The sequence below is a fragment of the Xenopus tropicalis genome, chromosome 8 (assembly GCF_000004195.4).
Source record: "Xenopus tropicalis strain Nigerian chromosome 8, UCB_Xtro_10.0, whole genome shotgun sequence".
Lineage (NCBI taxonomy): Eukaryota > Metazoa > Chordata > Amphibia > Anura > Pipidae > Xenopus > Xenopus tropicalis.
Genome location: NC_030684.2, coordinates 87,879,669 through 88,007,325, shown reverse-complemented (window position 1 = coordinate 88,007,325; position 127,657 = coordinate 87,879,669). Strand labels below are relative to the sequence as shown.

At 37.5% G+C, this 127,657-nt stretch overlaps 1 protein-coding gene across 6 annotated transcripts; it reads right to left on the bottom strand.

Annotated features, from left to right (window-relative positions):
- Window positions 1-28,539: 28,539 nt before the first annotated feature.
- On the bottom strand, window positions 28,540-120,722 carry unc79 (unc-79 homolog, NALCN channel complex subunit). 6 transcript variants are annotated; one of them, XM_012969401.3, is made up of 52 exons: window positions 120,412-120,722; window positions 117,138-117,258; window positions 111,584-111,888; window positions 106,146-106,343; window positions 103,421-103,516; window positions 101,517-101,572; window positions 100,479-100,608; window positions 99,854-99,918; window positions 97,713-97,801; window positions 97,322-97,362; window positions 95,453-95,481; window positions 94,202-94,437; window positions 92,337-92,508; window positions 92,009-92,239; window positions 90,389-90,579; window positions 89,324-89,447; window positions 88,723-88,863; window positions 86,041-86,262; window positions 85,422-85,649; window positions 83,858-84,005; window positions 83,374-83,456; window positions 82,831-82,979; window positions 81,228-81,385; window positions 80,585-80,766; window positions 80,139-80,340; window positions 78,948-79,127; window positions 78,358-78,423; window positions 77,789-78,075; window positions 74,976-75,158; window positions 72,838-73,000; window positions 71,719-71,865; window positions 69,704-70,855; window positions 62,362-62,469; window positions 61,643-61,759; window positions 55,220-55,303; window positions 54,955-55,057; window positions 54,725-54,865; window positions 54,491-54,529; window positions 51,715-51,827; window positions 51,543-51,628; window positions 50,981-51,154; window positions 50,834-50,902; window positions 48,964-49,074; window positions 46,101-46,205; window positions 45,171-45,248; window positions 40,055-40,144; window positions 39,739-39,914; window positions 39,214-39,400; window positions 36,834-37,031; window positions 35,224-35,301; window positions 33,468-33,509; window positions 28,540-33,002 (listed from the first exon to the last, which is right to left on the bottom strand). In XM_012969401.3, exons 1-52 carry the CDS (start codon window positions 120,431-120,433, stop codon window positions 32,802-32,804), a joined length of 8,097 nt encoding a protein of 2,698 aa, XP_012824855.1. In that variant the 5' UTR covers window positions 120,434-120,722; the 3' UTR covers window positions 28,540-32,801. The 6 variants fall into 6 exon arrangements, with proteins under 6 accessions (XP_012824855.1, XP_012824856.1, XP_031747244.1 ...); XM_012969402.3 differs by having other exon boundaries at window positions 106,173-106,343; XM_031891384.1 differs by having other exon boundaries at window positions 111,584-111,729.
- Between the last annotated feature and the right edge of the window lie 6,935 nt (window positions 120,723-127,657).

The window sequence follows — 127,657 nt, the reverse complement described above, 5'->3', positions numbered from 1 at the left end:
AGTGACACTTGCATATTGTGCATTACCCAAAAAGACACTATAAATATTTTTTATTTTCAATAAATATGTACTTTAAAAAACTGGGCTGTTAGTTGTTATTTTTATGAAAATTTGAAACAATTATATGTTCATATTTTTGAACAGTCTGTCCTGTATGTGATTAAAATTGCTTTTACCAATTTGCCTCAAGTATAGTTACAATTCTATCTTGATATGCCTCCCACCATTGTACCTGTACTCTCTATGTACCTTTAAATGTAAATTCCAAAGCCAGTCACATTATTTATAATGATCTGTAGTATGGCTGCATTTTGCAATAAATACCATATGTTGGAGTAAGATTATACAAGTCATGCATTTTTCTTTACTTTCATGAAAGAAAGGCAAATAGAGCTTGTAAATCCTTTCTAATAAGGGTACTCTCTCTCTCTCTCTTTGGGCAGCCTCATTTGTAAAGATCTTTGGCAACTCTGGTGAGGCTCAAGTTGACTGTATACATGGCAGAATCTGCAGCTGCTTCATCTCTAACCCTGTTTAAAGGACTCATTTCTGCACTGAAATAGAAATCCAACTTTGGTTTTATAAGAAAAAAATGCATTGCATTTACATTGTTCCAACTGATTAACAACACACTCTTAATACACACAAACCAACTTAACCTATGTATTTCCCAAGCCCTCCCCTCAGCAATAGAATTCTAGTTCATCCTTTTGTTTAAATCCCCATTCTAGACTTTATGGATAAAGCAATAGACAAGATACTGACAGGAAATACTCCCGCAGAGGATGGAGCTCCCATATTGAAAGGTGGTAGATTAATCAAACAGAATGGTACCAGTGACTCTTCCAAATACAAAATAACTGAACATTTTATTTCCTGTAACACGGCCTTGAATCACCCCTTTATGAGCAGTCATGGCTGTCACATGCAGGATTTGTTCTTCTCTAACAAATACCCCAATAAATCACCAGCTCACTTTGAGACTGATAGTTGAATTAGATGATAAAAAGACTGGGAGGAAAAAAAAAACTGCTAGAAACAATAACATTTTTTGTTATTATAATAGATTGTTGTTACTACTGATGTTTGCCAGGGGTGTAAATGTAAACTGAATTGCTGTAATAAAATATTTGCATTACAGAAGCTTCAGGAGAAAGCGGGTTTTAATAATTCTGTTTTAGGAAATTAATTTTTTTCCACAGAATCTGTGAATACATATCTCTCAAAGGGTAGGCTAGAGTTACAAAATTGAGTCTCTATAAATGATTACTGCAAGAATTGAAGAATGCTCTAGAGCTTTCATGTTATTAAATTCTGGATTTAGCACTTAGGTCTAAGGGGCAGATTTATCAAAATGTGAGTTTAGAGCTTTATACAAAAACACTCACCAACATTCTATTCATTCCTAAGGGATTTTTAGAAGCGTATTTATCGGTGGGTGAAAGTTAGAATTCACTATTTGATAAATATGCTTCTTAAAATCCCATAGGAATGAAAAGAATGTGGGTGAGTTTAGGTAAGTTTTGCCCATTACCTTGGTAATTAAGTCCTAAAATAACTTCTTGAAAATCTCAGTAAGTTCCAGTATGGCTAGATAGCAATAGTAGAATATTGACCATAATGATTGCAGTCTCTGTGCGCTTATTTTAACAGTAATTACATTATAAATGAATTCGACATTTCAAGTTATTAAAACATTTAAAAACTGTCCTGCAGTAAGTTTTGAACTGCTCCTGAGCAAACTCTTCCTGACAGCAGGCCCTGCCAAAGCTGAAATGGAGAGGGAGGGGGAATCCTAATGCCATCAGTGCCTCATAGACAAGCAACTAGATAGTCTTTGCATTCCATTTTCTAGTAATGACATAATATATCTATTTTTGAGATAACTGTATGTTTTAGTCAGTTGCACTGAGCAGATTTTTAGACTCTTTTCTGATTGTTCATAAAAAAAACCCTCATTAGAGAATACAGCAACACAATGTATCAATCTGCTAATAACTTTTAAGCATCCAAATGTGTTTTATGACTGTATTGCATTTTCTTCTGGAGTCCCTTTTGTCTTTGTGCCCATAGGTTCTGTTCCACAACAAGTGTATTTTATGGCTGAGCAATGAGAGGATTGCTGACCTTTTGAGACACAGGCTTTTACTGGGAGCCAAGAAAATGTCACATCTGTCATATGTGATAAAACAAAGGCAGACCAACATTTTATTTACAAGGTCTCTTTCCCACTGAGCAAATGTTCTTGGCATTGAGAATGACACTTATAAGGTTTGTTAATTCCCTGCACAGGTTCAGTACAATAGGATTTATCCTCTTTAAACTGCCTTAGGTCATTATTGCTGCTATAATCTCCCTTCCCCAAATTAGCTTTCTCTTTTACCTCCTGACCTATCTCTTATATGGGATTTTTGGGTGGCATTTAAAGAAATTGCATTGTACAACCTTTTGTATTCTCTATATTTGTGTTTTTTAATGGAAGTAAATAAGATACCAATTGGCTAAAGGTTGAACATCAACAGATGGCTCAAAATATTATTATTCTGTAATATATTACTGGCATGTTTATAGAGCTCTACAGTGATTGTTTATCATTAACATCAGTCTCTGTCTCTGTGGAACTTGCAATCTAAGGTTCCTATTGTATGATGTATGTATAATGTATTGACACTATGTCCAATTTTATAGTGGGGGGAGAAAACAAACTCCTTCCAAACAGTGCCTAGGACAGTCCAGCACTACAAGGTAGTAGTACCAGGGGCGCTTAGTGGGTCTATGTGTTCAACGCAATTCTCTGCATTACCAGAGCTGACATTTCAATTTAAAAATAAGATTTCTGCTCTTAAAGTTACCAGGAGTGGCATTTGGCAACCCCTGGCTGCAGCTGTTTAAGGTGAGTTTTCCAACTTCTAAGCCAGTCAGATTTTGTCCCAGTTCTGTTTAAATCCTATGACATATGTCTATTGGTTCTCTTGATATCTACTAGTTAATAATGTCATAATTCCATTGATATTATAAGAATTGCAAAAATAGATAAATTAATAAATAGGTAAATAAATATATATATCAATGAGGCCTGCCAGCTAAAATTCGGGCTAATTTATCCAAGCCCTACCCAGATGTAAGAAGTGGCCCAGTGTACAAACTCCAGGTCATTCAAGTTATATAGGTAAGCAAAATTTAGCAGTCAGTCAGTCTTAAAGGACATGTAAAGCCTACATTTGCCTACAATGTATAACAGTTGGGCACGTCTCCCCCACTCAAATGGCATTATTTGTACTGCATATATCTCCTCCACTTGCCAGCACCATCACATTTTACTAAAGCAAATAGCAGCTTTCACCCGGTGGCCATTTTTCCTCTTAATACATAATCAGTTACATTTAAATCTGCAAACAGCATACACACACAGACCCTTATTCAGCATACATTTCATCAAGGATACAGGCTCACACGGGCACAACTGTCTCAGATAAAAGTTCTGCTTTGTTTGAGCTCAGGAGAGGAGGTTAGGAGAAAAAAATTGAAGCAGATAGCTACAGCTGAGTTTCTATGGGAACCAGCAATGCCATCTCTTTACTGGCTGCTAGACTGGGGGCGTGTTTAGTAATCTGAGCTTAGAACAACTGAGCATGCCCACAAACTGGACAAGGACCTGAGCATGTCAGGTTTGGGAATTAGCAAGTTTGATGCCTATAGCTAGTGCATGAAGAGACATAATAGGCCATTTACAAAGTGCTATTGCAGTTGTAGCTGCACACATTTTTGCCACAGTTGTTGAGCAAAAAAATGGCATCCATTATAATTTCTTGCATCTGAAGTTGCTTAAATGTATGTTTTAAGGCCAAATTGTACCAACTGACAAATGGGACCATAGACTGCACAGTAAGGGTTATGGTTGCACTACTGTCCCCTCTAATTGAACTCTTTATTTTAGAGTTAATTCTGGGCTTGCTTCTTTCCATCATCCTATTGCTTTCTTCCTAACAGTTCTCAAGGGATGACTTTAGTTCTCACAGGTTTTTCTCCAAGCAAAGCACTCAAGTACTGGGTGTTTGTCAGAAGAACCAACTTTTGAAAATGAGCCAGTGTTGCTTTGCTGGATATCATTGGATCATTGGAAAATGCATGGGATGAGCTCTTTAGCAGCTATACCTGTAGAGAGCAATATACAGTGGTGTGAAAAACTATTTGCCCCCTTCCTGATTTCTTATTCTTTTGCATGTTTGTCACACTTAAATGTTTCTGCTCATCAAAAACCGTTAACTATTAGTCAAAGATAACATAATTGAACACAAAATGCAGTTTTTAAATGAAGGTTTACGTTATTAAGGGAGAAAAAAAACTCCAAATCTACATGGCCCTGTGTGAAAAAGTGATTGCCCCCCTTGTTAAAAAATAACTTAACTGTGGTTTCTCAATTTCAATTTTCAATTTCAATATCAATTTCTGTAGTCACCCCCAGGCCTGATTACTGCCACACCTGTTTCAATCAAGAAATCACTTAAATAGGAGCTACCTGACACAGAGAAGTAGACCAAAAGCACCTTAAAAGCTAGACATCATGCCAAGATCCAAAGAAATTCATTAACAAATGAGAACAAAAGTAATTGAGATCTATCAGTCTGGTAAAGGTTATAAAGCCATTTCTAAAGCTTTGGGACTCCAGCGAACCACAATGAGAGCCATTATCCACAAATGGCAAAAACATGGAACAGTGGTGAACCTTCCCAGTAGTGGCCGGCCGACCAAAATTACCCCAAGAGCGCAGAGACAACTCATCCGAGAGGCCACAAAAGACCCCAGGACAACATCTAAAGAACTGCAGGCCTCACTTGCCTCAATTAAGGTCAGTGTTCACGACTCCACCATAAGAAAGAGACTGGGCAAAAACGGCCTGCATGGCAGATTTCCAAGGCGCAAACCACTTTTAAGCAAAAAGAACATTATGGCTCGTCTTAATTTTGCTAAAAAACATCTCAATGATTGCCAAGACTTTTGGGAAAATATCTTGTGGACCGACGAGACAAAAGTTGAACTTTTTGGAAGGTGCGTGTCCCGTTACATCTGGCGTAAAAGTAACACAGCATTTCAGAAAAAGAACATCATACCAAAAGTAAAATATGGTGGTGGTAGTGTGATGGTCTGGGGTTGTTTTGCTGCTTCAGGACCTGGAAGGCTTGCTGTGATAGATGGAACCATGAATTCTACTGTCTACCAAAAAATCCTGAAGGAGAATGTCCGGCCATCTGTTCGTCAACTCAAGCTGAAGCGATCTTGGGTGCTGCAACAGGACAATGACCCAAAACACACCAGCAAATCCACCTCTGAATGGCTGAAGAAAAACAAAATGAAGACTTTGGAGTGGCCTAGTCAAAGTCCTGACCTGAATCCTATTGAGATGTTGTGGCATGACCTTAAAAAGGCGGTTCATGCTAGAAAACCCTCAAATAAAGCTGAATTACAACAATTCTGCAAAGATGAGTGGGCCAAAATTCCTCCAGAGCGCTGTAAAAGACTCATTGCAAGTTATCGCAAACGCTTGATTGCAGTTATTGCTGCTAAGGGTGGCCCAACCAGTTATTAGGTTCAGGGGGCAATTACTTTTTCACACAGGGCCATGTAGGTTTGGATTTTTTTTCTCCCTAAATAATAAAAACCCTCATTTAAAAACTGCATTTTGTGTTTACTTGTGTTATCTTTGACTAATAGTTAAATGTGTTTGATGATCAGAAACATTTTGTGTGACAAACATGCAAAAGAATAAGAAATCAGGAAGGGGGCAAATAGTTTTTCACACCACTGTATGTCTTTATCTTTCACTCATGTCATTATGTGAAACAGGGAAATTATCCTGTTTTATCCTGATTACATTATCCTGTGATATTGTAATTATAGCATGAACTCTTTTTTTTATTAAACTGACTGGTTTCATTGAATACAAACACACAAAAGGCACAGGATAAGCAAAGAGGAACTGGAATTTTCTTATTATTTATTAATATAAAATCAGTGTATTTTCTATTTTTTAATGAGATCACTGTGAAACCTTAGTCAATAGTTTTAAACATATACTCTGCCAAGATAAGTGTTGCATTTTGTAAATGATCCCCTTTTAGTTAAAGGTCAGGATGTAAGCAGGCTATGAATTTAACTACTTCTTTTCCAACATGCCCCAGGATTCAGACCATGCTTTGGCATCCCCATCCAACAGCACAGATGGTCCATGGTACTGGATGAACCACCCCATCTAAGAGCATAAACAGCTTATAGTACTGGATGAAACAAGTTAATTGATTTGTGTTAATCTATTTTGTAGCTCATAGTCCACAAATAAAACATATTGGGGATAGTTTATAAAGTTTGCACAGCACATATCTTTTTTCACATATAGCTGTTCTGCCCATTTTTTCCCCTAAATGGTTACATTTTGCACTGCTGTGCCATCTGTCCTTTTTTGTGAATTGCTGTGAAATGTGCATTGTGCATAAAAGTTCAGAAATGGCTCACAAATAAGATTGGCGTTTGCGTGAGCATAGCCACTGTGCGTCTTTTTTGTGTGCAAAAATAGCACCGATTAATTGTGAAATCTGTTTAGTGAATATTTTTTACGCCACCAGAGTTGTGGTGTGATTCAGATGCAGAGTGTGCACATAAAAATTTGCAAATTGCTATTATGCCATATTTAAAAAACATTTGCACTGTGAATAAAAATTTGCAATAATGTTTGCACATTTAATGCACGGGTCTCGTCCAGCTTTATGAATATAAACACGGGCAGGGCAAATACGTTCACTGTGCAAATAATTCTGTGCTGCCCGAACTTTACAAATGATCCCCTCTGACTGTATCATCCCATGTTCAAAGTATCCCTAGCACATGGGAGGCTTCCAGATTTATGTGTAAGTGTCTAAGCGCCTAGGCTCATCTAAGTCCATTAACATTCAAAGAAAAGGCTAATGAGTGACACAACAAAAATGAATACTGGACTATGTGCTTTAGAAAAATCTTTTTTGCAATCCAGTATAAGAAGATTCTCCTGTTTCTATTCTTCCATTTGTTGCCAGGCTACTAAATCTGACAGCTGAAGATACTGGCAATTTAGCTGGTTATCATATTTATTTTTGATGATTACACCATGACTGTCCAGTCTAAATGTTGAACGATTCAGAATATAGTCACATAAGCATTAGGCAGATTCCTAGCACATCAAAGAGACATATTTTACAGGCTTGTCTGTAAGGACATCCTTGGCAGTGTGACATTACACATACAATTAGACATACTGCATTTTAGTAAGTGTCCACATTCAGAAGGAAGACAAGATAAGTCATTGCTCCATATTTAAAACAATTTAACTACAATACATTCAATTGCAAACTGTATCTTTAATGACTATGGAGTGATTACTTCCACACTTTTAGACATATTTTCCAGGTGATTAATTCTGGAAAATTTGCTGAATTTTCCTGCTGCTCTCTCCTTTATATTTTCTTCTGAACCTTCACAAAAGATCAAGGAAAACTGATCCCAAGATGCTGCTTCATCGACACTTGTGTAATAAAGCTTATTGAGTGGTTATTCCTGCTACCAAAATTCAATCACAGTCTAATTCTGTTTCTCTAAATAATGTCATTACAGGCTTGAGGTGTGTTTCCTTGTACGTTACAAATGTATAAAGATGTTATAGGCAATTATAGACAACTCTTATTTTGGTGACAAATACTTTACTTTCAACTTGTCTGTTTCTCATCAACTGATATACAGTATACAGGAAAGTAACTGACAGAAGGAAGAGAAAATATTGAGCTTTGTTCCAAGCACTCTAAAATCTGATTTCACTGTTATTCTGCAAAGTATAATTTAACTATAGAGACATTGTCAGCCAATTAAAGGAAGGGTGTCCCTGGTAAAATAATCCTAGTAATACTAGGGAAGTTACTGTATGTATAGTGGTGAAGCTGGCCTAATCCAGGTATCTTCCCCCTTCTTGTTGTGTCTTTTTTCCTCGTAAATTTTAAAATTTACTATAAACTGTTCATAAACAGCCCCTAGCTGTTGTTGGGGGCTTAGTGGTGTAACTTTTGCCCCATGACATGAAATGTCTGCATGTCTTATAACAAATAATGACCTTTATGAAAATATTTTCTGGCCTTGTACCTTGTATTGTTATAGAGCTCCTCGGTGACTGTTAATAAGTTTATAATGTAACTGCCAAATAAAAGTTAATATTATGTAACTTTTGTGAAAAACAAAATCTCACAAAATCACTAAAAACAGTACTTCTCCTACTGCATCCTCCCCTCTGCTAAATATTGTCAGCTCTTCGCCAATCACTATAATCCCTTTCTAAAGGACTGTCAGCTCTTCTCACACTAAATCATGCTTTCTGTGAAATAATGACAACCTTTTTTCCATCTTCCATCTTGGTGTCCTGTTTTAAAGCATAGATTCATGGGAGGAGGGGGTCATTCGTCCACTTTACAGAGCGCTGGTAAGGCCCCATCTAGAATATGTCAGTTATGAAGAAAGACTGGCCAAGTTGGATTTGTTTATGCTGGAGATGAGGCGCTCAATGGCCAATATAATAACAATTTATAAATATATATAAGGGACCAGATAATAAACTTTATTTACCAGTAAATTCTTTAAGCAGACACAAGGGAACCTATTTTGATTAAAAGAAATAAGGTTCCATCTAGTGATGAGCAAATTTTTTCGCAAGACATGGATTCACACCGAATTTCCACATTTCGGCATTGGCGAATTGTTTTGCAAAACTACAGTGAAAATTAGAAGTGAAAAAATTAACTGGGCGGAATTTTTTTTGTTGCGTGTCAAATCTGGTGCGGGCGTGTCAAAATTGGAGCAAAAACTACTAGTTACCACCTATATATTTTCCCTTTCCTCACTTCTTGGCCTGTGCATTGGGTATTAACTTCTAGATGTGGTGTGCTAAAAGTTGTCATTCCCTACTGGTTCCCTTAAATAATACTAAATATTACAAACCAAATTAATTGGCTGCAGAATATTATTATTTTAAAGATTGTATTTTTGTTAAAATCATTTCTCTTCCAGTTTACAGAGATCCACTGAAAGAATGTAAAGTAGCCTATTTTTTCCAATCACTATTCCACCCCATTTTATTGTATGCCTATTTTTTGTATGCCTTCTTATGACATACCCTTAAGAGATTTAATACCATCTTAGAGCCCCAAAAGACAACTCTCTGATAGTACTGATAATATTACACTTGCTTTGACAGTAAGATGAATGCCCAGCCCTTCAGATAGATAAGAATAAATGTTTTAGATAGGCATCACAAGACAAAAATAGTAAAATCCAATTATTAGTATACTGATCTGGATTTCCAGTAAGATATGTGAGGCACCTGCCTATGGCTGTTGTAGCAAGGCATCATTGTAGATACTGCAGGGACACTTGGCTGTTATTTAAAGGACCAACACATCTTCCTGATAACTCTACGCATGCTTGATGCTGTATATTTAAAGTTAAAAGACAACTTTGGCAGATCTTTGATCATTTGTATAAAATATATATTATCATAAAAGCATGCATCTCCTTGAGCTTCAACTAAAACTGCAAATTTGCAAACAAGGAGCCAGATTTAATTTGATGAGGTTGAAAAGTGTTTTTTCACCTCAAAACTTAATTGAAATCTATAGGAAAAGCCTTGCATTAGATTGACTGTAAACATTGTCCTTGGCTTTGTGGTGGGGGTGGAAGATTGAAAAAACTTTTTGTTTTTAAATTAGTTGTTACCATTTGATCTAAAACAAAGCCTCCAGAAAAAAAAGCCACAAAAGAGTGACCATTTTATGGTTAGTCATCATGTCATTTAACATTTTCCCTAATGGTCTTCACATGGTGGTGAAGGGAATCTTCCATAATGTACTTAACAGAGATATAAAGTAATATATATATATATATATATATATATATCAATCCAAATGGTGTCCGCACTCCAAGGCTCAATATTCTGTGGGGTGCATAGCCAAAATTATGTCTGTATAAAAAAGTTTTTTATCCTTGAGAAAGGTCCTAATAAGGACCGAAACGTTGGTTTTAACAATATATCTACAATAAAAAAAATTTCGATGAAACATTGAAGGGTGTGCTGGCCACAGATAATTATTTTCTATTTATATATATATTAAAATTCAGGAATGGTGCACGCAGAAAACTCCAGGTACTGCCTGGGTGCATGGTTAACATAACATAATTAATAAGCCCAAACAAACCGCACTCACAGGACTTGTATGAAGCAAAAAAATGGTGTTTAATTCAACGTTTCGGCTTAGACTCAAGCCATCTTCAGGACGAAACGAAAAGTCCTATGAGTGCGGTTTGTTTGGGCTTACTATCTATATATATATATTTTTTTTGTTTTGTTTTGTTATGTCAGTGTCAAATTGGGCAACACCCCCCCACAGATGGTATTTCTCAGCATTTGCTCTGATGGCCAAATTGCAGGGATTTTCCAGGTAACAGACTTTGATAACATGGCAATTCAAAAATGAATGTGCCTATTTTTTTGTTTACAACTGATACAATTTTTTTCAAATTTGAGGATATGGGTTATTGTTTGGATTCAGCAAAATCATTTGATGAGGATTTGGTACTTAGAAAAAGTTTGTGGTTTGGATTCAGGAAATAGTGATTCATAAAACAGTACTCTGTTTTCTTAAGTTTCTTTCTATTGGGGGATCCTTGAATGAAACTCCATCAACGATGCTCTTCTACAGGTAAGTAAATCAGCTGTTAATATTGTTATTGTTACTCTAACAGTTTTAGGAAAACAATTCTATAGAACTCAGCCTAATTACCAAGTACACCCCCTGACATAATCTTCAGTCTGCACATGACGTCCTTCTCTCCTTCCCACTTATTACTTTCTCTCACTACTGCATCCAGGACTGAAGCTCATTTAGGGGTTACCACATATCCAGTAGCTTCTCCAAAAGTTCCATATCAACTTCTTCTTAATGACATTGATACTGAGAAAATTACAAGAACTGGCTTATGAGAAACAGCCACATATGCTCTTCTCAAGGCACATTCTGCTCTGTGATCTATTTAATTCATAATTGTCAACGCTTCTACTGGAATGGTCGCTTTTTTGAATAAGCTTAGCACATGAGGATCTTTCCATTGATCCACATCTCATGAGTGAAAATAAACCATTAACTTAAATCTCTTGAAGCACTTTTCCCTAGGGGGCAGGTTTACCAAAGCACGAATTTGAATCCCGAATAGCAAAAATTTGGATTGGAAACGAAACGAAAATTTTGCGACTTTTTCGTCGCCGTCACGACTTTATCATATTGAATGATCGTAGGCAGCGGAAAAACCTTTCCGATGATTTTGGAAGCCTCACAGAGGAATAAATGGCACTCTGCAGCTCCAACCTGGCCCAAGGAAAGTCACGATACTGAAGCTTGAATGAATTCGAAACTTTCGTACTCGGCACAACAATATGATTTTTTCGCAACGGCGACGAAAAAGTCACGAAAAATATACAAAAAAGTCGCAACGGCAACGAAATAGTCACAAAAATACCGATCATTACGAAAAAAAACTTATTTGGACACATTCGAATCGTTCGTGCCTTAGTAAATCTCCCCCTAGGTATTTCATTCTAGTGCATTTCTTTGCAAAAGACCAATGACCAATAATATCGGTGCAAAAGCCTTCTAGCCCGTAACCGCCCTAATTTCTTTCAAAAGCTTAGGATTTTTTTCAGCTGGAAAAGGAAAGAAAGAGCTTCCACATGCATAGCAAACTCTGGAGATGCAAAGTAAATGGATTTATCTAATCAGTATCAGAATCCACAGTCATTAGATGAGCAGAGGCTTCTGAAGCTAAAGCTTTCATCCCATCAAAGGTTTATGAAAGCATATGTTTAAATCAGTTTTTAAAAGCTTCTAGTCCCTACCCCCACCCTGGGTGGTCTTTGAACTCAACAAATTGATATGGAAATTCATATCCATCTGGTTAAGCTTGAGAGCAAAGATTGTGTCTTTCCACTGCCCAGATCATTTAGGTTCTTATGACATATATAAAGAAAAATACACCAAATAAGACACAAAACAGCACTAAAACACACAACACCTGGGCATGTGTTCATTGGTGCTGGCAAGCCTACAAGCTATGTACCTATGCAGCCAACTCATTTTACACTGCAGCCTGGCAATGTTTACCACAGAAACAGCAACAGTCTGTTAGTTAGGGGCTTAATTATTACCATGGAGGAAATCTCCACCCAAAATAGCCACAAAACTGCACCCGAATCTTACCCCCATCAGTGCAGCACGTTGGAGTATATAGGTTTTGGAGGTTCCATCTTGTTTGACATCAGCCAATAATGATAATGATATACCTTACTCCCAGTGCTGACCACATTAAAATATAGAACTATAGTTAACTTATGGCGCGTTAAAAAAAAACTAACTGAAATATTTACAAAATCAATTGAAAGTCTTATTATTTATCAATCTTTGTATGCAGAAATTTCTCTGTGTCTGCAGCTAAATCTTGGACTGAGTGAAATGCGTCAGAAATGATATTTTCCATTTTGCTTCAGACAGAATTTACAGTATCACAGAGAAGGTGTCACCCAAATTTCAGTAAGCATGACAGCGTAATTGACAGATCTTGGAAATGACTAAAATGCCATTGTCACAATAAATGTCTTCTCAGTCTATTAAAAAAAAAGGAAAAATAAAAAACAAAGAACTCCATGTACATTCCCTGCTTAGACGCTTTTTCATTTGTTTACTTGCCATGCCATATTTTTACCTGCAGGGTAAGTGCACTCTCTCACCCACTGTTGGCATCCCCGTCATAATCTCTTCCATCTAGCTGAGTGCTTCTCAAAACAGTCATTCTTTCCTGCCACAGGATATTCTCCAGCTGTCTTATCCAATGAATCTAATCAACCTGCTGGAGTGAGCTAAATTATTAAAAATGTAAGGCTGATTGAAATTAGTCAGTCCGCACACTTGACCCCACAATGAGATGATGTTTTGAATATTTTACCACAAACGGAATCTGATCAACACTTCAAAGAATACTAGCTGCAGGTAAGATTAGTGCATTTACTATTAATTGCTTGTAACAAGGTAGACACGAAGCAATTTAAGGTGTTTTTGTTTCCTACTGTTCATGCAATTTGTATTTTTAACAATAACTGTTTATCTCAGTCCCAGCCTATATATATACTGTTTATATATGAACTTTAAAGAATTTTTATAAATGGTTGGGTAGGGGTGCTGCTAAGTTCACCCAAGACACTGGATACAGTGTTACACCTAGAACTACACATTAAATCAGTATTCAGCTTATTTGAGTAATTGCTACTATACAGCCAGTAAATATGCAGTTTCTACCACCAGAAGGCAAGAAGAAGAAATATTTAAAGGTCATTTAAGCCCAAGGCATGGGTCCTGAGTTAAGCAGCTTTCCTGCAGTGAACCCTTACTACTTAGCTGAGAAATGCCATGTCATTCTGCCTGCTGATCCTGTCAGTGTGCAGTATGTATTGCTGCTTAAATTGATGCTAAACACTGATGATTTAACTGCTGAATGTTCAATAAAAAGGAAACCATTTACATGAAACACTGGCTACCTTATTATTACAAAAGTTAAAAAAAAGCCTATGAATATCTAAAGCATTAGTAATAAAATCATTTCATATTCTTCTCATTAATATGGGCTGATACCTATGCCATTGATAAGGTTTTTCAAGGGTCAGTGTAAAGAAGTTTGGGGAATTTGATAGCAGATCAATGGCTGCTAACTGGGGAACAGAGCAACCTGACCAGAGTGAAATGTAATTAAAGTGTCAAAATTTCTATTAAAGGAGAAGGAAAGGTAAAAACTAAGTAGGCATTATCAGCCATAAGCACTCACAGAAACGCTGCACTGACTTATCTGTCAAAAGATTTCTTGTGTCTGTAATTCATGTGCCAGAGACATGCAGCTCTCTGTTCTCTCCCCTCTCCTGCTCCCCCCTCCCACAAGAATGCTAAGAACCCACTCCCCGCCCCTTAGGAATGTGGATTTGAGACAATCAGCAGGAAGCTGAATCATAGTCTTACTTCCTTCTTCTATGTCAATAAGTATAACTATGTAAGTCAGACCTCTAAGTCAGTAACTTTGCAAGTCAGACCTCTAAGCACAGTAACAAATGTTAGTGAGTGCGAGCACATGCTACATAAGCAGGAATATAAATGAGAGAGGTAGATGGAATTGGTGTGATTGCAAATTGTCAGAAGCTTGCATAGCATGCAGCAAGAAGGAAGTTTCTTGAGACCAGGTCTGGACTGGGAGTCAAAATAGGTTCTAGCATTTCAAGTACACAAACAGCCATCCACCAGCCCAGGTAGCAGGGGCTTATGCTAAAGGCAGGCTACAGTAATTTGCACACAAATCAGATAATATGAGAAACAGGAAGTAGGTGCATCAGAGGGGAAGTAAAAAGCATTTGCACAAGACACAGACATAATGTGGTAGCTGTACCTTGCTCCAGACAGGTAACAGGGATTTTCATGAGAAGTAGAAAAAAAGGAATTCATCTGTCAGAGAGGGAGTTAAATGGAGAGTCAGTGAAGCAGAGAAAGTGTAGCAGCAGGCACCCTGCAGAAATCTGCATGAGAAGCAGAGTAGAAGGAGCAGAGTGAGATTCAGTGCAGCATAGTGGAATACAGGCAGGCTTTAGGGGCTTCCCTGTAAACAAAATAACAGTAATTATAATATATCAGTAGAGAGTAAACAAATATCTTTGTGACACCGCAGCAACATAGGACATGTTTTTTTACCTGCTGCATATTTTGGATTTTTATGGGTGCACATGATTATTTTGTGGATTAGGTTTCATTTTGGTGAATTTACTGTCCTGGTAAGTGGTCTTCCCATCTAAACCTGTAAGTCACTGGCTACTCATTGTTCTAGGTTACAATGCATTAAGTGTTTGTTACAAGTTTCCTTGTTTGTTATAAGTAATAAATGTCCTAAAGTTAGAAAAGGGCTATGAGCAGTATTACAAAGCACAGTAGCCTGTGTCCACATTTTATATAGGATGAACAGATTAGTGGATCCATCTGATGTACTCCTATTGTCAGCCATAAGTAACTCATAATTGTGTACATAAGCTGAACAGTGCATCGGAACATTGGTTTGAAACAAAACTCTTAAGCAGTGAAATCTGTTTCGATTAAGAAGGCCTAAAACCTGTGCCTCAAAATTTAGATTAGACCTCAAGTTCCCCATACAGTAATTACCTACCAAATGTCTAAAACAGCACTTTATGGGGTATTGCATGAACGTATACATCAAAAAACAATGGATTGGTTCACAACCACTGGGGAAATCAGCAGTAGTTTACAGGCCTATAGATAGTGGGAATCAATAACAATTACTCCAACTCTAATGAGTCTCCTGATGAGTATAAAACATAGACCTTAAAATGTAGGATTTTGTTGTGTTGTTGTCTCTTTTATGTGCCTCCCAAACATAGTGAAGGTAAAATGAACCAGATGAAGATGGCAGTGTAATTCTGAAAGCTCTTGCTTTGTGTGTGTGTTGGTGCAATCTCTGGTTCCTATGTAGAAAAAATACTATTTAGGTTTATCCTTTGATCTATATTTATTATTCTTACGGTTTTTGTAGTGCTTAAAAAGCAAAATAAGTTATGCAAACTCTAAAGCCATTTCTATTTTGTCCCAAATGGCAAATAACTACTTTCTGACTCCAAAATGCAAAAGGCATATCAAACCAGTAACATAATTCTTTTAACCCAAGTGCACTTATATTTTCACTTTTGTTAAAAAGACTTGTAAACCCTTTTTGAAAATACAATATTTATAGTTTCTGCTTCTGTAGGAAGATACACTTTAAGTTCCATGTTAAAAAAAATATAGAACCCTGAGGTTGATGACTTAAAGGACAATGAAAGGTTAATATAAATTAAAAGTAAGTCTAAAGGCATTCTTTTTAAGTACTTACTGCATATCTAAATTCCCAGATCCCTGCTTGCTTCTCTGAGATATGGTGCTGGCAGCCTACTACAGTGACATCACTGAAATCTCTCTCCCCTTCCTGTAGGTGCCAGCGGCAGCCTTCCTATTCTCTGAGTATGTGTGTAACTTGATCCTGTCTCCTGTTCTGAGCTACACATGCCCACCAGCCAATCAGAAGCAGATCTGCCAGAGGGGAGGGGGGGAGGGGATGAAACACATGTGCAGTATGAAGCAAGGAGGGAAAGGAAGGGAGAATACCTTTTTAGAGATGGCTGCCTGTTCTAGAAAATGTGAAGTAAGTGTGACTGAGTAAATATTTGATTAGGTGAGCCAAAAGTGTGGTGTTTTTACTAAACAATAGGAGGACTATTGGGCAGTATGCTTTTTAAATTTTGACTTGCATTCTCCTTTAATATTGTTAAAATACCTACAGAATGTACCACTGATACATGTTCTTTATACATGATCCTTTTGTCAATTACCCATGTATATAAATAGACGTTCACTTATACAGTAAGTATACTTATACAGTGAGGCTCCATTAAAAGACTCAGTAGACGACATCTGTTGCAGTACCACTGCCCAACAGCGCATTTAATTATAAAGCGAATTCTTATAGGCAGTACTTGACTCTCTTAAAAAAGTTTAATATGTCAACTTCAGTAGGAACTTGGCTTTGGGGGCTCTTCAGGAGTGACCGAATTTTACAGCAGAGGTTTGGAAGTGGGATTTTATCAGCTAAGATTAATCAAAAAATGCTGAAAGCAAAGAAACAAAGATTACAAAGCTTTATTTCTGCTTGCCCAGAGTACATTACTGTCTATTTGCTACTGTACTTGCACTCACAGTTGTTATGATAGCAGCAGACTGCTTTAGTTTAATACCAGAGTTTTTCTCACAGATGTTGCTACCCTGTTTATTTTCAAATTAAACAGCTTGTATAATCATTTCCTATCCTTAGGATTTTAGTTTAATTTCACAGCACGTGGTGACCTTGTCATTGGGACCTAGAGGCCATTTGTGCTACAAACTCCCCAGTGTCAGCGACACCTCAAGTATCGGATTATTCCTGATTAACAGGCTGGCTTCGCTGGTACCTTTCATCCTGTCACTGGCATCGGCTTCACTGCAAACCAATGTTCTCTTTTCAGTTGGAAATCATGACCTTGGTGCCCTGCCTGCTTCAATATTCTTAAAAACCCATCAGCACAAAACCTTATTTGAGGAGGAAAACCTAATTAGCAGCAGAGACAATGGATTAACAAGGCAGAAACAAGCTAACACAAGGATTCTGATCACCCAAGTATAAACCTGTTCTGTGCAGTAGTCATGCTTCAAAAATTAAATTCTCGTTAATATCATTTCAACTAGAAATATCAGCAAAGTGCTACAGGATTTGATTTCTGCTTCTGACAGGAACATTCATCTAACAAAAATGCCAGTAATGGTTTATGCTCCTGTACTGTACAGTATCCCTGAGGCATTTAATGCAGTGACACACAGATGCCTGTCCTTGTACCAAGGTTTCACGCTTAAAGAGAGCACAATTTATTATTGTCCTTGATAAGAGAATCAAGGGGTACAAATTACATCCAGTGATCAGTGAGAGAGGTGATGTATTCTTTGGTGAGAGCTTCAGCTGACCTTGTTGGAGATCAGCAGATGAATATTGTGTTGGACTGTTTTACATGCATTGTGACAAGGGGCTGAAAAGAAATAATTCTAAAAGGCTTGGGTGGGAATTGTCATTGTTGTGCTCATAGCATTCCAGATGTGCAACTGAAATAATTTCACTTTATGTAATTGAAAGGTCTCCAAGCAACCATATGTTATGTCCTCTCTGCCTGTTTCAAGGCCCTGATTTAAATGGAAAAATATAATTTCTGGCTTGTTAGAGTGTTTCGACTTTTAGTAGCAGGGTTTCCTTGGGTTTCACATTTACCAGTTACAAAATTCTCATGCCTCATTGAATTCTACATTATACTTTGATTCATACATGGGCAAAGTTCAAATAATATTGCTGCTTTCAATTAAAGCATCTGATTGATCTATCATTTATTACTGCTAGGGGATTTGTTCATTTTTGGTCATTATGACTCCCTAGGGATAGCCCTCCTCTCCTGAAATTACTATGCCCAGAGTATTCCAAACAAAAGGTAGCTTATACTATAGTGTCAAAGTGGTGATATGTGCTGCTGTAAAGGGACATATCCTTATTTCAGTGTCTTGTTGTGGGTAGAAGATTTCTTATATGGCTTCATCTTTTATCAAATTCAGTGCTTCTGACGATTTGGATACCATAACACCCATTTATACATGAATGCTGATGACAACTGAAGAGTTACCAGAGGGTACATTGCAAAATTGCTAGGGGTTATAACCCATAACCAGTGATGAACTCATCACTGTCAGGAGCTCAGATGATGGCTGAGGAGTAAAGAGCTACTGTAAATCTAAGCCTACTTGATTTTTCTTCCTTGGTTTTCTGGTTGTATATATTTGGATTATGAACTACTGTATACTGATAACTCTCCAGCTTGTACTATTGCTCACACATACTTCATGTTTCATGGTCTTAGAATATATTTTTTCCAGTTAATATACTGAGAAGACTAAAACTGCTTTGTGATCAGTCGGTAAGGATTTGACCCTCTGATCTGAGAGTATAACTAATATCGAAACCATTTTGTTCTCTCTCTCTCTCTATTTCTTTCTTTGTCAATGTAAAACATGTGCCTGGCAGTCACTGAAACTGTGCTCTGGACCTAGCAGATATCCAATATAGTACTAGGTGCTAAGTGCAGCCTGACCCCACCTGGGGGAGACAAGTTGGCATCCTCCATCCAGACCCCTACTCTGGACATTATTCAGATGTGCAAGTTATAGAGCTCCAATCGGTGTACTAGGGAACCCTAACCTTATTGCTTATACTATCCCTGAACATGTTAAGCTCAGAGCTGCCTTGCTCCTACTGGCAGTGTGACCAGCTCTTTGTGCTGGATTTGTAATCTGGATTGAAGAGCAGAGTTTGCATCCCTAAGTGCTCTAGAACCTGGGTCAAGAGCCTTTGTAAATGAGACCCAGTTGGATCCGATGCACTCACAGCAGAAGTTTATATAAATGCTACATATTGAATGCAGTGTGTTGCAGAAGACATGTCTCTCAAAAAGATACCCAATATAAATGATTCTAAGATTTGTTTTTTTAGTATTTTAAGTTTTTACTTGTGCTGCGGAAGTTACACTTACAGCTGAATTGCATTGGGGAGCAGGGGCAGCTAATTTCCTGACACCTCCTAGATGTACTTTCTTATATAAACCCAGTTCTTGCTTGTTATATGACTTATTTTGTGTGTGAACTTTCAGAGCCCCCAGCAGGAGGTGACAAGAGGGGGTATTCGAGGGAGTATTCTCATGAGGGCAGACAAAATGGTCTGATTTGCAGATCACAAAATGGGTGAGTGATGTGATAGCAGCACTGCTTGTCTCCATTCTGATCTTTGTTGCAGCCTTTTTCCATGCTTTAGTTCCTTGTTCTTCTTCTGGATCCTGTAACTTGTTTGGTTTGCCCTGGGTTCTGGTCTGGTGGTGTTCCATTTTTATTTGATCTCAATCCACACATGACCTTGGCCCATATTGACACTATTGTCCAAATCATCTCATGTTTGTATTATCTACTTTGTACCCATCCTAGTAGCCTCAGTCAGCTATTAATGTTTGGAACACTGGCAATCCCATGTGAGCATTCTGAAAGCTGATTTAGCAAGGGTCAGATCCAAGTTGATGTGGTCGGTTACAGGCCAAACAACGCTATTTAGGACCCTTAGCCAAAAATCAGTTTGTAGTTCTGGCCTCTCCCTAACTGTCTCTTTTCTTGAAATTAATAAGCAGTACTAAGGTTAATCTTGATGTAGGACAGTAGGAGAGCTTAGAATATTTATCAGGGAACTGCTAAATATGGAGGGGGATTATCAAATATAGTAGGCATTACTTTCCCCCACCACAAAGAACTGAGATTTTTTTGGCAAGAGATGAAAGGAGAATGTGACCCTGCTGATGCTTATAAATAGTTAGTCAGGCAAGACTTTGCAATTTCAATATCTTAAAGAAGAAAGTACTAATATCCCACAGGTATAAGTAATTAAAGATCAGATACTGGACCAAAATCAGTTTAATGAGGAACAATTACCTTGTCTATGGGGACATCTGCAATCCTGATGGACCTTATCCAAAACCATTAATATTGCAGGTAATGCACTGCACAGATAGAAGATTTTTATTTCACCCAAATCTGAATTTGTAAATATTAGGGTTTGTGATTGGATGGAGTCATTAGCCAAATCTTTTGCAGAGGAATTGGTTTTCTGCCAAATCCAAAAATGATGGATCGAGTACATCCCTTTGAAATACAATCCAAAGAGTATAAATCACTAAACGGTGAGATAAGGTACAGGCTTCTGTGTAACGTATTTGTTTAGCTGGTACATAAAGCAAGATTTTTATTCTTCAATAATGCTACAGGGTTAAGTCATTCTTCTGCCTTCACTGCAGTTTTTTGGAAACAGTATCAATCTGCTTTTGATTAAACTACACTATACTACAGTTATTTATGTATATTTAGTACACATTTTCTTATTGTTGTTTTTTAATTTATATAGGAAAATATTAACATGTAATTCTGCATATCCAATTGAACCCCCACATTCATAAAATAATATTTTAGAAACAGGGAAAATGAAGCGGTATTTATAAAATCCCACGTAGTCAGGCGTAATGCAAAAGATGAATATTTATTAACACATAACTACAGCCTTACGCATTTCATACTTTCATTGCACTTAATCATAAGTTGCTATTATTAAGTGCAGTGGAAGCATGAAATATGTAAGGCTGTTCACCTTCCTTCCATGTGTTAATAAACATTCATCTTTTATGTTATGCCTGACTACGTAGGATTTTATAAGAGCCTGATCTTTTCCTTGTTCCTGGTTATCAGCCATTGCTGTTGTTCTGGCATATGTGCACCAAGACACTACATCACTTTTGGTCAACTACACAGCACAACATTCCTCTTGCTTTATAAAGTAATATATTGACATAGAAAAAATCTTTAATGCTTAGTTCACTTGGAACCATAAATGGATCCTTAAAGGATCAAGCCACTTTGATGGAGGCTGAAAGTTCTAAAGATTTGGTTGCAGTAGCATTGGAAATTATGAGCTAGATCAGTGATCCCCAACCAGTGGCTCTCAAGCAACATGTTGCTCACCAGCCCCTTGGATGTTGCTCCCAGTTGCCTCAAAGAAGGTGCTCATTTTTGAATTTCTGGTAAGCAGGCAAGTCTTGGTTGCATAAAAACCAGGTGTACAGAGCTTCCACAGAGAGGCAAAGAAAAAGCCAATCGCCGCCCTTACAGCTGAATGTGGCTTACGGGTGAAAAAGGTGGGGGACCCCTAACCTAGATAAACTTTTAAGAAACAATGTAGGATACGTCAGCTGATTAACAGTTCTGGAGGAGAACTGACTGTGAGGGCAGGGCCAGAACTAGGGGTCGGCAGAAGAGGCATGTGTCTAGGGCATAACGCTGAGGGGGCACTAGGCACGTACCTCTTCTTTTGCCTACCCCTATTTCCGGGGCCCTTTTTTCCCCCCAACGTCTGCATGTGGGGTACCTCCCTCCCCTGTCTTTAAGTGCCTCCTCCAAACCCCCTGTGTGCATGCCCCTGTACGCTCGTTCACGCATGTGTGCCCACACAATGGAGCTGGGCAATGAGGCTGGCCAGGTTGCCTAGGGCGGCTTGACCAGGCACTGCTGCTTTTAGTTGTAATTACATTTACAAATAACTTTAAAACCACTGCAGATTGTTTACTGTATATTGGAAATTTGTTGATAATTACATTTTGGTTTGGGTGGAGATGCCCTTTATCATAGAAAGAGCCCAGAGCTGTCCTAGCTTGAGTCTGATCTGCACACACTGTATCATGATCAATGTAGCACTTTTGCATTTCTGAAAAGATCTAAAATATTCAGAAGCTAAAACTGGAATTTTTTTCTAATACATAATTCATGAGGCATACAGACCCAGCACAGTTTTCAGGCTGTTTATAGTAGTCTTTTGTCCATGTGATATGACCTATGAAAATTAGGACTATATTGAGATTGTTTGTGTAGGAAACCTGGGGGAGGGGTGTATTGCTACTTTAGGCACATTCTCAGGCACCTAAATGGTAAAGGTGCCCAAAAAATCCCTACTGGGAATCCTTAATAATAAATGAAGGATTTTAACACTTGGTAAAGCATTGCTCTCAAGCATAATCAATCTCTGTCTGACGCTAATTGATTAAACTATGTTTGTCACAATATGATGTTTTACTTCCTCTGGAGAGAAGATTTTTGGTGTTGCTTTTCACTGGACAAATGTCTGTAGTTATCTGCAGCAATGTTTGTTCTACCAGATTGAATTAAACCTGTAAAATAGTTTATATAACACTTTCAGAACCTACAGCAACCTGTAAACAATATACAGGTATGGGACCTGTTATCCAGAATGCCCGGGACCTGGGCTTTCCAAATAAGGGGGCTTTCCATAATATGGATCTTCATAACTTTAGTCTACTAAAAATCCCAAAATGAATTAAACCCAATAGGATTGTTTTGCCTCCAATAAGGATTAATTGTATCTTGGTTAGGATCAAGTACAAGGTACTGTTTTATTGTAACAGAGAAAAAAAGTCAATTTTTAAAAATTTGAATTAGTTGCTTATAATGAAGTCTATGAGAGATGGCCTTTCTGTAATTCTGAACTTTCTGGATAATGGATTTCTGCATAATGGATAACTATGGGGTACATTATCTGGAAACCCGTTATCCAGAAAGCTCTGAATTACAGGAAGGCCATCTCCTGGGGTAGGCAGAAGAGGCACATGCCTAGGGTGCAACGGTGGGGGCACTGGGCACGTATTTCTTCTAGCCACTTACCCTCTTGATCAGGGAGCTAGAAAATATCAGATGCTGGCGATTCTCTGCGACACTCAGTTCATGCATGTGCATGGGGGGTGTGGGAGGTAGGTGCAATCGAGGGCACTCTTTAAAGGAAAATTTACCCCCAAACAGTGTAGGTCTCTATAAAATATATTGCATAAACCAGCTCATATGTAAAACCCTGCTTCATCTAAATAAAGCATTTTCATAAAAATATAGTTTTTTAGTAATATGTGCTATTGGGTACTCCTAAATAGAAAATTGCCATTTTAAGAAACATTTTGAATAATAAAGATGAAGTACAATTTGCCGCAGAAAAATGTGTCACACGTCAAAAAAAAATCGCTGTCACGCCAAAAAGACACAGGTGACAAAAAAAGACGTGGGCGACAAAAAAGTCCTGTGACAGATGGGTTTACCGGATTCTATGGCGAAGCTAAACAGGGCAGATTCGCTCATCACTATTTATTGGGTCTATGGTTTACTGCTCCTGGGCAAACTTAGTGCCTTTTATTACATATGGGGGTTTAACTTATGCAAATAGGCACTGTATAGAGAGATAACAAGAGGGGCATCCCTGTGAGGGCCTTGTACTCTGGACTGGACACTTGCTAGTGAGTACTAAAGTTACTTATTACTAGTGCCCTGCCTGTTCCTAATATCAAGGGAACTATTAAAATATCTGCAAGTAACATCTGAAAGACTGTTGTAAGTTTTAGCAAATAAACAGTTTACTGTTGTTTAAAGAACCACTGGCACCCAAGTTATTGAAAGCTTTGTTTGGAGTGTGGTTCAGTCAGTGCGGAAGACCCTTCCTCCATACCTACAATAAAAACCCACCTGAATGAGTGCAGTTAATGCATGCTCTGCTGAGAGCTGTAACTTGCCAGGCCAGTTTGAGGAGGAAGCTATGTCCCTGTATCGTGCCACAGCTCCAAAATAGCATTACATTAGCTACAGACATTGCAGATAAATAAACATTACTTATAAGCAACTGTAGCCTAAAATACAATAAATACATTATGTATAGAACTTCACAGGGAAGAACATAGGTTTAGTTTAGTTTGGGTAATATGTTCAAGGGCAGTAATATCCTAGGTCTATGTACCAATGCATATTTTTACTGTCTTCAGTTATAACAACTGTGTGCTATAAATAGTGCACTAATGGTAGATTATTCACCATAGATTCCAAGCTGGCCTTGCAAAATTCACATGCTCACTGGCATCTATACTGTATTTGTACTACAAAGTACATTTGAGATACAATATATATCTTTTTTATGTATATAGTTTTGTATTTGTGATATTTTTTTTTATTTATATTGTCTTTTACAACCCTTTTATATTACATGATGATAAGTTACCCATTAATACATTGTGAAGATTTTCCAGTTACCTACCTTTGCACAGGGCACTTTATCAGTCTTTCCACGCTGACCACAAACTCTTCATGCATTTTACTTTCTGTATGTTCTTGCTTAGAATTATATTCTCTTTCATTATGCCCAAAAAGTATTTTTGGGTGTATATCCCCTTTACTTAAGGTGATGGAATCCTAGATACAGGCACAGCACTGGGGATTTGGAGATGTGATATTGAATATTAGACACCTACAAAAAATAATTGCAGTAGTATGACACTTGCAGTTTATGATTGCCTGGACTACACAGCATACTGAACTAATAAACCTTAGAACTCATTTATAAGACATTTGCCATACTATAAAATGAATACATTTTATAGCAGTTGTGTTGTTAAAATCAGATCAATTTTTGAACACGGACTGTATGCATTAAATTCATTTTATGTTTTAATTCTTAAATATAAACTATAATCATTTTAGATTGCATTTTGCACAATTGTCTCATAAAAACATTTTCAGACTCACAGATGTTCATTTTGTTGATTTATTGCCAAAGTAACTCCAAAATCCTTGCCTTAAAATGTAATGGGCAGTTGCTTGCACTTTTTACAGAACAGTAAATTTTAAGGCCTTTTCTGCATAGGGCGGTACAAGTCCTAAATGATCTTAATGCACGCATACAGTATACACATATACACAATAGAAAGGTTGATTATGTTTCTATTTCTACTGTAAATTCAACAATGATAAAACCTATGAGACTGTCTAAGTCTGACAACCAGCACTCACTTAAGGGCTGTGACAGACGGGGAGATTAGTCGCCCACAATAAATCTCCCTTGTTGCGGGCAACTAATCTCCCCGATATGCCATCCCACTGGCTAGAATGTAAATCGCCGGTGGGATGGCATACACGGTGCTGTGATTTTTCCTCTCAAGGCAACTTTTCCTCTCAAGCCCACATATGCCATCCCACCCGCAATTTACATTCAAGCCGGTGGGATGGCATATCGGGGAGATTATCTGCCATGGCCCTAAAGGAATACTGTCATGATTTTGATGTTGTACTTTTTATTTCTTAATTACACAGTTTACATAGCAAATAATTAAATCTACCATTTCAAATTGTATTCTTGAACCAACAAATGTATTTTTTTAGCTGTGCTAAAAAACTGCTTTCAGATAACCTAGTGTTTGTCCTGCTCAGTCTACTGTCAGTACAACCCAAGTTGTACAATGAGGTTTCTCTTGCTTGGGTGCTATTCTCATGACTACCACGTGCTAGTGAGCATGTTCAGCAAAGAAAAAAATTTCTGCAGAAATCATTGCCTCTCATTGTATTTAATGTATTTGTGGTTAAAGTTCCCACTGCTTCTCACTGTATTTAATGCATTATGCCACTACCTTTGTCTCTCACTGCATTTAATGTATTTTGGGTGTCTTTACTTCTGCCCAACACTATATAATGTATTCAGAATCTGGAGTTTTTGGTTATAGAAGTCAATTTATTATTATTTACAAGGGCATACTGTATGTATCTATATACAGTATCCTTTACTGTACAAACTAATTTAGGCTATTGGCACATGGGGCAGTTTTTCCACGGTGTAGTTTAGCTAACAGGGAAAAGCCTGAAGCCACCCTAAATTATTGGGAGGCAGTATAGGCATTTTTGCTTGCTTACCGATTTGCTAAAAAATAAGGACAGTACCAGCTGTGCTATTAGCCCATGGAAGCACTATCAGTTCAGGCAGTTGAATCCTTCAGGAGAGGTGTCAGAGCTGTCTTGTTACAGAGACTTAAGTTTATAAGAGCCCAGGTCACACCTGGGAAAGTAAGGAAATGGCTAATGCATGCACAATCTAAAAACAAGCCTGACAGGGCTGCTTTCACAAACGAGCATTTACCCATGCCCAATATTAGATATTTTATCAGCAATAAGTTGAATTAAATGTTGCCAGAACTAGCAGACCCTCGTTGGAATCATCTGGGAGAGCTGTGCAATATTACTTTTCTCATTTATTTCTTCCTTACTTTTTATTGGTAAAAAACTACCTATAGGGATGTCTATAATAAAAATGTAATAACAGTGTTTTGGAATCTAATAAATGTTTTGGAATCTGGTTATTTCTTATTACATATGTATATCTTCTAGCAGTCAGCCCTAATACTGTATAATGTGCATCTAATAAGTAGTGTGAAGGTAATTCTGCCATAAGTTCAATGAGTTCATCAGTTGGATTTTGCCCAAGACACACTGTTTACTGAATGGTTACTGGTGGTTTGAATTAAACAGAACAGGCAAAGACTAAAGAACAATTGAACCTTAAGATCTGGTCTCCTTGATCTATCAGTCTGTTGTTGTTTGGTAAATTCTGATTCCACAATAAACAAATCTATAGTGTATAGCTAAATCTATAGTGTATAGCTGTGTCAGACACCTCTGTGAAAGACAGATCAACAAAACCTCTGGAATTGTCTCCAGTATATGCCTTTGGAAAAATCATGGTACCAAAATTCTGTAGGGAAGATGATATCTGGCCTGCCCATATGGAATAATATGTACATATTAGCATAACTACAAGCTTATGTACAAATGGAGCACATCTGATTCAGCCTTCTGACACTGCCACTCCATTTTGCAACTGAAATAAATAGCTTCTGTTTATTCTATTGAAGACAAAACACTGTAACAGGAGCAGGTGCACTTGACTTTAAAAGGTGCTGGTAGAGTAATGAAAATGAACATTTTCTATGAGTAATTGTGCTGATGGACTGTGTTTATTTCTAATCCCATATACTGTATTTAGTTTTGTTCATTTAATGAAACAGTGCAAAAGGAGCAGGAAACTCTTCTACTCCGCTCTACTGCAAAGAGACACCGTTAATACTGGCCTTCGGGTTGGGGGGCAGACAGTGACATCAGCATTTACTAAGCTGAGACTTAATTTTCAGGTCTGGATTTTTGTCACTGAAAACCTGAAAACGTTGCAGGAAAAAAAGTCACAACTTTTCCGAGATTTATTATGCTACGAAACTGTGAGAATTCCGAATCCGAAAATACTTCATCTAAAACCTGTCAAGATAATGTAGAATTTTTACAAATATAAATAAGTGCAATTTTCAGTGTATGCTCCTCACTTCAGAAACATTGTGTCCCAGGCCAAATAAAGTTCAATAAAATACTCCAAAGTGCCCTCTTCTGCTTTAGACTTAGTGATAATGTCTTATGAGGAAAAAAAAATATAGTGTAATACTGTTATTGCTTCACAATGTGCACTCTCATGTGCTTTTTAACACCAGTGATGACTTTTACTTATATCACCCTTTTGTGCCCAATTGTGATATCCCTTTCCGATTGCCAATCAACTTACAGACCCCCTTGGGTTTATATGGCATCCAATTGTTTCGCTTGTAGCTCACGACTCCCTGCTTTCCCACCTCTTAATTTCAGGCGATATTAGGAACCACTTCACGTAGGTAAATTTCCAACTTTAGCAACTTTAGATTAATTCCACGACTTTTCCGTTTCCCTTCCCCTTCTGAGCACTTACTGCGGGATAAATGCATGCGCCATCAGGAGTCACTGGTATGGATCAGGTGGCTGCTCCTTTTTCTTTCCCTGTTCCCGACCTGCAGTGTCGTTCTTGGGTTCAGCAGTCCTGCCCTGTATAGTGCTCCTCTCTGCGTCCTCTCTCACCTCTGACGCGTTTCGCCACTTCCGGCTTCCTCCTGATCAATGACCTCACTACATCCTGGCTATGCTTAAATATCCCACAGTTCAAAATGTCCAACCTTTATTGTACCATTTATTTGCACAATGTCTCTAAGTCTATGTATTCACTTTGTGCTTAGAAAATTCGATCCATTCCAACTTTATAAGTATTAAAACAGCATAAAATACCAATAGATTTTCTTATCAGCATAAAATAATCAGCATTTTTTACATGAATGGGTTAAAAAAAAAATTTTTGGCTATTCTATGCTATTTTATCTACCATGAAGTTGTGACGACTAATCGTCTAAGCAACAACAACATTATTAGTATATTGTGTTAAATGTTTCATGGCGATAGAAACTGTATTATTAAACTTTATGTTATAAAGCAAAGTGTGTAAATTACATTTTATTAAACAAAAACTGGCAGTCACTCAGAAATATAAATAGGCATTTATTTGTTCTGCAATAAATCCATTTATGAATACGATATACAATACCAAATCCTTTAGGAAAGCTAGGTACAAGAGGTGATTTCAGTTGATTCTGACCCAGTTGCAGCACTGTGTCATTAACAAAGCTCTAAAAACAAATTCTATTCAGAACATGGTACAAACGTAGTGGCAACATTTTAGACTTTCCAAACGCTAGCAGCATAGTCTGATTACAGTATAAGACAAAATGGCATAGTTTCTTAGGGAGCAGCACTGCAATCTGACAGGAACTTTTAGCCACACCGATTGTTGCATTGTCATAACGCACACATCAGAAACATCATTTAAATGACAGACTGACCCTCATGGGGCACATTATACATTATACAGCTTCACATCTCACTTCATCTCTAACCTGGGGTAGGTTGGTAGCTTTATGTAAGGAAACTAAAAATCCTAATTGCGCTGTCCTGCCTAATCTAAAAATCAAATATTGCAAGATATAAACATTTTTATATGCTTAAATCTAGGACCCATCAAACAAAATTGTTCTTACACAGAGAATAGCGTATTTATGAGGCACATGAAAAATATTGTAAAAAGACTGAGAAGAATGTTAATGGCTCCTATGCAGCACTGTAGTTAGCACATGAATATTACAGACTGCTTGCATGAAATGAATGGTTTGGTAAACTCACACGTTTACACTAAATAGTGTCTGAATTTTGTCTTTTTGTGTATTGAGTCATTTTTATATAGTATGTTTTTTAGGACCTCAGTGGATGAAGGGAGGTACCTATTATAGAATATATATATATGCACTGAGTGACTTAAAGCAGAAAAATAGGCCATGTTTTGTAGGAGATCAAATAATGATACCCTCAAGGGCTAAGAGAAAGTCTAAGTAAAGGAAGATTTAGTAATGTACAAGTGGTTTCTACATGATAGAGGATCTGGCAATAAGGACATAGGTGTACATAGAGACCATATTTTGTGAAACTGTGTGTTTTATTTTTCCACATGAAAAAATCACTTTGAAATATCTTTTCTTTTAGTTTCTTGTGGGCTGTGTGTGTGTGCAAAATGCTGTTTTAAAATGTTCGGGCTCATATGCTAATGCAAGTGCAAAGTGCAAAAATAGATACTACATTGCATTCATCTAAATGCTATTCAAGCTACTTGCATCATACATATGGCACTATACTTATGCCATGTACCAAAATGCTGCGCCTGTTTTGCTGAATAAGGTGCAAGGCACAATAAACAAGGTATGCATATGCAAAGGTACATTGCAATTAACACCTTCTTGAGGGCTCCCTTTCTGTGTGGCACATACAAACTCAACTGGCTTGCACCTACCTACACATGCAACGGACTGTGAGCATCAGAGTGCCACGAATGATGCTTACATATTTGCAAATTGCATGCAAGTTGTGGCGCATGCTATGTGATGTGCCACAGCCATTACACTGGAATTCTGATAAACAACACTGTATTGTTGGTAAAAAAAAATGTAATGAAAATATAATAAACACTTATATCAGTAAATGAGCCCCTTTGTGTGCAGATTGGTTGATGGATCCAAACCAGTAATCAATTAAAAGTGGTAGTTTGAAATCATATTAATTAAAAGTGGGCATAAAAAATGTCTATCATAACTTGGTATGCCCACAAGGCAGTAGATGATAATAGAATTTCTACTCCCCAGCTCAGGAATATGCAGTAACAGAAATCTGATTTCTATCAAATTATAAAAATGTTCAGATTTCATTATCAGAATTTGAACAAGAGCTTGTGAGTTTTATTTATAGAATTTGTATTTATGAATGTATATGTTCATGTGTGTTTGTTTCGCAAAGGATGGAGCAATTTGTATTTAGCAGTAATTTGACTTTTCACAGGAAACAGATATTCCAGCAGTGCAATAGATTCAGCCCTTGATTAACACTGCCATCATCGGAAAAACAGGTTTACAAAAGGAAAATGAGGCAATATTGTACAGCGCTGAGTTTTAAAGTCAGGACCATTTATTTTCCTGATGCTACCGGAGGCAGCTTCAATGTCATTAAAACAGAATTTTGTCTCTGCTTGAAGTTACCAGAGGCAGCTTTTTGCCACCATTATTAACTGGCTGCTCACTGCCGCCTGAGCCAAGGTTCTTACCTTGTTTCATGGCAGGAGCAGCCCTGGTGCAACTGCACTAGAAAAGATAAATATTCTTTTAAAAAACACCGAATTTGGGGTCCACAAGGAACAGCCTTTGCCCTACCTAGTTAAGTACAGCCTAAGGCAAGGTTCTTACTTTGCCCCGTGGCTGGAGTGCCACTGTTTAATGCTGATGTGGTTTCCAGTTCTAACAAAAGGTGTTTTTGCCTCATTGCTGAAACATATAATTCTCTAGTAGTTAGCAGAATCAAAGTAGCTTGGGTACACATAGAAATCTGCAATAAGCAGCAATAAAATCACACAGAAACAAAACACAGCTTTAAAACAATTGTATATTCCTATAAAAAGACAAAATAAACACAAGTTTCCTACATAAATTCTAAGTGCACTTTTCATATTCTGGTGAAATTGAAAACTCTTGAAAAAATATAATAAAATACCATATAATGTGTTAATGTGGCAATTCTTTTTCTAAATTTCCTTGCATACATTGCAGTGTCAGTATGTGCAGGCTGCAGGTTAGCAATGCACACAAGTTGCCATAAGAGCAGTGTTTGCTACTCCAATCAAATGAATGTAAGTGCAAGGATGTACCACACAGTGACGTTCTGCTTATAAAGACCCCATCAAGGTTTCATGAGGCCCAAAATGGCTTTAAATTTCAAAAAATGTATTTCTTTTTAATAGTCAATTTTAAAGTGATATAATATCTTAAATATAGCAATATATTATATTTACATTTTTATACACTGAATGTTTAAAGTATCTTTTTTCAATATATATATATATTTATCTCCCATCAACACCATCACATTAAATACACTACAGGGCTTATTTACAATTGCAAAGGCAAAGTTAATAACAATGGATGCAAAACTGCAGCTGTTAAAATTCTTGCATCATTACATACTATTTGGTACCTGTGATCATTTCCTATGTCACTGCACTGGAAATGATGCCATGACAGATGCATGCTTTGCACCCATTTTTGTAAATCATGTGCAAGTTGCAGCATGCACCGCTTTGCTGGCAACCAGAATGAAACTGAAATTCTGAGATAAATGCTGCATTGTGGTGATTCTTTTTGCACATTGCATTGTTAGTAAATAAGACCTTATCATATCTATATATATATATATATATATATATATATATACACATATATAAAACTATTCTGTATTCTGTCTGCTATTTATGCAGCCTTGACTTATATGTAAGCATATCTTGATCTATTGATCTTGGAAGTTCAACACAGTACAGCAAAGTGCACTGACAGCTGGACAGTCATTTAGGGGACAACATTAGTAACCGATCTTTTAGTGTACTATAAGGTACATTGATGGGTAGGGGTAGCTTGAGAGGAAAAGATACTTAAAGAGTAGTGTTGGTGACAATAACAGATTCGTATAATCAGAAATTAGAAGGAGGAGATACAGCCAGAAATAGCTGATTTTGTCTTTTTGCCTTTAAAGGCTTTGTCCACCTTAAATTAACTTTAGTATGATGTAAAGGGTGATATTCTGAGACAATTTGCAATTGGTCTTCATTTGTTATTATTTGTAGCTTTTGGATTTTTAGGTAGCAGCTCTCAAGTTTCGTATATCAGTAGCTATCTGTTTGCTAGGGTCCAAATTGCCCTAGCAACTAGGCATTGATTTGAATGAGAAACTGGAATACAAATAGAAAAAGGGTGTGACTACAAAGGTAACTAATAAAAAGTAACAGTTACAATAAAATTGTAGCCTCACAGAGAAACAGGTTTTTGGCTGCTTGGTCAGTGATCCCCCATCTGAAAGCTGAAAAGAGGCAGAAAAAGAAGGCAAATAATTGAAAAAAAACTATAAATCAGAAAAAATGAAGACCAATTGAAAAGTTGCTTAGAATTGTCCATTCTAAAACATACTAAAAGGTGGACAAACCCCTTCATGTATTCCTCTAAAAGCTAAAAAAAAACACATCTCCCATGCATACAAGATCAATAACAAGTGGTATAATTCATTAAATATCAGGACGATACTGAAAAATGTATCCAGGAGATGTTCAGGAACCATGTATCAGGAGGTATATCAGAGATGTTTTCCTTACTTATAACATCTAAGTTATAAGGGGTAAAATTGTGAGGCAGCCTCAGAGGACTGGATTTCTACCTGAGCCATTTTGAACTGAGTGCACTGCAGCCACTTTCGCAGGACCGCAGAATTATGGGTTATCTGTGCTGACCCCTGTAACATCCTTAGGTTCTGTTGGTTCACGTTGTTCTGAATTGCTTGAAGACGCAACTGTAGCCCTGCAGATAGATGCTGCACAAGAAGGTAAATTCAATATTAGATTCTTTAAATATGACTTTTGCAAGGACCAAAACAGCAACTGTGTTGTGAAAACCACTGCACAAGTCATAAATACTCACAGAGAGCATTTGTATTGCTTAAAGAGTTGGGCATAAAGAAAACACTGTTCCCCCCCAGGGACTTGGCCTGATGACACAGTCCATCAATAAACACTGCCCATGTATGCCCTATATGTGGTGATTTGTGGATAAAGTAATCTAATATTCAGCATTTAAAAAGGTCATCTACACATGTGTCTCACAAGGAACGGTATAGTTGTTAAAATAATTAGTGGGCTACTACTAATCCTGATTATGAGATGCTACTGAAATTATCTCTTCTATAACTAAACACTTTATTTCGAATTACCACATACCACAACATTATACAATTTATATATTTATTATATATATCTGTGCATAATTTATGTGAACTTACCTTTAGATTTGATTGGATCATGGGAAGCCACATTGGTATAAGCTGTATAAAAACACACTGCGTTATTATTTTACTAGGAATGAGGGAATACAATCGTTTCTAGGCAAATGTAGGTTTTTTTTGTTTTTTTCTTCTGTATACTCCTATAATATGTCTATTCTTTTTTCTGTTTAAATCTACTGAAATCCCTGGAGAACCATAAATTCTGTGCAGCTCAATCCAGCTACCTTTATTAGGATGTTGGCACAAAATGCTTAGAATCTTCTTTAATGCTGGGTCAGCTGCAATAAATGAAGATCCAGAACATGTTGTGTTGGCATCTCAATAAAGGTAGATGCATTGATGTTATGGTGTTTTACAGAATTTATATACAGAAATATAATACACAGAGTGAGAAATATCTCCTTATTCCATGCAGAGGCTCCACACAAAATTGGAAAGACATATGTATTGTTAGATTGCTGGATGGCCTTTAGATTACAGATGCAGAATGTGAATGAAATTAGAGCCTCTTAACATTATCAAGATCTGCAATTACACTTCTAAACCTTTAAAGTTGGACTAATCATTATTGGCAGCATCTGGTGACTCACTTGGCTTTCTGTTCTTGAGAGCCTCACTGACTTCCCATGTCATTTCAACACAGAAAGCTTTCTGAATAATTAGATTGACTACATTGTTACACTGAACCCAGAGACCTAGGATCACTGAGCCTCCATTCTTCCAATAAAAATGAGCTGCCTCGGTTCCAATAACCTTTTGTGTTGAGATTAGCCCTAGATGCATATAGTCTTAGATGTAAAAAGAGCTTGCACTCTGACATAGACATAAACTTTGAAGCTCTCTAGCTCCAGGCTCTTATTTCTTATTCTTAGCTCTGACCCCCTGGTGACTGATTGAAGAGGTGGCGCAAACCAGAAGATCTCTGTATAGTTGTATGTGTACACTAACAAATAATGGGTTTCAGGAGACCTTAATCTCAACATATACCTTGAATATAAAAAGGTTAAAATTATTGCCTTGAGTTGTTTCCTGCACAGCAATGCTTTTATTTATGTCTAAATTGAATTGAAAGAAGATTCTATAGAGCTTGCTCTGCTGGGGAAAAAATGATTATTATAAACAGGTCCATTATTTGTTGGGGACACTCACTGAAGACAGGTAAGTTCTTAAGGGTCAGACTGGGAGTCCAGGTTCAGACTGGGATTGTGGCCTACACCAGTCCAATAAATAGTGACTATCTATGGCATCTTACAGCAGCCCCTTTTGCTATCAGTCTGGACTGGCCTAGGCTATAGGTGTAACCTCAGAGACAACCCAAAAAAGGTGAGCTGGGATGTTAAATATACAGGTACATTAAATAAGACATAAATGTAATATAACAATACAGATACTCCAACTATTCCATGTTATAGTAAAATGTGTACAGTACAAAAGATAACTAAGCTTGGGTTTACTAGCTTTGACCAATGTTATAATAAATAACATTGTTATGCAATAACAATGTTACAATAGATGTAGAAAAAAAGTTTTAATTTCCAGCATCAGTATCCAGTTTCCAATATACCTTAGTTTCAGTTGTAAATGAAACTGCTATTGAAAGCAGTATCTCAAGTCACAAGTGACAAAATGTCAATGTATAATGCATTTTGGTTATAGGTGCCATTACTGTATTAGCAATTGTTCATTCATCATTATTGTCACCTTACTCATTTGATATTCAAGGTATCCTTATGACTTCTGCAGAGGTAATTACCTTAACAAATACAGTTGAATTGCATTCCTGCAGAGCCTCCATTAAACTTATAAGGTGAAGGCAAACCATTTCGACCATCTGTAAAAGATAATATTTCCAGTGACTAATGTATTGTATGAATAAATGTATACATTTCAGTTTCTCGCCCACAGAATATTATATCATTACATTACATTACCTAGACTCAATCCATGAAAGAGAAGTAGAGAACTGTTGCAGAATAAGAAATGCAGGAAGAGTAACGCAAACAAGTGGTGAATAGAAGGAAAGCAGAGACAGCGGTAGGCAGAAAGGCCTGTGTTCATTGGGGTATCAGAGCTCAGCATACGACACACAAATTTATGGTGACCATCAAGAACATACCATGTGACACCGGGACGAGGAAACAAGGGGTTACACTCAGCCACCTTTCACCCAGGTTAGACTAACATCAGACACCCCCAAACACACCACCGCCCCAAATAGCTATTCGCTGCCACCATCTATCGTTAACCCTTTACAATGGCAGGGTAATATTGGCCAGGCATGACAGTGTCCATTTTAGGATATGTTCCTAATTAGATTGTCTCACTTTTGTCTTTCATTGTATTAGGTCTGAAGGATCAGAATATCTTTAATCGAATCATATCTGCACATTTTCATCAGTTCTGCTACCTCAGATGTTAGGGTTCAGGAGTCCTACCTCCTTGGTCAGGTTTCCTCCATGCTCCTTACTTATATTCATTTCACCCTATTACTTTCCCAAACTGTGAAGTTAACATACGTATGAAATTTATTATCCAGAAAGCTCTGAAATATGGGAAGTCATAATTCACAGACACAGTTTTAACCAAGTAATTAACATTTTTAAAATTCCCTCTGTAATAATAAACAAGTACCTTGTACTATTGTGATCCAAATTATGGAAAGACTCCTTATCTGGAAAACCCCAGGTCCAGAGCATTCTGGATAAAAGGTCGCAGGTCCCCATAACAGGACAGATAACACTGAGCATGAAGGAGGGATGACCATTCACCAAGCAGCTCCACAGTGCCATAATAGTAATAAACATGGTAAAACTATGTGCTGTACGCAGAGCTGTGTTAATAAATGGGTAAAGTGGACATTTGCCCAAGGCCCAGGATCCAGGTTACAGGGAGAGAGCAGAATGCAGGCAACACAAAACAGGGAAGAGGCAGTAATAAGCAGAAGATTGGCCTAGAAAGCTGTATAGAAACAATGTTTGAGAGGTTATTTTTTGGATGAAGCATGAGGCTGTATAAGCACAACAAAGATCTGACAGGGTTGAAGGTGTGGGGGGGGGGGGTTACTTTGCTTCAGGATGTCTGAAAACGGCAGCCAAACAAAATAACATGTCTCAAATAAAGAAGTGTCTGAGGCTGAGGTAAAGAGGAAAGAAGCAGAGGGGCAGTACAAGCAATGGAGACTGAAATCCAATACTGTAAATGGTTAGAAGGCAACAGAATGTAAAACACTGGGAAAAATTGTGAAAAACGGCTTCTAACTGAAAAATGATTAGTAATAAAGATATAGAACACTAGATACAGTCATTACTATAAGCAAATCTAGAATACACATTGAGACTGACTCAGAGTTAGCAAAGAGCATACCACAGTGTTATGCGCCATAAGCTGTAGGATGCTGGGTGTCACTCGGCTCCAGAATTCCAAAGCCGTAAGGACTGCCGTAAAGCTGAACTCATTTTGATTCTGAACGGATGGGGCAATCGCTGCCTGCTCACAATATACTGTCCAGAGCTGAGCAAAGATGAAGGCATGGAAAAGCGAGCACATGTGGAGAACCGATGTCTGCAAACATAAATTTTTGTCATGTAGCAAAAAAAATTCTTTTTCAATCGGGAATAATATATAGGCCATAAACAAAGTAGGAATGAATTATTCTATGAAGTTTATTCTATATATATTATAGAATAAACTTATTCTATAAGTTTAATTTCTATTTTTTAAAATCAGGTTAGGAATAATTACTTAAGAAACAACATACAATTCCAGCTATGATTTATTCAATCTGCAACATATCAGTATATATCAACCTACTCGCTGTTTTTATTTGAATTTAGTTTTTTTTAGCGTACTCTATTTGTATCACTCTAAATTTTAAAAAAATGCCACACAGCTGCTCCTGAACTAAAAGCTCCCCATCATTCACATGGGTGGCTAAAGATGATGAGATACAACAAAAGCAGAAAGGAAGTGCTCGTAAAATAAATCCTAAAAATAGATTTGCTGAGACAGCTAAAAATACCCATAAATGCCTGCATGAATTGTATCTCGCAGCAATATGTTAATAATCCAGGTTACTCTGGATAACAGGCAATGCATCTCATTGCAAATCTGGCAAATAACATCAGCGTTTGATCAATCACAGAAAAGTAAGCAGCAATATATACAGAATGTGTATTCTTGCTACTGTCCTCTTAATGGTTTATTTGATCATTTTATTTTCATATCTTGTATCTTCATATACTTACTGTATCTTCAGATAAGCACAGTTTTGTTAAAATGATTGATACAGCCTATTGTATTTGGCTGCATTCAAAACGAAGTTGATCAGCAAAACGAAAAAGCATATAAAAAAGTTTGAGTGTGTTTTATGTAGCTTCCTTGCCTGATGAAGGGGTACGCCCCTGAAACGTTGCTTTCTGAATAAACACGCAGGGGCTTTGTCCCGCTTGCACTTTACTTGTTGTGCCAGCTGAAATAATTTTTTATGTAGCTTCCTTGCCATTAACCAGAGTGAGACAGAGTTAGGCAGGGTGCAAATATACATTTATTAACAATTTGAAAAGGTTAACTAATGTAGCAGTCTGTAAATATATTCCGGAAATGCTTCTGAAGGGCAAGAGCCCCATCCATTCTGTTGTCAGTGTGAGAATATTAGGAGGAAAAAATGAGCAAAATCGGTAGAAGATCTTCTTTACAGATGTTGGCTCAGCCGTCACTCTTTGCACCCTACCACACTGACACTGCATCTGGCTGCAGGTCCTTGTGCTGTGTTCGGCAGCACTGTATTCATGAAGAGTTTAAAGGGGGATGTATGACGGCTTCCCCCCCCCAGTAAATACGAAACTATCTTTAACCCACCACTGCTGTGTACTGAACCTTGGCCATGATATTCTACTTGCTGCAAGAGAATGCAGCAAGACCCTGGATGCAATCAGGGGCATTTCTGGACCCAGAACCACCCTTGGGAAGCTCCTGCAATGCTGCCCCCTCGCCCCCAGTGCTTACCATTTCTTGCGTGGGAGGAGGTCCAGGGAAGGCCACGGTGCTAGTGCAGAGAGCACAGTTGCACTAACTGCACTTGCAGAGCCAAATTTCCAGTTTAAAAACCGGAAACTCAGCTCTTAAAGTTACCAGGAGCGGCTTCTTGCTGCCCCTGGTAACTTTGGAGGTGCTACTGCCAAGGCAAGTTTCTCAACTCACCTTATGGCAGCAGCACCCCTGGCTGCAAGAAACTCTTAAATGAGTACTAAGGTGTGCATTTTGTGACACTTAATGCTCTAATCTAGTCTAGTCACCATAAATGACATACAAGATGTCTGTTTACCTGAGCTATAGCCAATTGAACTAGTTATACCCATACATACCTCATTGTACACTTTGCTTTAAAACATTCACATTTTTGATATTGAATAAGGTATTTTGTTATCTACCAACACAAAATGTTGCTGATTCTCCAAAGAAACCAAGGTAAAAAAATTGTAGAAAATTACATTTTAGTGTATATAGAAATCTAACATTTAAGTAAACAGTGGTTATTGCCAAAACTGGAATTACTATATTAGAAGACACAGTCTGGAAACTGCTTAATCTGCTTTATAAATACTAGACTTGAGTCTGACATGAAAATAAAGTATTAAACAAAATATTCTTACTTAACATGCAGGTCATGGAAGTGCATCTTTAGAAAGCATGCAAGTCAAGAAAGTGATGTTCTATGGATGAATGGATGAATAAGTATCCTTACCTTTGACTGTTCAGGGAAGCCAATTAGAATTACAATGAGATGATCAGCAACATGGGAACCAGCATCCAGAGGAATAGGCATACAGGGTGTAGGAGAGTTCACACACACCACTCCATGAGTGAGGGATCCCAGCAGAAGCCATGACAGGAGGCGGATGTGTGAAACGCATTCGATGAATTCTTTAGGCCTGTTAAAAAGGCATAATAATAATAGAATTTGTCCACATGTTGGTGTGTCTCTATGTACATAACAGTATGCAATAAGGATGACAAGATAATCCAGTAATATACAAATATGAAATATGTCTTTGTTTCAAAGCACACACCAATAATCTACATCTGCAGAAAGGCAAGAGAAGTCCATTAACAGAGATGTTTCTCTGATACTACATATTGGTGGCTGAAAAAGACATTCATTCATTCATATTAATTTTTTTATTAATTACAGAGGATGGATTGAATATAAAACATGGCTACAAATGTGAACCACATTTAGCAGTTGCCAACCTGCATTTGGCTTCCTTACCCCTGCTGCATTGCTGAAGGAGGGTGGTACAACCAAGGTAAATACCGAATGACTGCCTTGTTGTCCCGATGGTTCCCTCTTGTTATCTCCATTGCAGCAATCTGAGCAAGACCAACTTTAAGATGACCTCCAAATGTGTCTTCATGTAAAGGCTGGGAGCAAGTCTTCATGTGACTCTGCACGAGTAGCCAAAACACAACAAAGAGGAACAATTATAAGAGAGAGGAACAGCCTACTTAAAGTAATGACAACAGGTCAGATTCAAATATATGTATTTGTGTTAAGAGAGCAGGGAGAACGGCATCAATGCTCCTACCTTCAGCTTGGTTAGAGTGTGCATATCTGCTATAAAGTCCAGCAGCTCACTGATGTACTGCCTCGTGCACTCCATGGCTGCTGTACCACACTGAAAAAGAGAATCCTCTATTTAAAAAATAATGTTCTTCATTATTACTACCAGTGACTGGAAACATATCACTATATACATAAGATGTTGTGCTAATATCCTTTCACATACACATATAAATATATATATATTGCAAGGATATATAATTGAATTCTGTTCAAATTCATAACCGGCTTGTCTTAGGAATAATAAAGAAATATGTAATGTTTTATGAACTACTGGGTGTGATGTTGCTGTGTTTTACATATACAATTACATTATATCAAAATATATATGTATTATTGATGTGTGGGCCAGCATAAAACCCATGGGACCTGCGGGTTTACTCATGGGATCCAAAGGTTGGGCAGGTTTGGGTCCCATCTACACAATCTTTGCAACCCTTCTGTGCCCCACTTCCACCTCCAAATCTGGGTAGTTATAGATTAACATCTACGTGCCCTGCCCCTTTTGTGATATCATAGGGGGGCTGGGCGGACGCAGGTATATAAATACAGAGGCTCGGGTGCAGGTAGAAAACATGTGGGTTATGGTCAAGAGTGGGTCAACTTTATTTATATACTATATATTAAAAATATCCAGAAATTCACTCATATGTATATTGCCATATATACTCAACAGGGGAAAAAACATAAACCTATGAACAGTTATAATAGGTGTGAAGCTCTCTAAAAGCCACACTATGTACTGTATGATTATTAACAAAGGGACTTACACCTTATCTCAGAAAAAGAAAGAAAGAAAGAATCTAATTGCTTTTAATTCCTTTTTAATAAAGCAACAATTATATAGCATTATACTGTATATATAGGTGGGTTTCATTTCCATTGAATGACTATTCTTTTGAATGTTAGTGATCCTATAACAAGATTTGGGTTGTTATCTTTCATTAGTAAAATGTCACTCTCCCAGTGCTCTGTCTGATATTATATATATGTATTATTTAATGTATCTTTTCTTAAATGGCAGCGCCAGGCTCATAGGGACATTAAGAACATAAGGCACCACAATGTCTCATTGTCATTCAGACATTAAGATTGCCTCTGTAAAATTAAATAAAGATGCCTGAGTGTAATATCTATGGAAACAAACATGACAAAATTATGTCAATGTTTTTTTTCCCAACAAGCACATTACAAGAATAACAGTAGCTCCTATTGTATAAATACATGTTTATTCCTTGTACTTTATGGTGAACAAGGGATACCATGAAGTCCAGGTTCATAAAAGGGGTCTTAAAGTAAATTTTTTATAAATGAGTCCTAAGTTTCCCTCTGTAGTTTATTTTAGTCTCCCAGCAAACCTGGAGAGGATACTTACAGTAAAGAAGCAAAAATCCACTACACGAAAAAGGGGTGTACAAGGACCATACTGGCAAAAGCTTACAATGACAAGCTTAGCACAGTGATGCTTAATGCTTTTTTATCTTTATTTCAGTTTTCTTACTCCTTCCCTTCCTCCTTCCTTCCTTCACTGTCTTTTTTAAAGGGGTGGTTTGCCTTTAAGTTAATTTTTAGTATGTTATACATTGGCCAATTCTAAGCAACTTTTCATTTGGTCTTCATTACTTCTTTTTTTTATAGTTTTTACATTATTTGACTTCTGACTCTTCCCAGCTATCAAATGAGGGTCACTGACCAGCAGCTAAAAACTATTGCTCTGTGAGGCTACAATTTTATTGTTATTGTTACTCTTTATAGTTTATTTCTATATTCAGACCTCTCCTATTCATAGACCAGTCTCTCATTCAAATCACATCCTGGTCACTAAGTGAATTTGTACCCTAGCAACCAGATAGCGGCCGAAGCTGGTAGTGTAGCAATTTAATTAGTGAGAAGATAAAGAGCTAGTTAAGGAATTAGCATAAAGGAGCAGTAGATGTGGAACAGTGGGAACTCTAACAACAGCATTAAAGTGAATCATGTTCTCTATTATTTAAATCTAAGTTCCACAAGAATGTGTATTTAAAAATGTTGCCATCTAGGTCATGTAAAAAAAAAGGAATTCTTTAGATTGTAAAATCTTTTGAGAAGGGGTCCTGTTTGCAACTTGTTTTGCTGATTGGTTGCTTTGTATGTACATCTGTATGTTCAATGCATACACCCATTTGTACAGCGATGCAGAATATGTTTGAGCTTTATAAATACATGTTAATGATAATTCTGGGGAATGTAGTTTGTCCTGAATCTAGATTTAGTTTGGGTTCGGAAAGGGCTGTGTAACATGTTGGTAACAGGAATAGTTGCTGTTTTCCTGCTGTCGCTTTTAAAAACTGTTATTGTTTCCACAAAAGGAACAGTTTTGTGTCAGGTGTGCATTGCTGAAATTCTCCCTATGTCCTGGTCCATAGTTTGACTCACACTCAAATATTGGATTGGCTATTAAACTGACTGATTCTAGCTTTTCATGTACTGTCCCTATTATTTTTACTTAACAGATTTATTTTCAGCTAGCAAGGTAATTTACTAGGCATTATTCTTCTGGTTAGGTGGAATGATCTGTTAACTGCCACTGGTACTTAAAGGGTTGCACATTGGCAAGTCTGAAATCATAGCAATGCATGCAGATTTCTCTTTCCTGTTTTATGTTAATATAATACTTCATTGTGGTGAACTGTACCCCCACTGTCTGATAAAATGCTATGCCTGTCAGTTTGCATGACAGGATAACAACAGTAAAATAAGGTCACTGGCAGCCCTGTCAGAAGTGCCCAGACATCCTGTGCAGTTGCCAGCAAAAGAATCATGAAAGGTAGGCTTCCGATCCTCAGCATAACAATATTCTCTTTTATAGCTAGGCTTTTCACTATAAAAGCTGGCAGATTTGTTCTGTAAACGCTGCCTGTGGACTTGCAGAATATTTATACAGGTTGATACAGCAAAGCAAACTTGAACTTAAAGTGGCAATTCATATGAAAGGTTTACTTTCCATTAATTCAATTGTATTTTGTGCAGAGACAATTCCTGTAAAACATGGTTGCATTTAGAAATATTAGTGAATGCTGCCATATGTGTTGCCCTTTAAGAGGTATAGTATTCACCATAAGTTACAAAAGAAGTGATCCCAATAGGCAGAACTTATAATGCCACGCTGTAATATTTTGTAAATCAATAAGGATAGTTTTAAGACCATATGAATGAATCCACTATTAACTGTGTAGCATGGGTAGGCTTTTGTTAGCAATATATGTGCATTTCGGTCATGTCCTGCACAGTATTCAGGCATTGAAGTACTGGTAGAGTTGAAACCACACCAATTCCAAAATTAATGTAAGAGACAACCCTGAGGCACCCTACTGAAAAGCCCTTCACATATCAATACTTGTTGCTAATGTCCCTGATATGCCATCCCCTCGGCTTGAATGTAAATCGCCGGTGAGAGGGAATATGCGGCTCAGCGATTTCCCGAAATCGCGGAAGTTTCCTCTCAAGGCAACTTCCGCGATTTCGGAAAAATCGCAACGCCGCATATGCACTGAATGATTTACATTCAAGCCAGTGGGATGTCATATCGAGGAAATTAGTCGCCCACTACAAGGGAGATTTGTCGCGGGCGACTAATCTCCCTGTCTGCCACTGCCCTAAAACCACCAAATTACTCAAACATTACCTGTCCAGTCTGTAACATTGCTTTCTCATCTCAAGATATAGATTCCTTTTATTCATCACATACACAATTATACAACAACAACATTTATTGAAATGTACCCTGACAATTCCAAGACTGTGCACATTTTAGATAAGATTTAGATTCATATGACGCAGAGGTGAAGAGAAGAACTGTTTTGCAACTGGATATCAGCATGCAAAAATAATATTTGTTCATACTTTTTGAAGGAACAGATTACAGTGACAGGTATATTGGGGGTTTCTGTGTTGTGTGGGGCTCTTTAACAAATTTTTGGTTCATAAGCTGGAGTCCCCATATAATATGCAGGAACCCTTCTGACGGAACCTTAACCTTTTTTTTCCATTGGAGGTGGTTGATTTCCAGAGTCCATATGAAAGGGAAATAATGTTTAGCAATGATTTAAAACAGATGGCCACAGCTTCTTTTTAGTTCAGTAAAGCTCTAAATAATTGGCTGAAATTGCATATCTAATTTGCACCTGGTTTCTGTTAAAAAGGCTAGTGCAGAGGTTCGCATTGCTGTCTTATCATTTAGTTGGATATTGTATGTTACCCCATGTTTGCTTTAGATTATTCTAGTATTTTTATTCCCATGCCATTGTCCAGTGGTGAAAAAATAGAAATATAAGTGCTTTCCACTGCTGAATAAATGTTTGCAAAAACAAGTCTAACATCATGGTTATTGAGCCTGACAAGTGGAAAGATATATTTGCACATTTTTATTTCCTACATTAGAGTAAAAGAGTATGTAACAGTTACAGGGCACTGCAGGTAGTCCAAAAGCATATCTGCATTTTAATGACATTACAGGAAATAACAAATGGGAATGTGAAGTATGACTTAACCCCAGACAAAGACAAGAGATCCTCTGCACTCATTCATTATCAAAATATATAGGACCTTAAACCATTTTGTGCATTGGGGCTCATACTGACAATCATTTTATGAGCTCTCCCCTGTGGAGGGGTTCTCCCATGTTCCACTGCAGGGGTGTGCAGATAAAAACACATTTCATTCTTTTTAATGTGGCTCTACTCACACGGGTGCATGTAAGCACCAAACGCAGGTGGAATGGAAGAATATACGGAAGAATGGGAAGTATTTCTTTCTCCAATGCAGTGGAGCGCAGGAAGAAATGCTGGTGAGTACAAGCCCTTAAGCTACTAAAGTATTGCTTACCCATCTGGGACGTATAGACTTCTTACTAGGAATCCACCCTGATCAGGATCCAATCACGCATAACTTTAACTTTAACCCAATACAGACTCCTGAACTGGTAGCTTCTATTTCTTATTCTACCCACCCATTTCTCCCCTCTACCCCACCCTTGGTTTTTCTTTGTTTTGTTATTGAATTTAAAATGTATAATTAAAGCCTTTAAAAAAAGGACTACTTACCCCAGGTAAAGAAGCAATCATCTGTTTATGAATTATTGTTGACTCAGCTAACTTTGTTCCAACATCTGTGCAAATAAACTGATAAATACAAACAAATCCAATTTAAGCAACTGCAACATTATTGCTTAGATATATTGCACTTAATTACTGCACAAGACCGAGCAACCACCGTGCATTTAATGACTTGGTTACCCAAGCATTAGGTATGGGGCCTGGCTAAAATCACCTTTCTTTTACATTTTTAGACCTATAGGTTAATGCTGGGTAATGCAATGTATTTTAAAAGCACTGGCAGTTGTCTGTTGAAATTAAAAAATGGCTTCTGGGCATACTTTGCATACACAAAGTGGGTGACTCTTTGGTCACAGTTCATGCTTTCCCTACTAAAGCTGGACATGCACATGAAAATCTACTCTCTTGGCGCAGTTGCCAAATGAAAGGATCTTTTGCTGATATGTCCATCTTAAGAAGGACAATATCTGGCTAATGCAATCATTTGCCCATCTTAAGATAAGTGAAACTATCTCACACACAAAACTAATGAGCTCCACCAAGAGTGAGCCATCTGGAGCTTGGATATGATCAACACTTACCCTAGCTGTGCTTGTATAAATCAAAGGAAAAGCATATGCTATAACGTTTGCAAAAAGAAGAAATCAAAATAATTTCTAAACTCCTTCCCATGAATTCTGCTTTCATATTTATATATTTGTAGTATTCATTCCTGACTTTGGTCTCAGTTACAATGTTAAACCATTATTGTATACAGAATCTCACACTGATTTGTTTTTGCTTCAGCTTTAATTTCATTAAAAGGCTTTACATGACTGGCTGAACTCTGAATAGATTAGCTGATTATACAAGCCAATTTTCTTCTAAATATAATTAATTTCTTCCTATTTAACAGGGCAAATATAGCAAATTGTTTACCTGTACAAGGAGCAGAAGGTTTGTGTCGGGCAAAGGAGACTTTAATTTCAAAGCCTGCAAAAGGTCTAAGATGACACTCCGAGTCAAGTAGAATTTATCTCTTTCCTGCAAAATAAATAATGAAAGTCTGGACTAAATGCATTGAAAGAGAATTGTTTAATCATTTCCTTAATTAAAGTGCAACAAAAACTCACTGCTCATTTGCAGCAGACATGCCAGTTTTCCTACCTATTACCACAGTATAATTAGGGCCATTTAAATAAATGGCAAAAGGGCCCAGGGCCCACCAGGACCCATCAGGACCCATCAAACCTTTCAACTGCTATAACTTTTGATTAAAGCACCTCCTCGTCTCCTTGAAGCAGACCCCTCATTTTAATAAGCTGGAAGAGCTTCACTTAACTATTTAATTTTATCATTGGTTAAAACAAATATTCCATAAGGATTTTTTTTAAACGAAATGCTAATATTTGTGATTATGGAATATCTGCTTGCAGTGCTTTTGGTCCAGAGTGGCACGCCTGGATCTCATGTCTACTTCACTAACTATAGGCTATTTTTTTATTTCCTCCCTTAATAGATTCAAGCTCTCCTTCTTGAGGGTAGTATCTTATGGTAGGTGTGGGGGGCTTCCAATGAGACCTTTGCCCTGGGGCCCCACAGGTACCTAAAATGGCTCTGGGTGTAATAGTGTTATATTTGGTGTCCCCTACCCTATCAGTTTCATATTTTCAAAATAATCTGCAGATAAAACACTAATCTATTGCCACCACCATCATACCCAATTATACATTCATGCTCAAGAATACATTATCTTGAAATCTATAAGGGGTGGAGCTTTCTATTTTTATACTTCTGGCCCAAGTTACACAATGGATCAGCATAGTTTTCTGCTAGACACGTGCTTATCCACATATGCATTTTGAGTGCAAGTGCAATAGAACTCTGGATGGCACCAAGTCACTCTAGCAGATCAGATAATGTTGTTACATATACAAGGTGAGAGTTACTTGGACATAGGGCAGTGGCACATGATCCAGTTTAATATATATGAAGGAAATTATGGATAAAAATTTGACCAAATTGATGTAATCAGACTGGGTTGGATAACACTTGCATTCCTAATACTGATGAGATTTAAATTTTAAATTTGATGAGATTTAAAATTACTGCTGTCAACAGAATAAATGGTCCACTGTTAAAAGAAAACCATACAAAGCTGATTTTTAATCTTCATATAAAGGAGACCATCCAAAAGCCCACCTTTTTAATAACACTCCCTAGACCCTCTGGGGATTTCTGGTATGTTCCTCTAAACTTATCTCAGACATGGTCTATCTAGCAACACAGTTTATTATTGATATTTTTCAGAAAATCCATCTTGAGCACTTTCTGCTGCCAATGAAATGATGTATTTAAAAACTGGGGAAGCTCTTGAGAACTGGTACTGTCAGAACACGAAGGAGACAAATTTATCAGTCTCACAAATATTTATTACTGTGTGAAATATGGACAAAGCAGAAAACAGGACATGGATGATAAACATCATCAGTCTTCTCCACTTATCACAGACAAACTCACAACATTTCTAACAATGAATACTCTGGATTACTGCACCATTTATACAAATAAACAGATAACTGGGATTGATATTACTTTGATAATCTGCTTTAGAGAATTTCCTAACCCTACAATATAAGCCAGCAAGCTTTGTCCTTCATCTCAGGTTTTGAATATATTGAATTCATTATTGCTGTCTTTTATTGTGAAAAAATCTCCTTTTATTACATATACAGTATAGCAGCATTTTAATTTACAGGCGGTGTATTGAAATCAGCTTGTTGTCACAACAATAAAAAACATTTTATCTCCTCCTTCATCTTACAGCAAGCAAAATCAATATTATTGACCATCTGCTGCATTAGCATAATTTCTAATTAGTGAGAATCCTTTCTGTTTGCTGACACGCTTCAGGTTACTCATTGATTTCCACATTTTATTTACCCAGCTTACTTATCTTTGCAAAGAAACAGCACTTTAGAATCATCGGCAGAAACAGTTGAGCAATGCAATGTGTGTAAATACTTAAGGTTCTGCTCTTAGACGTAAAGCACAGTAGAAAATGTTATGGATATAGCATCAACTAATACTGTGGGTTAGGCAGTGTGGTTATTTGGAAAACTGGTATACTGCATGTCTTCCATTTAAGCAGTTGATTTGTCTATTTGGACACAAAACCGTGAGAATTCCTAAATGGCAGCTGTGGCATTTCAGACATCCAAAGCTGCCTAAACAAGGTTGGAATGAGCAACTAATACTGTCTTGGGGTTCTAAATCCAATGGTAGGGAGTTGCTTATACTGATCAGCTGATGCCCTTGGTATAACAGTTAAGTGTGTATATAATAACTGGATGACAAGTAAAGAAACACAGTCTTCAGCTGTGGTCCTTGCATAATGTTTTCCCACACCATTTTATTACAACTTGCCATTATTTAGTCCCCATTAAATACCCTAAATGCAAAATATATTTGTCGGGTTCAGTTTTGTTTCCCTCCAAATGTTTCTTACTGGATACTTGTAATTTTATATCTGTAGATCACCTTTAATGTTTTAACAGAATGTTTCAGAACAGAATCCTTTACAGAACATTAATTAAGAGTTTAGCTTCACAGTGGGCTTTGCAGGAGTTGCTAATCTGTGGCGGACAAGTAAGCTCCCATGATACCCATTACTCAGTCCAGGTTTACTGCCACCCAGGAGTCTGGGGCTCAGCAAATAAGAGAAATCAATTTTTAAAGAGCTAAATTAATTTGACTGAATAAGTCAGTACTGAGAGATGTATGTTATAAACCTTCACTGTACCTTTGTAAATGCTCGGTAACACAAGCCACATAGTTCGACTAGGTAAGCCAGGGTAAATACTCCATTCTGAATCACGAAACTCAGGAGCTTAGAAAAGGGTTCCAGCAGGCTCTGCAAACAAAGAATCAATAAGTGTATCCTCCAAGACAATAAATAGGATTAAACTACAGCCTTTTAGAAAGGACCATTAATTTTAACTTGAGAGTGTATCTAGGGAAGCCTGACTCTTCATTTTCACAGAAAGGCGTCGATCTTGTAAATTATCAGGAAACACAGCTAAAGTACAATCCCCATAGTTAAAAGGGTGCATAGCAATCAGTGATAGGTTCCATAGTTCCAGAGTCCTTATATTAGATCTATAACATTCATAGGCAAGAAAGACCTTATACTGTATAAGTCAGGGGTCCCCCACCTTTCCTTACTTGTGAGCCACAGTCAAATGTAAAAAGACTTGGAGAGCAACACAAGCACCATAAAAGTTCATGGAGGTGCCAAATAAGGGCTAAGATTGGCTATTAGGCAGCCTCTATGCACACTATCAGCTTACAGGGGGCTTTATTTGGTAGGAAATCTTGTTTTTTATTTAACCAAAACTTGCCCCCAAGTTTTTTTTCAAGTCTGATATAGGGCAGTGCCTGCTTTTGTTTTTTTTATTGGTACAGAACAGTCCTCTGCTTTTTTTTTTACATCAGGATGGCTTCAAGCCCTGTGGGTTTCCAGAAGCTGTGATCAGAGCTCATTTCAGGGGAATAGCATAAGATGCAAAATACAAAAGCTTCTAATTGAAAAACAGTAGAGAATGTTTAATGGGTTTATATTGCAAATGTATTTAATTTGGTCTAAATAACACACAATGATTATGATTTTTGACTTTACTTGGCCTTTAATACAAAAAAAACAAAGGTCTATGCAGAAAGGCAACAGGACAGGGAACTACTGTGTATAAAGCATTTGCACCTAGCACCTAATGCTTTAATTGAACTGCATCCATTGATGTAACAAAAGTGCAAGGCACCTATGCAGAGGTGCAAGAGATATATTTTAGACTTACAAGATTTACAAGGCAAGACTTACAAGGCAGTACAGGTCTGCCTTCACACTTTACACATTGGTGTACTTTTTATTTTGGGCTAACAAAATTGCCCATAATTAAGGAGTATATGCCAGGACCCATCCTCATGCACTTGAAATACATTGAATAGAAATTATTTACCATTTACAAACAAGGTTAAGTTTTTCTGCATAGCTTGCACCTCACATACCATTTTATAACAATTGTAATAGGAGGAATTGTGTTGGAATTGTAGGAAAAAAAATTCATTATGGTTAGCAAAGAATATTGCATTGTGGGTAAAATCATGATGTATCGATTTTGCACTTTGCACTGGATTTGATATGGGTCTAAATTTAATAAAGCGTAAAATATTTTTTAGCATATTCTAAGGAAAACTTAAATTCAGTCTCAGTTTCACATCCAATACATTTAGGGCAGCAAGAAGATTTATATTTATTATACAGTATATGTATACAGAAAATCTGTTGCTAAAATTAACTATGGACAGACCACCCTTTTTAATCTTTACATATATAACAATTGTTACAGGTCAGGCACAGTCTAATTAATGTTATGGTCTATCAGGGAAAATATGGCAATATTATTAATGAAAAATTAGAAAATTAATTTTAAGCAATAAATAGAAAATGAATAATAACTATAAGAAGTGGACAAATATACAGGTTGAAAAGATGATTTCCTTACTTTTCTATTACCTTCTTAGATCTGCAATCTGCTGTAGGTTTATGAAAGTAATGTACTAGCTATATTTTAAAATGGCAAACTGACTGACTAGGAAACAATTCTTCCACATACCCTGGTGGCATTGGACGTTGGAATCTTTAGCAGACAAATCATTATCCTCAGGCTGGAATCCAGGGAACACTGATGAAAGATAAACGTATTTTCAGTTTCAGTCCCATTTGCCATTTTATGACATAGCTCTTGGCTAGACTGAGTTACCTTAAGTGGGAGAACAGAAGGGAGTTTGGTGAAAAAAGTCTGAAACTGGTTACAGATGGTGGTCCAGAGATTGCTAGGGGAATCCATGGGAAGTGCTTCCATGAATGTAGCAATATTGTCTAAACATCGTAACATTGCTCCACCTGCTGGTAGGTTCTTTTTGTTATTTAGACCCTAAAGAAAATAAAAAATGGCAAGTTGGTTGCAGTTTAAGTATCTTACAAATGTTAAAGTTCTAGTCTGTGTTAAGTTGTTTATCATGTTGAAGTTTCTACCATGTTCAGGGTAGAGCAGGTCCAAGGTATCAACATAATAGCATACATTATAATATGTAATTCCTTATATCATTAAATCACACTAAAAAAACCTATGAAAAATAAGCTGTACCACTAATATATGGGTAATAATGTCATTAACCAATGTATCTATTCTCTGAGAAATTCATCGGCCCAGTTTATTTCTAGTCTTAAAATAGCCTAAAATAGGTTTAAAATGCATCTATAATTATGCTCTTGTCTTCCAAATTGTTGAAAAACAAACTTTTCTTTTATCTCCAACTTACCTCCAACAGTTGGCTCAGAGCAGCAAAAGAACTGAGCTCACTGAAATCCATGAGAGAGTTAGCGAGAGTCCGTAGGAAGCTCCCATCTGTGAAACACAAAGGTGTGCAATGAATTGTCTCCCAACCCAAGAGATATCAATCTCTGCAGTATAATTTCTGTTCTGCACATTACCTTTGATATTGCTCTGGAACAGCTGGGTAAATATACCATTGGGAGCAAGCTGATGGAAAACGCAGCGGAGAAACTGCTTAGCCACCCCTGCAGCATTACCAGGAATCATCATGCTATGGGAAACATAAAGTCAGATTTTAATTTCTAGAATATGTAGTGTGCTGCAGAGTCCAACATGAGGAACTCTGTGTAGCGCGTCTTCTTCCCTTTCTCTCTCAGCTAAATTCTGTATTGTGTTCTGTACTGGTCAACCTGCTAAATTGTGTGCTATCATCCTATACATCTTTTTAGTTATCTTATTATTTACATCTTATTCATTTTATCTAAATTTCCCTTTTTTTCAACTAAGCAGATAACAATGCAAAATGTTGAAGCAAAGACTTGAGGAACACAGAAAAGGGCATCTATGAAGAAGCAGTCACTACATGGTAAAAAAACAGCACGGTATCTTTTATATTCTACTTATCCTGACAGTCTGAAAAAGTGTTATTGAAATCAATGTGTTGTTTAGGTATAATTTACATACTTCTGCATTCATACTATTACAATTCTGCCCCAAAATAAACATTTATCCTTTCCCTGATTGGCCCTTGGGCTGCACCCCACTTGGGCACTTAGATCCAAGTTAGATAATTAACCATTACAGTTCCAGTAAACACACAGTATAGCACATGGCATAGATCAAAGAAAATGCTGGAAAAAAAATAAAAGCTATGGAATCTTTATGTCTAAATCATATGTTTCAGGATCATGAGACAGTTAAAGAGTTAATGTCTGATTAGTTGCTATGGGTCACTGTTTAAATAAAATATGGATCAGTTCAGCTGCAGTGCTACTTCCAGTTGTTCGCATATTATTCTTTAGCACATTTAATGCAAATTCTTGCTCTATTTTGCTAAAAAGCAATAAGTGTATCAAATCATGGCCCATATTAAGCTAAAAGGACACGCTCTAGTTTTTCTGATTTCTGGGCCACTGTCATCTAATTCCACCTATAGTTATGTGTTCAGAAACATTACATGCATAGCCTATGAAACTGGAAAACTCAGTCACGATTTTTCATTTTAATGGAAATGAATTAATCCCATTACTGACAGTGAGCCAGTTACATGACTAAGTGAAATCCTTAGCTGAAAGGATAGATATTAGTATTATGTTTATAATAACAATTTGGATACAGGGTAAAAGCTGACATTATATCAACGATGCAAAAGATGGTTTTAGAAGCACGATTAACCCATTTACTAAATAGGAGTGTGTCAGGAGAGATAGCATGGTCAAAAATAACTTCCCACTCAACCTTCCCTTTTTAACAGTGACATTAACCCTTTTGTTACTATTTGCCTTGTCAATCTTCACTATACTTTAATGCTCATACACTAACACAACAGCAAGGGCAAACAAAACTGAACACCATTCATAAAAGGTACTTGTGTCCATACCTACTCCTTGCAATTGAGTGCCAATATACCCACCAAGCCTGCTCTGATGAATTATATGCAAGTAAATGTACTGATGCAATGGAACTCTACATTTACTGCCAACATGGACAAAAACACATATTGGCATATCACAAAACAATTGCCCCTTTTATGTTGAAATTCTGGATGGTTGGGTTAAATGGTGCTACTGACTTGTAGCAGGGGAATCACGTTTTAATGCAAAGTTATTAATGCCATGGCCATTAAGGTGCCAGAAGTGATGCCACCCCAACTATTAAAGATATGGAACTTGCACAAGATTCATGAAATTTGTGAGAACATATATTCACGAATCAAACTGAAAAAAACATGGCGGTTTGTGTCCAAAAATGTCATTTTGCACCAGCGATTTACATTTTACCCTGTGGGATGGCATTTCGGGGAGATTAGTCGAGGCGACTAATCTCCCCGTGTGCCACAGCCTTTAGTCGTCTCAGTTTTTCATCTTTGTTTTGCCATGTGAATAACTCATAAAGACCCTTTTCTATCATTGCATTAAGACCCCAGTGCAGTGTTTGTTTTTGTCGTTACAATATCAGATTTCATTCATTCATGTATTATAAAATTCCAGTATTTTGATGGCTGAGTGGTGAAATGACCATCCTGTATTGTTTCTTGTAAGACACTTGCTCTGATCCTGCATGAATATTTAAAATATAAAGCAAGATGGGACTGCTGCGTTGGCCAGAAAGGAAATAGAAATAGCCACAAGTAAGGGTATAGGACCCATTATCCAGAATGCTCAGGACCAAGGGTATTCCGGATAAGGGGTCTTTCTGTAATTTGGATCTCCATACCTTAAGTCTACTAAAAAATCAATAAACCATTAATCAAACCCAATACTGTTTTGCCTCCAATAAGGATTAGTTATATCTAAGTTGGGATCAAGTACGAGGTACTGTTTTATTATTACAGAGAAAAAGGAAATCAATCATAAAAATCTGAATTATTTGATTAAAATGGAGTCTATACAGACTTTCCGTAATTCGGAGCTTTCTGGATAATGGGTTTCCGGATAAGGGATCCCATACATGTACCAATAAACCCACCTCCCTATGCACAATGTTGACTGTAACTCACACAATTCCCGGCTTGATTCCTAGTGAATCCCAGTTACAGTGTATGTGATTTCTGGTGAATGGAACGTAGGTCTGCTTATTTATTTAGTATGCATTAGGTTGTGTTATGTCTTTTTTCCCAAAATGTGCTTTATACATATGAACAGATGGAAATGGAGGTGGATTTATAATGCAGGTCTGTATAAAAAGGATTGTATTTTGTTTTTAATGTTTTACCTTTCAGCCTGGTTAGAGAAGTTTGTACTCGATGCCAACCTTTAAGACAAAGTGAGATACATCCATAAATATTCAAAATAAAGGTTTTCTTAACTGCCTGTATTAGTAAATGAGCAAAAAATTGTTGATGCGAAAACTTCTTGTACTTTGGTATAAAATTGCATTTATTGGTTTTACTGGATAAAGAAATAAATGCTGAGTGGATCTTTGAGTTTGTGAAATGTAATATCTTACCTCCCAACAGACTGCATAATATCCAAAAGGAGAGGAGCTGCTAAATCTGGACTGAGGTGTATAAATGTCAGCAGAACAACTATAGCAAGGCCTAGTGTTTCTTCATCATATTCCTCCAAAACAGCTCCACAATCATGGCACCTGCAATTGGCAGAGACAGATATAAAATTGACTGTTTTCCCCATGCCCAGGAAACTTAACTATTAAAAGTCTTATCCTTCAATACTGACTTGTCAGACATTATCGTTGGTTGATCATCTGTAAAGTCTTCTGGGGCTGGGACAAACATGCTGACAATGCTTGGTGCTGACAGAAGGCTGGACTTGGTTGCTCCTGGAAAGAGAAAAATCAAACCAAATAGTTTCAGTGACTTAGAATGCTACAAGAGTTTTGTGTAATGTATGTTTTCTATTTAATTGCCTCTGCAAAACATTCTATAAATTTATTCTATAATTTCAGACAGAAAAACTTTTTTTTAAACTAGATAAAACTTACCAATCTGTATGTATGGAATGCTTGTCCTCCCCATAGAGACCTCAGAAATACTGCCAAGAACTTCATGTCCTGCTTTTGGGTCATCTTAAGCAAAATAGTATAAATAGTGTTAGTTGGGAAGGTTCATTACTCTAGAGCAAGGTCAAGAAGATAGCTTGTATGTGAACAAGTTATTGTTGTGGCAATTTACATTGTTTTGCCTATTAACTGTCACAACTATAACTGCATAAATATAGAACACAAACAAGCCGTTCTAATGTAGGTCCCTCAGTAACTAGCAAAAATCTGACATACAAAGGAAACCATTTCATGCCAACTTATAACTTTCATGAATAAAAACTCTTAATTTTGTGTCTGAGGTATTTCTTATGCATTGGCTAAATTCAGTGTTGTAATGAACATTTTTAGACCTCATACTTCACACTACTGCAGTAGGTTTTCTGGGTAATACAACATGCTGGGTAAAAAATGGAGATTATAAGAGATAGTGCCAATTTTAAACAAATGTTGTTTAGATAAGTCTTTATTGTTTCTTCAGCTACTACATAGTGACTAAAGTTAACATGGTTTATAAGATATCACTTTATGATGTGTATGTCTGTAACAGAAAGTTTTTAAGATTGCCCCTTTTGTTGAGATAATAAAATATCTGTTTTAGTATGCCTGATATTTGATGGCAGGGAAAGTGGCAATTAAGTGGTCTATAGAAATCTCTTCTCAAATGGTGTCTTTTTTTTTTTTTTTTTTTTTTATATTTTTTTATTTTGAAAATAACGGTGTACAAAAGGGCGCCTTTTGGGTTATCCCAAGGTGCCAAGCAGGTATATAATAAGATTATAAACATTGGGAAAAAGGAGGGGAGGGGGTGGGGGGGAATGGAGAGGGAGGGAAAAATAGAGGGTAAAGGAGTAGGTACAGTCAGTAATATGAGGTGGGGAGATAGTCAATCAACTTGGGGAGAAAGATCTCGTGGGTATATATTTGCCGGGCATCAGTCTTGTAGGTAGATAATCAGGTCTTGTCTTTTAGTGTTTTGGTGCTCTTATGAGAGGTATCTTTTCCAGGTTGGTGTGGTTGATCTTATAGGTGTATTGAGATATTTCTGTAAGTCATCCAGGGGGCCCAGATTTTGTTGTGGGTTTTTAATTGGCCTGATGAAATGCTTGTCAGCCTTTCCATAATTAGCGTATTATCAAGTCTTGTTCTAACAAGGTTTATATCCAGTGTTGCAGATTTCCAGGCTTTAGCTATTGTTTGTTTCGCTGCTGAGAAAATGTGAGTGATTAATTTCCTCAGATATTTATTGCCGCCGGGGATATTTTTGTTAAGTAAGGCTTCTGCTGGGCTCTTTCTTAGCGAGAGGCCTGTTACAGCCGTTATTAAGGTATAAATTCTGATCCAGTAGCGTACTGCGACTGGGCAATCCCACCAAATATGCATAAATGTGCCTTGTTGGTTGCATGCTCAGAAGCATAGTGGGGATGCCGAGGGATACCACTTAGCGATTCTGGTTGGTACCAAGTACCATTGATGTAGAATCTTTTGGGAGGTTTCCTGGGTCAGCACATTTATAGAGCATGTTACTGTATTTTTAAAGATGTCCCGCCAGGTGGCTTCATCAAAGCATAGATGTAGTGTGCTTTCCCAGGTTTGTACAAAATTTAATTCCTTGATTGGGGTTAGGTGGGTTACTGTATCATATAGATAGGATAGTGCCCCTTTGAGTGTAGTGAGTTGCAAACATAATCTTTCAAAGGCTGTGGGTTGAGGGAATTGTTTGCCTTTATATTGAGCTCTAATGTAACTTACTATTTGATGGTAATGGAGCCATTCCTATTGTGGGATTTTGTAATTTTCCCGGAGTCTTGGCCATGGCAGAAGTGTATTAGAGCTGGTTAATGAATATATAGTGTCCAGGTTGAATTGTTTCCACCAGTGGAGAGCTTCTGGTGATTGGCCTGGATCAAAGTCAACATTATTGATGAAGCTTGTGACTGGTTTATGTAGAGAGCAAAGTTTGTAGGGTTCCTTTGATCTGTCCCAGAGCCTGACGAGGTGAGTTACTATGGGATTTGTTTGTATTTGAGATGTGGAGTGGGTTGTCCATAATATATTCCTTAGGGGTATATTTGGCAGAGAGTCTTGTTCGATTGTTACCCATAGTGGTTTATCCTCAGGTAGGTGCCATGGTATCATTTGGGATAATTGTGCTGAGGTATAATACCCTTTCAGATTAGGGATGCCTAAGCCGCCCTTGTGTCGGTTACGGCAAGCTGTAGTGCGATTAATTCGTGGCCTTTTCCCATTCCAGACAAATTTTGTAAAAGTCTTTTGCATTTTCTCTGTGTAATCCTTAGGGGGGGAGGTTGGGAGCGTACGGAACAGGTACAACAGCAGGGGAAGGGCGGTTATTTTCAGTGCGGTTACTCTCCCGAGCCAAGATAGTTTAAGTCTTTCCCATGACTTCACCATATTTAAAATCTTATGTTCTATTTTGGGATAATTATCCTTGGCTAAGGATCTGTAATCGGCTGATATCAGTACTCCTAGGTATCTTATGGTTTTAGTTTGCCATTTAAGTTCAAAATTAATTTCTAGTAGTTTTTTAAGATGGGGCTGGAGGTTTATGCTTAAGGCTTCTGACTTAGAGGGATTGATTTTGAGTCCCGAAATTTTAGCAAAGTTGGAGAGAGTCTCGTATAAATATGGGAGGGAAGTCATGGGATTAGACATTGTCATTATTATATCATCAGCATACATTGTACATTTATATTCAGAGTCCCCTACAGTTATACCCGAAATCTTTTTGTTTAGCCTTAGATGTTGGGCTAGGGGTTCGAGTGCTAAAGCAAATAGTAGAGGGGACAGGGGGCATCCCTGCCTGGTCCCTCTACTTATGTTGAATGCGTCTGATTGAAACCCCGCGTGGCTAACTTTAGCTATAGGGGAGTTGTAGAGGGCCTTAACCACGGAGAGGAAGGGGATAGGAAAATTATAGGTAGATAACACTTGATACAGATAGTGCCAGGAAACAGAATCAAATGCTTTTTCTAGATCTAGTGATAGGAGCATGGAGGGAACATCTTTTGTTTTTGCTATGTGTATGAGATTTATGATCTTGCGGATATTGTCAGTGACTTGTCGTTTTGGGATAAATCCTGACTGGTCTTTGTGGATGAGTTGTCCTAGAAACTGATTAAGTCTGATTAAGCCAGCAATTTGATATCTAGATTTAATATTGATATGGGGCAAAAATTTTTACAGTTAGTGTGATCCTTCTCTGGTTTGGGTATCACAGCTATTTGTGCTTGTAGATCATCTCTGCTGAAGTTGCCTTTGTTATTCATTATATCGTTAAATAATAGGTGTAACCATGGGATCAGTTTAGGAGCAAACAGTTTATAGTATTTCCCTGTGAACCCATCAGGGCCTGGGGATTTGTTTACCTTTAGTTGCTTTATAGCTACCTTAATTTCTTCTATTGAGATTGGTTCTGACATTAATGTTTTCTGTTGGGGCGTTAGCGGAGGTAAGTTTGCTTGGTTTAAAAACTGCTGTAATAGGGTTGGGTTTGGGTCTTTGTGTTTTTGATATAATGTGTGGTAATACGTGGCAAATTCCTGGGTGATACGTTCCGGATTCGCTGTCAGGGATCCATCTTTTAACCTGATTTGGGTGAAGGGGGACTTATTAAATTTATTTGATAACTGGCGTGCCATCATTGTGTCGGCCTTATTAGCCTTTCTATAGAATTTTTGTTTTGTCCACTGTAATTTTGTGATTTCTTTCTCTGTCAGGAGTAGATTAAGTTCTGTTTTAGTTTTTTCGAGTTCCTGTTTGGATTTAGTGTCGTTAGGGTTGGTTTTGAGCTGATCTTCTAATTGTTGCATTTTGATGCCTAACCGATTAGTAGCTTTGGTCCTTTCGTTTCTAGCTTTAATTTTAAGTTGGATTAGGATCCCTCTAATATAGGCTTTATGTGCTGCCCACAAGGTTGGGCTAGCAATATCTGGGGTATTGTTGTGGGTGAAGTATGATTCCAATTCAGATTCTATTGTTTGTTGATGTTGTGGGTTAGATAGGAGGGAGTCATCTAGTCGCCAAATATTATTTAAGGGCTTGTGTGCTAGGTTAGTGAGTGTTAGAGTGATTATAGAATGGTCTGACCAAGGGCAGGAGAGTATTTTTGTCTGGGATATGTTGGGAGATATTTGCTTATGAATTAGGAACATATCGATTCTAGAGTGGGAATTATGCGGAGCGGAATAAAACGTAAAATCTTTCTTAAACGGGTGTTGTTCCCTCCATGCATCCACCAAAAGATATTTGTCTATTAGCTTCGCGAAATAGTGTTTGTTTTTTTGATTACGTATGGGTACAGGGCTAGGTTGTCGATCTATATTTGGTTGGGATACCTCATTAAAATCACCGGCCAGTATTAAGGGGCCTCTGCACTTTTCCTCCAGGATAGAGAAAAATTCCCTATCTGATTTTATGGTGGTGGGTTGGAAATTTAGTTTTTTGTGAATTCCTATAGCTACTCCTCTATGTTTTTTTTCTGCACAGGCAGTATAAACAAGTTGATATGAGTGATGGAAATATTTAGGTACGGAGGTGTTAGAAAAATGGGTCTCCTGGAGGAAAAGAACGTCAGCCCCTAGTTTGCTGTAGTGCCGAAATGCCAGTGACCGTTTCGTGGGGGAGTTCAGGCCTTTGGCGTTATGGGATATACATTTTAAAGACATAACATTTAAGGTAGTGAAGCTTAATAGCTAGGCTCGTAAGATACCAAATAAAGAGACCGTTGATTATACCCACAAGAGTAGTTGCATAGAATAAACAAGGGGAAAAACTTCTATAACTAGATAACATTGCTCAAACAGATAATATAAACTTATCAGAATCCTGCGAGGATTTCGGAAGGTCGGTTGTTGACCTTGGTTGGGGGGGATTCCTCCCAGAGGACTCCTTCTTAGAGGGTAGAGTGAGGCATGATTAATGTTTCGGGGCCCGCTGTTGCATTGGGCTTTTATGCCAAAGTGGTGAAATGGATCTCTCGCTTGAGCCTTTCCTAGGAGTAGTAATGGGAGTAGTTGGAGTTGGTTGTTGTAGCTTCAGTCGGGTCAGGAGTTCCAGGCCTTCTGATAATGTCGTCGCTGAGTACGGGCGGTTCTGGTACATGAACGTTAGCTTGAATGGGTATCCCCACCTGTAGCGGATCCGATGCGAAGTCAGGATGGTGAGTGCTGGTTTCATGAGCTTGCGTTTTTGGATTGTCAGTGCGGCTAGATCGGCATAGATGGAGTATGGGTGGCCTTTATATTCCAGATGGGGAGCTGCCTGGGAGGCTGACATTATACCTTCCTTCGTTGAGTAGTAATGGAGCCGAGTAATTATGTCTTTCGGTGGGGCTCCCTCCCGTCTGGGGCCGAGAGCCCTGTGGACTCTGTCCATAAGTAGTAGAGAGTCCGTTATGTCCGGGACTATAGACTTTAGAAGCAGCGGCACTTCCTCCTGTAGATTTTGTATTGCTTCGGGGATACCCCGAATCCTAATATTATTTCTGCGCGACTGATTTTCCTGGTCTTCCAGATTATCTTGCATGTCGGTAAGTTGTCGTTTTAGTTGGGCAAGTTGGATTTCGTGCTCAGCGGTCTTGTTGACCAGATTGTCAACTTTATCCTCGATTGCTGCCGTGCGTTGGCCTAGGTCCCGTAGTTCTTGAGTGACGTGATCAATGATTTTTGCAGCTACCGCGTTAAGTTCCGTCTGGAGTAGGCGTTTGAATTTGCCAATTAAGATTGAATCTCCCGAATATTGTAGCTGGGTTTCTGGATCAGAGTCTGCTGGTGGGGAGTCTTGATCGGATTGTGGCGATGTCGCGGGAGATGAATTGGCACCATCCGCCATGCTGTCGTCGTCAAACGAGGTAGGCCGCCTATGCGGAGTTCCAGGTGGCTTACCCTGAGGTTGGGCTTTCTTAGCTTTGTTGCCTCGGGTCATGATTACTAGCTCAAATGGTTGTTATTTGCTGTTATAAGCTTGTTGTTTCAGTGAGCTTAGTGGCTTAATGAGTCCTCTGGTAACGGAGCGATGGAAACGTGCGTCTGTTCAGAACAGCAGCATAGCCACGCCCCCAAATGGTGTCTTTTAAAGACATATGGCACATTTACAAAAAGGGACAGGGTGCAAAGTGCAATTAACTAGCCCAAAGCATAATATATATATTATATAGAACAGTATAAGAACACACAGCAGCATCAGACACCTGACACATTTCGGGCACATCCGCCCAAATTATTAATATCAATTAATAATAGCTATTGAATTAATTCCCCTAAATATGCACAATCTGCTGCCAATTAAGCTCCAGATGGGCAGGTCAGAGATTAGATAAAGCTGAGAAACATTCACTGTACTTACCAGGATCCCAGTTACTGATGTTGTGTGGAGCGCTTGATTGGTGTTCAAGCTGCCTTTTCATTATTTGGGTCATTGTCATAGCGCCAAGTGAGCCTCTTTTCATTTGTCTGTACTGAGCTGTGATGCACAAGCTTGCATTAGGAGAATGTCAAGAACAGTAAAATACTTGTAATCCATTTGAGATGGAACTGCAACCATTTCTCTTCATTGTCCCTTCACATTTTAAAATAGATCTATTTATTTCTTCAAATAGTAAGAAATAAAATCATGCACAGCATTTGATTACCAGATATGGTGCTGCATTGCTTAAAATGTCATTAAGCACCAAGCTCTAAAATAGATTGACCCAGTTCACTTTTTTCATCAGAGAGAGGTCATGGGTTTCTGTATGAGCTTACATTTTAATTACTACATCATAGAGAGAGGTTATAGGTTTCTATATGAGCTTACATTTTAATTACTACATCATTAGGTTTTCTCATTAGAATGTCTAATCTAAGGTATCCTCCACTGTGAATAATGTTAATTTTTGAACACTTGGTGGTACTTTTCTTTAGTTACTTCTGGGAAATGCAGCAGTTGTAGTTCCCATTCATCTATTAATGCAAATGTGCACACAACATTTATTGTCTGTTTTAAGAAAACTAAATGGAAGTTAAATCCTGGTGGATGTCTGTTCTTTAAGAGAACAGTTTTGGAACAAAGTTAGGAATACTTACTCGTCAGGGAGGAGCGGCTGCTGGTCTCAGGGACAACTGCGTCCAAGGTTGGTGCAGATGAGGACTCTCTAGGGATCTCCAGAATGGAAAGCCCTTTAGAGTCAGACTCTGCAAAACAGTATGAATTTTCTTTTAAAACGATTAAGACAATAAAAATAAATATTTAATAACATGAATTTTATACTTATTTCTTTAGTTCTTCTTTCCTTTGTCACTTTATGGATGCAGGGAGACATAGGTAAAGCACGCAACACCTATATGCAGGGTTCTTATAAAATAAATAAAGTCATGACTATGACCTACCCCTTACTTAACCTTAACCCCTTTCAAAATTTCTAGTTTTACTGGCATAATTTAAACCCTTAGAATAAGAAACATCAACCAATAGCTCAGCTCACTGACAAGTAGTGTGCTGTTGTATTTTGTAACCAAAATTAGCTGTTATTATTAAAGGAAAACGCTCTACCCCACCAAAGACTGAAGAGAAAAGCTATTTAAAACTCAACTTTTCACTGTAGGACATATACACTCCATAGCTATATACATCAGAAGAAATGAAAAGAGCAAGTAGCATCTGAAAATGCATGATCAGAAGAACTTCATGCTGAAACAAGTGTCTGGTAAAACAGCTGAAGCTGAAATCCACTGGAGATCACATTCTATAAACTGAATACTATTACTGACAGCTCTACAGCACAAGAAGCTGAGTGATGCAATAAATCTAGCCACATAATGCAGATCATGACAGGAGATATCTGTAGTGCTTATTCATATTAAAAGATGCAAGCGCAGACATTTAAGTCAAGGTTAAACTGAAGTTAAATACCCACCCATGGAGTATATAAAACATCAAATCAAAGCAATGTTCCTATTTAACATGGCATAGGCATCCTCATAAAGCTAAATAAACTTGGAAGTCAGAACAGAACTGTAAGGGCTCTGGCACACGGGGAGATTAGTCGCCCACGACAAATCTCCCTTGTCACGGGCGACTAATCTCCCCAAACTACCATCCCACCGGCGAAAAAGTCGCCGGTGGGATGGCACACGCTGCGCAGGCGATTTTGGAAAATTGCTGAAAATGCCTCGCGAGGCAACTTTGGCGATTTGCCGAAAGCACCTGAGCAGCGTGTGCCATCCCACCGGTGACTTACATTTTCGCCGGTGGGATGGTAGTTCGGGGAGATTAGTCACCCGTGACAAGGGAGATTTGTCGCGGGCGACTAATCTCCTGTGTGCCAGAGCCCTAAGATAGGGTAAGTCTAGGAAAAGGCGATGTACCGTGCCAGCCAGTCAAAATGTTACAGGGTAACCCCTTTGAAATAAAAAATAACAAAAGTGGTATAAAGGTGATACCTTTATAGACTAACTAAGATAATCATAGCAAGCTTTCAGAACATTTTAGTTCCTTTTTCAAGCTGATTACAATGAAGTTGTGGTGCTCTCTGATTTATATACAACATTCAGCTCATAGATCAAATACCCAGAAAAAAGGAACATCTATCTGTGTGGAAGGTGTTTTCAAAGTCATATAAAAAAGGACCTGCAAGGGACACATATGGGCCAGTTAATCACATGGAATTCCTCTTACTTCACACTTCAGTAACTTACCCTAATTTATATCAAGCCACATTATCCTGTACCTTATATGTTTGTCCCTTGCAGGCCCCCTTTTATATGACTTTGTTAACACCTTCTACACAGATAGATATTCCTTTTTTCTTGTTATTTGATCTATGAGCTGAATGTTGTATATACAGTGGATATAAAAAGTCTACACACCCCTGATAAAATGTCAGGTTCCTATGCTGTACAAAAATGAGACAAAGATAAATCATTTCAGAACTTTTTCCACCTTTAATGTGACCTATAAACTGTATCAACCACATTACTTTAGTTTTTTGGTTTTCTTCCCTCCACCTAAAAGATTTCAGTTTGTTTTTCAATTGAGTGGTACGGTTTATAGGTCACATTAAAGGTGGAAAAAGTTTTGAAATGATTTATCTTTGTCTCATTTTTGTACAGCACAGGAACCTGACATTTTATCAGGGGTGTGTCGACTTTTTATATCCACTGTATGTTAAAGACAACTAAACCTGCGCCTATGTGCAAAACAAATATTAACAATATGCAGATACAAATACCTAAAAAGGGAAAAGTAAAAAAAAAAAAAGGGGGGGGGGAACTTATAAATGATCCCAAAAGCCAAAGTAAATATTTTTCAATTATTTTACCTTTGTTATTATAGACTAAGGGGCACATTTACTAACCCACGAACGGGCCGAATGCGTCCGATTGCGTTTTTTTCGTAATGATCGGTATTTTGCGATTTTTTCGGAAAATTGACGCGACTTTTTCGTTACTAATACGATTTTTGCGAAAAAACGCGAGTTTTTCGTAGCCATTCGTAGCGTTAAAACTTGCGCAAAAAGTTGCGATTTTTCATAGCGTTAAAACTTGCGAAAAAAGTTGCGATTTTTTTGTAGCGTTAAAACTTGCGCAAAAAGTTGCGATTTTTCGTAGCGTTAAAACTTGCGCAAGAAAGTTGCGATATTTTGCCCTGGGAGAGCACAGAGTGCTAGAGAGGTGCTGTATAAAAGTTTATTTGCAAAAAACCCCCCAAAAATTATAAAAATCTAAGTAAGAAAAAAAAAGAAGTGCTAGAGATAATAAAATGGGGGGGGGGCATTTAAGAATATTTAGCCAAATACTTAGGGGTCTGTTTGCTAAAGTGGCTTAAATAAAGTGGGAGATTTTATGGCAAATATGTTATGGGCACTTTATTAAATTGCAATTATTCTGGCAACAAAAAATTGGATTGGCAGTTATCACACTCGCCAGAAAATACGCTACGTACTAATTAACGCAAGTTTTACTATTCAGCAAAATGGGCTAAAGGCAAAATTGATGCCAGAATATTTGCAAACATTTAACCCATATAGCATATTGATGCTGTTACTGATAAATGTAAGAGTGTAGGGGAAACTACATGAAAGTATAGAATACCATATCAAGGAAGGATAAATAATGACACATTACTCAGTTCAAATGTATAAAACTAAAAACTTTTATTTAAAATAAAAAAAAGGGGGGGGGGGGAACTTAGGGCTTGCTGCCCTTGAGTTCCCTCATGTCCTGCTGCAGCTCGGCCACCTGGGCCTTCAGAGTTTCCAGGTCCTCCTGCATTGACCGAAGTGTGGGGTCAGTCCTCCCAGGTGTTGTTTGGGTCCCCACATCTTCGGTCTGGCGTGATGGACCCTCATCAGCAGGAGGACCTGGTGCCCAGCGCTTGGCCTGGGGCGAGTGTTGGGCTTGGGGGGAGAACTCAAGGGCAGGGGGGGAAAGTGGGGGGAAACTGGGGGAGAAATCAAGGGGGGGAGTGTCTGGGGCCTCGGGGGACCCTGGGGCCTCGGGGGCCTGCCAGTCTGCTGGGTCCTCGGGGGACCCTGGGGCCTCGGGGGCCATTTGTCGGGCCTCGGGGGCCGCAGGTCGGGCCTCGGGGGCCATTTGTCGGGGCTCGGGGGCCGCAGGTCGGGCCTCGGGGGCCTGCCAGTCTGCTGGGTCCTCGGGGGACCCTCGGGCCTCGGGGGCCGCAGGTCGGGCCTCGGGGGCCATTTGTCGGGCCTCGGGGGCCGCAGGTCGGGCCTCGGGGGCCGGTAGAGGCTGGAGGGCCTGGGGTTGGGCCTGGGGAGGAGGCGCCAGCTGAAGTTCTGTAAAATAATATTGCAAGATGTTATTTTGTGTAATATATTATATATATACATTCATACACCATCATAAATAACGGGGCCCCTCACAACAACATTTTTTGGGCCCCCCTCCTCCCACGCCCCCAATGGCCCCTCCCCCTGTGAACCCTCACATCAATACAAAGGACACACAGACATTGTTAGCCAGGGCCCCCTAAAACATTCGTGGCCCTTCCCCAAATGACTCACACTATGGGCCGCTCCCTGCTGCTTCCCCCCTGCTTTAAACTTATTTATGCATATGTATTTGAAAATAGATGTGTATATATATATATATACAATAGGAAGTGCTGGGAAGCTGCACACCATAAGGAACAATAATACCTGGGTGCCTGTGGCAAAACAAAATCTAGACAGGCATGGGGTGATGGCACACACAGGATTTTGACAAGGAGTCACAAAGATGTGAAATAATATTCAGAGGTTTATTGTGAGCAACGTTTCAGTTCCTCACTGGCATTATGGTTGGACGTGATGGACGTATGTCTTTTTTCAACCCAACTTACTATGTTACTATGTTACTTTCATCATCCCTGACATTTCTTACATTTGTACCTTTAGTTCAAATTACTTGCTAAATCTTTTACTGAATGTATACTGTAAAAGCATAATAAAGTACAATAATTACCTTCCGCAATTTCAGCGACCAGTTCTGGGCTCCTGCGCTTAAGGTCGGACCACAGCCGCCGGAGCTGGTGGGGGCCCACATCAAGGGCAAACCTGCCGAGCAAACCCTCTCTTAGCTCGGCCAGGATTGCCCTCTTCCTCTCGTGGACCCCTAAGTCCCCCGGCGGTGGGTGGTCATATCCTGCACGCAGGAGCACGCTGATTATATAGCGCCTCTCCCCTGGTAGCAAGTCAGAAACCCCAGGCATCTCCTCTCAGTTTGGCTGAATGACACAAAATGGCCCCAAGTCGCACATGTCACGAGATTACAAAATCGCCACAAAATGTCCGCTATTCGCGAGATTACAAAATCGCGGAAAAAAAATATTGCCAAAATATACATAGTAATGTATTTTGCGCGAAAAAAATATTCGCTGCTACAGTACAGTATATTTTGGCGACAACATATTCACCGCTAAAGTACTGTATATTAGTAGCGAAATTCCATACATGCCAAGACTTTAGTAAAATTGAGTAAAAAGACACATACTTGAATAAATAACACTGTAAGTCCATATTTTATTGCAAAAAAATCATTTACTGTACTTTTGTATAATTTTTCGCCTGCCTGTAGTAGGTGTTAATTTTCGCATAGCCGAATGCGATATTTAGCGCGCAAAAGATATAGTGAATCATGCGATAGTATTCTTTTCAGTGCGGAAATTAACACATGCGCTAAAACTTGTGCGAGAAATAACCATGCGAAAATGGTGATTTTTCGCACGCGATAATTCTATGGTGAATCGCGCGCAAATTATTTTGCGTTTTTTACTAAAGTAAAGTGCGATAATTTTTATCGCACTTTACTTTAGTGAATCAGGCCCTTTAAGTTTTAACGCTACGAAAAAGGCGCAACTTTTCGCGCAAGTTTTAACGCTACGAAAAAATCGCCAGATTTTGCGCTACTTTCAGAATGGCTACGAAAAATTCGCGTTTTTTCGCGCAAATCGTATTGGTAACGAAAAAGTCGCGATAATTTCCGAAAAGTCGTAAAGGCGCCGAAAAAATCGCAAAAAATACGAAAAAGTCGCAAAATGTTCGTTTTCCAATCGGAATTTTTCCAATTCGGATTCGAAATCGTGTCTTAGTAAATCAGCCCCTAAGACTTCAACAGTGATCAATATACTGACTTAGTGTGAGCTGCCTTCCTCCACCTAATCCTATGTGCTATAAATTAATTAACCTATTAGGAGTTGGCGCTCATCATAAGAATTCACACACTTCAAAACAAACTCATAAAATCACTCCAAAACTTTATTGTGATCCGCTTGTGATAAAAAAAATTAAATAATTCACAGAATTAAAAAAGACAAAGTTAATGTATATATACAATATTAGCTCATATAAATAGTACCTTTTATACACAGATTATATTTCCCATGCCGGGCTAAAAAAGGGATTAGATTTAGTGTACATAATATTGCATATATGCCAGAGACTTCTTTATAACATTTGGGAAATTCTCTTAATACGTGAGAGGGCTCTTAAATTACCTTTAAATAAACATAAATTGAGAAGTTTTGGGACCTTAAAAGGGTTCTTTAAACACTTCGGGTACTGAGAAACAGGAATTCACATCCCCATATACATTACTTATGTAGTACACACTAAGGAACGGGAATTTGCATCCACATATGCCTTACTTATATAGTGCTTCACTCCCAAGTTTTGGAGCGATTTTATGAGTTTGTTTTGAAGTGTGTGAATTCTTATGATGAGCGCCAACTCCTAATACGTTAATAAATGTTGTATATATATCAGAGAGCACCACAGCTTCATTGCAATCAGCTTGAAAAAGGAACTAAAATGTTCTGAAAGCTTGCTATGATTATCTTAGTTAGCCAATAAAGGTATCACCTTTATACCACTTTTGTTATTTTTTATTTCAAAGGGGTTACCCTGTCTTTAACTCATTACTATGCCACTGAACACAACAATGACTATTTAACAGGAAACCTGAAAGAGAATTACTGATTTTCTGTGTTGTTTGAAGACAAATAGTGATAGCTCTGATACAGTTAACAGACAGCGAGTAGGTAAAGCTATATAACTTTGGCAGCCATAGCAAATAATTCACTCAATCATTTAACATTTTATTCTTGAACCAACAAATGTATTTTTTAGTTGTACTATTGGTGTGTAGGAGCCATCTCAGTGCATTGTGTCTGAGCTTTCAGGAGGAACATGCGCTACACATTAGAACTGCTTTTGAACTTGGATTGCTTACTACTGAGTGCTATTCAGAGCTGTATTGAGCTGCTATCTTGCTCCCTTCCCATTGTTCTGCTGATCAGCTGCTTGGGGGGAAAGGGAAGGGGTGATATCATTCCAACTTGCAGCTCAGCAGTAAAGTGTGACTGAAGTTTATCAAGAGTACAAGCCACTTGATGTGGCTCCCTGGGAAATGAACAATATGGCTAGCCCCATGTGACATTTTCCATGACAGTATTCCTTAAGGTACACTGTTCAGTGATTTCACATCATGGAAACAATCTGAAATTGATTTCTTAAAGGGGAACTTTCAATAAAAAAAATCTGTACCATTTCTAAATTAATCCAGTGTTTTTAAAACAGCATTTTTTTGTTTTGCTTGATTCTATCCCTATCCTTCAGGCTGACTCACTGATGCACCTGCATTGGGGCAGCAGTTACAATCTAACCAAACTGCTTTCCCTTACTGTAGATTTATTGACCATTCCAAGGCTGCCATGCACATGTATCAACAGTAATGTATGAACTTAAGAAATTGCTAATAGTGTCTATTACTGGGTTTCCTAATTTGCTTTCACTAGTATGAAAACCATTTATAGTTCTAATAAGAATGCAATTTCCACATGTAACAAATGTATTAAGCTTTTGTTAACATGAAAATAGGGCTAAATGCAAAAGTAAGCATGAAATGGCTTATCCCCTTATTATAAACTTACCTGTGTCCTTCTGCTCTCCTAGTTTATCTAAAATGTTGAAGGTGATGTCCAAGTACTCTCTCTGTATGGCACTAACAGCAATCTTTCTTTGTTTCCTTTGCCTGGGAACTATTTGGATTTTAAATTCTTCAGCTTCTTCTTTTGGCTCTGCATTTTGCTCTGTGTCTGATTCATTTCCCACGTCTGGCTTTTCACTATCTGTTTGATTTTCGGTGTCCTCTGTGACATTCAAAGGCTCACTCTTTTCTCCAGTATTGTTTTCCTCCATTGCATCCTCAGAGTTGTCATCAAGGGACAGCTCAGCAAGTGCACAGGACTTGCGTAGTTGATCTCTCTTTTGCTTTAGCGTAAGTGGGCTCCCACTGGAGCCCTCCTGATCGTCCCCTGGCTTACACAGCTCTTCAAAGTCTTTTTGATTTTCATGAGAATGGGGAGGGGTATCCTCAATTTGTAACACTGGATTAAAGTTGAAATCGCTAGTACCAAAATCTTTTGAGCAATCCTCTATGCTTACTTGTACTAAGGGCATCATGCTCAAGCTAAGTACTGAAGCACTGATGGGAGTTGAAGACGCAGACACAACAATACTGCCATTGTTCATGAGCTGAAATTCTTCATCATCACTTTCCACTATTCTCAAGGGTGGCAACGGCTCAAATATCAAGGAGTCACTATCAGAGTTTGATAACATAGATTGTTTTTCTGGCCCTGATGTTGAATCAGAAGATAGGTCTATCAGATCCAAATCTTCTCTTGGTGAAGGTGGCTTAGTTGGAGAATCAATTTTCACTTCAAATGTCTCCATGCAACTCAGTCTCACCTCAGGTATGACAGGTCTCCTTGTTTCATTGAAACTTTCTCTTGTTGATACATTTTCATTGGCAACCACATTTTCAGGCCCACTGGATGAATTTTGCCTACCATAATCATTCACTTTATGAGTGATGGGATGGGTTATATCACAACGATCAATACAGGACTTCCTTCGATGTTCATCTAAGGTAAATAATAATGAGTCTGTATTACCAATATCAAGGGATTTCTGCTTAAGAGATCGCAGTCTTTTCTTCTGGATGCCTTCTTCTCTGGCACAGCGCAGAATGCTATCTTGCAAATTGCCAGGTTCTTTATATTCTGATAGTTCAATTTCACCTTTAACAAAAAAAATTAAATATGATACCTGCAGCTCTCATCATTTTTTAGAAGACATATTTACAAATAAAATGCCGGAAAATGCTGGAAGATTTACTATAAGTAACTGATGATCTATTACACATGCCTTAAATAAAACAAGCTGCATTTAATAACACAAGGAGAAATTTTTACTTATATATAAAGCAGCTGGAAAAATGCAAGTATGCAGCTTTGCTTACTTCAACACAGCTTTAATGTGTTAACAGACTGCTCTGATCCATGCAGTAGAAGAATGTGGTACAGGGGTCCCTCTGAATGCAAATATTTTTTGCCCCCTGCCTTCCCATTTGGCAAATGGGTAATACAAGTAAATAAAATAATATTAACCATGAAAACTAATAAACTCAATTGGCAAAGGGGTGGAAAAACTGTGATTTCAATGGTAAACCTTTGTGACAAGCTGGGCGAGATGTAAAGAATTTAACTTCAAAGTTAGATCAAGAGTGGCCTTGTATGATGTAGCTAGCTTCAGTGAGTGCTGTAACACATATACCCAAGATGTCATAAGTGACATCCTAAGTAGTAAATGCAGTCAACCACTGTAATGCAGTTTAGTTTTTCAGTCTGGCCAATGTCTACAGCCTGTATATAATCAGAAGATTAGTTTCCCTGCAGTAATTCTGCCTACGTCACTCACAAGTGAATATCTCAAGCGACATCTGTCCCATAAGCCTGTAGATTGTCCATTTTTTTTTTATATTAAACCAACATTCAGGAGGGCTGAGATCTTTGGCAAGTTACTGCCTAAGTCTGTGTTTAGTTGACAATATTCTAAAACAACTGCATAGCTGTGTAAATAAAATAAGCATAGAAATGCATACTTCGCTGGGCATTCATGTCCACAGGTTGATATTTCACTTTACTGCCACCAATTCTTTTCAGACGAGCAAAGAAGGTTTGGGATTCCTTGTTACAAGCTCCGGTGGGGGTATCATGTATGTCTGACTCATCAAAGACACTATCCTCTTCTGGTGGAAAAGCAGATGATATTAGAAACCATAGTGACAGTGATTTGTTATAGATGCTTACAACATTTCTCAAATCAATTATAAAAGGACACAATCTGACTTAACTAAATGTGATTAGATTTGAATTATTCCCTCTTCACTGTTCTGTTTGACCTTAATGACAACTAAATTGCCATGCCCCCACCACCCATAAACACGGTTGCCTGAAACCATATTTCCCATGCTCCTCTAATCAAACTTTTTTTTCCAAAAATAAACAAAGTTTGCATTCTGTGCTCTCTATTTACTCTTTTGTGTATGTGCTACACTCCAACCCCTACCTCAACCTTTTGATATACTCACAATTCTTCTTTTGCTCAGTTCCTATCGTTTGTGCTTCTGCTATACCTAATGAGTTTGTCTTGTATTTCTTTCCTCTTTACGTTGCCCTGCAAGAACTGGCCTCACTCATTTCCTTGTAATAATACTCACTCAGCTGTTTTCCTTATTCCTGCATAATATTCAGAGCAATCTTTTTTAAAATAATACCCATAATTTTAGGTTACTAAACTTTAATTATTTTTTTTTTATTATTTCAGCACAGAAAAGAATTATCTGTATTGTTAATCCCTACATGAAATTGGCATCCAGACTAATGACTCAAGTGGGCATTAGTGCTGAATGGCAACTGCCCTAAGCAACTTTAACATACTCTAACAAACTGAAATTTATTTTCTTTATTAATATAAATCAAGTCATTAACACTTTTCAGAAGAAAATGCTTCCAGGAAACTGTTGATAAATGGTTAAGAAGTGCTGGGAATACTTCTATATTCCCCAGTTCCATATATTTTAATCTGCCCTTATATTTTGAAATCACAGTAAAACAATATACATTTTCTAGAAGCTAATGTGTTAACACAAATGTTTCAGAGAAAAATGAATGATGGTTGTTTTGCCTAAAGTTAGACCACCAGTGAATGATTACACCACCTTTCTCTTTTTCACTGTATCTGCTGATATTACTGTTGTCACTGTAGAGAGGTCCAGCAGTTGCATGTGGTTTGCAGCTGTGATATTGAGCATTAAGGGTATTGACTGTGATGTGAATCAGATGTAGGACAATCTTGCTCAGATCAGCTTCTCTGTATGGATACTGTTAAACAGAAGACAGCAAATAACAATTTAACCTGTTTACCTGTTTATAATCAAATGAACAAAGACAGAAAGCTATAACTGGAGACACCATACTTATAAAGATGAACTGAGGTATTGTCTCCTTATAGAGAAATTATACTATGTAGCATTCAGGACAACTATATATCTTTTTGCACAAACACTGAAATAATTGCTTTATTATTATTTATTTATATCACTATAATACACAAAAGCCATGAATATCCTGTAAAATATATTGTTATAAATGGTGCTTAGTAATGTCATCCATTCTAATCAGTGTTTGGTGAGATCATTTATGTCACATGACTGAAACTTGTGTATTATAATACATAATGTAATCCCTACATTGTAAAATCTGAGGATATTAGAACTCGCCTTTGGCCTTGTGCTTTTATACAGTCATGAAAGTCCTTGGTTGCTTATATGGGGTTATTTACAACTTGGAAGGCAAGGTTCAAAATGTCAATAATTTTGGTGGTTTTGTCACTTACAGTATATCAATTGTACTTTGTTTTTCACTATTTCAAGAATAAAGATTGTTATTTTAGATGTGACAAAACTGCTTTTATTGAACTAGGCAAGTTCTGCTCATGACTGACCTGCACAGTCACTGAGAAAATTAAAAAGTGATTTTACATTTCAGAAAAATTGTCAAGCAAGCATAGCACATGCCAAAATAAAAAGTTCTATGTCTGTATAGCAGTGAAAGTGGGTGGCATTTGTCCTTTGCCATTCCTTTTGAGTATTTTACTTGCAAATATGTATATGCAGCACTCTTTTATTACATTAACATTCATGCTATATAATATGCTCTATATGACTATTTTAGAACCTGCATGTCACGGTCGGCACCCTAAACCAGAACAGATGCCAAGTTCCCTTGTCTCGGCTCGGCTTCACCAGTGTTGTGACCGCCTTTGGCTTCGGGAGGAGCCCTCAGCTACTCAGATGCCACCTGGACTTAACGAGGGGAACGAGGCAGGAGTTCTGGCAAGCAAAGGGGCACGACTGTAGATAAAGTCAGTTAGGCCGAAGATCACGGTACAAATAGGGTTAAACAAGGTCGTCGTCAGGCAGGCTAGGTCGGGGCGGGCAGCAATCAAGGATAGTCAGACAGGCAAGGGTCAAACCGGAATAATCGATACAGCAGGATGAGACGAAAACGTAGTCGAAGTACAAGCCGAGGTCAGATATGGAAAATCAGGATAGTCAGGAGCAAGCCGGGTCAAAAACACAGGAAGGCAACAAGCAGGATACAGGAACAAAATACACAAGGCTCAAAAGGCACCAGGAATCAAATCCTATCACGGGCAATCAGTAACTAAAGAAAGGCCCTTTAAATATTTCAAATTTGGCGCCATTGCGCGCTGACGTCATGCGCCGTGCGTCATGACGTCATTCGTCAGCGCGCCTGCGCCTTTAAACATGCGGAAGTGCGCGCGCGCGCACACTATGGAGGAGCAGGCACAGAGGCAGAACGGCGCGGCGGGCGTCCCCGCCGATGGCAGCGCGGCGGGCGTCCCCGCCGTGCCGGTAAGGCACACTTCCTTACACTGCAGCTGTCCATAATTCTTTACATAACTGCAATAAAGTACTGAATTCTGACAAGCAAGATAAATTTTTGTATTTATGTTACTAATTTATGTAAAACAGCTGTAATCAAACCCATCTGTTCATATTAGCACACATGAACTTTATTATTTGCCTGTTACCCAAGTGGTCCAGAGTTATCTTTTTAACTGCATGTAATTGATTTATATGTTCCTCTCCCTATGAGGGTCCACATGAACTTATGGCACTAAAAAAGTAGATGGAGGGGTAAAATGTAATGTTATAATGTTTATTAAACTGTTATAGTTCCTTTGCCAAATATCTTATGAGATGGGTAACTGCTAATTCAGCAGAATGTCTGTATTTCTACAATGTTTATGTGATAAGGAGAGTGCACATACCTTATAAAGTATGACAAGCAATGCCTTTAGCCACATTTGTCTAATATGAGGTTTAAGAGACCACAGGGAGCAGCGAGGTGGCTGCTGGAAGTAATGACGCAGCTGGGGACAGGCACAGTATTTTAGTACTTGTACCACAAGTGGCAGAAGATGTTTTCCAAGGTTAATATTATAATCCATCACCTACAAAAAGTAATTGTTCAGTATATTAACTGTTCAAACCATTTTGGATGACATAAGTTAAAATAGCACTTACAGAAAAAACATTTCATATCCTTAACCCTTGTATACAGTGAGCATAGGTATGTTCCATTCTACTCAAACGTAAATAAATTAGTATATTAACTAGTCATGCAAATGCAGGTAATTGTCCATAATATAAGTGATTTAAATTAATATCTGTGAATATCATATGAAAGCAGATGATAAAATATAAAATGACTTGTGTGATATCAACAAAAAAAAATGTTCTGTGCCTCAACATTTTAAATAATTCTGCTCTAACTCTATTTGTTTGATATTATCTTACTTGCATTATTTCAAAACAAACAGTCAAATTATTAAAAGATGAATCATACATTTTTACAGAAAGACAAGCAAGGTTTAACATGAACGAAGTTCAGATTTCTTCAGGCTATACCACAAATGTCATTGAACTATTAATTATGGAAATACAGGGGAATAAGTCAAAGAACCAGCTTTCAAATAATAAGATCACTGAAGCTGCCAGTACTTTGAGAAAATGATTTAAACTAACAAATTGTTTAAGGCTTATTTTTATAAAAAACAGAAACTACGTCCCTTCAAATATGGTATTAAATAAACACAACACATTAACTATTGTTTCTACATCCTAAGCACACTCCTCTTTAAAATTCCCTATATACCAATTTCTTTCACCAAATTCAACATTAAACCAAGAGCTAAAAAGACTCACAAACTACAGTATATTATTCCCTAACTTGCTTTAACATATACCCTACAAGACATGCAAAAATAAAGAAACTACAAAATTTTGTGGACTGTGGTTCATAAATGACCATCTAGGGGCACATTTACTAATCGACGAATCCGAATCCCGAATGGGAAAAATGGGATTGGAAACGAAAATGTTGCGACTTTTTCGTCGGCGTCACAGTTTTTTGCGTATTTTGCGCAATTTTTTCGTCGCCGTCACGACTTTAACGACTTTTTCGGCACCGTTGCAAATTTTTCATATTGAGCAATTGTAAACGGCGGAAAAACCAATCCAATTTTTTCGCAATGGCGACGAAAAAGTTGCAGAAAATATATGATAAAGTCGTAACGGCGACAAAAAAGTCGCGCAAAATACGAAAAATCACGACGCCGACGAAAAAGTCGCAAAAATACCGATCATTACAAAAAAACGCATTTGGACGCTTTTGGTCCGTTCGTGGATTAGTAAATGTGCCCCCTAGTGTAGATACCTGAAAAGTGCCATGGATTTAATAGAGATAAGTTACTTCTCATAGTTGGTCTCCCATCCCGACCATTGCCCTTCACTGCATTTTCCCAATTTTAAGTAATCTAACCAACCTGATCTATATTTATCATATCTTATTTACCTACAGGCTGGCAATAGCAAGGTGGTGAAAATCTACAGAAAACACACAGTCAACTGATCTATGAAAATAATATAATGTACTATATAAACTTCTCTGTCCTTTCTATCTTTTTCTTTTTGTATTTGTCTTTTTGCATGGTTTACTAGAAGCCCATCAGGGATTCTATTCTATCAGAGCTTTGTGGTTCACAAAAATGTTTATAAAATATATACAAAAAAATGAAACACAAGAATCCCTGTGTTGAAAGAACTTTAAATGAGAGAGTAATAACTAGTGGGTAATTTGCCAAGCTGAGGTCAATGTCATTGATGTATTAAGTTTTATAAAGGCTAAAACCCTGAGGTCTGTTACAAAGACCTAGATCTTCAGCATTAGTGCATCCTCCCAGAGATACTGTAATGCACTGTAGGCTATTGACATTTCTAGGAATTTATCTAAAACCTCTAGGCTGCCAATGGAAAATTGCAGAATTATAATCTTTTTTTCAAGAAACTGATTACAATTACCAATTACATTATACTCCCATTTAAATTCCCATACAGTCTGTCTTACTGACCTCAACTATTTGTCTGATCTGTGACAATATATATATGAAGAGGTTGGACTGTGGTGGATCTTAAAGGTGCGATTAACTTTTTTTTAGTATTTTGTACACATTCATATTTAAAGACTATCTGCAATTGGTTTTCATTTTTATTTTTTCTGTTTTTTAATTAGTGAGCTTTTTGGTCAGCAGCTCTTCATTGTGAAATTTATCAGATATCTGGTTGCTAAGGTCCAGTATACTCTAGCAACCAGGCAGTGGTTTGAATAAGAGACTGTTGGGTGAACAGAAAGATAAGTAACAAAAAGGAACATAACAATAAAATTATAGCTTCACAGAGCAATAGTTTTTGGCTGCTGGGTTCAGTGACCCCAGACTGGAAACAGGCATGAAAAACATTAAACAGTATAAAAAATGAAAACCAATTGAAAAGTTGTTAAGATAGGACATTCTATAACTGGCTAAAAGTTAACCTAAAGGTGAACAACCCCTTTAACACCATAGGGCCCCCTGTGTTGGATCATTGTTTAGGACACTTGCTGATAACATAATACCAAGTAGGTGGGGTCCCTGGGCCCCCAGCCTATAGGACCTCTGTGTAGCTGCCCAGGCTGCATAAATCCTATGTCTATCCAACCCTGTACATGAACTATCCTCAGTGAGCTCCCCTAACTCCCTCATACCTGTGCAACTCCTGCAATGAAAGCATTGAAGCAAGTTGATGTGCGCATCTTCTGTGGTGCAATTGTAAAGTATCCTTCTTGTTGGTCAAACCCAAGCAGAACATATAGATGGCGTTTCACAGTGTTGAAGGCTTTGGCACTACTGATATCAGCCTCGGCGCTGCTCTTGTCTTTTGCCATAAATTTCATTAATACAATAATCAGCTGGTGAACAGTCTGGTGGTCAATTCCAGCATCCTCTGGCAGTGGATCCTTGATTATATTATCATTTTCTGGAGACTGTTGGGCTATCATCCCCAAACATTTTAAAACAGAATTAGTTAGTTTTAATGCTATTTCAAAAATTGTTTTATAGACTTAACATACAGGCATGGATTTTTTTTATATATCACTTTGTCTCCCACTGTACAGAAACTGAAAAATTCTTACAAATGGAAGAGAAAGGTTGGATAAAAATCACTGGCCTTTTTAAAACAAAGAGACTGTAAATCTCTTCTAGTGGCTGTGTAGAGCAGAACCAAAATAAAACTAAAATGAATACATTTTCCAGATATTTCTCTGGGTCCCACCTTGTGTTTGCTCTGCTGTTCCCCCAAGAGCTGGTGCTGACTGCTCATGTCTTGTCAGCCTGACAGCTAGAGACAGAATGAAAGTAATAATATTAAAAATACAAATACAATTGTATTTTCATTGCATGTCAAGTGACAACAATATAAAGGATGAAAAACATATAAGGCATTGCCTTTCCAGGGGCGCTTGAGAAACAATTGTGGGTTGATGCTGGTGCTTTGGATACACAAACCAAAAAAATATGATACTTGATGTAATTTATAGGGATCTGTATTGGGGGCCCTTGAGCCCACTTTAGCTACATGAAAACTTTAGTAAAGTGTGGAACATAATTTGTCCCTTGGCTGTCCTAGAAATAAACTTTATTTGGCAGACTGCACTGATATCTCAGGAAGCCTTTGAAAGCAAACAGTGTAATAGATACTCTAGCACTTGCTTCACACCTTCACACACTTTCATACAGTATGTTTTAAGCTTTGACAATATTTGTATTTCTTTTTTAATACAAAAAATAATTTGCATTATTCTCCTAAAAAGACTTGTGCACTTGCATTAATATTGTGGCTAGCAGTGTCATAAATTACTCAACGGATTTTGGTGCTCAGCGTTTCCGGTAGGGATAAAGCTCTCTTAGATTCTCCAGGTCCTTTGACGCTGTCTCGTAGGGAGCGAACACTCTTCTGGCGATTACGAGCAAAACGTGCCCTCTTGATCTTCCACATTGCAGCATCACTGAGGTTGGCCACATTGGTCCTCACAGCAGTGATTGCTAATTTAAATATATATATATACAATTTATGGCTCAAAAATCAATTTAAAACAGTTAAAATATATATATATAAAAGTGGTATAAGTGATAACGGAGATACAGGAAAGCCTGATTCAAGCATGCTGTTGTAGTGGTGACCAAAAGGTAGAGTGTTACCTACTAGTAGATCTTGTGCTCTTTAACATTAAACAAGGGCCGCAAAGGATGCCACTAGATCACCCAGTTTTGACATAAAATGTGACTTGAGTATCAGTATTGTGTATTTATGTCTAACAGTATATACAGGTATGGGATCCCTTATCCGGAAACCCGTTAACCAGAAAGTTCCGAATTACGGAAAGGCCATCTCCCATAGACTCCATTATAAACAAATAACTAATTTTTTTAAATGATTTTCTTTTTCTCTGTAATAATAAAACAGTACCTTGTACTTGATCCCAACTAAGATATAATTAATCCTTATTGGGGGCAAAACAAGCCTATTGGGTTTATTCAATATTTAAATGATATTTAGCAGACATAAGTTATGGAGATCTGAAAGATCCCTTATCCGGAAAACCCCAGGTCCCGAGCATTCTGGATAACAGGTCCCATACCTGTACTATATTTGACATTCATGTAATTTTATTTAACTTCCCTTGCAGGTTAAGAGCACTTTAAAAATGCAGATCAGATTAACTTAATTAGGTGATTCCATTAGAAACAGACACCCACTAGTAACTCCTGGGCACTTCTGCTACTAGAGAAAAAAATAAATATATCTGGATTTAAGACTTGCAAAAGAAAACTGGAATATTTCAAGAAAAGGTTGCATCACATATTTTGTAAGCTTTTATGGTAAAAGTACCAATTCTGTGATGTCTGTATTTTATTGACTGTGGGAAGAATGTAGGAGGGATGGAATAAATGAGTGCAACTCATGGAGTAATAAATGCTGAAAACATTCATTACCTTTTCACAAACCCCACAATTTAATTAATTATTAATACACAATACGTAATTATCACTTACTGGTAGGAAATGGGAATTCTTTGTTGCAATCCAAATGGAGCTGTGCTTCCAAGGAAAGTGTATCAAACCTATTGACAAAGAATTCCCAGCTCAGAGCCGGTATATCCTGCTTCAGGAAATGGAGCAACAGGAGTTTGCTAAGGATTGTCGGCCTGTCTTTAACAACAGTATCAAACTGAAAGTCAAGGCAAAGGCACAAACCCTAAAGGAACAAAAGAGGGAGGAGCAAGAATATTAGGCAAAATTCACTGGACATAAGGACAGCACATGAATATCTAATAAAGGGATGGACATGCCAGTAACATAATGACTCCATTCAGTTTCAAATGTTGAAAAACTTAATCAGATATATGCACTAGTTTCTTCTAGTTAATGGATATGGGCCTAAGATAGGTAGTAAAACTCCTAAAATGTGAGGCATATTATCCTAAACAACCAAGCCTCACCTGTAACGCTGGTCTCTTAATGGTGTCCAGAAGAAGCCCTGCTCTTGTAGCAACTGCAGGATTCACATCTTCTACCGCAGTCAGGAAACAACAGAAGGCATGCGCCAAAGAATACTTTAGCAAATGGTTCTTTGTGACTGAGTGAATATCCAAAAATCTGCACAAGACGGCGACTTTCTCCACTAAAACAATCAAGAATAAAAGAAGAGATTGTCTTTGATGCATGCTTTAATGCCATATAATTCTGCTATGCATCTCAACATGGGTTACAAGGAACCCTATCATCCCATCTTTTACTTGAGCCTGAATATACTGGTATTAATGCTGGTAGTGCTCATTGCAGAGATTCTACATAAAACACATCTATAAATGCATTTATAAATTTTAAAAACAAGAACATAAACCATATTTACAGGACTGTAGTACACTAGAATTGATTAAGAAAACAGCAAGCGGATTCTGTTTAATTAAGCTGTAACTGCAATTATACATCATTGCAGTAACATAACGTTGTATGTGATTAAAGTGACAGCAAGATTTCCTTTTTGCCACTCCTTTTGCAATATGACATTGATAAAAGAAAGCTAGTAACATGCTGTCAAAGAATTCTACATGCAACAAGTACGGGATAAGAGAAACTTACCTGCTTCAAACCTCATTTTCCAGTCCTTGCTATTAAAATTGCTGTTTATTATGGTCCAGAAAATGTCTGCCCCATGAGGTAGTGAGAGAGCATGGAGAAGCAGTGGGGCACCCAATGAAGAGAGCTGAGAGAACTCTGATTTTAGAACTCGCCATAAACTATAGATAACAAAGAAAGGTATTGATGAGCAGTGGTGCCAGTGCCATCAATACCACTGAGGAAGAGCAAAACATTAAAACATTGTAATATATTAAGGGTCTTTCAGGTGCAGAGCCAACACCAGTGGATAATATATCCCATACCTGTACCAGCTGCCTTTCTGAGACCCCATGAGAACAGAGCAGTGAGTAAACATATATACAGGTATGGGACCTTTTATCCAGAATGCTTGGAACCTGAGGTTTTCCGGATAAGGGGTCTTTCTGTAACCTACTGTTGCTTTAATAAAAGGCATATTTTTGGAACTGGAGTGCAAATTGTTTGTACTGCCCTTATTGTATGACCATGGAAGATGACACTCTAAATATATTTATATTATATATCAACATATAAGAAAGATAAGTATTTAAATAGTTTTATTCATAAAGTTATTTTGTATATTTGACCACCAGGGAGGTGAGCAGATTGAGAATACTTAAAAATTTAAATATAAAGCCACAAGCCAAAGCCTCAATTTGCACAGAGGCGGGGCAGTCAATATATGATTGTCAGCTTAGATTTTTTTATTACAATGACTTTAACATTCCATTCAGCACTTCCTACATATCATCTAGATGGCATATGCATAAGATTTTGGGGGTGATACAAAGCTTGCCTTAATAACAGTGTTCACAAAATGGCACCTGCCTGCCTGCTGTGACTGTAAATTCTAGGCTGAAGGGAAAAAATTTAATAGTTTGTACAGTATAGTGTAAGCAAAGTTTATTTTGCTCAACCAACTTGGTAGAAAAGTATTATGAATTATTTTTTAGGGTGATAGGTCCCCTTTAATGGTGCACTGGTAGAGGATAAAACATTGCAGTCTAAGATTCTGTAAGTACTCCAGCTACATCTTCGATATTCTGTAGGCCATCAGGAAACAAAAATGTATTTTGCACTCCCATTTTAAACATCAAGTGTACAGAACAGTGGGTGGATTTGTAAAACTACTCAATAAAGGTAATGAATTCTGAGCTTTGTATCCCCTGGTGTATTTCTGCCAATAGTGAAAAACCTTTCACTATCGACATCACCTGACACTGGCTTGAATGGCAATTATCGCTCGTCACTCAGATTTTGGCTCAAACATGTATTTTCAGGCCTAATTGTTTGGTGAATGGCAGTTGTCTGTTAAGTCTATGGCATGTAGTATGACAGTGACAGCAATTAGGCTGCTTGGTTTTTCTGCCCATGTGACTAACATTGAGTTTAATGTTTTTTGTGCCTTTAATGCATTTTCTAACAGCATACAGTACAAACTACCTCTTCTGACATTAGCTTTAAGCGTGTGTTTTCTGTGTGGTACACAATTGTTTTTGTAAGTTGGGTGTAAAAAAATGTGCATGAATAGACAGCTTATAGCTTTAAAGGCCTGGATCTGTGGATTACAAGTTGAAAAGATTACCTTGAAATCAGCATGTGCTCCTGAATATAAGCTAAAAACACCAGGTGGTCTTTCTTAGCAATATACAGGCACTCCCCGTGCAGACAGAGGATCTTGAGACAAGCCAGCATATTAAAGAGAATGTCAGGTTCATCAAACTTTGACATTTCCTAAAATAACAAAATAATAGCTTCATGAGTATCTTCTTCCAGTTTCTTTGAATGACTCTCCTCCTTGGACTCCGCTCTCACACATAGTTTAAAAATGTTTGTAAATATGTGCTACTTACTATGAAATTAAAACATACCAAAGGACTTTCATTTCCATAGAACTGAATGCCAAATGTTTTTATACAGAACCGTGATGTTTCTTCTGCTAACTTTATATCTGTTTGTACTATACATGTGTCACCAATTATATCACTAATTAATGATGTCAGTAAGAATATAGTTTAGAATATTGATTATATATTTAAGAATAGATTTTACGTTATTCCTGGCTCTCGTATATTATTAGGTTATACCCTCAGTGCAATCAATGTAAACTCCATTAAAAGAACTGTACCTGCAAAATGGTGTATATCAGCTTCAGAGTCACAGGAAGCTGCTGATAACAGAACTTTCGATCTGTATCATTCTTGACCGCTGCTGAAACATCAAATACAAATGATGCTGATTATCTCTGTATATCAGTAAATATCCATTGACAGAACTCTTATAGCACCCAGAGCAATGATTCCTTAACTGTGAGAGTGCCTGGGGGGCCCCAGATGGGTTAAATTGAGATTCAGGGGGAATGTCTGTTTACTCTACAAAATATCCCTGGAAGACCAGTTTTAATAAGGCTGTGGTTTCGGTGTGAACAATTTCTTTCCCTAAATGGTTCATAATGACTTTGACTGTGCTCCATGAACCCCAAAAGCATATTACTGAATCTGAAGGATAGAATTATCCTTCAGATTCAGTAATGTGCTTTTGGGGTTCATGGAGCACAGTGCAAGAAACTGGAGTATCTAGACTGTAGCCTCTTATGACATTGGCAAACTCACTTGTGGCTGCAGGCTCTGTTGATTCAGTGTGGTTCCCTGGATTATCACTGTGCTTGTTTTTTGGGTTGTTCTCCTCTTCTCCCTCTGTTGCAATAATAAAATCAGCTCTGGAGAACAGCAAACTCTCTTCCAGGCTGTCAGTGGGCTCCTGAAAATATGTTTTTATGAATAAGTAAATTGGAATATACAGTAACTGCCAAAAATAATCTGTCCCAGAGAAAAGGTTAAAGGTAAAATCATAATAGCACAAAAATACCGGCACAACATGACTTGTTTAAGCGGGATAAACTCTGCTGATTTTTAATAGTAGCAAACCATGTAACGTTTCGGGGGCACGCCCCTTTGTCAGACATCATGTCTGACGTGGTGGAGAGTGCCGACGTCTCTCTAAATACTGTGCACCAGACGGAACAGAATGGAAAGGCCAGGGTGTGCTGGTGAGTGTGGATTGGTAAAGGTAAAATCATACAACACCATCCAGTGGACACATTATCACAACCAACTAAGAGTTGCAGTAACATTTGAATCATGCCTTTCCCAGACACAAGTGTACCTTTATACGCTATGCTAACTTGGCATTAATGACAAAACCTATCATTGGTGTGTATAATGCTCACCTAAATGCATAAATATAAAAAGTATTAGGAATCTATTTATTCTGAAGTTTGAGCAGAGCTTCCTTCTATTTAGATTCTTTATTGGCAGTTCCATCCATTTCTGTGCTAATACAAGGATCATTTGTCACTAGGACTGAAAGTTTGCTGAACCACCAAAATCCAGTGTCTAGTCTGCATGCTAGAAATGCGAGCAATCAATCACATTCATCTTCTTTGGTATAAGGGCATATCCAGGGCTCAGACACAGCTCACACATTAGCAATCCTGCTGAGCTATTCTGTAAACTGGAATATCCCTGCCACCACACAGTGTACCTCGTTTTTCACAATGACAGCACATAGGTAATGGATTTCAAAGAGAAAGAGATATATTGTATGAAAGGAGATATATTTCTAGGGCTTTGTTTGTTCCTGCAGAGAAAATACATTGATCTTTTTGCTTTTCTGGGGATTCCTAAGTGCCTATTTAATCACACTTTTTTTTAGGGCTATCCTATCTTAAATGCCTCACAGGCTTATTAAAAATTCTGTTTCCTGTTTATCTCTTCCCCAGTACCTCTCTGGATGTGAACGGCTCTGTTTTGGGGATTACAAATGATTTTACCAGTGTACATTTAGGGAGGGGTGAAATATGGAGCACTGTACCCGCCCACACATTGTACAGGTATGGGACCTGTTACCCAGAATGCTTGAGACCTGGTGTTTTCCAGATAAGGGATCTTTGCATAATTTGGATCTCCATTTCTTAAGTCTACTAAAAAATCATTTAAATATGAGTTATACCCAATAGGATTGCTTAATAGTTCTCTTTCTCTCTGTTTTACTATTAAACTCTTTTCTGTGGAACAAACATTTAGAATGACCCATAATGCAGCAGGACAAGTTTGAATCCCAAATCAGGCATTGACACTTTTATGACAAAATTTTTTATTTCCACCATCTACTTACAACAAGCCGGATCTCTTCCTTAGGAGCTAGCCGCTCAAGCAGCTCACAGGCCATCTGATAACATAAGATGCTGGATTGACAGAGACTGCATTCAACTGCTTTCTCATCCTTTTGACATGTATGGGAACCACCCCATGGGGCCTGTAATACGTTGTTTATAATGGAAATAATATCCTTTGACAGGCTATTCTCCAAGCCCATAGTGATCCCATCATCCTGTAATTCCATCTAAAAGATAAAAATAACCCAGTCTGTAGTTAAAAATAGTCGCATTTTCCTTAATATAATATTTTCTGACTTCTTGTGTAATACAAATACACTACAGCAGATGCCCCCTAACACCTGGATGAAGATGCCTCAACTTCAACAAAAAGATTTCCATACTCCAGAGATGGAACAGAACAGACAGCAAACCAAGGGCATGGGATCTGGAGTGTCTGTAGTTGCTCTGCGTAACATCCAGTTTTAATATATCTGTATGAAATTGGTCATCTTTCCTTATGTCTAGGAACTGGACACGAAAAGTATTTTGTTGTTGGGCCCAGTGACTGTTATTTATCCAACAATCCTGCTCTTTTAAATTAAATGGTGCAAATTGTGCCCAGATACACAGCTCTACCTGTTTCAGAATGAGGTCAAACATTAGTATGAAGCAGTTCAGATTCATTTCATCATCATCACAGTCAAAGTCAATAGTCCTTCCTCCGGGATGTCCATAGTTCTTAAAGGGGCTGCGAAAAGGACTGCGCATGGGGCTACGAAAAGGACTGTGAAATGGGCTAGGAAAGGGGCTGAGCATGCTGTGTTGAACTCGGCGTCCAGGGTCAGAAGCAATACTGCCCTGCAGGAAAGACAGGGGAGAAAGCAGCTGCTTAAAGAAGACAAGGACAAAAGATCAATTTTCTGATTAGAGCAATAAGTCATTTCAAGTCATTTGCAGTAGTAGAAATGTAAGTATTTGTTCTCTAAATTCATTGTTGAAGGTTTCATTCCTTAGCTTTGTGTTTCATGCAGCAACAGTGTCCAGTGCTAAAGAGAAAAGAATATGTACTCTTTGTATAACCATAGTTACAACAATAGTTTTGATTTCAGAAGCAAACAAAAAAATAAATGATTCTGAACAGGATCCAGTCGGCTTAACAAAGAGCTTGGCTTGATATTTTCACAGTACAAAAGCAAACAGCACCACCTAGAGACCTTTCTAACATATTGCCATAAAGTGGGGATTGTGCATTTTTACAGATATAGGTCCTGTTATCTGGATATGGGATTATTCTGTAATTTGAATTACCATGTTTTAAGACAGCTAAAACTCATTTAAAGGTTAAATAAACCCAATATGATTCATGTAGCTTAGTTAGGTTCAAGTACAAGGTACTGTTTTATTATACCAAAAATCTGGAATTATTTGCTGAAAATTTACTCTATAGGAGATGGTCTTCCCTTAATTCAGAGGTTTCTGAATAACTGGTTTCTGTATAAGGGATCCCATACCTGAATATGTGCAAAACTTCATCTCTAAAAAATATTTGGGGCACGAGGGCCCTTAAAAATGTTAACATGGTTAACAGTATCTACTATTTTTGCCAGTAGTTAATATGACGGTAATTCCATTTTCTACTTGCAGATTGTGTGGTTTGTTCTTAAGCCTTATATGCATGGCAGCAGGAGCCACAAGAAGTCTATGGGGGGCACTATGTATGGGGGGAATTTTCTATTGGAGGTACTCTCTATGGGGGCAATTGGGGGGCTACTGTGTATGGGGGGCACTGTATGGGGGGGCACTGTGTAAGGAGGGCTACTGTGTATGGGGAGCACTGTGTATGGGGGGCACTGTGTATGGGGAGGCACTGTGTAAGGAGGGCTACTGTGTATGGGGGGCTCTGTGTATGGGGGCTCTGTGTATGGGGGGGTACTGTGTATGGGGGGCACTGTATGGGGGGGCACTGTGTAAGGAGGGCTACTGTGTATGGGGGGCACTGTGTATGGGGGGTACTGTGTATGGGGGAACTGTGTATGGGGGGTACTGTGTATGGGGGACACTGTATGGGGGGCACTGTGTAAGGAGGGATACTGTGTATGGGGGGTAATGTGTATGGTGGGCACTGTGTATGGTGGGCACTGTGTATGGGGGGTACTGTGTATGGGGGTACTGTGTATGGGGGAACTGTGTATGGGGGCACTTTCTATGGGGACATTGTGTATGGAGGGTACTTTCTATGGGGGCACTGTGTATGGGGGCTACTGTCTGTGGGGCAATTGAGGGCATGGTCTATGGGGTCAATTGGGGGCACTGTCTATGGGGGTACTGTCTATGGGGGCAAATGGGGCACTGTGTATGGGGGCACTGTCTATGGGGGTGCTGTCTATTGGGCCATCGGGGGCACTATTTTAAAAATTAATTTTAAAAATGGGGTGTGGTAATTGGGGCGTGGCCACAAAGTGGGCATGGTCAAAAATTGTTTTTGTCCCTCTTTTCATTTTTCAAATGTTGGGAGGTATGTAACTGTGATAAATGCCCCACTACTACAAAAAGTGTGTGCTTCTGGTAGTTCCCAAAAACTCTTTAGATAAAAAAGTAAGCAGTTCTATAAAGAACAGCACTTCTACTATTTGCTTAAAAAAATTTCATAAATATTTCTTTACTACTCTTACTTCCCATATGTAACACAAGATAGTTTGTGCAGTAACCCATAGCAACAGGAGACTAGTAAATACTACCTGCTAGAGGTGATTAGACAACTTTGCACCTTTTACTACATAAAAGTGCTGTCCAACTTCTGTGGTACCGAGGGCCAGAATTTTTCTAGCCTATATGGTGGAGGGCTGCTAATGGAAGCCAGTTTTGACCACTCCCCTTTTTTTAAACCACACCTACTTCAAACAACACCCATGTTATCACAAAAGCTTTCAAGACCATACCCACATTTATGATGGAAGCGCAGCAAAAACCCAAATGGTTAGTGCTCACTGCAGGGACATCACCCTTTATTCATATGTGAAAGAATAATATTATATCATATTAAGACACACCCTTAAATCCATTTGCCTCCTCCTTCCCTGTGGATAGCACAGCAACCATTTAATGACTATTTCCAACTGCTAACAAACTCCTAGAACAAACCCCTGCCAGGTCCCACAGGCAGCATAGGGCAAGCAGAGTATGGCACACACAGGTAGCATAGGGCAGGCAGAGTATGGCACACACAGGCAGCATAGGACAGGCAGAGTATGGCATAAACCACCTAACAGTTATTACAGAAGATGGGCAATGATGATACACAATTAAAGCTTTGCTTACCCGGTGGCCTGCAATGTTTCCAGCCAGATCATTGACGCGAACCTTCCGTTGATTGGCTAGTTCTTTAACTGAATTGACTCCATCAGAAAACATGCTTATGAGCAGCTGAAGAGGAACCACTATGTCTAACTCAGACAGCACCTATAAAAAGTATAAAGGAAACCTATTGCATCATATCTGTTATATTATAAGAGCGTACATTATAAACCAATTTGAGTCTATGCATTTGTACTTTTTAGTTTCTAAACAATTGAAATGCTTTTATAGGAATTAAAACTGAGGTATCCAAAACAAAACCAATTTATCATAAATATAACTCATTAATATATTCTGTACACAAAAATTGTAAGGCTTAGCTACAACTAACAAACCCAGATCAATAGGAACTAAAGAACAACAGGTATCTGAAAGATTTTCAGACCTTCAATCTATTCCACATAGATGTTCCCTGTATACTTTAGGCTGTCAGGGGTTATATAATTCCTTGTGGATTTTTCATTGTCTGTCCATTAGGAATTACTTTACACCTTAGTGTACCTTTATAATGGCTCATTTATTCTACAACAGTCATGGTCTTCCGTGTACAGGGTTTTGTACTTACATGAAGCCACAGCAATGCCTGCTCTTGAACAGAGGATGGATACCCAGTAAAGCGACAGCTAATGAATCCAAACATCTCCTCCATGGAAAATGGCAGTGGGCAAAGCTCAATATCAAACATTTTGCTGCAAAATCAAACAGATGACAATATAATCTCTACTTGCAAAACAATGGCATAAACAGATATTGAACAAAATGGAATTGTCATTTCACAACTGTGTAAATCCTCCAGTAGGCATAGGCAGAATTTTTTACAGCAAAATTCTTGTTTGTGTTACCTTATTTATATTAGTTTGAAATCACTAAGCAATCTGTTTTTAAAAAGTCATGTTAACCCTATGGTCAGTGCTTGATGGTGCAAATTGCATCATATTTCTAAGCTGTTCTATCAACAACACAAACTTTCTTGGTGATTGCAAACTTTTGAACAGCAGTGTTTCTTGTTTAACAAAGGTCTTTACAACAAATTGAATGTGTCTGATGAACTTAAGGCCACTTCTCTTCTAAATAAACATGGATGCTCGTTATAGGTCATTTAAAAACACATCTAGTCTTGGTGGTATGTTTTGTAATTTAGCAATGTCCAATATGGTTATTCTATCAGCTGTTTAATGAAACAGAAAAAAACTTCCAGCATAATCATCCACTTTGCTGACAGAGAAGTTTTGGATCAATGTTGCAGCTGTGGAGGTCCACTGGAAGTAGTAAAAGCATATGTTCTATTTAGAGATGCATTGAACCCTTTGATTTGATATTCAGCCAAATCCTCCTCAAGGGATTCGGCCGAATACTGAACTCAATCTAAACACAGTAGGAAATTGCCAGCATGGAGAAGGAAAAGGCCAGTGCTGCAATTTTTTTCTTTATATAGGGTTCAGACTTGCTTTGGCCAGGATCTTGGATTTGGCCGAATCCTGAATCGAATCCAGGATTCAATGCATCCCTAGTTCTTTTACCCTGTAAAGATAAAACTAGAACTCCACCTTAATCATTCTTACAATATTGATAATAATAAGACTGTAATATTATCAACCCTTCTGCAGGTAAAGTAAAGATTTGCACTAACCTTAGAACCTCACGGAACTCTTTGAGCTGGGTGTCTGGAACTTCTGTTCGAATGGCTTCCAGCCATTCAGGCATAATGCATTCCCACACTTGCTGGTTTATTACATTATAAGGGATAAGGCAAAGTATTCTATTTAGACCTTCTTTTAGCTGTGTCACTGTACTGCATGATTTGTCCCAATACCCACCAACCTAAGGAAACAGTAACAAATTAGACTTAGAACATCATTACCAAACCCAACCCATAAAGTATCTGCAAAAATGCATATATAAAGAGAGGAAGTTTTTTCCCTTGCTTAGAAAAAGACTTTTTCTAAGAATTTAGAAATCTAAAACTGATAACGGTCAATACTTATTACGTGGAATAAGGTCTAAGGGGTCGTTTACCAACCTGTGCAAAAGTGTAGCTGCTCTAGAATGGATGCATTGCTGCCTGCTTGCTATTGGCTTGCAGTGGGTGGCAAAACCACCATGCAGAAGACCTGTATAATGGTTGTATGGTAGTTATGACACTGAAAGGGGTATTTCACCCTTACATTATTTTTTACTAAATTGTAGACTGTGATATACTAAGACCATTTGCAGTTGGTTTACATTTTTACATGTAAAAATGGTTTACATTGGAATTTCAGCAGCGATGTGGTATATCCTGGCCACCAGAAATTGGTTTGATTGAGATACTGGAATATAAATAGGAGAGGGCCTGAATAGAAAGATAAATAATTAAATGTAATAATAAAATTGTAGCTTGGGAAGTGGGAAGGTGGCAAATAATTAAAAAACCATGAAATTAATAAATGAAGACTAGTGGAAAAGTTGCTAGGAATAGGACATTCTATAACATACTAAAAGTTAACTCAAAGGTGAACTAGGTTCTTGTGTCCAAACAAGCTCCTGAACATGGCTGCCAATGCATCCATCCTAATGCACCCAGCCCCACAAGAATATCTACTGTCATCTAAATATGGAACTAACTCACACAGTATTAATACACCACAAAATATAAATAGAAATATCAGCAGAGGCCTGCATCCAAATTTACCTTGCAAGGCAAAAATACTTATTTCTTTCAAATTTGCCAAAACACAATAATCTGCACCAGTTACCTGTTATTTGATTCAATTATACCATTTTCAATTACTCCATGTTATATTTAATATAATTGTTAATGGTTTATTACAGTCTTGTTGCTGTGGAAAGCTCTAGTATGTTGTTTAATACAGTAATTGGCGTAAAAGCGGTTCCGTTATCCACAATGGATCACTGGTTTGCTTGCTCTTATTCAGTTAAACTTCTTTATCTATTCCACATTCACAGTTAAACTAAAAACACAAACCTCCCAAGCTAATGGTGTAGTAATTGAGCCTTTCAGATCCACGGCAAGTGATGGAGTTGCCTGCCTCTATTGCTCTTACTCTGAGTGAATCTCTGCCATAAAGCAAGGCAGAACTTGTTTGTTGCAAAAATAATAAAAGCTTTTTAAAAATAAAGCAAACCATTTTCTACAGAATGATTTGGCAATGAGTTTACATAATGTTAAGCATTGTATTCATGTACAAGTAAAAACTTTTGCTTTTGATGACTGTAGCCCAGACTTAAAAATTCTAAATTGAATCTTTACCCTGGCAAATTCCATTGGCTTGGGGAGTAGGCACATAACCATGACATCAAATCGAATTTCACACACAGTTTTCAACCATTTAGTAACAAATTGGGGTTTCAGCTTCTCAACAAGACTTCCTACTTCATCATCCATCATGTAAGCTGTTGAATGAAACCACTGGAAGACCATACTGACCAGCCGTGCCAGGCTTTCTGTAGGGGTGTTTTCACTGGGAGTACAAAGGCTCACCTGACATAAAAGAAAAACAGTTTATGAGAAGTTTTCCTCCTTACTGTTTAGAAAGTGAATAAATCTCTCTCCTATCAAGAGCAAAATGTCTACTTACCAAAAACCAAATGCCAAACTGACTCAATAGGCGCTGATCATGTTTGTCATCATCCTTGTTATCAAAATCTGCATTGTCTAAGGAGTGATGTGAAGAGGAAAGGCCCATTTGCCTCCTGCGGTTCATCTCATATTCTCTCTGTTCAGCATGAAACTCAGCTTCCTTCAGCAAACTGTAAAATTGGAAACACCTCAGAGATGATTGATGTAGTAAGAAATGTTGTTTTTCATGTCCCAAAAGTGGTTTTACAACTTACACTGAAGGCCTGAATGCCACTAATTTTGATGTCCTGCTGTTTTTGTTTTGTATAAAGCAATCAAACACTAGCACAGACAATTAAATGTAAATGTGTCCATCCACTCTATATCACAAGGTTTCAGGTTACATTCCAGGTTCTACTAAGTCAAAATACAAGTAAAATTATCCATTCACAATTACTAAATCATTAAAAACCTAATTTTTAAGGAGATCTAAACACTGCTGACGTGCACTGCTCAACAACCCATAGTTGTTGCTCTACTACAAACTCTAGAATAATGTAACATATTATCAAGATTAAGGCATGCTGGGAGCTGTAATCTTATAGAAATATTGCACAAGCATTAAAAATGCAAAAGAATCCTCCAGTGAGGATCTGTGTAAATCTGGCTCCATTTTGTTTGTTTTTGAAATTTAAGTTGAATTAATAAACACATTTTTTCCCAGCACTGAACAAGTATGTCCTTTATCACATGTTTCATTACAGTGTTACTTATAAAGCAGAAATGGCATAATAATCTCTGTATGTAAGATAAGGGCAAGGTGAATGACATGGTGCTGGAACATAGCCTTCTCATTGGTGAATTCTTTTGAATCTATAATTACTCATATTAATGAGTAAAATTCTCATTGATGGATTTTCTTGCATGTGAATTAACCTTTTTTCTACAGAAAACTAGTGCAACACCCTTATGGTTTGGTTAAGAACCCATTTTAACAAAGATTCGTTTCGGGTCATTTATCAATACTGGGCAAATTTGCCTGTGGGCAGTAACCCATGGCAATCATATTGTTTCTTTCATTGATCTACCTACAGCTGGCTGAAAAAAAGCCAATAACTAATTGCCCAGTGTTGATATATTACCCCATGTTAAAATAGGTTCTTAGCCCAACCATAAGGCTGTTCCACTATGCTCCTAGTTTCCTGTAGAAAAAAGGTTAATTTCACATGCAAGTAAATTCACCAATGAGAATTTTACTGGCTGAAAATTTAATTATAGATTTAATATGGCAGTAACACAAAAAATATTTTGGTCATATAGATGTAAAGGGAAAGATTTATTAATGTTTGTTATTGTGTTTTGCCTCAACTTGCAGTTATTTTTCCACTGTACAATTGTGAATGTTAATAAAACAGTCCCTAAACGAGCGATTGACTGAGCCTAGCCTTCCTTCTGTATAGGAAGGAGTCAGGCTAGACTCGATCAATCAATCGTCGCATAGTTGATGCCTGCTCCTTCCTTCGCCGTATCACCTTAGTTCAATTGACAGGAAGCCAAGTTTTAAAAGGTATTTTCTTTTCAAGCATTCAAAATACTAAGGGGTTTGCAGGATAGGGCAGTTATTGGTGCAGGGTAGAATAGCTTTTCACTTAAAATATTTTAGTGTTACTTTTCCTTTAAGAGCTTCTACAGTGTTTTGCATCAGATTAAAAAATGTGCAAGGGCAAGAGCACAGTCATATAATATATACTTAGTTGGCAGACTACTATCTCCTTGGGTTAACTGGGTAAATGAGGCAAAGAGAAAAAAAAGCTCTTTGCATTTTGTACCTTACCCCAGTTTTATAAATAAATAAGTTTAGGGTTGAGTGGCAAAATATCTCACCTAATTACTGCTTCCACTGCACACACCAGTTCCTCTGCTCCACACTCCCGAGTGTTGATTGGAGGGGGCGAGGTCTGAAAAAGATGAGTCTCTGCTGCAGCCCCGGCTCCTACTTCATTGCTATGGTGGTAGGAATGACATCTTTTGCAGTAACGCACAGGTCTGTTACCATGGCGACCACAGCATCCCGCTGAGAAACAAGTGACCACAGCTCTCCGAACGTGAGAGCTACAGTTCTGAAATGAACAGCAATCAATTATAAGCATTTAGCCCCAGTGCAACAGGTGTGGCAGTGCTGTGCAAAGCATCAATATATTTCCTCTGATATATTCCTTTCCTTTTTAATTTGCCTTACAACAATTATGGGTTATGTCCTTGTCACATGGCCATCCTACCTTTAAGTCTTGAGTAATTACAAAGAGAAACCTCAATTTATAATTTTTATATATATATTTATATATATATATTGTGTATTATAGAGCTTAAGGTATAATACATGTACTGTATTGAAGCAGAAGTTTTGGGTAATGTAAATATTAATTCTGTACTATAAAAGAAAAGAGTAGAAATTATGTAAATTGAATTAGGTACATACACCTAGAACCGGATTTTTGTCTTCTACTACCTACTGTTTTATCTACCTGCCTTTTACTACATTCCCCTTGTCAACAGTAAGAATTGTCGTGGTTACATGGAACAGCCTTACTGAATACATGGCAATGGCTGATAGAAAAATTACAATATATTAAATTAAGAGTAAAACATCTGGCATGGCAGGCAGATGTTTTTTAGCATGTTTTTGAGCATGTTTTCCGACGATAATAATGGATCTGGGGCTGCTGCTGGCACTATCGAATGCAGACAGGGGGAAATCACCCCTAGGAGTAAATTACTAAGGTCTGCCACTACTAACAGGAATTGGAATGTATGAGCAATGAGCCCAAAGGTTCAATAATTTAGACATAGTTTAGACATTAAATTACTTTTTTTTTTGTTTTGTTCAAATAACATACATAAAGCCATGGCCTGTAAAAATGGTACAGCACAGATCCACCTATGATAATGAACAGCATGACCCAGTTCACAACAACACTAGGATTACATTTACCCCTGAAAGCTATCATATCTCCTATTGTGTCAGGATGAGGCTTATGTTTGTGAAGCACCAATGACAATGAAAAAGATCACACACATATACAGCACATCATGAGTGGATGGAAACATTCACAACACATCTGTGATCAATCTTACCTTTTTCTGACAAATGGCTGATATTTCAGCTGCATAAGATATGTACATGAAACTTAATAAGAGAATCGATTCCAAGAGGCAAGAAATACATAATATCTTTATTGAGATAATTACTGTTTCTATGCTTCATGTGGTGCCTTAGCTTTGTTTCCCCTAGTGCAACAGAATAGCACCATATGTAATCTTTTTAGATAGGCTTGGCTTGAATACAAGTCAGATATTGTAGCAGGTCAAAATGAAAACATTTATGTTTCATTATTGCCTGTCCTGTCTATAAGCACCCAAATATAATAGTAAAGTTCATCTCTAAAAAAATACTTATTTATTTATCTTTTCAGTGTAAAAATTCAATATTTACTGAAAGATCAATACATACATTTATATATTTGTGTGTATCATACTATGATTCTATAAAAAAAAAATCCATTGATTTGCTTCCATACAGTTGCATTCCCTCTGTTGCCTTGACATCTGGTGAACATAAAGAGTGGTCGGGCTGGGCTGGCAGCACACCAAGGAAAAACCCAGTGGGCTCCTTCCCCTGTCTGAAAGTTGTGCACTTCAACCAGCCACAAATAAAAGCAACGTGGCATGCATGCAGGCGGGAGGGTGCAACAAGGAAGACTTGCCAGAAGTGTAAGGTATGGTGTGCGCAACTGGGGTGGGGGCCCTTGGGATGGCCCTGGACACCCCAGTCCAACATGAATAGACAGCAACACTAGACAGGACAAAAATGCAACAGATCTACTCGTTTTTTTCAAGCAAAGCTGCATGACTTTGTATCATATTAAGTGGCTTTCAACACAGAACCAGACTCAGTTCAATGAGAAAAGCGTATCTCATGAAAACTTAAATGAAGTCTGTAAAGAAATGCCCTCACTAAATCTTGGAGCATAGTTATAATAACTGAACTGAATTGAATCCATGACGATTCCCAGAAGTTTTATAATTTTTCTCCTCTTTCTTAACACTTTTCTAAAAATGTTTTCCTGGCAGTTAGCAGTGGTAACAAGCCGGCAATCTTATCAAAGCAAATAATCATTAATGCAAGGAAATGCATGTTTACATCTAAAGTATCTAAAATGTATGAATACTCCCACTGAACAAGACATAAAAATGTATTAGCAAACCCCTGACTAAATTAGGGATCAGACTGGCCAGCCAGACTACCTGAGGATCTCAGGCCCTTCTTAATTGCAGTCTTGGGCTATATAACTGAATGCAACAATATTAAGCAATGTTAGATTTACTTGTTGTTTTCACTTATCAATATTGATGAGCAAATTTTTTCAGCAGGTATGGATTCACAGCGAAATTCCACATTTTGCCATTGGGTAATTTTTTTGTGAAACTGCAACAAAAATGTCACTGATACAAAAAATGCCCATTGACCTTAATGCATTTGGAGTAAAAAAAAAGTTGTTTGTAAAAAATGTTGCAAGTGTAAAATTTGTTGCGTGTGGACCTAAATGCGTTTTCCCAATTTTTCAGCAGTTTTTGCAGATTTTTCAGCATAGTGAAACAGGACAGATTTGTTTATCACTGCTTATCAATAAAGATTTTCTAATGGCACTAATGAGACAATTATAGCCTGACATCAAGAATTTTGCATCCTATTAAAAAGCTTTTATTATGCCACTGCTAAATTATACTATTGTGTGTTGATTGCTGGAATATATTAAAAAAGACTGCTTAACTATTTACTGTTTTACTGTTATTATTGCAATGAAACTAACACTGACATTTCTTTATGTGACCTTCGTGCCAGAATAATAATAATACAAATAATACAATTCTGCATTGGATCCTGTCAGTATAACTACATGCTTTTCCTATGTTCTAACCACTATACTTTAAAAATAAATGTACCTTGTGGCAGGAGAACATCAATCAACCATTCACCATGGTCCCTGGAAAACAATAATTCAAGCAACTCTGTAGTGAATCATTATACCATAGCAGATCAACATGCTTAATTAAAAAAATTAAATAATAATAATAGTTATCCTTGTTGTTGTTGTTATTATTACAATAGATTGTATATATAACAAAAAATATAAGCACTTCCTGCAAGTACAAAAGAATGTTGGGCCTTTCTAATACCAGCATACAGTCTAGATCAGGAAGCTCTAGCTATACTTCCAGTAAGCCACTGCCTGGGTGAGGTTGTTGGGGAAAGTCCATTTTTTACTCATCAGAGAGTCAGCATAGCCATAGAACATATATGTTGAAGTTAATGAGTGGGTCTTGTTTTACTTACCCTGCAATTCTTTGGCTGCATTCTTCACAGAGATACAATGGAGGTGGTTTATCCCCCAAAGCAACAGACAGGGAGGCATCTATGCACATCTGCAAAAGCAGGCACACCACTTACAATACAGAGACTGCAATATGCATAATTTTACAGTATGGGTTATTAAAATCAGAACACAATAGAATATATCTAATCACAGAATTTATAAAGGTATTTTCTTTAATGCTCAACTAAAACCTATAATTATGACATTATTCTACACTACCTCAGACCTGGTATAACCCACTGAAGTCAACTGAATGGCTAAAGCAATGACAAGCCATTATCTACTACATGTAGTTACTCTTCCTTTCACAGTTGTTACATTGTTTTTCTTCTATATTTTATGTTTCTCTCTCATTTTTACTTAATTATGTTACTTACCACTGGAATGTGTACATTTTAAAGCCATGTAAGATACATATTCTGAAGATATGCCAACTGGAAACTGGAATTTGGAAATGAATGACTTAGGCCAACAACATAACTTAGTAGTAAACAATCCGACAGAATATGCGGTCCTGGCCACCACCTAACTTCAGCAATCTGGAAATGTTAAGAGCCTTTACCTTTGCAAGAGCGATTTTTAGAAAACAATATATTCCAACTGTCTATAGGTTGAGACACTCTACTGGAGTGCTAATGTGCTAATACTGTGCTAATACATCCCTCCTGCCTACCACATTCTGCAAATGTTAAAGTTTTTTTTGTGCAAGTGTTATATATTCAAATGAGTTTTAGATACCCTTAACATATCCCTTAACATAACCTTTTGATCTGCAAGTCTTACATGCAGCCTTTGGAGAACTGCAGTGATGGTTGCCACCTTGATATAATACCCAAAGGCTCAAAAGAGCAGCTGCAAAAATTAAAGTTGTTTTTGAGGTTTCATCTTGGCTAGGTTTACAGATTTCTCAGCTTCATACAATTTTACTGAGCCTCCTGCCTTATTCAAGTTTAAAGTTGTCTCTGGTGATGTGAATTTTGAATGCGACCTGTCACCCTATAAAATAATTCCAATTTACTATCATGTTAGCTGACCAAAATAAACTAAAACTGGACTATATAAATTATTTAAATCAGGAAGGTGCCATTTGGAGTGCACTTTGCATCACTGCAAGATCGTGTATACAGTATGTGCCAGAATGAGCGGCATGATGCAGATGCGCATGCTACTCAATTACAGATTGTTTGTAGAGAGGGGGAATGTGAGGAGAACAGTGACATTAGCGAAGTACAAAATTAAAATGAAAGTGATTGCTGTGTCTGAGGCATAGAGGTTGGGCAGGTGATATGATTAACCGCTGAGATTTAAACACCTGTATAACAGGTACTTGTGTTTAACGTTTATTTGAATATATGGATGATAGGTTACCCTTTAATACAAGAATCTTTTTTTGGGAAGCACAATCCTTTTCTATGCTTCAGTTATCAGTGGAGCAGACTTCTAGACGTATTGCCACATCAGAACCATGCACTTGGGAAGCACAACCCTTTTCTATGCTTCATTTATCAGTGGAGCAGACTTCTAGACGTATTGCCACGTCAGAACCATGCACTTGGTTAGAGAAAGAAGTAACAGCACTTACCACTTCTTGCTGGTGCAATCCTTTGTTTATTGAGCCAGTTATGCCACACAGAACAATGTTTCAAGGGGTCTACACCTAATTTCTTCATGTACCTGACAAAAGCTCAATAAACAAAGGATTGCACCAGCACGAAGTAGTGAGAGCTCTTATTTTTTCTCTATCCCAGGTCACCCTTAAAGCAATTACCCTACTTTAGCATTTTTTTTCTTCTTCAACCAAATTTTATACATAATGTGCTTGTGTGAAATTTAATTGATTTGTATCTGATGATGGCAGCCAGCTAATAACAAACCCAGAAGATTAGAAAGAGAAGCTGCAGAAGTCTTTTTGTGTCCCTGACTGCAGCTGATTGAGCTGAAGGAGAGCATAATGGCAGCATCCTTTTAAAAGCTAGTCTTTTGGTAAGATATAGCGCTGACCAACAAGTTTCAGTAACTTTATTATGTTTTACTTCAGGTTATGTAAAATGATAAAAGTTAACATTACGTATTAAAAGGATATACTAAAGATGGACAGTACCTTCACTGCTGGCTTGTTGATGGCATTGTGGCATTCTATATGTTGGCAGTGAATTGGATTCCAAGCTGTAAAATATATTGTTTGTTATTGAGTGGGTGATACAAGAAACTAAAGGGAAAGTGAGCTCTGGATATTTTTTCTGAATTCTGTTCACACTGTAGTAACAACATAATTCTACATTTGAGTGCTAATTGATCACTTAGGGGCTAAGTGCAAAAACAGTTGCAAAGTTCAATGCTTTTTATCCATAATTACCCAACTACCCACCCATTTAATGCAATTACTGTTGTCAGACATAACTTTGGAAGTTATAATTTCATCTGTAGTACATGAGTTATAAGTAGGTGTACCCCTCAAAGCATAGTCATTTAGGAGGTGCACCCTCCTGCACCAAATATATTGTGCAACAGATGCTCAGAGTGCAGTTTTCTTTGCTATTGGTTCACAGCAAGTGCTAAGTTTATTGCGCTCAAAGGGGTGCCCCATAGCACTTGCACTGCACCTATATAAAATGAGAGGTGTTTCATATTTATGTATAAGCAGTATACTAAAAGCAAAACTTGCAAAAAATTAGATTGTTAGTTAGTAATAGTGGGACATGGGACAAGACAAGTCATTCACTTACCCGTGTACTGTAAGCCTCGGTACTCAGTTATTGCTCCGGGAGGTTTTAAATTTGGCCAATAATGAAACAGCATTTGGACAGCAGGAGGCTTTACTTGTGAAGGCCCATAGGCTATTACATAAAGCAAATCCTGGAAGTGAAAGTAAAAATATGTTCTCAATGTTTAATAAACTTTTTTCAATGTGTTAGATTGAACAAGGAAGGTAGTAATGAACTATATGCCACTGGATATTAATAGATGCACTGTAAATTCATTTCCCATCTATAGTGATATGAACATTGAACTAGACATAGATAAATAAAAGAGCTTACAAATACAATACCAGTTTCTGGGCACAGAAATGCAATGTTTACCTTCTCAAACCCACTAGTTAACTTTATTCACATCACTTTTTTACCATTCCGTGTTTGGTTGCTTCATAATATGATAACTACTAGTGTTCTTCCACACAGTAAGGAGGTACAGATGAGAGTGTTAGGTATCAATAGGTTGTCCGTTAATAAAATAATTTCAAATAAAAAAAAAAAAAGAATTATTATTTTGAAAAAATCCAATAAAAATTAAATCATTTTTTTAAATAATTAAAAATAAAAAATAAATAAATTGCATACTAGCTCGATCTAAAAAACAAACATGGGAAGCTTTTAAAACAAAGATCATCATTTTCTATAATAGATCTGTGTCACAATGACACCTCTATATGAAAACTGGACAATTGAGCATTTAAATTCCATAAACGCAACAGTAAAAACAAGTGTTTAAAATCAGTTGGTGTAATATTGATAATGAGACTTTCTGGTCTGTCACTTACTGTTGTATGTTGCCTTAAAAGGGATCTATACAGCTTGGAAAGACAAAACAGTACACAATAGCTGCCTGAGGTGGAGACAACTTATAAGCAGTAAGTCGCAAGGATTTTGTTGATTTCATTACTGTCGTATATCTACAGGTATTCTTTTCTAAAAGGCACTTAATAAATCCATTAACTTTTCTGGAGTGTGGAAAGTATAAGGCACAAATACACAATGTATACTTACTTTCCACACCTCTTGTTTATATTTCATTAGACATTCCAGCAGCTGACAGTGATATACTGTGGAGTAATAAAGAAAATAACGAAAATCACATAATGTGTGGATTTTTTGAGTTAAATATACTGTATGTATTTGTTTTCAAATAATATGATTTCATAAGGCAGATACATTGCACACATTTCCCTTTACACGAAAGAGCAACCATATTAAAATTATAACCAGTGACATGCAACTCTTATTTTTCCCCTGATTAAAGGGGTTATCTAATCACCCAACCCAGCACCACAACTACCAATATAATGAAATGAAGACAAGTATCAGTAAGAAGGAGTTATCTTTAGAAAAAAAAACTTTTCTTGAGCCCTTTGTTCTGCTTCATATTATGTGCGCAGCTGTGCTTAATAGATGATGGACACCTCTGATTTCTTTTGCCTAACTGATTTAACCAAACATAGATTTCCTTACATTTCAAGGAAAAGGAATGCTTGTGCATAAAATCAGAATTTGATGTGTTGCAACTAGACTAGTAAGGAAAACACATTACTTTATAAACAAGTTGAAAAAGGAACATGCAGATTCCATCCTCGCAAAAGAGCAGCAGTCCTACCTTGAGGTTGGTATTATAGATACAGCATCTAGATATGGTATCTATTGGCCTACTGCAGGATCGGCAATTTGTCAAAGGAAAGAATTTCTTTAGGGCTACACTAAAATGGAGGTAATAAGTTCAGACATGCAGAATCAACAGACTCAATTATAAAAATAAAATTACATTTTGCATTAATTTGTGGCAATAATCTTTTAATGTACCTACTGTGTTGTCACGGCGGGGCAGACAATTACTTAAACTTTCCATTAAGCCCTCACATTCCCCCTCCCTCCTCACCATCTAATTGTGTAGCCAGTGCTTGGGCCTGGGCATCAGGTCCCCCATTCTGGCACATACACAAGATTTTGGGGTGATACAAAGCTTGCCTTAATAACAGTGCCCACAAAATGGCAGCTGCCTGCTGACTCTGATTGTATATTCCCAAGACTCAAGGAAACAAGATTGATATCATTTATATAGTATGTTAAGTTAATTTTGCTTAACAAACACAATAGAGAAGAAATTGGAATTATTTCCTAGGGTGACAGGTCCACTTTAGGCTGGCAATAGACATTAAAATTTTTAAAAGATTTTTTCATTAATGTAGGACCAACTTTATCCAGAAACAATAGATTAAAAGTACGGTTGGCCCATTAATGAAAAGACCATTTCAAGAGATATCATATAGCTGAAGCTAGGAAAGCTACCTGCTTGGTCCTGCAAACAACTGGACAATGGGCAAATTTCACTGTTAACAACCTGCCCGGCTGATTTTCTGACCAATGTCGGAGCCCACTAACCTTACCATAATTTTATGGATTTGCTGGATCGCACTGAAATTGGTTGTTAGGGAGATAAAAATCTGAACGCGTATGGCCAGTTTTATGCCAACAAAGCAAATGCCAGCAGAGGATCCGCCTTATGTGCTTTTGATATTCTAATTTAAGAAAAAGCTATGGGTGGCTTATTTTTTGTTTTGTTTTGTTTTGCTGATAGAGCTGCTTTTATAAGTAACTGTTATTTGGAGTTCCTAAACCTGACTGTTTTGCCAACCTATCAGTTATAGCTTCTAATGCTAATGGACTCCTGCTGCACAAATATGGCAGCCTCCTTATAGAGGATCACAGAGGATCAGATAGATAATGTAAAAGTATCAGGCAAATACTTTTATGGCAAAATTATAAATAGCATGCAAATACATTGCTATGATAGATGTAAAAAAAAATAATTTTACTTTCTGGTGTCAGTATCTCTTTAATACTTAACCCAATTATTTACATTCAATCCTAAGAAGTGCTGTTCAGTTATATCAACTAACCAGGATTTGTAGTATACTGCATTGCTATCATAAGCATGGAAGAAGCAGAAAGGTTGACATGTGCAGGTACTCCCCCCTCTCTTCGACTGGAGCCTACTGTAACACAAAAAAACATACATTTTCCCTTTTTGATACAGGACACTGTAACTCCCCAATAACGTGCACACTTCTGCAGTTGGTTACATTTTAAAAGGCATGGTTATATTATAAAATGACAGTCAAGTCAGTTCTTAGCAAGAAGCAAGTTCTTATTAGTATATTACATTGTATATTTTTATTCAAAACGGCACCAGCATGGCCTAAGAAAAAATACAAAAGCAGCTCCAGTATACCCTAAAGTCCACTTTTACAAATACATAGCAAACCTCAACAAAGGATCAGGGATAGGGGTTTCAGATACCCTGCTTCCTATATATCTCTAAGTTTGCATCTTACAGGTAAGACCTGAAGAGGCCTGAAGGGCAGGTAAGCAATAGAGTTGCCCTTATTATATAGTATTACAGTACTGCTATACATATGCAAATAAGTGTACAAGCTAAGACAGAATTCAGCATAATCTAGAAGCCACTGCTACCATTGCCCTCTGATCTCACCTGTTTGGGGGTGGGAGGATGTCAGAAGAGAACACATGTAATTTATAGAGATAATATATAACTAGGTCCAACACTTTTCCACTTCTAGTCACCCACAGTGTTAAATCAGCTGACCAGTTAATGCTACCTATGAATTAATTGCTTATCTATTGCTATGGGTTACCAGACCTTACATAACTATGTACCTTATATTAAATAACCCACTTGGAATTTACATTTTCATTGTTTATAGGCTGCCATTTTCTGTATGCCTAGATTTTGCCTGCCTGTTTTGAGCTATTTTCTATAAATAGTCTTACAATATGTATAGTAGCTTTTCTACTACAAATTATTGGAATGTAAAATGCAAATGTGTAAACGAATGCAAAAAAACTGTTCAACACACCTCACATACACGATACAGTTTAAACTGTTCCAAGCCATAACATGGGTCTACTTCTTCTACAACAGGTTCACATGAAACACCATCAACAAAACAGGGTTTAAAAATAATTAAGAATATGAACACTGTATGTGGAGTTAAAACAAGGACTTGTCCTAAAAAGACCAATTCACACTGGTTAATCTGCCCATTCAGACAAACAGATCATTAATGAATTCAGCTATACATGTGGTAGGCAAAACTTAGCACAGGACCAGATGAAGGCAGGAAAGACAGTTACTGTATCTTGCTGACATGTAGATTAGATGGCTGGCAAAGGACAGGGGGCATGTCAGCTTGTCCAGTTAGATTTATTCTGAGCAGATTCCAGACATAAATCTGCAAATGTCTTTACAGACATAAGAAGAGATTATCAAAATTATTTACCCATGAGCTGCACAAAAGGTTTCACTGTACTGTTATATATCCTGCTATGGTATGGTCTCAGTACATTTAGGGGCACATTTACTAATCCACGAACGCTCCGAAGGCATCCGAATGCGTCCGAATGCATTATTTTCGTAACGATCGGTATTTTGCGGGTTTTTTCGTAAATTGTTGCAACTTTTTCATAGCCATTATGATTTGCGCGAATTGTCGCGACTTTTTCATAGCCGTCGTGCCGAGTACGAAAGTTTCAGATTCATTCAAGCTTTGGTATCGTGACTTTCCTTGGGCCAGGTTGGAGCTGCAGAGTGCCATTGAGTCCTATGGGAGGCTTCCAAAATCATGCAAAGTCTGAAAGTTTTGTCCGCCATTTACGAGCGCTCAATATAAAAAAGTCACAACAATTCGCGCAAGTCGTAATGGTTATGAAAAAAAGTCGCAACAATTTACGAAAAAGTCGTGACAGCGACAAAAAAAATCGCAAAAAATACGAAAAAGTCGCAAAATGTTCGTTTTCCAATTTTGAATTTTTCCCATTCGGATTCGGATTCGTGGATTAGTAAATCAGCCCCATAGTATATGATCTGCTACCTATATATACCTATCCAGCTAGCACTCCATGTATCCAGCAAAAGTATGATGGCTAAGTTGACGTTTAACAGTGGTTTTAATAGCAATTGGATTATTTTAAAGACACCCCAAGGACAATATTGTAACCATATAACAATGTTAAGAGTCTAGGTTAAGAGTCTACTAGATACCAGCTTTATAACTACAGTTAAAGATGATTAGTAGCATCCTTTTATTTCCCTCCCCTAACTGGCTGCATGGTTTGAGGCATCACTGCTGCATGGTTTGAGGCACCTCCCCAGTGTGATGGACAATGTTCTTGTTGCAAAGAAAAAACAGACAATAAGGGTAATTTATAAAGAACCCTAACAGAAGTGCAAGAGCACTAAGGGGTGCAAACACATGTGTCCCTTAGAGCTCATGCAGAAAGCATTTCTAAGCAGGCTCTGGCTGAAATCTTGCCAGATATTTGCAGAGCAAAGTGAACTGTCCTTACCACCCACCAGCCCCCTCTATCCTGTGTGTCTGGATGACAAGCAGGAGCTGAATGTGGGAGGGGGAAATATGTGCTTTCCCCAGCTCGACCCTGATAAACACAGTGCTGCCAAACACAGGCAGGGCTGTACTCATCTAGGGAACAAAGATATTTGCTCTTTCTGCCCTGCCTTGAACATATTAAATGACCCCTAATGTAAGAAAGAAAGGTAAAAAAATCATTTACAACCTGTCTAGAGAAAATACAGATAAAAATCACCTTGTTCATTTGGTTCCACAGACTTACATATAGCCATCGGCAGAAATGAAGTACTGAGATATTCTATAATATCCTTGTGCAGAAATGGAGGAAACGTGGCCAGAGTTGAAATCATTGTATAGGGCAAAGTACTCAAAATATCATCACTCAAAAATGGTAAAAGACATGTAGTTGTATAAAATATAGATTGTCCAAGATCTGAAAAAAAACAAGAGCTTTGTCATACAACATGGCAATAAATTAAATAATCAATTAAGAACTAATGGTGTATTTAAAAAGTTGTGAAATTTATTTTTATGGATTATGCTGAATGAATTCCATTATGTTATCACACTAAAATAATATAATCTGATAAATTAAATGGGGCAAACATAAGCAGCAATATTTTATTTATCAATTCTTTCATGAATATAAATTGCGTGGATGTTTTCTGATGTAAAGCACTGTGTAAGAAGTGTTATTTTTTATGCACACTTTTTAAAGTATTTTATGGCAGTTTTAACACTTTGATATTAAACTGCTAAATATATGTATATAACTTCACATTTTTATTTGGCTTTTAAGCATATTACACAAGTAATGGTTTGAGAAGAATCCCACTCTGCATTGACATAACAGGTAAGTTAAACTGTAACAGTTATTGTAGCAGGTAGAACAGTATTTGGAGAGAGTATGATGAGAGATAGTGGAAGTGATCAAGAGTGGGAAGTGGGGAGAAGGATTGGTTGGGGGTGGGTTCAGGGGTGTGCATGGTTGTAGTCTTTGCAATGTGAGAATTTGCTCACTATGAGATTGTTGTAAGTTTGGGTTAAGTCTGTTTTATTTGTATTTGCCTTCATATGGTGGCAGCTAGATAGTACTTGGGAAGTAGATTGTTTTTCAGTATTTCCATTAGTCTCAATAAGCATTGCTGACTCTTTCCATCTTGGTTAGGTTAAGTCTGCCCCATTTTTCATACTGTAGTTTGGAGGTTTTTTTTAGATCTAGGCAGATGTTCAGTATTGCCAGTTGTAAAGTCAGTGTTACTGGTATCCTTGCCTGTTGCATTATCTGTTGTGTTGATTGCAAAAAAGTATTCATTTTGGGGTACAGTCATATCTTCTTTGTTGTTGCATTCTCTCAAGCAGCTAGTAGCATACATTTTGTGTAGAACCTCTGGTGTCATGTAAAACACATTAAAGCCAATGGTAATTTTTTCACAGCTACCGCATTAATTTTTTTAAACATGGGACCTTATTTTTGCAGCAATTGGAATCTATTGGCATTTTTTTTGCAGCAAAACCTTCCAAACAAATTCGCTCATTGCTACCCAACAGTACAGGATTTTTCTTTGATTTTTCAGGTGATTGGTACATTTTGAGAATCAGTATAGCATGACTGCTATTTTGTGTCAACTGGATAATGGAAGCTGTTTATATTATTTTCCTCTTTTTGCAGATATGCTGTTGTGACATGTCCTGGTATAGTGTATTATAGATTCTTGAGATTACCTTTGGAGCACAAGGTTTTGTTGCACAGGGTTTTTCATGGGGTGTGTCCTGTGTTTCATTAGTTTTTAGGAATTTCTGCAGCAGGTGTTGTCTTTGTTTGGAAGGTCATATTCTTTTTGGAGGGTGTTGTATGATTTTAACTTGGTGAGCTTGGTGAGGAGTTCCCTGATGTAATGAAGTTCTTTTCCCTTCTGCTGTTTATGTTTACTTGTGGGATGGAGTTTTACTAGGAATTGAGTTAGCCTCCCCTGGGTGGCTTTCTATTGCCATATTTTTAATAATGCTTGCGTTATTCCTAGTAGGTTGGGATAGTGTTGTGAGTTGTTCAATGGTCCAGCCAAGTCTTTTTTACACAGAAATATTACTCTTAGCTAAAGCATTACATTACTACACAATATTTAACATGATGTACAACGGCAGCACTGTTTCATTTACAGCAATGGTGTTCTTTTTACACATGTTTAAAAATATGCCCTTCTAAAAGCTCTTGGAAATACGTGAATTCTTTTTGTATCCCAAAGCCAGAACATTCACAATATAAAGGTTCCAGGCAAGTGCCATAAAAAGCCTGAAAATCTCTTTAAAATGACTTTCTTAGCTAACACAGTTGATCCTTCGGACCCTTGTAGTCAATGCAAATGTTGCACAATTTTCTCTTTAAAGTATAGCAAACAAGGGGAAGTTGTGTTCACTACTAAATCTTAAACCATTGGACGGGGGAGCAATGAGGATGTGACCACAAAATTCAGAGACAGCAACAAAAGGTCCTCTGAACAATATTCTTCAAACTGCTCAACCACGTCAAAGTCATCCCTGGTCAGGCCAGTCCTACACTCAGTTTTGTCTGATTCATTAAGAATTCTAGTGCTTCAATTTACATTTAACAAAGGGACTGAGTTTTACCTGCAACTTACTTGCTTTCAAGGTTAAAAATACCCTTTTATTGCCTCTACTGGGATCACCTGAGTGTAGCTAGGAAGGGTGGGAGATACAACAAAGAGCTTGCCACTGCTCCTGTATAAACTATAGCAAAAAAAAGGACGATGTTGATAATGAGTGCAGAGGGCCTCTTGTTGTTGTCTATGATTTTGAGTGCAGAGGACCTCCTGTGGCTGTCTATGATTTATATATTACAGTGTTGCTTCATTTGTGGTCCCTAGATGGGCTACAAATCAAAGCATTGTTTAAGATGTAATCAGGGGTTAACCAAAGCTGGAATTTGCAGTCCAGCAATATCTGGGAACTTAAGGTTTCGTAACAATGTTCTATAACAAAATTTACTCTATTACATTGCTGCACCCAATATAGTTAGTTTTCACATTCTTGCATCACATTCTGTAGACACTCCATCAGTTGCACAGAGATGGAATATTAGGTACACGCAATTTATATGTCCCTGTGTTTGTTTATCTTTGCTTATAGTTCAATAAGGGTCCAAGCAATTAAAAGACCTCTATCAAAATATATAGAAAAAAGCATGCTCTGCACATAGTAAGTCCATTAATTTTAAAGGAAAGTATACTTAATTTATTAGCACCTTAAGGAATACCTTATTGTGTTAATTTATTGAGTTAAATATAAAAGCCTTTTACAAGGTGTGGGGCAGGGTGGTGAAAATCACTGGGATACAATGAGGAGTGGAAAAGATTGCTGGTTAGTTCGTCATTTAACATTCAACAACTGTAAAAAAAAAAGTATTTCAATAACAAATTTAAACATATAAGTAGACAATACTCTCAGCCAAGTTAATCTTAGTAGACATCAAATGACCAGCACAAGAATATCTTTTTGCATAGAATAAGCTATAACCTCATATACCAAGGGACCAGGTTCTCTTTAAGAATGCATTTAATAGGGATTTTCCAAGCCATAATACAGTTTCTTGAACAATCCTGTTGTCTTTGTTTGGAAGGTCATATTCTTTTTCGAGGGTGTTGTATGATTTTAACTGTCGCTTGGTGAGGAGTTCACCTGATGTAATGAAGTTCTTTTCCATTCAGCTGTTTATGTTTACTTGTGGGATGGAGTTTTACTAGGAATTGAGTTAGCCTCCCCTGGGTGGCTTTCTATTGCCATATTTTTAATAATGCTTGAGTTATTCCTAGTAGGTTGGGATAGTGTTGGGAGTTGTTCAGTGGTCCAGCCAAGTCTTTTTTTACACAGAAATACTACTCTTGGCTAAAGCATTACATCAATACACAATATTTAACATGATGTACAATGGCAGCACTGTTTCATTTACAGCAATGGTGTTCTTTTTACTCTTGTTTAAAAATATGCCCTTCTAAAAGCTCTTGGAAATACGTGAATTCTTTTTGTATCCCAAAGCCAGAACATTCACAATATAAAGGTTCCAGGCAAGTGCCATAAAAAGCCTCAAAATCTCTTTAGCTTTCTTTAGCTAACACAGTTGATCCTTCGCATCAGGGAACATACAGTTTCTTGAACAATCCTGTAGCAACAGCAATAAACAATATCCTTATATGAACTGCTGCTCACACTGAATAAAGTACCAGTAAGATACTTTTATTATAAATTAGAAAGTCCTTGCTATACCTTCTTGTTTTTTTATTTTTTTTTAAACCTATTTGTCTTTCAATCCCAATTAGCATATTCTTTATTCCAGATGATATATCTGTGTGCTCTCTAGTTTCTTATTTTCCTTTATAATAAGCAAGGAAAAAATAGAGCTAACAAGGAACCAGATAAATTCCACATTCTCCTCTGGCTTCTTAAATTAGTTTCCTGCAGCATATATCTGTTCATAATTGAAACACATATTCTGTATGGTCGTGATTCATTTGTCTACATGGAAAACTAGGACAGAGAGAGCTTATCTATATTGTCTGTAAATCGTATTTTATTCTATTTTAATAAAATGCGCAAGCAACACAAGTTCTTCCTCTTCTTCCTAACCTTGCATTCTGTTTTTAAACTTTTCATGATAGCTACCATGCTATTAGTAGTATAGAGGGCATTAGTTTTTTCATCTAGATTATTTTCTATTGGAGTTTAATATTACAGTAATATATGCATTTTGCAACCATCTTTCTGCCCATTTTCAAAACTGACATTCCACCAATAGTTATGTGGCTGTTCTAGATCAATAAAACTAACTAGCTATACAACTATACAACCTTTAGTCCTGAAAGCACTGCATGATTAATTCTGTATGTATCACTTAATAAGCAGACATAGCAGGTGACAAACCAGGAGCTGTACTTCAATAACATCTGAAATTCCAAACATTGTGTGCCAATGAACCAGACAATAGTGCAAGGGCAGCAAATACACTGGCAGCACAAGTATCACAAATTCTTCTGGACCCAAGTTGATACGTGGATCTACATTTGGCTACATTTAATTGTTGTTGTTATGAACACTGATCACGCACTTAAGTTTAGGGAATAAATAATGCTCTCTGCCCATTTGTTTGCAAATTTTTACAAAAGTCTCTGTTCAGAAATGTAGCTCTGATCCACTCTTAGAACTCTAAAATTGATTTTTAGACACTTTTGGCCAGATTCAATTCAGTGAGAAAAATGTTATTAAATTCTATAGGAAAAAAACTGGAACTGATTTTGGAGAAAAGCCTTTTCTTCTCAAATTGAATCCATGAGTTTTCACATGATAAACCATGAGATAACCTTTTCTCAGTGAATTTAATCTGGGCCTTCATAAGAAACCATTGAGACTGGAGTGCAGAATTCTTTTAGGCCACACATACATGCATGGATGTAGAATATAACACAAAATTATATTCTACATATATAGCAAAATTAATGCTAAATTATATATGGGGCATGAAGACCAGACCAAACTGATATCACTGCTCATACTTTATGCTGGAGCCCCTTGGAAATTATACCTATTCAGTATACTAAATACCCAGTGTCTTACATACAAAGATATCCAGAGACAATCAGAAAAATATTTGAAAAGGCTTACCATGTTGGCCATGCTGAAGTAAAGGGACTAGGTCCAAAAGGGTCACCAAAGTCACATAAAGCCCCTGATAGTCCAATGATGGGTACTCTGATAATTGAGCATCACGGCTTTGTTGACCTCGTTCTGATGGAGAATCTCGCAGGACGCTGTAAAGGAGGGAGCGAGTAACAGTAGGGTTGATGGAACTGACCTGTGGTCTTAGAGATGGAGTGAGTGGGAATGGCACAGGAAAAAGACACATGGTCATGGGCACTGTCAAATTGGAGGCATCTTGATTCTCCTTCTTCCCTGATCGGGACAAAATGCTGTTGAGGGGACAAAGAAAAAAAAGAGACAACAAAGACACAAAGAACAGCACATTACATTGAAATGACACTATAAAACAAATAATAAAACACCAGATATATCCCACATAAGATGCAATGTCTACCAATACATTCTCTATCAATCTAGGATAACTTAAACTTTCACTCGCAGAAATAGGAAATTGGAATTGAAACTTGCTGAATGTTCTCATTGCATCCCATGTGCTATCTGGTTCATAAGGAGCAAAAATATAAAGATGCATGTTTCAGTGCCACGTCAATGCTTCACAGTCATGCATATTGGCTGACGTCCAGTGCAAACACAAGGTCTAGTCTAGTCATTTCTGTTCCAAAGATGCCAAAGTACAATTGCTGCTGTTCTTGTAACTTGTTTCAGCTTTTAATTAGTTTTTTTGTTTGGTTTTATTTTTTGTATAGATACAATGGAGTCACAAAATAAAATGCTGTAAAATATAGATATGGCACTTGCAGAAACATGTTTCAGCCAGTAATAAACATGTGAGTTTATTAAGATGTCTTCTTAAAAAGCACATGTTTATTGTATCAAAATAATGTCTGTATGTATTTTATGATACTGTTTCATGACATTCCATCAGTATCATCTGACGTAATGAGGTTTCAACAGGCACATGGATTAAGAAATAATATATATTTCTAAAATGTTAACTAAGCTAATTGGAAGAAGCTATAAAATAATATATAGTAGATGATCTGTAGCATATGTGAGCTAATGGCAATGGTAGTTTGTGTGCTCTTTTTTAACTTTGCCCATGTTTGGAGAGGAAACATTATTTTATGGATACAAACACTATTTTGTTAGATATACATTCTGGATTTTTTTCTGACTGAGCAAGCAATACCTTGATATTTCACTGCAAGTCATAGATTATTGAACAATATTGAGCTACTTACATTAATAAAAAATCCTTATAATGAACAAAATCCTTATAAACTAAAGGAAAGATAATTTTAGGAAAGTGAACAGAACTTTTAAGGGCATTTTTATAAAATACTAAGAATGATTCTGTTCAATACAGAATAGGCAACCTTAGCCACTCCAGATGTCACAGAACTACAACTTCGAGAAGCCTTCAGCTAACTAGTTCAACAAATTCAGGGTTCCTTGGCGTTAAGGTTTTGTAACATTTGGAGTACCAGTGGTTGTCTACATCTGGTAGATTCTAGCAGACTTCAGAATCAAATAAATTAAACTAATCAGATGGCCCTGCAGTTGCTATGATACACAATTCCCAATATCCTAAACCAAATGATAAGAGTTTTAGAGTGCCACAAATCTGACATAATTTACCTAGACCACAGGTTTTCAAACCAAACTTCCAGCCTCATCACCAGTGCATTTCAGTAGATACCTGACCAATCATGTACCACTGGTGTAGCCTGAAAACAGGTTTAGGAACCTGTAGTTTTGACAAATATAGTCTGGACATGACTGGACAACTCCTGGCTCAAGGGCAGTAAAAGGCCAAATATTACATCTAATTAATCATTAATTTAATTGAGGTGATAGATAAAAGCAAAATAATGGCTAAATAATAGGGTAATCTACCATTAACCCCTCCAACCTGGGCATGAGTGCACATATAAAATCAGCTAACCCATGGGTTTTATGAGCCTATTGCTATGACTGCAGATAGCAGAGATAGCCCTTTACAATGCACAAAAGTATAACACCTTCATATACAGGGGGGAGAGACAATGTGCTGTTAAAGGAACAGTAACACCAAAAAATGAAAGAGCTTTAAAGTAATAAAAATATAATGCACTGTTGCCCTGCACTGGTAAAACTGGAGTGTTTGCTACAGTAACACTACTTTAATCGATATAATAGGCTGACTTGTAGCCATGGGGGCAGCCATTCAAGCTGGAAAAAAGGAGAAAAGGCACAGGTTACATAGCAGATAACAGATGAGTTCTGTAGAATACAATAGTGTTTTATCTGTTATCTGCTATGTGCCTGTGCCTTTTCTCCTTTTTTCCAGCTTGAATGGCTGCCCCCATGGCTACATAGCAGCTTATTTATATAAATTATAGTAGACTTTCTGAAATAAATACACAACATTTACCAGTGCAGGGCAGCAGCACATTATATTTTAGTTACTTTTATAGACTTTCATTTTTTGGTGTTACTGTTCCTTTAAGGGTTTCAGTATACTGAAATGTTTATTGCCTTCAGATATTTTTTTCTTTCCTTTTCTTTTGGAGGGAAGTGCTTTTTTGTGTATTTATAGTGCTGTTGACAAAGAGTTTTAATGGCCTCACCATTTTTTGGACAGACAGCCATACTAATGAATGCCCCATAATCTGACCCCTTTAGGTAAGTCCAGTCACTGCATGGGGTTATGTATGAGAGCTCTTCCAAAAAGGTGGCAGAAGGGGTTACCTTATATGAATCTAAGTATGTATATTTTTAATCCTGGCCTGTTAAAGTCCTTGGGTCATAAAATTGTTCACTCATCAATTAAGAGGTATTTAAATACCAAGATATGAATATAGTTCCTTTTGCTTTGCTTGAAAAAAATCCTAATTTCTGCAGAATATCATTTCTAGTAAAACTATACAAAGTACATTATACATTCCAAAGATAATATTAACCTGATAAGCAATTAGCCATACTGTGCACATTGGTGTCTTGATTTAAACATATACAGCAAATAGCATTTTAAAAAATCGATACTTTCTTTCATTAATTCATGAAATTGGAAAGCCTCTGTAAACTCCAGAATACCTCTGGGTAGCTGGTGCTCAAGACATTTATAGCAGGCTATTTGAATTTGATTGTAGGTGGTGATACATTTCAGAATGGCAAAAGGCACCAGTGGTGCTGAGATTTCAGCAGTATTTTGTATTCTTGCTTATCCTTTGGATTTGGTAGAAAAAAAGCTATGATTCCTTTTTTTCTTATTTATTGGAATCTTTGCCTTTGTGAAAACGAATTTCACTTTCTGAAGGACCATACTGTTCACCAAATATAAATAATATTTGAATTCTTTAAATATATTTCAACATACACACACGCAAATTCCTAAACCACTTTTCTCAAGTTAGTTTATGATGCATTTTTACAGCAGACCACCCATAAATTATTTTTTAAATTTGAAAGTCCAAAATATTTAAAAGGTCGCTGGTCCCTGAGAACTATATGGGCAAAACACTATTTTTACTTTATTTTTTACTTTTTCCTTAGGAGCACTATACAGCCATGTTTAACATAAGTCTAATATATAATAATATAATATATATATATATATATATATATATGTTTGTTTTAAAATGTTGCCTTGTCTCTTAATCACCCTCACCCACAATAACCTGCCAGCATATGAAAATATAGTAAGCTCTTATTACAAGCCTCCCTCCTCCTCAAGCTCTGTGCTTCTATACTTAATGACTAAGGTCAATATACGGGTGATAAACTAGTAGAAAAGAAGAACAGAGCAAAAAGAATAAAATAATATTCTGCCATTCTTCAAAATAAAATAGTTTTATCATAATACATACTATTGAATGATAAGGAAATGGCCCGACTGATGTTGAATTATTTGTATATTAGTCATTTAAGGCAGATTGCATTAATAAACAGGAAGAGTTTTTGTGCTACTTTTTTGATGCTGCCTTTTCAATAGTGAGCAGATTAGGATGTATTATGTATATATAAATGAGGAATGGCCTTTCAGAAAAGGAAAGGAAATGCCATTGGTATGGAAAGTAATGTTCATTATAACACAAAGAAACTATAATGTCTTACCAAAAAGTATCACCACCTACAACCACCATATTTTTGCCAATGTTAATAACATAATCCATATGGCGGCTACTCACATTATCAGGTATGGCAAGCTTTTGGCTACCAAAGCTCTTAAAAAACTACAAATCCCAGTGTTTGTTTAGTAACATGGCTGGGACCTGTAGTTATCCAACAGCTAAGAAGCCATACCTTGCCTATTCCCCCACTAAACATAATTTACAATGAACCAAATTTATGTCTAAATAATACAGCACCTTTAATTGCACCCATTTTGCAGGCCTCATATCCACTGAAGAGATCAATAAAGCATTAATTTGTGGTAGGAGGCAAATAAGCACCAGACTTATTTTAATCTTATCATTGTGTTTCTGTTAATCAATGCCCTTTTCAACAGAGGTAAAATGGAAGTGGTCATAATACTTCAGCTGACAAAAAACAGCAGTCATGGGCCTCTTGAACTACTAAAGGCTATGAAATGTTCTTGTAGCAGCATTTGCACAAAATCCATCCATTCACACATCCATCCACAAATTCCTCATTGTTGTCACTACACTTTCTCATTAGAAACTGAGTCTTATGGCATATAAGCTGATCACAGCCCAAGGAGGGGATAGCTAGTGTCACTAGCTGCTATTATACTATAGCCCCCAGTGCCCCATGCAAGGCTATTGGTGGGATGCTGGTTGTTTAACATGCCTGTCATAGATAGTAAGAATAACTGTCAGTTTTTGCACAATAATAACATGTTATCTGTTGGTAAAGATGGCATTTTGTGCAAGCAGTTTAGACTTTTTATCTAAATCCCACATCTGCCTGTTCTCTGTTGGTTCCGTAGAAAAGTTAATAAGATTGGTATAAACACCTTAGTGTCTCTGTAGTAAGCAAAATCTCAGAGTGACATATGTTTAGGGTGCATATTAAGTATTGTAAATGTGATTTCTTGTTCTGTCAATTTAGGGAAACCCTCATAGTAAAGTCCTCTAAACAGTCACCCAAGAAACACTCCCACATACATGCCATTCATGCTACCTTTAGGCTCATATATTCCTTTTAGTACAATGCCATGAAGATTGTGTTTTGCAGGCAAGCATTCTCTAAGAAGGGTTTAGGAGTATGGAAAAATGGAAAATGTCCTTTATTAACCACATAACCCCTTGGCAGTTTCATTTTTTTACACATGTTCTCCTCAAAAGAAAGAACTTTGTAACAGAAACATGGCAATAAATATGCCAGCTGCATCTCAGCATTAATGTGCCATTGCAAATGTTCCTTTTGTGAGGGAGAAGCTTTCTACAGACCCTTTAAAACATTGGGATATATAATTTGGCTGTTTATAACTGGGCTAATGTGGTCAATAAACAAATTTTGGTTGGAGGAGCATTGACAAAGCAGAAATCCAATCAAGCAAAATTGAAGTACACTTTCCGTTTGTTTCAGTCTACAAAAAAACTCAAAATCTCACCTTAATAATGTCTGGGAGAAATATTTCAAGGTGTTTGCTATATCAGTTCCAGATGGCACAGGATATATGTTATGTAGGACACGGTTGTGATATTCTTGAAGGTATCGAATTTTCGAAGCAACTGTAAATGGTGTAGAGAATTAAAATGAAAATCAAAAGTATGCACAACACTTCTCGTGCTACCATCAAACCTGAATACAGAAATCTCCACCCTCTTGACATGGCAAATGATACATAATACTCAAGAATGACTGGACCCAATATGAATACTAAACATAATGTAATCTCACTGTGCTTTTCCCTAGGCATAGTTATGAGAATGCTTGAAACACAAAAGGGCTCCTGTACACCTGCAAGTGTAGCTTCGGGTGCTGCAACTTTACCCACAGTCAGCTGCATGTAGCAAAGTGCAATTGTGTCAAGAGCATCTGCCCTTTGTGATTGCAATGGTGCTAAAATTCTGTGGGGAAACACTGCATTGTAAGAAAAAAAACATGGCAATTGCACTCAAAATTGTACTTTGCTCGCTGCACTTGCTAACATAAATGACCTTATTACCATTTTAGGGCTCATGTATGTCTGCAAATGCAGTTGCAGTTTCTACAATTTCCTTGCACCCGCCCCTTTCATTAAAAGTACTTGCATCAAAATGCGCTCCTTGCACCTATTGATTGACTTAGAAAATAGTCTGCACCTCTGCATGAATTTGTGATGAAGCATATGAGCAGTTGTTTTAATTTTCTGAATCAGAGGCAATTCAAGTAGGAACAGCCCATTTGTTTCATGAGCACTGCCCCTTTGTGACTGCAATAATGTCGGAATACTGGGGAAAATGCTGCATTGTGGGAAAAGAACATGGCGATTACGCATAAAATTGCACTTTGTTTTCTGCATCTGCAAATGTACATGTGCCCTATTGTGTTCCTTATTACCAGCAATCCTATAACTGTATGTCAGGTAGAAGCAGTCTGAAGTCAGTGGTATATACTACAGGCTTTCTATATTGCCTGCTATGCCATAGGGCCATGTGTTTGTGTTCCTGTAGGGTAATCCTAAACATCTGAGATGTTTATTCATAAAATGCAACTCAAATTCAGTCCCTGCAATAAAAGGATGTTTGCTAATTACTGTCTGCTTTTTGATAGGTGTTAGTTACGGGACACCCAGTAACTGGCAGGGATCGAGTTAATAAACGTTGCCTTCAAGGGTGCAGTGTTCTGTAAGAGTAAGGCTCTTTGGTGCCATAATTTAGATGGCCTCAAAATGGCTGACTGTCACATTAATTAAGCATCTGTGCCACAGATTGAACAGCTGGATATTATCAGATTTGGCCATGATCAAATAACACTGCACTACTCATTCAGTCAAAGTCCTTAAAGAGCTTAAAGGAAGGTAAGGGTGGCACAACCCCAATCAGTTTCTAGTCAACTAACACTGCATACATACACAGAAGTAAGGCTTCAGCACAAAATATTTTACTGTTTATCAGACAAACTACCATCCAGTGGGATCATAAGACAGTCTATCAGATCAGCCTTCTAAACAAACCATTAGTATAGCAGGGAGACTAAAACCATCCAAACTGCCTATCCATATTTTGTGTGTATGGCCACCTTAATAATACATGCCATTTACCCTTTCTTAAAATTTCATACACAAAAAAACTCAAATATTATGACATAATTATCAACAGCATTATGATTTCTGGTTTTGGGCCTGTCTGCCTTTTGCACTGATCTGAATTTAATGCTCCTTAAAAATGAAACTGCGCTACTGATTTAATAACAGATGCACTTATTCTTTTCTCTTATGGGCTGCTTCTGAACTTGTCTTTTGTATGTGCAGAGTAAGTTCAGGTGATGTACAGTGTATTTACAAGTTAGCAAGTTTGCTACATAGTATATATAGCCTTTTATTAGGGATTGCCATACATATCCATGGCAGATGTAACATAGTAACATAGTAAGTTGGGTTGAAAAAAGACATACGTCCATCAAGTTCAACCATAATGCCTATATATAACCTGTAAGTTAAAAGTAGTCTGCTCTAACAGCACTAATAAAAACCCTAGTCTAGTGAAGTGTGGTGTTATGTAGGCATATGACAAGACTGCATATAAATGAAATGGGAGGAGTTTAGGCATTTAGGAGTGCGGGGGCCTAGCAGGAGCACCGAGAAATAAGAGCAGTGATTAACATAACTACATCTGCATATGGGCACCACAGCACAGGTGAATAAATTCAATGTAAATAAAGAGGACACAGCAATGGGAATGCACGTGAATAACCTGATTACATAAAAATGGCAGAACAGCAGTAAAGGAAACAGCTGTAAGCAAAAGGCAGCAAATCAGGTTAATAAAATGACTGCATACCATAGTGGTCAACAACAATTTTGTAGATTAATGATTGCATAGGAATGGCTAGAGAGTAGGGATGCACCAAATCCACTATTTTGGGATTCGGCAAACCTCAAATCCTTTGTGAAAAATTTGGCCAAAAACCGAACCAAATCCTAATTTGCATCTGCAAATTAAGATAAGGAAGTGTTAAAGAGATCCATGAGCATAGCATGCACCAAAACATTTTCAACTTTCAGGGTTTATGTGACAAAAACTCTCTTGATTTTAAGGTTTCGGATTTGGTTCACCAGAGGCATGGATTCGGCCACATCTGAATCCTGCTGAAAAAGGCCAAATTTTGTCAAATTCCAAACTGAATACTGGAGTCAGTGCATCCCTACTGGTAACCGTTAAAAAGATAGCACAGGAAGATAGGATGAGTATTATTTTAGGAAGATGATTGAAAGGGATGTGTAAGATTTTATGTTTGGAAGGGAATGGATGGGAATGACATGAGAACTAATCAATGGCAGAAATAGATTGAACAAAGGAAGATAAGGAAGCAACTGGCAATAGTATACATGGTGAATATGGACTCTTTTCCAACAATACATTTAAAATATAATGGATTACTAGCAAATTACATTTTTCCCAAAATCGTTATGAAATGACCTGTAAGTCAAGTACATAAATAAAGGCTGATGTGGCATCACGGCGTTCAACGGGTATACTTATCTATGTATCTACCATTATAATTATATCAAACTATGTATTGGGGTACGGAAGCATTATGTATCCCAATAGCCAACTGACTGCAGCCCGATAGCCACAAGCCTAGAGGGCTGCAGTTCAGCACTTCCTGTGTGTAGCAACCACAGCGATCGCAGCCACTACGGGCCGTTCAGCACCACGGACAGCGGGACTCTCTCTTACACTGCTCGGCTTTGGTGGACATGGCGTCCAAGTGAAGGCGTCTCGCACAGGAATCCGTGGTGAAGGCTCAATGGGGTTTCACCCGACCGCGCTCGCTCTTTAATGCATGGCGCCCCTGGGATCAGAGAGACAAATCTGCGCGGCTGCCGTGGAACAGAATACAGGAACCGGCTGCTGATTAGGGGAAGATAAATCAAATGTCAGCCCTTGGCGATGGCCACATGAGAAGCGGCGTTTGGGGGAAAATGTAACAGGGAAGCCACATAAAAATCTGAGCGACAGAAATGGTCTCCAACAAGGATAGGAGTTATTGGCAGAGGAGGTGACTGGTTGCGGCCAATCCTAGCGCTGTCATAGGAACACGGGTTCAGAGTATTGGCTGCAGGGAAGGCGACTGACAGTCAGTTATTGCTTTTGGGCAGAGGGTGTAATGGATAGTCAGTAAATGAAATGGCTAAAGAGATATCTGTCTCAATGAGCCTTTATCCACTAATGTTGACAGAGAAACCGAGGTTTGGTTTCTGATCTTGAAACAAATCAATTTGCTCCAAAGATTAAAGGAACAGTAACACCAAAAATAAAAGAGCTTTAAAGTAATAAAAATATAATGCACTGTTGCCCTGCACTAGTAAAACTGGTGTGTTTGCTACAGTAACACTACTATAATTTATATAATAAGCTGCTGTGTAGCCACAGGGCAGCCATTCAAGCTGGAAAAAAGGAGAAAAGGCACAGGTTACATAGCAGATAACAGATAAGTTCTGTAGAATACAATAGTGTTTTATCTGTTATCTGCTATGTGCCTGTGCCTTTTCTCCTTTGAATGGCTGCCTCTATGGTTACATAGCAGCTTATTTATATAAACTATAGTAGACTTTCTGAAGTAAACACACAACTTTTACCAGTGCAGGGCAGCAGCACATTATATTTTAGTTACTTTTATACACTTTCATTTTTTGGCATACTGTATCTCACAGGCAGTCATTTCTCATTAAAATGTGTTTGTTTTAAATATATCAAATCTCAAGAGTCAGCCAAATCACTGCTCTTCTTTTAATCTGTGCTTAATTTCCTACACTGAAGTACTTTATATTGAATAACTCCTTCAATAACTGCATTTGTCAGCATCTGCCAGCATTAGAGAGTACCAGGATGCTGGCCCTGTGAACAAGGTATCTGTAGCCTAACTTTTTGTGAGGATTTAGTAGTTATAACGGTTTGCCATCTAGGAGAAATGATGCCAAAAAAAACTTGCAATGTAAAAAGTGCTGTAGGAGCACTCCAAAGCTTACTATTTTAAAAGTAAAGTATAATGGTAGTGCACATATACAAAAGAGAGTGTTTCGATCAATGCATATTCCCTGGTCCTCTGTCAATATAATAAAATGAGAGAAATGTGCATCAAAGCCCTCTCTTTTGTTTGTGAATGAAAGTAGCACTTCCATTGTACTTATATACTTTACTTTGCCTGGGAGCGCTCCCCCAACCCTCCTTTTATTTATTTTTGTACTTTAGTAGAGTTCTTCTGCAGGAAATATGGCCAAACTTCAATATAATTGTAGCACCTCAACACCTATGCCTTTAATGGTGGTCTGGGCGATTTCTGTAGAAGTGCACATATCTGGACAAACAGAAAAAAGAGGGGGCCTGTGTTTTATTAATAATTTAGCACCTGTGCAAGTGCTTACGTGAAATTGCATGAAAAAATCTGTCAACATTGCAAATATGAAATCACACGTTGGGCTCATACACTGCGATACCCACCAATTCAGTGGCATCATAAATAAGTAACAACTATAATAAACTGAAAGGCAAGCTTAAATGATCAGGAAGTAAATGATCAGAGATAACAACAAATTTGAGAAACAAACATATCAGCCAAGTTACAACGTATATTAGTTAGAGGTTGTTAATAAAAATAAATTCATTTAAACACACATCCAGTACTAAATCTGCAATTTAAAAATTCTGAAATGTACCAGTAATTGGAAATTAATTGTAAAAACAAGTTCCTAAATTTTATCTGTTGTGTGTATAGAGAAATATGATGTAAATATGAAGGTGTGGTGAATGTACCATTATATCTCAGGTGTAGAAAGGGTCATGCCATTAACCCCCCCTCCAATCATCTACCTGTCCCCTAACTTGCATGTCATTTAGAACTGTAATTATTAGCTATCCAAAACAAAATCTTCTATGAGTAGCTTCCTCACAGGAATATTTCAGTCTCCTTCCTTGTGGGATTGTTCCCTGAGGAACAGCAGTTTCACCTCTAGCATGAGGCACAAAGTAGCTCTTGCTCTGAATTCAATCCTGCTTGCTTTTTGGATTCAGAGAGGGTGGGTGGTGCCAACACATGGATGTCCCATGGAATGCCCCCTTGTATTATTCAGAAGTGCAAGCTAGGGAGTGTCCACAAGATGCAGATCTGTACTTTCTTGTACCTCTACTTACCATCTGCCAGGTATTTAGTATAGGGCTCACCTGCGTCCAACAGCACTATGCTCTGCACCTTGCACTTATGCTTGTACCTGTGGAAGTCATAAATGAGCCATTTTTTCTCTGTCAATTTATGCAACTTCAGTTATATTTTGAAAATAGATTCTCTCCATGGTTAATTTCCTTTCACAATTACAAAATGCCATGAAGGTCAGATGCAGAGAAGCCAAGGCAGCCATAATATGCACTTTGCTCTTGCTACTGTTATCACATTGTTCAAAATACCATATTCACTATTTGCAATCATTCAACTTTGTCTTTTACAAAACAATGATAATTTCAATTAGGCTTTGTCACTCAAAGTAGAAAAAGATTTCTAGATCACTTGACAATTCAGCAACACTTCAATTAGATTAAATTGCAATTATTGACATAATTCTAGCTTGATATATAATGTATATTGTTCTTGCAAACAGCATGTGTTCCACAAAGATCATTTTCTAGTTTGTTAATATTTTTCCCAATATAAGAGCTTCTTATCCAGCTGACATCCTTCCTGCCAAATGTATTGCTTGCCTTTCTCTATGTTCAAGAGTCAATCTGTTTGACATTCTCCTTGCCCAAATAACTGTCTTTTTGTGTGCTTGCTTTTATATTTTTATAAACCTTCAAGACTCCAAAAAAAATTTTCAAAATAGGAAGCCAAAGTGTAATTAGTTATAAGCAGACCAGTTAATGAACACTGGCAAAATTATACAAAGGACATCCTTGTTTCTCTTGACTAGTTTCACATAGGGATCAAAGGTTCCATTGTGAAGCATATGGGAATAAATATTTATGTGTATTCCTGTCTGCATGTTAGAACTGTGTGTGCTTTTGTGTGCATATATCTGTTTAGTAAGTGTTAAAGATGTTTTCTAGATCTAAGATATTGGGAATTTTTCTAGAAAATGCAGGGTGTCTTGTACCACAGTCCTAAAGACAAAACTGAATGATTAAGATTTTTTAAGCTAATGTTATGGGCCCTATTTATAAAGGGAAGGGTAAAATCAGTCAAAATTTGCAGATTCTTCCAGGATATTTTGCGCTGGTGAGCAGGGTTGCCATTAGAAACCTTAGGGCCTCTGTACAAGTTATTTAAATGCCCCCCCCCCCTTGAATACAAGTGCAAGGTACAAAACTTTTGGGCCACGTCCTTATGTGCACTACACAATTAGCTAGCAGCTAAGTAGGTTTTAGTAGGGGAAAAGGTTGAACTTGATGGATGTGGTGGTGGTGCTACTACTATACAAACTCACCAATCATCCTTTTGATAAACAGGAGTGTAACTATAGAAAACAAAAACAGACCCTGAAACTCCTGGGGGCCCAGAAACTGTAGTGTAGGACTGATAAGCAGCTGCAATATATGTTCATGAAAAATGTCTTGTTCCCAAAGTTTAGCAACCACTCATTCCAGTTCATGTAGGAGATAGCTTATAATATATAATTCAGTAAATAGTGCCCAATATAAAGAGCTTATCTGTGCTACCAGCAGTTCTGGATGCATAGTTAAGAAATCATCTGCATGTTTCCACCCATGATTCCTTGAGTGAGAGTTAAAGCTGCAAGTCTTTGGTTTTTAAGGCAGTTTCTCTGCTTCACTGAGTTTACCCCTTAAGAGTATGGAGACATAGAGACTGAGATAGGGAACTGAAAATAAGAAGGAATAAGAAATTATAAGAAATAAGAATGAAAATTCATAGAGCTAGGTGTTCTGATCAAGTTGCCCCAGTTTATTGGAACCCCAATCTGATAGGAGGAAGAAAAAATGTCATGTAAGAGAGACAAGGCATAACTTTCTGTGTGCAGTTGACCAACAGGTAACATCTAATTAACTTCATTTACAAGGAATTAGTGCTTCTCCACCTTCAGACATGGTTGAAAAAAGGGTAAAACAGCCATTTGGAACATAGCCCCTGAAGGCATTGAGTAAAAAATAAATATGTTGTACAAAAAAAATGTGACTTCTTATCCACAGATCACCAGTCCAGCCTGATAAAACTAAACATTGCTTAGGTAGATTAAGAAGCCTCCTCTGTAACTCTACACTAATATACTCTACGGCACTATTTTGATGTTTTGATTATGTATTTTGTAGCAACCATAAGAGGGCAGTAGACAGCAAGCAGAAATATGTACTTGGCATCCATGTTAAATAGTGTAGAGTAAATGATTGATAAAGCACCTTAACTTTTCTAAATATGACAACCATTTTAAACCAAGGTAAATTGTATAAAATTACTGGCAAATTGCAGATTTCACAGAATTTTAGAATGAACTACAGTTTAAATTTATGTGGAGCCTCATGAAATTCTGGCCAGGCCAGATACTAGTAAAGGCAGAGACAACATTAAAGAAGGATGCAATTAAGTACAATGATTTCTTTTTAACATCAATGTATTTAGTGTGGTTTCAAAATACTTTGAAATATTTATTGTTCATGGTTCTTATGTCAGCACTGAGTGACTCCACACAGTGATACAATACATAAAAAACTATAACAAAAAAGTTATTAACACAAGCGCAACTGCAAAGTGCTAAAATGGATGCAAAGGTACATGTATACATACAAGCTACTTAGCAATGTGCAGTGTGTTCAAAGACACAAGTGACTTGCACCAAGTAAATTGGGCACCAATGTTGTTATTAAAGCCACACAGCAGAAGTTTTTTTTTTTTTTAAATAAATGCAGTTAAAAAAAATGGTATGACACATAGGGAGCACATAGTTTTATCACATAGGTTTGCAACCCAGTCAGTAAAAATGAAGCTTGATGCCAATGTTATTAACAGGGCAGAAAGATAAAAATATAGGAAGTCTGGTATTTTTTTTCTAAAAAATGTGGCAACCCTTGAAGCAACATATGGGTGATTTGCAAAGGTTGCTACTAGCGTGTGTCACTAACGTGTGTCAATAGAAATTGTTATTTGTGCATCCTGTGCTGGTTGAAGTGGGTGCATCTTAGTAGGCACCCACTATTATGCTGGAGTTCTGGAAGAAAATACATATTGTGAGTAAAAAAAAAAATGAACATTTTGCTCCAATGTTGGAAGATGGACAGCACTGCCATACGGTGGTTCCATTAAAACTTTCTTCATTTAGAAATGGCAATTGAAAAACATTATTACAGTGCTGTCCGTGTTCTAAATCTGGTTTGCTGATTCAGTGGCAAACAATGTACCCCAAAGGGAACTAGTGCCCTTTCTATTGCAATGTTATACTCAATGAAAGGTAAGGACTATGCTACATTTGTTTTTACACCACTTTTTTAAAAACACTTGCCATAATGTAAAAATGTTTGTATTGAGTATTTTTACACCTGTATATTGGCCAGGCATGTTTATATATTTGTCATAATTTGTTCTATTTTACTATCTCTACCTACTATTTTTGCATTCTATTTAGCTTCATTATCAGGTTCATGTAATATAATAACATATTATTGCACTTAATAACATGTATTGTATATATTTTCAGCACTCTTTCAAAAAATGCTGCAATGAAAGGTGTCTACTAAAAAAGAGACCTAAAGCGTAGTGTCTCAGGATTCTGTGATTATGCAGCGGCATTTTGTATGTAATGACACCTTTAATAATCATGTGATAACTGAGCATCCATCTTACAATAAACTACATGTATTTGGCAATATATGCCATTAATCCAGGCATATTCATTTCATTCTAGAGATAATATTTTTTTCTGTCACATCTGTTCCTATTCATGAAAACACACATACATTTTACAGTGGATATCTGTATGCGATATGTGTGTTTTTTAGTAACGTATCTTTAGTGTTTTACACCACAATTGGACTTTGTAAAAATGCAGTGTAGTAACACCACATGTGATATAGCCCTAATAAGGTACACATGGTGGAGAAAACAGTGACCAGTTCATTAGCCGGAGGGGCACATTTACTAATCCACGAATCGGAATCCCGAATCGGAAACAATTGGATTGGAAACAAAAATTTTGCGACTTTTTCGTCGGCGTCACGTTTTTTTTGTATTTTGCGCGATTTTTTCATCGCCGTCGCGACTTTATTGTATTTTGCGCGACTTTTTCGTCGCCGTCGCGATTTTTCGTATTGAGCAATTCTAAACGGCGGAAAAACCAATCCGATTTTTTTGCGACAGCGAAAAAGTCACGGAAAATATGCGATAAAGTCGTAACGGCGGCAAAAAAATTGCGGGACATACGAAAAAGTCGCAAAAATACCGATCATTACGAAAAAACACGTTCGGACGCTTTCGGTCCGTTTGTGCATTAGTAAATCTGCCCCAAAGTGTAGGGATCTGTCTCTCTTTATATACAAGGACCATCACATTCATTATCATTTATTTATACAATGGCAGCAAATTACACATTACCTTTACATTATTTTATAACAAACAGAGGTCTAAAAGGTGATCAGAAGGACCTGCTCACAAGAACTTACAATAAGTGACTTGTGAATAAAATTATGTAAAGTCAAAAGGGGCCAAATAGGTTTTAAATGCATATTATACAGCAGTAGTAAACAAGTTAAGAGCAGTGGTATGTTCCTAAACTAATAAAGTAGATGGGACTGTCCACAACCATACACAACTGTATGATTTGGTTAGACAACCACTTTAAGGACCAATAACCTGAAAAAATAAAACATAAAATTAAAACAAAAAAAACCTTTAGTTAACTACATGAAAGCTCAGAGTTAGAAAAATATATTTCTCAAAAAAAGGTTTGGTCCATTCCAAACCTGATTTTAACTAAATAAAAAGAATATT

Bases quoted from the DNA above. Each gene is read 5' to 3' on its own strand.
- unc79 (XM_012969397.2), bottom strand. From the start codon at position 112,151: ATGCATCTTTATATTTTTGCTCCTTATGAACCAGATAGCACATGGGAT. The intron at 70,856-71,718 runs GTATGCATTTCT...TTTTTGTTAAAG, and splicing joins GGACATGAATGCCCAGCGAA to GTGAAATTGAACTATCAGAA. The intron at 39,401-39,738 runs GTAAGGAAGCCA...CCTTTTTAACAG, and splicing joins CCTTCAGCAATGCAGCAGGG to GCCTAAAGAATTCATCGAAT.